The sequence below is a fragment of the Rhinatrema bivittatum genome, chromosome 14 (genome assembly GCF_901001135.1).
Source record: "Rhinatrema bivittatum chromosome 14, aRhiBiv1.1, whole genome shotgun sequence".
In the NCBI taxonomy this organism is placed as follows: domain Eukaryota; kingdom Metazoa; phylum Chordata; class Amphibia; order Gymnophiona; family Rhinatrematidae; genus Rhinatrema; species Rhinatrema bivittatum.
Window position 1 is genome coordinate 9493857 of NC_042628.1, and position 111644 is coordinate 9605500.

General features: G+C 44.0%; 2 protein-coding genes across 4 annotated transcripts; one reads left to right on the plus strand and one right to left on the minus strand.

The window, feature by feature from the left end:
- Positions 1 to 6159: 6159 nt before the first annotated feature.
- Positions 6160 to 88289, plus strand: RADIL (Rap associating with DIL domain). 2 transcript variants are annotated; one of them, XM_029577495.1, is made up of 17 exons: positions 6160 to 6395; positions 11100 to 11249; positions 15809 to 15934; positions 20618 to 21179; positions 45837 to 46144; positions 54944 to 55633; positions 57470 to 57507; positions 59802 to 59962; positions 69654 to 69766; positions 72868 to 73096; positions 77898 to 78070; positions 78726 to 78876; positions 79521 to 79717; positions 80839 to 81271; positions 84299 to 84438; positions 86264 to 86403; positions 86810 to 88289. In XM_029577495.1, the coding sequence occupies exons 3-17, from the start codon at positions 15920 to 15922 to the stop codon at positions 86910 to 86912; spliced, it is 3453 nt and encodes a 1150-aa protein (XP_029433355.1). In that variant the 5' UTR covers positions 6160 to 6395; positions 11100 to 11249; positions 15809 to 15919; the 3' UTR covers positions 86913 to 88289. The 2 variants fall into 2 exon arrangements, with proteins under 2 accessions (XP_029433355.1, XP_029433354.1); XM_029577494.1 differs by having other exon boundaries at positions 6160 to 6344.
- Positions 88091 to 108784, minus strand: AP5Z1 (adaptor related protein complex 5 subunit zeta 1). Of its 2 annotated transcripts, XM_029577496.1 has the most exons (17): positions 108532 to 108784; positions 108241 to 108378; positions 102071 to 102257; positions 101419 to 101560; positions 101009 to 101121; positions 100689 to 100857; positions 100143 to 100283; positions 99742 to 99779; positions 99489 to 99651; positions 99022 to 99200; positions 97598 to 97740; positions 95551 to 95700; positions 94027 to 94138; positions 91738 to 91835; positions 90924 to 91056; positions 89811 to 90025; positions 88091 to 89250 (listed from the first exon to the last, which is right to left on the minus strand). In XM_029577496.1, the coding sequence occupies exons 1-17, from the start codon at positions 108570 to 108572 to the stop codon at positions 88980 to 88982; spliced, it is 2433 nt and encodes an 810-aa protein (XP_029433356.1). In that variant the 5' UTR covers positions 108573 to 108784; the 3' UTR covers positions 88091 to 88979. The 2 variants fall into 2 exon arrangements, with proteins under 2 accessions (XP_029433356.1, XP_029433357.1); XM_029577497.1 differs by lacking the exons at positions 102071 to 102257; positions 108532 to 108784 and having other exon boundaries at positions 108241 to 108377.
- Positions 108785 to 111644: the final 2860 nt, after the last annotated feature.

Sequence of the window (111644 nt, forward strand, 5' to 3'; positions counted from 1 at the left end):
AAGACTGTTGCACCCTGCCAGTGCTCTTGGCCATTGTGTGACCCATCTCACCCTTTGTTCTTTATTAAACCACACCAGCGTAAGACCAGGAGACCACCCACCTGGGCGTTAGAAGCGTTTTCTCCATCTGTAAATACCGGGCCCGAGATCGCCCAGCTCTTCTCCGTTTATTGCGCTCGGCTTTGCTTCTCTTTCTCTCTTGGCAGCTATTCGTGCTCTCACCGACATGGGCTCTGCCACGGAGGGCATTTCTTCACAACGCCCCTGTGAATCGCATTCTGACTACAACAGGCCCATCTACAGTCTTTCAGATGTGTGAAGCTCTGACGCTGGGTCGGTGTTTGAAACGTTTGGGCTGCCCCCTTTAATCTGCGTGGGACAGCGATGGTATCCGTGGCTGTGTCTGAACCCTTTTGCTCGGTTCTTATTTTGTGTGGATAGGTCCGCCTCTTACCCGTTTCGTAAAAAGCAAAGAGGTGACTTTCTCATTCCTTGTTCCAGACAGTATGGAAAGGCAAGATGTCCTCCACACTTAGAATACCACCAGCTACACTGGACAAAGGGTGGGACCCTTTCCCAACATAAATGTTGAAATGTTCGGTAAGACAGAAGAGAAATGGAGCTAGAACTTTATTGAACAAGAGATCCACAATTCTTGTTATTGGTTGTGTATGGCTATGATCTTCTGGAAAGCAAAATCCCTTGATCTAAATATTACTTAATGCTCTTCTGTTATTAATGCTGTGGCCAATCTTAAGAACATAAGACTTGCCATACTGGGTCAGACCAAAGGTCCACCAAACCCAGTATCCTGTTTCCATCACTGGACAAGTCGGGTCACAAATACCAGGCAGGTTCCCAAGATAGATTCCAAGCAGCTTACTCCAAGAATAAGCAGTGGATTTCTGCAATTCTACCTTAATAATGGTTAATGGACCATTCCTCCAGGAACTTGTACAAACATTTTTTTAAAATGCTGCTACACTAATAGCTTTCATCACATCCTCTGGCAATGAATTCCAGAGCTTAATTATGTGTTGAGTAAAAAAAAAATGTTTTTCTCTTATTAGTTTTAAATGTATTACCCAGTAACTTCATTGTGTGTCTCCTGGTCTTTGTACTTTTTGGTACTTAATGTTATGGATCTGAACTTAAATTCCCATGACTTAGCTGTGCAGGCATGGCTGCTCTTGCTTGCCAGCCTCTAGAAAGAGGGCCTTCTCTCTGCACAAGTCACAAAAATGAAGAATTTATACAGTAGATAATCACATTGGGTAACTTCTTGTATAGGATGACCATGAGACTCACATGATATAGACCTTCTGCTTTCTCTCGGACAGATGCAGACATCTGGATTTTGTAAATCACATCCTGCACTGTTCTGAGAGCTTAGCCAGATTTTTTTTTTTTCCTGTTGGAAACCAGGATTGGAAAAGTATTTCAATGGGAACGAAAGGTCCTCAAGTGGCAAAAACTTAATCCAAAAGCACTGGATAAAATCATCACATTTGGATAACACGCTAGGGTTCAAACTATCCCATCCCAGCCCCCGAATTCAAAATAGAAAGTAAAAGAAAAAAATACTTTGATTCTTCAGGAATTAATATGCGGGAAAACAGAACATTGACTTTGTATCTGTCCTTTCTCCATGCCCTGTTCTCTTTTTGATCCTGTCTTGTGCATATTCAGAACCTCTTAGCATCATTCTGACTTTGGAACAATGAATTTCCCTGCAGAGGTTGGTAAAAGCAACCTTTTATTTTAATTTATAAGAAAATAAGAAGTCACCTGCTGAGTCAAACCAGAGGTCCATTGAGCCCAGCATCAAGTTCCGACCGTGGCCAATCTGGATTACCATTGCCCTACATACAGAGGGTCTTAAACTAGGATCAACCCTGCAGGTCAGGGCAAGCATCCTAAGCCATCAGACCACATAGTGCAATGGCATAGAGGGCACACACAGAGGTGGAAGTCACGTAGTGAGGGCATGTCCGTGGAGGCAACAATTACAGACCGCTGTTGGGAGTAGGCGAAGAGGCAGAGCTACAGCAGTGATCCCCTCACTGACTTCTCTGTGCCCCCGAAATTTCGACGTTACACTATGGGATCCTTCAGGCAGCACAGCCAGGAATGCTTGTACCTCATAAACACCAGGTCCAGACATAGGGAAAAGTCAGAATTCTTTGCTGGCTGAAGTCCGATCAGAAGAAACAGCAAACTTCTCTTAACAAAATGTGACAATGAACTTTATACAGAAAAAAAAAAAAAAAAAGCACACCATTGTTGACTGTGGGAAGAGAATTTTTAAAGGGATTTAACCCGGGCAGTAAATGGATATTTTTCTGGCTAGATTGCCCCAGTTGAAAAGGCATGTTCTTCCAGCCAGACTGTAGGAAGGGCTAAGTCAGGGAAGGAGAAGATGTTCAGATCTTCGCAGATTGCTTTGCGCATCCTTTGTAGTAGGCAATTTTCAATGGGAAAGTCCAAAGCTTGTGAGTGTGAAACAACCTCCAGCAGCTCTCAGTCTCGCTTCATTCCTTGGCTCGGTGTTGACAGCTTTCCCCCTCCACACCAGTGCCTCAGGACCCAGCTGCCCCGAAGCCTGCAGGAAGCTCCGGGCTTCCGCTGCCATAAGGTAAAAGCCCATTTCTACAGTCATTAAAGGGCAAATGGCCATTTCCAGTATATAAAAACTCAACGAGGTGTAAAATAAATCAATCTCACGTTCAAAATGTACAAAATCAAAAGAGAGAGAATTTACTTACTTCAATAACAGCTTTAATCAAATTACAAAGTAAATTACTTATCCAGAATCCAAAACATTACAAAGCACATGATTCGCCGAATACTCAGAACCCCAACATTCGCACCATTCATACAAACACTCTGTACTACACAGAAAAAACACTAATATTGCATAACAAATTCTTCTCTGTCATCAAGGAATATGTAACAAAACATAGCTCCAATTTATATTAGCATCAAAATTGCTATTTTACTTTTACTTGATGACAGAGAAGAATTTGTTATGCAATATTAGTGTTTTTATCTGTGTAGTAGGGTATGCATTGTATGAATGGTGCGAATGTTGGTGTTCTGAGTATTCGGCGAATCATGTGCTTTCTAATGTTTTGGATTCTGGGTAAGTAATTTACTTTGTAATTTGATTACAATTGTTATTGAAACATGTAAATTCTTTCTCTTTTGGTTTTGTACATTTCCAGTGTATTCCAGTCACGTGGCAATGTCACATGCTTAAGTTTCTTAAGCAATTTTACATGCAAGGGTTGAAATATTCTTTGCAAGCATCTCCGATTCCAATTGTTTCTCAGAATGCCGGTTCGCTCACATTAATTACAAATGCTAGTATAGAGAGCAGGGCTTCCCAAGCCTGACCTGGTGACCCCACAGGTTTTTAGGATATCCACAATAAATATGCATGAGATAAATTTGCATGCACTGAGTCTCCATGGTATGCAAATTTATCTCATGTATATTCACTGTGGATATCCTGTAAACCCAGCTGGCTGTGGGGTCTCCACGACAGGTTTGAGAAGGCCTAATTTGAGCCACCTTATTCATCACATGCAATTCCTCTAAGATACCAGCAGGGAGTGCTAATGGGTGGAAGCACTGTACTTGAGAGCACTCCACCTGACAACCAATGAACTCCTAGTCATGTCTACACCGATGAGCAATCAGCTCTGCTGTGCTGTGCTCTCTGTCAGTTTGTACTGTATGTGATTCTGTCCATTTTACTGTGTAATCTTTGACACTGACTTTTAATGACTTTGCTAACAGGGTATCTGTAAATGTTTGCAATGTGATTTTTTTTTTTAAATATTGTACACTGTTATTGATACTTTCTGCTCTTGTGAAATCAGTATTTTATATTTAACAAAGTATTTAATAATATTTGTAATAATAATGAATATTATTTCTTGTGAAGTAGATATTCAATTAAAATTCAAGATACCTCATTGTCTCTGGTAGTCCGTGTGTGATTATACATATATATATATTTGTCTTGTCTGCTGAAGCTTTTGCTTTGGATGTCTCAGAAAGATGCGTACCTTTCCAGGTATGCTGCTGGTAAGCTGAGATGGCATTTTCAGGTCAACCACGGAAAGCTCATCCAATCCTGGTTTTCTTAAACCTCATCCCAGTGCATGCTGGCATTTATAGTGTGGTTTGCAGTAGAGAAAAGTTTAGAATACTGTGGCCTCGAGGGGAGGGGAGGAGGGTAAAGTAGCACTTTCTATGTAGCTCCTGTCTTTCACTTTTTTTTCCTGCAAAGGCAAGGCTAAGCTCTATCCAGAAACGGTCCTGTCCCTGACTGCTGGGTGACGGAGCCAGGAGAGCAGTGGGGCCCACCCTTGGTGCAGGTGGAAGATTAGAACCATAAGGTCTCCCTGAGCCCTGAAGCTCGCACTGCGCCATCAGGGCCTCAAGCTGCTTCGTGTCTTATCCCAAATGTTTGCAGACTTGCCAGCAGACAAAGGACAGGCTTGGAACATAGGCAAAGTTAGCCTCTCACCTGGAACAGCTTCTACTTTGGCAGGGGACACGAGCTCTGGAGGCCCAGGGAAGTAATGCAGGATAGGGAAGTGCAAGGATCCAAATGGGGCCATTGAAGTCATTATTGGCCACTAAATAATTAATCGCTTCCCCCCCCAAAAATACTGCAATAAAAGAGGGGTAAGTCTCACTAAACTCAATACTTACACAATATCTCAAAAAATACAATCTTTATTCTATAATATTACAACACGAAGGCAATTACAAGAAACACAAGAAATATTTCAATACACTATAAAACTCTTCAATCAATGATCTTTTACAAAAATGATTTACACAATTTTATGTATTTATTCAGACATTTTCATATAATTGCAATATTAACAAGAAAACTTACTAATCACAATCAAACCCAAATTTAAAATCCCAATCAAAAACCATACATGTAATACACATCACAATCATACATCACAACTAATACTTAAGGAATCCTCAAGACATTTTTGACGATTTTAAATATATCGGACGATATTTTAAATCGTCAAAAAACGATTCACATCCCTACAATTTATAATTCCAGTACAGTTGGTAAGTCCCTGCCCCAGAGGGTATCTGAAATGATGGAGGGCAGACTGACTTACCCAAGACCAGAGACAGGTGGATGCAATACCATGCGCTGCAGCCAGTGCATGGCTCAACACGCAATTGGACGCATGCTTCGGACTCGCATCCATAACCCTCATTGCAAAACTGGGTTAAGCGCGTCCAAAACGCATGTTCAGTCGAGCGCATAGCTAATAGCGCTCATCACATGTAAATTCATGTTGATGAGGCTATTAGTATTACCCCCGATGCAAAAAAAAAGGTGGGCCCCACGCGCAGGCATTCATTTTTGAGGAGCCCGAAAAGAAGCCAATGGAATTCTGTGTGCACAGTTTAACACGCGATTAGATGCACATTTTGGATGCGCCTCTATAACCCAGATGCAATACAGGGATTAGCGCCTCCAAAACGCACGTGGATAATAGCGCTCATCACACGTAATTCTCGCGATGCACAACTATTTCCCATGCGGCCAATGCGCCCATTGCAACGTGGCAAATTTTATGCCAGACTGGGCCTGACGTAAAGGTAGGCCATGCTCAAGGGCGCAGTGAAGAAAAAAGGAAAATCCTGCTTTCTGTGATTCCTCCTAAAAGTAGTGATCCTAAGTAGGAGGAATCAAACAAAGAAGATTTAGTTATAAAAAAAAGTTTTGAAAAAAAAAAAATCTGGATGTCCAATAGACACAAGATTACAGGGTCTGGGCCATATGCCTGCGGACAAGTTAGGGAAAGGGGCGCTCAATTAACCAGCAACCTGCTGCCAGCCAGCTCTCCTGGGCGCCCACTGCAGAAGAGGTGCTAGAGGCGCACGGTTTCCCCTACAGCCTCCTTTTAACGCAGCAGTCCATTTGCATATTGCATCGATGCGCCCCCCCCCCCCCGAAAGTCCATCCGGGGCGCGCCTTAGGAGAACGGGGGTTGTAATAATTCTCTGCTGCTGCGCAGGCGCGGATCCAGCAGGGGGCGCCGGAGACCCGCACAGCCGTAAGGCTCCCTGCTGTCGGCACTGCGCCTGCGCCGGCTCTTGACAGCCGGAGGAAGCTCGTGGGGGTTGTGCTCGGAGCTGTTCGGCAGTCTCCGGCTCTGCCTCCGCAGCATCACCGGGAAGCGCGAGCCAGAGAGAGAGACAGGGGGAAAGGGAGAGCGCGCGCCCCCGCTGCCGTCGTCTGTGAAGAGAAGAGTAACGGACGCCCTCCTCCTCCTCCCACATCACCCTGTGCCGTGAGTACCGGGGGAAGGTTGTCACCGAGGAGGAGCTCCCGGTGCGGGGAGGTGCGTGAGTCCCGGGGATAGCGGGGCGCAGGAAAAAAAAAAAAAAGTTCGGCTGAAATAGCTTCAAACAGCAACGTCCCCAATTCCCATGGCGGCTCGCTGCAAGTGGGGAAAAAATGCTGAACGAGGACGAAACTCTCCGTCCCCCCCAGCCCCGTGTACCGTAAAAGAAAAGCGCTGGGAGGTGGGGAGGTTATTACCCGGCGGCGGCTCTCGCGCTGTGTTATTTACATGCACCCGGCGAGAGCTTTATTATATGCATAGAGCCAGAGCTGTGTGCATGCTGTGCACTTACAGACAGGTTATTATCTGGTGAGAGCTTTATTATGTGCATAGAGCCAGAGCTGTGTGCATGCTGTGCACTTACAGACAGGTTGGTGAGAGCTTTATTATATGCATAGAGGCAGAGCTGTATGCATTCTGTGCACTTACAGGTTATTACCCGGCGAGAGCTTTATTATATGCATAGAGGCAGAGCTGTATGCATGCTGTGCACTTACAGGTTATTACCCGGCGAGAGCTTTATTATGTGCATAGAGGCAGAGCTGTGTGCATGCTGTGCACTTAGAGACAGGTTATTACCCAGCGAAAGCTTTATTATGTGCATAGAGGCAGAGCTGTGTGCATGCTGTGCACTTACAGACAGGTTATTACCTGGTGAGAGCTTTATTATGTGCATAGAGGCAGAGCTGTATGCATGCTGTGCTCTTAGAGACAGGTTATTACCTGGTGAAAGCTTTATTATGTGCATAGAGGCAGAGCTTTGTGCATGCTGTGCACTTACAGACAGGTTATTACCTGGTGAGAGCTTTATTATATGCATAGAGGCAGAGCTGTATGCATGCTGTGCACTTACAGGTTATTACCCGGCGAGAGCTTTATTATATGCATAGAGGCAGAGCTGTATTCATGCTGTGCACTTACAGGTTATTACCCGGTGAGAGCTTTATTATATGCATAGAGGCAGAGCTGTGTGCATGCTGTGCACTTAGAGACAGGTTATTACCCAGCGAAAGCTTTATTATGTGCATAGAGGCAGAGCTGTGTGCATGCTGTGCACTTACAGACAGGTTATTACCTGGTGAGAGCTTTATTATGTGCATAGAGGCAGAGCTGTATGCATGCTGTGCACTTACAGGTTATTACCCGGCGAGAGCTTTATTATATGCATAGAGGCAGAGCTGTATTCATGCTGTGCACTTACAGGTTATTACCCGGTGAGAGCTTTATTATATGCATAGAGGCAGAGCTGTGTGCATGCTGTGCACTTAGAGACAGGTTATTACCCAGCGAAAGCTTTATTATGTGCATAGAGGCAGAGCTGTCTGCATGCTGTGCACTTGCAGGTTATTACCCGGTGAGAGCTTTATTATATGCATAGAGGCAGAGCTGTATGCATTCTGTGCACTTACAGACAGGTTATTACCTGGTGAGAGCTTTATTATATGCATAGAGGCAGAGCTGAATGCATTGCGTGCACCTACAGACAGGTTATTACCCGGTGAAAGCTTTATTATATGCATAGAGGCAGAGCTGTGTGCATGCTGTGCACTTACAGACAGGTTATTACCCGGCGAGAGCTTTATTATATGCATAGAGCCAGAGCTGTATGCATTCTGTGCACTTACAGGTTATTACCCGGTGAAAGCTTTATTATATGCATAGAGGCAGAGCTGTGTGCATGCTGTGCACTTACAGACAGGTTATTACCCGGCGAGAGCTTTATTATATGCATAGAGCCAGAGCTGTATGCATTCTGTGCACTTACATGTTATTACCCGGTGAAAGCTTTATTATATACATAGAGGCAGAACTGTATGCATGCTGTGCACTTAGACATGTTATATTACCTGGCGAGGCAGGTTATTACCCAGCGAGAGCTTTATTATATGCATATTCTGTGAACCTGCAGAGAGCTTTAGTATATGCATAGAGGCAGAGCTGTATGTATTCCGTGCACTTACAGACAGGTTATTACCCGGCGAGAGCTTTATTATATGCAGAGGCAGAGCTGTATGCATGCTGTGCACTTACAGGTTATTACCTGGCAAAATCTTTAGTATATGCATAGAGGCAGAGCTGTATGCATTCCGTTCACTTACAGACATGTTATATTACCCGGCGAGGCAGGTTATTACCCTGCGAGAGCTTTATTATATGCATAGAGGCAGAGCTGTATGCATGCTGTGCACTTACAGAGAGGTTATTACCCGGCGAGAGCTTTAGTATATGCATAGAGGCAGAGCTGTATGCATGCTGTGCACTTACAGACATGTTATATTACCCGGCGAGGCAGGTTATTTATTACACGGCGAGAGCTTTAGTATATGCATAGAGGCAGAGCTGTATGCATTCTGTGCACTTACAGACAGGTTATATTACCTGGCGAGGCAGGTTATTACCCTGCGAGAGCTTTATTATATGCATAGAGGCAGAGCTGTATGCATGCTGTGCACTTACAGAGAGGTTATTACCCTGCGAGAGCTTTATTATATGCATAGAGGCAGAGCTGTATGCATGCTGTGCACTTACAGACATGTTATATTACCCGGCGAGGCAGGTTATTACCCGGTGAGAGCTTTAGTATATGCATAGAGGCAGAGCTGTATGCATGCTGTGCACTTACAGGCATGTTATATTACCCGGCGAGGCAGGTTATTACCCTGCGAGAGCTTTATTATATGCATAGAGGCAGAGCTGTATGCATGCTGTGCACTTACAGAGAGGTTATTACCCGGCGAGAGCTTTAGTATATGCATAGAGGCAGAGCTGTATGCATGCTGTACACTTACATGCATGTTATATTACCCGGCGAGGCAGGTTATTACCCGGTGAGAGCTTTAGTATATGCATAGAGGCAGAGCTGTATGCATTCTGTGCACTTACAGGCATGTTATATTACCCGGCGAGGCAGGTTATTACCCGGTGAGAGCTTTAGTATATGCATAGAGGCAGAGCTGTATGCATGCTGTGCACTTACAGACAGGTTATATTACCCGGCGAGGCAGGTTATTACCCGGTGAGAGCTTTAGTATATGCATAGAGGCAGAGCTGTATGCATGCTGTGCACTTACAGACAGGTTATATTAACCGAGGTGATGTTTTGCAAACGTGCCTCGGTATATAAAAAACCCTTAAAAACCCTTAAAATATTACCCGGCGAGGCAGGTTATTACACGGTGAGAGTCGCCTGTATCCACGGACAGCGAGATTATTCCGCCGCTGCCGGGAGCGGAGTTGTGGCTTGTCTCGTTGCTCTGGGAGACGGCTCTGCACAGGACTCAGGGCTGGGGGAGGAGGAAGGAGAGACCTGGCTTCACACAACAGCTCCAGGCAGCCGCTTGCAGTAATTAAATTGCCTTGATTTGAAAAGATTTCTTTTAACAACTTAACTTCCACAATGCATTTTATATTTTCTTAATGTTTGTCTTTATTTTGTTCGCTTCCACCCTTTGGACTGGAACGATTCAATGAAAAGGCAACACTTTCCATGAATTCTTTTTTTTTTTTTTTAACAGGATTTTGTTTTTAATGAAGATTTTGGACCTTATAAGACTTAAAGCCGAAAACCGTGCCTAGCGTAGATGCCTTATTTTGCACTTAATGCTGATTCAGTTGTACATACCACCGACAGTTATTTTACCCACAGAGAAGATCTGTTTTCTTTAAACCCGGGCTTCTAGTCCACACTGAAAAGGAATTTTTGCATGCTGCGTTTGTACAGAACAACTGAACACTGTAGACAGAAACAGCAGGTAAAGACGGTCATACCTGTGCACCCTGTGTTTAAAAAGGCACAAGGACTTCAGCTGGAAGAGGGGTTTTCTTCCCAGGCGTCAGAGCAGCTTATTCCAGCTTTTGAATAGCCATTTTGCTTATGAAATCTGCCTTGAACTGATTTAATACAAGATTCCACAAATACTTAAGTTTTGTACACTAAGACTACCTGCTATGTGTGTTCAGGCAGCTTCGGTCACCCATTTAATATTCAGAAGTAAATTCTGCACCAGGAATAAGGGAACACTGCGTGCATTTTCCCAGTGGAAAGCTGTCCCTTTCAGGGCAAATCGGCTCATCATTTTGATAAACAACAGGATTATTGTTAGTTTGTGAGGCGTGAATCTAGTGCCCAGAAAAAGAAGGAATGTCTTTCTATAGAGCACATACGTTCTCTTAATAGCCCCTGAAAAGGGGGCTTTACATCATTAGGAAACCAGCATGTGATGCGGGTACAGGAATGAACTTGTGGAATTGCTGCAAATTTGCTTAAAGCTCTTTTTTTCTTTTTTCCTCTTGGGTTATGTAAATTAAAATATTATGGCTGAATAATGGCTTATAATTAAAAAAAAAAAAAATCCTTAGAAAAATAATGATGTTGTCCCCTATGAAGCTGGGACCTGTGTACCGTGTTCTGGAAAGGTCATTTGGTCCAAGGCCAACCAGAGGTGCCAGAATCTGCAGATCTTGCTTTCTCCAGGACTAATAGGAGCTATGGACTAGTAAACTATACATTTTCAATTAAATCTGCATCAAACAGAATTATTTAAAAATGATTGAAGGTGATTCTTAATCCCTCGTGCAATAAGTTCCCTGTTGGCGCATCTTCTCTCTCTCTCTTTTCGTAGCAGTTTGCACGTAGAAGCAATAGAATGGGTAGAAATAGCATCACTTTTTTTATTTTAATGCTGTCTTGTTTTCGTGCAGATCAAGATATCTAGAAGTGAAGGAAGAAAAGAAACATTTGCCTATGTTTGCCCAACCAAAACTGATAAGCGAATCGGGGGCATAAAGCTGAGATGCAGAATAAGTGATATGAACAACAGGGGAGGAGGAATAATGCTGTGGAAAAGCAAAGTATGTACATACAAACTGCCTAATAACAAATACATTTTTTTCTGGTAAACTACTATTAATGTAATGCTATTTTAAAGCAATGTTTTAAAAATAATAGTCTATAAAATATGCAAGTGCCGCGTCTTTGGCTGGGGTTACCAGGTATCTCTGAGTCGTCAAAGATGGAGCGATTCAGTCTTAATTTTGTCCCACTGTGCATTCGGACTGGGTAGTGACAGCAGGACTGTCAGTCCCAACGTTTGCTCTCTTCCTGGTGACGGGAAGTTGCTCCATTTTGGCTAAAGAAAGCCTTGCAGTTTAAGAAGCTCAGATACTAAGTGAAGGATGAGATTTTACAGTAGCTCCAGTGTTTGATCAAAGAAGGGTGGGTGACGAGAGAATAATACCAGCTTGATTCATAAGTATTATTTTCCCCATTCTGTGCTTATGGGGGGAAAGCAATTTTATAGAATAACGTTAACTGTGTTACATTTGAGGTTAATGTCCAACAGCTCGCGCAAGTCGGCAGACACACACAGAAGTGAGTGCGCAACCTGTACTTTACAAACCATGGCAGGAGCTGCACGGTTTATAAAGCATCGTGAATCTCTGCCCCAAAAGGATATGTATATGTTTCAGTATGCACACAGTTTCGTAACGCAGGGTGCCACAAACTTTCTAAAGCTATTTTAGAAAATGACATGCGCATATTTTCCACATGAAATAATTGTAACGTGCATGTAACGATGGCAGTTTATGCATGGAGGCATGCATTTTAATAAAGTATGCATGCACTCTGCTTTACCAGGGTGCGTGCGTGTAATCGCCAGTTCACCCAGACCCTCCGCCCTGACCCCACTCTCCCACCACTTAACCCAGACCTCCCACCCAAAAATCCAGACAAAAGACAAGTGCAATTTCAGTTCTGTGACTCACTTTCCAGGAGTAAAAGCCTACGGACGAGTTCAGCAATGTGTATCCTGCTTACAAAATAGCAACTTTATGTTTGGATATCTGAGCCCTATCCCTCAGAACTCCCTTTAAAATTTACGCGTGACATGACTAGGACACACACATCAGGTTTGTGTAAAATACTACGTAACTTCCAGTTGTGCAAATTACTTGTTGGAGAATCGGGAAGGAGGCCTTTCATCTGTTGGCTTTCAAAAAATAAGATGTCTGATTTGTCAAGGATGTATTCTATTTTGTTGAAATGGGCCCGGAGAATGAAAACACTCTTATGCACCAGAAATTTGAATCTCTTATAATGTGTCTTTTAGTGTATCCTCTCTCTGTACATAATTTGCAAGATCCATGATCTAGTCATTCTTTGTGTCACGTTAAAAAAAAAAATAAACAAAAAAACCCCCATTTATGATCACTTTTTGGAACATTTGGGGATTGCTTTTGGTTCCTTGGTATACCGGCCAAAATCATCCCTTAGGAATGCTAAGGAAGACATTTTGAATTAAAATGATTTAGCCATTTTATGTATTTCCTGCATCTGAAACTGCAGGCACTGTTAACTTGCTGCCGGTACTGTGCGTGTTGTATGTCTGGGGATACAAAAAAGTACACAGTGTTACACATGCTCCCTTCTGGAAGTGTGTGCGTTGTGCATCTGACAGGAGTAAGGTACCCAAGATAGTCACGCGTGCTCTGTGTCTGGCAGCCAATTGGAGTGAAAGTGTGTGTGTGCTATTCACAGAATTTCTGTGAATTTAATTTATTTAATATATTTCTATTTTACCTTCTTTCAAAAGCATTGCAGGAGGCAGTTTGTGGCAACAGGGGAACAAGGTGCCCCTTGGATGCTGTTCTTGATGGGTTTCTCCAGTAGTGCAAAAATGTAATGTAATGGAAAGACCAGTTTAGTTTACACATCATCCCAACTCATTTTTCTCGACTGTTTACTACCATCAGAACATATAAGCTGCCAGGACCCTCGGAAATCACTTTTCTGGTTTTACAATAATTGAAAACCTGCTCCTGGCTACTCCGAGGAAAGATGTGTCCCTTGCGATTCCAAGCTCTTTATGGAAAATATGTCCTATACAAAAGGCAGCAGGATTTGTAATCGCCAAGTGTCAACAAATGGAGCCTCTGTGACTCCTAAATTCTCATTTCTTCCACTGAAGATCTAATGTTCTGGCAGCTGCTTTGCTCTCCCTACTCTGCCAATAAAGTTTTATGCAAAACCTGCCTGCCCTTCCAGTTCAGTGGAGGACTTTTCTAATGAGTCTCTACCTTTCCTGTGAACGTGCAGGTGAGGACCTTTCTTACTGACAGGCCGATACAGTACCGACTCGTAAAAAAAAGTGCAGCAGTGTATATCGCCCGCTCGTCTGGCGCACACACATTTTGGTTCACAGTCCGCTCTATTCAGTATTCAAATCGTAGGCAAATCCAAGTGGTGGCTAAGGCGCACCAAACGCGCGCCTAAAGCGCGGTTAGAGTTCGGTATTGATTTTACTGTATAGGCGTTATACAGTATCCAGGGCGCGCTGCCCAAATTGCTCTTCCCTACATGTCATTTCCCTACATGTCATTTCAATTGACATTTGAAGAGGAGTTACATTTCGAAAATGAATTCCAATACTCATTTGCCATGCCAAAATTAAAAATTGTTCACAAGAAATCAATAAAGACCCCTCTTGACATTGTCTGAAGAAGGGAGCATGATAGACTTTATCTTCTAAAAACCCATATTCGCAATGCGTTCAGATTCCAAAAATGTATACCAAAAGTTATTTGTCAAGTGTAGGAAAATAAATAGCTATCCAGTCTTCCCAGCCGCTCTGCTGTACAGCTACCAACCTTTCTGGACGCTCAAGGCAGCGCCTTTTTCTGCCCACCGTCCATGGCGTGGACGTCCATGGTCGCAGGCCTGGCTAACTTCCAACCTCCATGGGCTCTTGAGCACCCGGAAGGTTTGGTAGCTGTACCAACATGTCTGTATGGCTACCAACTTTTCTGGACGCTCAAGGCAGCGGCCACTCCGCCGCAGGCCATGGACGTTGAAAGATAGCATGGCCTGCGAACATGGACGTTCCCGCCTTTTTCTGCCCAGTTCTTCATTTTCTGGACGCTCAAGGCAGCGGCCCAGCTTCCAAACTCCATGGCCTCTTGAACGTCCATAAGGTTTCATTTGAATAGGGGTTGTCATTTCGAAATGGACATGTCCGTACAGCTACCAACCTTTCCGGACGCTCAAGGCAGCGTGCCTCCTTGGCCTCTTGTGCGTCCGGAAAGGTTGGTAGCTATACCGACATGTCCATACAGCTACCAACCTTACCGGACGCTCAAGGCAGCGTGCCTTCTGCAGCTTCCTTCTCTCCGGCATCTGTAGAGATGTCCGTAGAGGAGTCCATGTCTCTGCTGGACCCTCAGAGACGCCCAGAGTACTGTTGGATACTCACAAAATAGAACACAAACATACCTCCTCTGGTCTTGCAGCTGGGTTCTCTTGTTGGCTGTTGTCTCTAATCGGCCGTCTACAATTCCCTTGCCGAGCATTTCTTATTCTGGTTCTCATCCGAATGAAAAAGATCGCCATGATGCTGTCCAGTCCGATTCTGACTGTCACAGAGCACAACACCAAACTAACGCCAGGGTCAAGGTAGGTGGTAAATATAGAGGTTAAAGATGCGGTAAAAATACTGGTTAAAGACGTGCTACTTTGGGCGCGCGTTACTGTATCGAGGGGAATAGCTAATCCAATCATTAACATGCCATATACATGCGGCGGGCGCTAATGGCAGTGCGTCTTTTTCGGCACGCGGTAAGGACACGTAAAAGACGATACTGAATCACGCATCCGGCTTTCGCGCTTAAAACGCGCGTCCAGTGCGGGTTAAAAGACGCGCTGGCGCGGCCGCGCTTTACTGCATCGGCCTGTGAGAAAGCCCATAAACGTATTCTGTAACCCAATGTATGCTTCAGCCTGAAACCAAAATATTGTAGTTTTAGTTTTGGTGTCCGATTTTATGATCATTTGAAGGCCAGAATGACGTGTCTGCTAACTGAAGTGTTTTCCAGCTCTTCTAAGAAAACGGGATCAGGATAATCCATGCCATTCTAATGAAGTTCTTTTCTTGGCACTGAGACAATCGGTGCTAAACTAAAATCTGGACCGGTGCGCAAATGCCGTCCAGAGATTTAAAATTAACATAATAAAAGTTTGGTTTCCTTGAATTCCTTTTCAGTGCTTGTTGTCATGGAAGGCCACTTGTAGGGAACAGGTTGGTGATCTTGATAACGTGAAACTCAGTGCCTTTAATTATGGTAGGCGCTAAAAGAATCACAAAGGAATAAAACGTTTTGAGCAGCGGTGCAGTCACTGATAGTCCACAAAAAGAAGCGATCTTTCCTGTTTTTATGTGCGGAAAGCTGTACAAACACCGTGCTAGCTGCATAAAAAGCTTTTGCTGGTTGTAGAATGAGGGTAAGAATAAAATATTATTGGGGGGGGGGGGGGGGGGGGGAAGTAATGGTGTTACCAAATTTTAAGATTAATTGAGAATCTGAAACTTCCTACCAGGCTGAGAAAAATCATATTCTCCTTTTCTTTCCTATTCTAGGAGCAAAGATGCCTTTTTTTTTTTTTTTTTTTAATGTAGAAATGTAGAAGAACAAGGAAGGACAGTAAAGGCAGAACAAGGAAAATAAGCAAAGCCTGAAGGGAGAGACACATGAAGAATGTCAAGGTAAAACACAGAGGATACTTAATTACAACGGGGTTAAGGGAGGCGTCCTGTGCCTGTGGCAAAACTGCACAGATTAGATGGACCTTGCATCTTAATCTGCCGTCAGATTCCCTGTATCTGTGTAAAGAGAGGCTCTCGGCCTGCCACGGCACAGCCGAGATAAGGCCCCCTATTTCTTTGTCCGTGGGCTGTCCTTTCCTGCTGACATCTACATCATAATAATCGCCAGTTACGCAAAATCTCAGGTATATACAATTAAAGATACAGTACGTGCGCGTGGTACTGTTTCCTACAAGCATTTTGTTTCTAATGCTCTTGCACGGATGTTTGGTTACAATGCAGCACATATGGAAGGACATTAGGCAGTGGCACAAATATTCCATGAATTTATGTAGCAGTGCCACGACGACAAATTAAGAGTGGAAACGAAACACCACAAAGCCTCGGGATGCAGACTTGGGACTCCATGGATCTGCTCTCGACAACCTTTCACTTACGAAAAGAGCTTCCCGCGTCTTCTGACAGAAGAAGGGATTATCTGGCGAGCGTCACGTGACCGGCCAGGGCAGGAGTACAGGAAACCGTGGATTAAATCCACTCCGAGGCAGTAGAGCGCAATAAATGATGACAGATAAAGTCCAAAATGGCTCCTCCGCTTTGGGTATGTGCGCATATGGATCCCATCTACAGTCCACTACCAACTCCCTCCTCTTCCGTGCCTTTTAACTGACCTCTCGACCCTTAACCTGCTGCTTTCCTCCCTATCTATCCAAGCATACTCACAATCTGCTAGGGTGATGGCCTCCGCCACCGCCGCTGGACAGCCATTTCAGGCCTTGTCATCTACAACTTTGATTCTTACAAGACCAGTACGTGAGCTAAAATCCAAGGCCCTCTTCTGTCTTATCACCAAGTTTTGTAATAATCCCCACAGCGGCCAAGGTTAAGTGAGATAGTTGTCAAAAAAAAAACAAAAAACCCCCAAAAACATTGGTCTCCTATGCTGATTGGATTTTAACCATAGGTGGAGAGGGTCAGACTCCAGTAAATGATGAACTTCTAACCATGCTCGGGTAATAACCAACGTTACATGATCCCAGGATGTTTCGAGAGCAATATTCCAAGCCCTTTGTGTGGGTAAATAACTGATTTTTACCCAGGTAACTTGACCTTCATGAAAAAGTCCCTCTTTAGAGAAATTGAAAAGCATGCAGCGTGTTCGCACACTAAAAAGGAGCATTCATGTGGGCATGTTTAGGTACAATGTGTGTACTTGGCATTTTTCATAAGTACACACACTATCTCTTCCCCCCCGCCCGTTTTAATGCATCGACTTTTGCAGCTGCTAATGAGTAAAGATGGCCGGCGCCATCTTTAAAGATGGCGCCGGCCATCCAGTGCTCCTACCATGTGACAGGGGCCGGCCAATGGCACGTATACCCTGTCACATGGTAAGGGCAAAGGGGCATCGGCGCCATTTTTCTTTTAGAACAGGTGATGCCTGGGAACAGGAAGTCTGTCCCCGAGGCCCCCCTGGATCTCTCCTCTCCCCGAGGCCCCCCTGGATCTCTCCCCGAGGCCCCCCTGGACCACCAGGTAAATTTTAAAAGGTTTTGGGGGGGTCGGGAGGGTGGGGTTGATTTAAAGGGTCGGGTGGGTTTTGTTTTTTTTTAGCGGCGCGGGCCTCCCTAAAAAAAAAAGGGTCGGGAGGGTGGGGGAGGCTAAGGGGGGGTCGATTTAAAGGGTCGGGTGGGTTTTTTTATTTTATTGGGCCATCGGCGCCATTTTAATTAGTGGCAGCCAAATGGCGCCGATGGCCCGAGAGCAGGAGATCGCGCCGGGACCCCCCCCCCCCCCCCCCCACTGGACCACCAGGTAATTTAACATTTTGGGGGGGTTCGGGAGGGTGGGGGGAGGGTAAGGAATTGGTTTTAAAGGGTCGGGGTGGGTTTAGGGGTTGTTTTGGTGTGCCGGTTTTCCCGCCCTCCCCCAAATAATTCCCGTGCCCTATTTAACGATACAATACAAATGCCCCTGACGATAAATCGGGGGCATTTGTATTGTATCGTGCACTCTAACGATTTAGGACGATTTTAAAATTATCTGACGATAATTTTAATCGTTCAAAAACGATTCACATCCCTAATAGGTAGTACTAAGAAACTAGAAAAGGACTTATACACACAGGCAAAAGTCACCAGATAACATATATGCGTTCTTTACCTTTATTTTTATCACACTTAAGTTTTAAGTTAAAGAATTACAGTATATCGCATATATGGATAGCCCATAAAGGGAATTTCAATACACACTACATATAGCTTATAATATTTTGAATCATGTATCTGAACAGCTTCGGCACCCTCTGTTTAAAGTAAAATCTATTTCAAATTTATTCAAGTGCCTATTTGTAAACCGTTGTGATGGTATAATCACTAAACGACGGTATAGAAAAGTGTTTAAATAAATAAATAAATAAAGGGCCCGCACGCTGCGTTGTCTTGTCCCGCAGCGTTTCACCATGAGACAAAACTACGTGCCATACAGCCACAACGTTTTTTCGGGGGAGGGGGTCCCACTATCGTGATGACACCTCCACCCCCCTCCCCCCCCAGTGATAGTGGGAACCCTCCCAAGAAAAACCATTGCAGCCTAGTGCCTTTAGGTGTTAACCGGATACATCTGCTGAATATCGGTCTCTTGGGTGCCTAAATTTAGGAGCTCAGCTTTTTTTTGGATGTTGGCCTCATTATGACTAAATAACATCACAGGTTTTCTGTGAGTCTTTCTTGCGGTTATATCTTCTCAGTGGTCGTGGAATAGCTCGGGTTCTCTTTTGTTTCTCGATGTGCGCTGAAAAGATCGTGGAGCAGACTTAAACAAAATACATGAATAATGCTGTGTGAATTTGAGTGCAGACAGTAAAAATGCAAGCTGGACAGCACTGGTTAGTCAGAGTATGGTCCAGTGCTCTGCCTGCTCCCCTCACAGCTCTGCTAGTGCAGCACCCAGAGCCCTTGCACTATTATATCCTTGTAATCCCGGCCTCTCCTTTTTATACTGCTAATTATGCCAAATCATGCAGTGCTTCTCTGATGTGGGCAGGCTTTTCTTTTCCATGAAAATCTTAGAACATAATACTAATCCTGTCTTCCAACAGCTTGCACAGTTATTCCTCTTTTTTTTTTTTTTTTTATAGCTGACCTAGAATTCCATAGTTTCAGAGATTTTTCATTTCGCTGGGATGTGTACACAGCTCTCTCCTCGGGGATGAACTTCTTTTGCTTAAGCTACTGAGTGACTAATTCTTGCTGTTACTTTTCAGAAACCGCAGCTGAAAGTGTGCGTGTCTCTCAGCAAATAGATATAAAACAGTAAATATAGCTGTGGAGGGACGTCTGTCTTAGGGCTGTTGTCACGTTAATTTAACCCACGCAAGCAAATCAGGGGATAAATTACCCCACATTAAATTTCTTATTCCAAGAAAGTAATTGCACTTTGTCGAGGCATAGTAGTTTCTCACGTGATGGCTCTACATTGTCATTCATTCAATTTAACATGCATTACCTGGCTATGCGAACAAAGCTAGATAAAGAACTGATTTGCAGAATTATGCAGCTCATCTGGCTTTCGTAGATTTTGTGGCAATGTTTGTAATAGCTACATATCATTTGATAGAAGAGCAAATAAAGAGTGAAAAATTTCATAAATAAATTTGTGCACATTATTTGCCGATTTAACATTCATTAGTGAAATCGTCGTGCCTTAGTATATCGGCCTCCTCAAATGCAGAGCTAAATTGTTAATCAATGTCCATCTATCTTTTATTTATTTATTTATTTTTACCGGTAATTTAAATGTTAACATAAATTCTATAGGTAAATAAAATGCCCTCCAAAGTTCTTATCCTTTGCCATTAAACATTTGGTCCAGTAATAACTATTTTAAATACTTGATCAATAACCCAAACATTGGTGGGTTTTTAAGAATTTTGAAACGTTACAAGCCTCCGGTTTTTGGTGGATAGCATTTCATGCTCCTGGAGTAAAACTCTTTATCTCTAGCAAGCTTACTTGTCCCTACAGCATTCTTAATAGCTTTCTGTGTGACTTTATAGACAATAAACAAGCTTTATAACCCATTCAGTTCATCATCAACTCAAGACTGGATATCTGTGGTCTCATTTTGTAGCATTTGAGAGGAATGCCTACCCCTTTTAGCTCCAGAAAGATTGAGAATTTGAGGTGAACACATCCATGTACAGATGAAAAAGGGGAGAGGGACATGGCACAAACGAAGCAACTTGCATCAAAACCCAACAGGAGGAGGTAACCTCCAATTCCCGCAGTCACCAGTTCTCTCGGGTTTTTCAGGGTATCTCCAAAGAATATATAGACGAGATCGACTTGCATGCACACTGCTTCAGTTTTATGCAAACCTCTTATGTACCTTCATCAGGGATGTTCTGAAAAGCTGAGGGAAGCGGTGTCCATGGGGACTGGAGGTTGCCTACGCCTGGCCCCCATATTGAGTCAGGGCTTTCATAGCACACATTTTGAGTGTAGTCCGAGCAGAAGGGATCCTGTAGAGCAGTCTTCCAAGCAGAATAAAGTAATAGGACCAGGTTTGTCACTTCATTTATCTTATAATATTAAATGTATTGTTGCTTTGTTAAATTTTCAGCGGTGTCTCTTGAATTTCTCGGATACAATGTTTTATGGGTCTTCGGTGTCAAGCATGACTCCCCCTTCTAAGAACAAGCTGAAGCGTCATAGTAAGATATTCACGCAAGTGCTTTACCGAACGCTGAGCTACAGGGACCGTCGCTCCGTGTCAGCCTTACCTGACTTTGGAATCGACGATCCTGCCGAGCTATCTACCCAGCCCTCTGCCCCTGGAGTCCTGAAGGTTTTTGGGGGCAACATCCGCGCAGGAACTCACTATAAAAGCGTCCTAGCCACACCTCACTCCAGCGCGCAGGAGCTTGTGAAGGAGGCACTGGAACGCTACGCGCTGAGCAAGGTGCACTCCAGTCGCTATGTGCTGTGTGATGTCATCGGGAGGTTTGAGGGGTCAGAGAAGCAGTGGCAAACCGAGTGCCTGAGGGTCCTCGCGGATAATGAAAAGCCCCTTCTGATCCAGGACCTCTGGAAGCCCAAGGAGGGGTTTTCTCGAAGGTTTGAGCTGCGGAAGAGATCGGAGTTGGAGGAACTGGCTGCCAAGGAGATCGACACAGTCACAGCAGGTAAGCAAACGGACCACAATTAAAGCATCGATACCGCATGTGTTCCCCTTGCTTCAGTTTTTTTGGTGGTGATTCCATTTCTTTGAGAAAACTATAAATCTCCTATTTGCTATTTCCTGTAACAAAAAGGTGTTCCAGTGTGGTATTTTGTACCTTCTGGCCTGCTGCACCCCTGCTAGACCCACTATTTTTTTTCTAGCTGAGATGAGTGATAAGTAAATTTGGTAGCGAAGCTGTGAAAAGAGAACTGATATGATACTGTTAAAATATGTTTATGAACGCAGATTAAGAATTTAAGGAAGCTGCTGCTCTGTTGGAGAATGTACAACTAATTATGAGACGGGATATATATGTAGCATTTGTTTGGTGAACAGCATTGTTTCGTCCAGAGTTCAGTTTTTATATTTGGTGCGCGGTTCATCTTCACGTTACGGAAGAGTTTATGTATTGTTTCATCATTTTAGAGTGTATGGACCTCCTCATTCCACTTAAATACAAGTTTAAGCTAAAAATCTGGCTCCACACTCGTAGCCTAGCTGCCCTTACTTGACCACAGTTAAACAAGGGCTTTTACTTTTATTTTTTCCCCAAGGAAAGTTATCCCCCCAGTTTTAAAAAAATTTCAGTGAGAGGCTGCAGTCCCTGTTAGATTCCCTGTTATATTAATAAATACTGGATGGGTCTAGTGCTTTATAAGCAGCATGTATCCTGTTTATATTTGATTTTTATAGCTCCTGCAGCACAGAAAGGAACCAGTGATTTTGAATTTGAATGTTAATAGTGCAGACAAGCAAATGTGCTCACTAGAAAGTGAATTTTAAAAGCCTAGTGCGCACCAACATCGGGAAATAAGAACATGCCATACTGGGTCAGACCAAGGGTCCATCAAGCCCAGCATCCTGTTTCCAACAGTGGCCAATCCAGGCCATAAGAACCTGGCAAGTACCCAAAAACTAAGTCTATTCCATGTAACCATTGCTAATGGCAGTGGCTATTCTCTAAGTCAACTGAATTAATAGCAGGTAATGGACTTCTCCAAGAACTTATCCAATCCTTTTTTAAACCCAGCTATACTAACTGCACTAACCACATCCTCTGGCAACAAATTCCAGAGTTCAATTGTGCGTTGAGTGAAAAAGAACTTTCTCCGATTAGTTTTAAATGTGCCACATGCTAACTTCATGGAGTGCCCCCTAGTCTTTCTATTATCCGACAGAGTAAATAACCGATTCACATCTACCCGTTCTAGACCTCTCATGATCTTAAACACCTCTATCATATCCCCCCTCAGCCGTCTCTTCTCCAAACTGAAAAGTCCTAACCTCTTTAGCCTTTCCTCATAGGGGAGCTGTTCCATTCCCCTTTATTATTTTGGTCGCCCTTCTCTGTACCTTCTCTATTGCAACTATATCTTTTTTGAGATGTGGCGACCAAGATGCACAAGTTAGGCTCGCAGGCGCCCACAGAATTTTAAAAGCTGCTCAGATGCACACGTGGGCAGGGCGTGGCCATGAGATGTGCCCTTAAATACTCCCCTGCCCCAGCCTGCGCCCTGGTTCACTGCCACGTAACTTTACTTCTGCTATGGAGGAGGTGAAACTTAAAAAAAAAAAAGAAATTAGCTGCTTCTGCTGGGTTTAAAGGCCTGGGGTAACGGGGGGAGGGGGATTGCAGGCTTTCAAACCAGGGGGGTTTGGAGGACCTAGCTCTGAACTGGTGGACAAACCGGTGAAACTGACAGTGACATGGATGTGTACGTGTTACAAACTACCACGTAAATGCGGTAGAATCTGGATTTGCAGGCCTGGGTGCACGCCCAGTTAAAATCGGGTGCACATGTGCATGCAGCCAGGCTATTTTACAACATGCGTGCAAGTTATAAAACAGCTGTGTATATGCACATGCGCCAAAGTGCGTCTGCGCACCAGTTTGAAAGTTACTGGACCTGCTGTTCAAACCTCTTTAAATGTTTGCAGCAAACTAACAGGTCGATCCAGTAAGGCCGCGGTAGAAACAGTGCGGTAGTGTCAGGCGCACCCTTCCTCCCCGCACGCACAGTTCTCTTCACTAACTCCCCGATACTCTCCTCTAATCGCATGCAAATGCATGCCGCGGCTTTAAAGCGGTAGGGAAGGGTTATGGCCGCGTAACCCATTTTACTGTATAGGCGCTTAATACAGCGCCTATACAGTAACCAGGGTGCGCTGGTACCTGTCAATTCAAATGACATTTGAAATGACAGGTACCAGGAAGTGTAAAAATCAAAATTTTTAAATACCTGTCGGAGGGCCGCGTGGGTCCAGGCGGCCGGCGGGATCCGGGGGGCCGGTGGTCGCGTGTTAAATCTAGGCCGCGGGCGGGTGGGCGCCTGTTCTGGGCGGCGGGGGGTGGACGCGCGTTAGTTTCAGACGGCCGCGTGGGTCCAGGCGGCCGGCGGCGGCGGGAGCCGGGTGGTCGCGTGTTAAATCTAGGCCGCGGGCGGGTGGGCGCCTGTTCCGGGCGGCGGCAGCGGCGGCGGGGGGATACGCGTTAGTTCGAGACGGCCGGCGGGTGGTCGCGTGTTAAATCTAGGCCGGGTCCGCACAGGCGCGCATTCACTGCCGGTGGGGGCTGCCTCTCCCGGCAGTGAATGAATTCATTCATCCAGGCGGAGGAGCCGGTGGCGAAAGCAGCCGGCTCCTCCGCCTGGATGAATGAATGCGCGCCTGTGCGACCCCTGCGATTCGGCGCTCAAGGCAGTCACATGCCGTGACGTCACGCCTTGAGCGCCGAATCGCAGGGGTCGCACAGGCGCGCATTCATTCATCCAGGCGGAGGAGCCGGTGGCGAAAGCAGCCGGCTCCTCCGCCTGGATGAATGAATTCATTCACTGCAGGTGGGGGCTGCCTCTCCCGGCAGCCCCCACCGGCAGTGAATGAATGCGCGCCTGTGCGACCCCTGCGATTGGGCGCTCAAGGCAGTCACATGCCGTGACGTCACGCCTTGAGCGCCCAATCGCAGGGGTCGCACAGGCGCGCATTCATTCATTCACTGCCGGTGGGGGCTGCCGGGAAAGGCAGCCCCCACCGGCAGTGAATGCGCGCCTGTGCGGACCCGGCCTAGATTTAACACGCGACCGCCCGCCGGCCGTCTCGAACTAACGCGTGTCCCGCTGCCGCCGCCGCCCGGAACAGGCGCCCACCCGCCCGCGGCCTAGATTTAACACTTCTGACAGGTTTTATGTGTCCCACATCATTACATTTTCTCGATCATCTCTGTATCGCTTTTTTTTTAAATTGTGTTTTATTGTTTTTGAGTATCTTAAGCGGTGTCGATGGATTTATTACTAGACTCACAGTCCTAACTCCTACTAGGGGGAGGCGGTAAACTAACACGTTACGGCCGCGGCAAAACAGTGCGTTACTAATGAGAGAACCTGAGCGCGCGTTACGGTATCGGAGGGGAATAGCTAATTCCTTCATTATACAGCTAATTCGTTCATTTACATGCCGGGTGCGGGAAGGGTTACGCGTCTGTTTTAAGAAGCACTACGGATGCGCAAAATTGGAGACTGTATCGCTGGTTTGCCTTACGCGTCCGAATTGTGCGCAGCGAGCTCGTTACAGACGAGAAATCTTCAACTGAACTTTACTGGATCGACCTGCAAATTAATGACGATAGAGATTTTCAACTTCTGCAACACACATGCACCCTTTTACTTTTCTGGACGTTGACAAACAAATTGACAACAAACAGGCTGTTGCTTCTCAGTCGAAAATTTCAAGTAACAAATACTTTTTAAGTAGAGCAATTATCTGCTGCTTATCGTGCAGCAATGTTAGTAACATAATTTTATGAAAAATTCTGTTTATTGCATAAAACAATATCAGCCGAACAGTATCACAATCAATACTTGTTACTAACATTATTTTAGCATGGACTGGCAAAATGTTTTGGAGGCTTGCTAAAAAGGCAATCAACGAGCCATGTCGAAGACCTTAGTGTGCTCATGGAAAAAAAAGTATCAGAAATGGTGTGCTCGTGGTATTCTGGTGCATGGAAACCAAAATATGCTTGAGGTAAGTGGCAGGCTAAATAGTCCGAGCGTGCTGTGTCCTCCAAGCTCGTCTGTGCGGAGAGGAGGTGTGGGATAGCTGAGTATAAGTACACGCCAGGTGAGGAGGTGGAAAGAGAGCAGGAAACTGACAAGACTGCGTTTTTGGACCGTCTCCCTTGGGTGTTAGTAAGGATCTTGAGCCCAGAGTCTCTGAACACCTGCAGTGGTCTTTGGCTCGCTAATAATGTCAAACAACAAGAAAGACCTTTGGCGATTTATGGCTTGGAGATGCATTTATCTTGCGAAGAAAGGTGGGTTGGTTTTGGAAGTGCTTGGGTGTGTGTCGGCGTGTCTCCGCTTGTCACTTCCCTCCCTTCTCTCATTCTTGCTCTCTTCTCTTTGACTCCTTTCTCTTGTTGCTACCTTGTGAAAGCTTTTAATGTTGGGTTTTTTTTTGGGGTGGGGGAGGAAGGATTGGGGTGCCCATTGGCTAATCACGTGCCCCTGGAGAAGGTGACAGAGGAAACACACTGAAATGCACTTGAGCATATCCAGAATAAATCACGTTATGAGCTTCCCATTAGTAACTGCTAGGCTCTTGCTAAGTTAACACCAGGTTCTAGCAGGCATTAAATAGCAGCTCATGCTAAATAATGTGGAGCGTGAGCATGTCATAGTATTTAGCGTGCACATGAGGGCCTTGGCATTGCTGCTAGAATTTATTGCATAGGGCCCTGAAAGTATAGTGTGTATATAGATGCCCAAATTTTGGAGTCAAGTTATAGCTGGTGCTTAGGTCATGGAAGTAAATTAGCATATGTGCAGGCGATTTTCATCTTTATACGCGCGATGTGGACCACCCACGGAAACAGCAGGTGCAGAAGTACCCAGGTTATTTTAACACACACGTTTTGCGGCTGCAGTTTTTCAAAGGGAAGCAGTACGGGTTGCCTCTAGAGTTTTTATAAAGTCACTTTGGCTCATATAAACTGTTACAGTCATGCAGGGCAGATTGTTATTTAACCACTGTACATGTAACAGTGACCACATTCCCTGCAATCAAATATATATAATTTTTTTTTTTAACTTCATAGCGGGTGGGCACTGCTGGAATTTAAATTAAATGAGCTGAAATTCTAGCCATTACTAGAATTAAAAAATGCCTGGACATGATAGAGAGCAAGCACCGATAGAGGCTGTACTGTGAATTCCTCTCTGCATGGAGGGCAGGCGATATCACAAACAGCAAAAGGAAATCCTGAGTTATCAGTTGTCAGAGACGGCATCGCAGCCCAGTTGTGTACACAAATCCAAAATGGAAAAAAGAGTGTGCTGTTTACATGGATTCGAGCTTTTTGGCATTCCATTTCCATCTTCTCATTCAAAACAACTGAGATGGGCAATGTTAATAGTTTGAGTAATTACACAGAAAAGGGAGAATCCCATTATCTACATCTTAATTTGCAGCTTGTAAAATAATTTTGCATGCTTTAGTGCAGTTTAAGACTTGAATTTTCTGCCCTACTAGGGAGAACCTAACATAAGGGATTGCTTTGCTTTTTTTCTTTTTTCTTTAGCATGCTGGATAAAGAACCTTGTCCTGATTAGATGAAGAGGGAAACAGGGGGCTTTCATCTTGGCAGAGTAACATCGATTTGATTCCTCTCTGAAGAGGACCAAGCCTGAAAGCTATCACTCTCCTCCTATCAGTCAGATCACTGCAGAACATCTGGAGTGGAATGAGACAGTGCAGGGGAGGGGGGGAATGGCAGCTGGTGGGCTTCATCATGAATGAGTGGTGTGGGGACAGCGTCGGGTTGGGGGTGGGCTCCATTAGCACATCCGAGTTTGTTTTCAAATAAGTGGACCCCTGTTAGTTTCTTAAATCCAGTGGTGCTTCAGGTCGTAAACCAGAGCTACGTCAGGGATTATCACTTGTCTGATGCTGAATCCTGCTTCTATTAAAGGGAAGGAAGAGGAATTTCTTTCTCAGACCCTGACTGCAAATCCCAGTGCTGAGGAGTGAACGTTCCGTGGGCGGGGCTTGCAATTAATAATTCATGGTTGCTGTCGGCTCCAGCACTTCCTCCAGTCCCATTGCCTTAGGGACCCGAGGGCCTTCCAGTATTAAAGCGATTGGCGGGTTTCCTTTCCTTTTTGTATTTGATAGTCACAACTGTATTTTTATCGGATTTATGCCACGGTGCACGGTAATATACGAAAATCTAGGGCATTCGTACTGTGAGGGTATGAATGTGGTCAAGGCCTCTAAAGGGAGTTTGGACGACTTCTTGGAGGAAAGGTCCATAAACAACGATTAGGCGGGTAGACTTGGAAAAGCCACCTTTTATCTCTGGGAGTGATCAACAAGAAATTGCATCTATTCTTTGAGAGCGGCGGCAAAGAGGAGTGGAGATTCGGGGGGGAGAGGGGGGCGGCGAGCAGCGCCCACCCCGATTGTGGCCCAGAAAACCACACGCTCGGCAGGCGCAATGGAGAACGAGGTAGGAGTCAGGGCCACGACCGGGGGCGGTGCGACCGGATGGGGGGGGGGCGGATGAAAGACAGAAGGTGCCTAGGCCGCCTAATCCCCTTGCACCGGCCCTGAGTACACGTTAATGTGGATGGTAATGCAAGAACTTAACTGCACCTCCTTGAGATGTACTTAAATCTATTTGCATGCATTTTGCACATTTTAGTGCTTGTACATTTTTGCTGAGCTAATAGGTAATGAGCTGTTTTTCACAGTTTTGCATCTCACTATGTCCGCATAGATTTTGCATTAAAGCCAGTGCAGGCTAGTTTATGCGTGTTTCCACTTCCACCAGATATCACTTTGAGCATCTTCTGGAAAAGCGGTTAATAAATCAAACAAATAAGTAAGCACAGGAGGTTATTATGTCTTAATGCATTGGCCCCTATTGAAGTTAATTCTCTGGGCTTAGCTTTTTTTTTTTGTTTTGCCACCTTCTTGTCTTTTTCCAGGCGGTAGAAATATGCTCAAAATCCATCCGGCCATTTCATGGATTGGTAATTTTCCCTGTTCCTGCTTCCTAGCTTCAGCTGTCACCTTGGTAACTGACGCGTACTCTCTCCGGGAGACTGGAAGGGATAAACACATCACGTCTGATACAAGACATGACCCTTTTCGCAGCCTCTTCTCCAAGTAGTCTTGTCCAGTTTTGCTTTCCCCAAAAAATGTCTAGTTTAATTTTTTCCATCTTTTATCTTGTATGTCTTCTGCTGTAATTGTTTGGAAAAGCCAAGGATTGCAAACACATTTTCAGGAAATTGAAGCCCAGCTCATGAATTCAGGCACCGCTGACAGCTGTGTGTGTTTTTTCTCTTTGTGGACAGAGGTCACACTTATTTTCTTTTTCCTTATTCCCGCTAGAAGTCTACACCAGGGTGTCCCTGTTCTAGAAGCATTGCTCACAGGCCAGGATTTCAGCATATCAGTAATGAATATACCTGAGAGAGGACTCTCCCAGTGTGTGCAAACCTCTCTCAGGCATATTCATTACTAATATCCTGAAATTCAGACTGGCTAGATGTACTTCCAGGCCTGGTTGAGAAACTCTGGTCTACGCGACTGCACATTGCACAGCTTTTGCTCTCGGCCTTGTGTTTTGTTAGATTCCCTCTCTCGTTTAGTGGTTACACAAATCCATTATATTTATTCTAAGTGGTACAATAAACCCAGGCATGGGAACCAACAAGTATTTAAGTGAAAGGATGTGACTGAAAGTTTCCTCTTCAAAATGCAAGAAAAATGCCTCTCCTTGCAGGTAGAAGATACCTGAGTTAATAATGGAGAAGCTGCAGCCCCACCTCCCCCAACCTCTCAAACTCCTATTTAAAAAGGTAATTTTAAAGGCTCCGTGCCAGCCTCCCTCCACTCGCTTCCCAGTCCTCCCCCCCTCCTCCCGGTACCTTAAAATTGTACATCTTCAGCCTGGATCGTGGTAGCAGATGTATATCGCTCTTTAAATATGAGTAGTAGTAGTAGGCAGTAGTAGAAACCGAGAGGCCTAGAATTACATGCATGACCGGGAGTCTGTTTGCAGACGCAACATGTACCATACCTGATTCGCACATATTCTTTCACTGCCATCAGGCTCTGCTGAAATCCCTCTGCTTGCTTGACAGTGTCAGACTTACACCTGCAAGCCCTGAATTTTCAAAGGGAAACCCCATGGGGAGTTTCCCATTGAAAATGCACTTGCAGGGCCACGAGTAAAAGTACCTTTAGTCATTGCACTGATTTTAAAAATTAAACCTAATAAGGGAAAAATGAAATCCTCTTGCGAGTACTTTTTACCAGCAAAGGGGGAGGCAGTTTTCAACGTGATGATTTTATCAAGTTTAGTTATTTGAGTAAACATGTTTGAAAATTGCTGTCTAAACAGACTCGCTCACGTGTGGAATTAAATATTAGCAGGGGTGCAAGTAGATTTGAATTCTTACTGGCACTATACTGACCCCACTCCTGATCCGGCCACGCTCTCTCTCCCCTGGGAGCACTGATTGGCGATATTGACATTTGCCTGCCATCCCTTACTATATGCGAACAAAGGTTAACTAATAAAATCAAAAAATGATACCTTTTTATAGATTGTTTTGAGCCAAGGAAGATAGTACTAGCTACTGATAGCTTATCAAGAAATACCTTTTGATTGGACTCAATGTATCACTTTCATATATTTTGTTTGTATTAGTTAATTTTATTTCTGTGAATTCAAGTGGACTAACATGGCAGCCACCTTACCTTATTTACTGCGTTACTACAAAAAAGAGTTTTCGCTTACATAGTGCCTGTCATTCAGATTGTATCACTTAGGATTCACATCACCAGATCTATTTACATCTGGATAACAAATGCACAGGAAGGGAGTGTTCAGGGCTGCCAAGTCACCCAATTCCTGGAGGGGAATTTCAGGCCAGTCCTGGCTTTGACAGATCTCATCCTCATGCATTCTGGTACCTGCGGAGCTGATTTCAAATAGCAGAAGCAGAGACTACAAATAGCAGAATGCACCAAGATACAAATTAAAAAACCAGGACTGGCCTAATCTCCCTGCAGGAACTGGCAGCTCTGCATTTCATTTTCACTTACAGCTCCAGATTCTCCAACAAGCCAGTGAGCCCTGATCTGCCGAGTTTTGCACAGACTGCTTTGAAACAGGCCTTGAAAAAGCAGGGACTGGCTCAGCCTGAAGCCAAGTGATTTACCATGGAGTTGTTCCTTCCCCTGGTAGTGATCTGTGTTATAAAAATAAACCGGCATTCTGCCTTAAACACCTTTCTATCACTCCATTATGTGACTCGCACCATAAAAGCCTGCCATTCCTTATTTTTACTAGCCGTCAGATGCACATAGCACTGCTCAGAGACCCTTAATGGGGGCAGACCCTTACCCCTCGGAGCTTGCCATCTATTCAAGACAGACAGACAGCAAAACCATAGAAGAGGTTTTGAATTAAGTGAGCAAGGCCATGACTAAGGAATAAAATAAACCAGGTGGGGGCATAGGTGGGCTTAAATGATAGGAAGTTTTAATTATGTAAGATAGTAAAAGAATCAGCAGTTTGTCTTATTGGTGAATCAGCCAAAAATTAAATCTTTATCCCGGCAGCAAACATATAGGAGATGGAGTGCATGGGTGACGAGAGGGAACAAAGAAGGTGAAGTAGACCAGACCACGCTTGAATTTCAAAGAGCTTCTGTTTTTTTAAACTGCTATAAACCTTTTTCTCATACAAACTCGATCTGCTGCCTTAAGACCGTGTACAGGGGCACTGTGGGAACACGAGGAGGGTGGATGAGACGGGAGAGCACACAACAAAGGAGAGAACGATTGCTCTGCTTCTGCACCAGCCCTTTCCCCTGCTGGGTCCTGGGGGCTGATTTGAAGGAGAGGGGTTGAACCAGCAAAAAAAAAATTCATATCCGTACTCCCTACCCGGACTGTACCCGCCTCCTCCACTGCTTGTGAGAGGGCTGGTCGTGTCTGCCAGCTCTCCATGATCAGCTCAATAGTTTTTCTTGCCAGCGTTGCGTGATTACTTATTCTCCTCCTGTCGTGCTGGGAGAGGGAATACTGGAGGGGTTAGGTGTGTGTGTATATCCTAATTTCTCAGTATGGCTGCTCAAAACCTGAGTGAGGAAACCCAGGAAACCTTTAGATAGGAATCTGAAGCTCCTAGACAGGCCGATACAGAACAGTGCGCTCCGATGCTGCTATTGGACGCGCGTTTTCCTTTACCCCTTATTCTGCTTCTCCCATTGATGCTCCTTGGCCAAGTCACATCACTTCCTATTGCTTCAGGTACTAAATTAGATAGCAATTTATATTGGGAAGGTACCTACCAATTGTTGAATTGATAGCTCAGAGCTTGGATTAGTAAGGTGAGAAATTAAATGCAAATTTTAAGAGTGAGAGGAAGCAGTCACTCTTTGGCCTACAGAAGTCTCCACTTGCTTGTATGATCCATGATCACCTTTATGAATATTGATGCATCCTGTTCACAGCTCCTGGTGGTACCAGTTAGGCCAGACCCTGCTTGCTAGGGCGAGTGGGGGCTGATTTGATGGGTCTGCAGGCTCAGCATGTGCAGTTTTTCAAGGATAGCATTACTCTGTTAATCCCGCGATCTAAAACTGACCAGTTGGGTAAGGGAGCTACCTTAGTTTTGCTGGTAGTGGGGGGTTTGTGTACTTGTCCAGTGGCCAGTGTTGGGTCCTACATTTCTTTTTGTCCAGCGGATGGGTTGCCGTTTTTGGTGCCTGACAGTCTTCGGCCTTTGACAAATTATCAGTTTGAAATGGTTTTGAGGGTATGTTTGAAGGTTGTCAATTTAGATGTGAGTCAGTTGGGAGATTGGGAGATGGAGAAACGATGCTTTTGAGGCCTATGTTAGGCCTGGGTCTGTCTAGCTATTGATGAATATGTTCACTAACTGTTTGATTTCAGATTTTGTTGGGTGGGAGCATAACGTATGGCTAGGTGGACGCTTGTACATAGCATGGGTGCATAAGCATGCCTGCAGGTGTCCTTATGGGGAGCATTTGAGCCTGGCTGAGTATGGTGTGGACGTCTACTGGCGGAGGCAGGGAGAGTTTGACGTGCTGGTTACCCTGTTATGCTTTTGCATTCTTGAATACACAGAAATTAAGGTTAACAAATATAAACAAAAATAGATAAGGTGTCAACTTTTTTATTGGACTAACAACACATTTCTGAACTAGCTTTCAGGAGCTAATGAATGACCTGAAGAAGGTAGTATTAGCTCCCTAAAGCTAGAAATGTGTTAGAGTAACACCTTTTTATTGGACTTGATTCTCTATTTTTTGTTTAACTTTTATTTCCATGTATTGAAGTGGACAAACATGGCAGCCACGCTACTTTCAGCATTCTTTGTTCTTGTTTCATAGTGTAACTCTTAGCCCACTCCCGCTTCCAGAGCATGCAGCAGCCTATGCAGTGCCACCAGTGGCTGGATGCACTTCCTGGGGTTTATTAATCCTATGGGTGGATCCTTTGCACCTGCTGCTCTCTGATTTGTCTGGAAGGCCTCTTGAGTAATTTACCTTTTTTTATTTTTTATCTCTTATTTTCAGCCTCATCCAGACATGCTCTGTCTCCAGGAAGAGGACAACGTCCCCTGGAGGTGAAGGGGGAGGGTCCTTGGCCCACTCAGAGGCTCTGGGAGCCCACCACCTTCATGCCCACCCACCATCCCAGGATAGATGAAAAGATAAATTTTTTCTGATTGTAATGAATAAATCGGCTTGGTTTTTGTTTGACGTTTGGGTTTTTTTTCCCCCCCCTAAGCTAAGAGGTCTCTATATATGAATGATGGGTCCTAGTGCAGCAATGTGAGTGTACGGTATTGTGTACACTTACTTACTTACTTACTTATTTATTTATTTGAGGCTTTTATATACCGATAATCGTTTAGTAACATCACATCGGTTTACATTCAACAGGAACTCACAACAGCGCTATGCAATAGCAGCAGTGTTTACAGATAACTATTAAACTTGAGATAAATAACAGTTCTGTACAAGGTATGAGGAATTAAACTTGAGGTAGATAACAGTTCTGTACAAGGGATGAGGAAAGCAAGATACAGGTAATCGCAGCAGAGTTTACAGATAACAATAAACTTGAGATAACAGTAAGCTTGAGATAAATGACAGTTCTATACAATGAATGAGGAAAGCTAGATAGAGGGTAGAAATTAACTTATAAAAGAGAGTTATATGTAAGAGAACTACCAAAATTGAAGGCAATAATATATTAACTGGCAGGTTAAGTCTCGTGGAGCAGGTAGGAGAGGTTCAAGGGGAGGGAGAGAGATTGCGGTAAGGATAATAATGATTAAAAGGCTGGTGATTAATTTATGTGAACGCTTGTGACAGTGATTAAGAAAGAGGTGTGAATGTGGGGAGGGGGGAGAGAGTCGGGAGATTTGTGGGTAGAGTATTGAAACGCTTCTTCAGTAGGTAGAGACTGTCGGTGCAACTTTCCAACAGTCAGATGATGTGATAGGCTGAGGCCATCAGCTTACAAACAAGCCCGACCCAGGAAGGATCGCGGGAGAACGCGCGCCCAGCCACCTCTCCTGGGGTCGCGCTAAAAGGAGGCACTTTGCCCAGGAGAGGTGGCGCTCTCAGCGGGTTCAGGAAACCGAGGCTGGTCAGGCGTTCATTTATGAGCGTAAAATGTGCGGATTGGCCTCACTTTTTACTTTCTGAATCCCGGGTGACTGACTAATAGCCTCGTCGACGTGCATTTGCATGCAGTGAGCGCTGTTAGTTTTCAGGGGGTTTGGCTGCGCGTTTTCGAGGAGCTAAACCCCTTACAGTATAAGGGGCAACAGACGCCCCTCGAAAACACGCAACCAAACCCGTGTTAAACGGTGTGAGAGGCCGAGCGTGCTTTGCAAGAATCGGCCCGTTTCTCTCTTAAGGGGACTCATTACCAAAACGCATCAATGTGCATTGTTAGTAAATAGGCGCCATTCATCTCAATGGGGGCTGTTTATGAACAAGAGGCGCAGCAGTGCGTTGGTGCACGATCACGTCTACGTAAATAGACAAAATAATATGCTAGAGGGACTTTACTGCAACCTTTTCCTAATTCCATTCCGATGGAACTGGACAGCGTAAAAGGAAATAGTGCGGCACGGGCCAGCTCCCATAATGATTTTCCATGGGAGGAAAAGAAAATAAGTTACTCGGTGGAAACAGTGGCTACACCAAGATAAAAAAGCCTGGATAAATTTATTCCTGCTCAGAGATGGAGTAGATATATTTGTGGTAGAGGCAAATGTAAGCTGCGTAGCTATTGGTGGGCAACAGTAGAGGCCCCCACCACAGCCAGATAATAGTGCAGACAGGCTCCGTCTTCTGTGTGTACCAGATATTCTCTTTCACATGCCCTTGCAAATAACTTTTTTTTTTTTAAAGAACAAAGGCAATACAGTAAGGCATCAAAATCAGTGAAGAAACTGGTAGCACATTTTTAGCAACAAACATATCAAAGTGGTTTCTCTCTCTCTCTCTTTTTGAGAGCTTGAAAGCACATGGAATGGCAGTCAGACATCCCCTGGAGATCTTCAGGAATTTGCATGGAGACCTACTTTTTTTTTTTCTGGCTTTAAGCACATAAAGGAATGCTCCACAGTGATCCTAAAACGTTGTATAGGCTTACCAAGAGACAGTAACTTTCTAAAATTGCAAGTTATTGTTCTGTAATTAGAGGGTTTTCTTCTGACTTCCACACACTTAACCGTCCTGTAACCTCCATGTGGGCCTATCAGGAAGCCACTGTGGAAGCCCGACGCTCCCTGATGGATTTTACAGGGAACTGGAACATTGGGAGGGAGGGAACAAATGTTTTCTTTGAACTTTAAACCCCCAAATTATGGAGAAAATAACAGATTGTAAAAGCTGCTTTCTTCTTAGTGTGTATGATGATATATCTTAGCACAATGCGTGCTCGGGTAGCATTTTATCCTGGCTGGATTGGAATTGCTGGAGGCTTTTAGCCTGCTGTATAGAGCAGGGGATGACCGTGCTGAAGATGCAGACGTTTTGTGCATCAACGGGGGGGGCAATCTGGACACCCGTGGTTCCTCCCTCACCATCCCGCCAGCCATGTTCCCCAAAATGCACACACGAGAAAAACATATAACGCTATGACTTTGGATAGAATGGGCCACAGCCTTTAAATTAGAAGGACCCTGACAGAGGCGCCGAGTCCTGTCACCTCTGCCTGCTCTCAACAACCGGGCCGGTGCCGATAAACCCAATGCTCCCCTGCCCAAGCGGAAAGTGCAGGGGGGGGGGGGGGTGTCTCGCTCCCGTGAGCCCCAACAGGCATTGTGAGTGCCCTCCCCAGGGCAGACTACAATGCAGCAGGCCACCCCACCAGAGCCCCTCCCACGTGTCTGGCCGTCAAGCATCAAGGCCCAATCCCCGGGCCTGTGACATTCACCCGCTTAAAGTTGGCATTTACACGTGCAAATATACTTTACTCCAGTTGGATGGCTTTTGGAAAGTGCTACACAGTAAGTGGTTACATTTACCGTATTTCCACGACAATAACCCGCCCACGTATATAACCCGCCCACACACATAACCCGCAGGTTTTCAAAATTTATGTAAGAAACCTTTAATATACCCCGCCTCCTCATATAACCCGCGGGCAGACAGGGCGCTTGTCCGAGGGGGCGGGGCCGCCGGCACACTGACCTTGCGCACTCTGCGCGCCGTGTACAGCCCCATGCCGTCCTGCACGCTGGACGCCTTCAGCGAGAAGCGCTCCGGTACGTACATGCCCAGCATTTTCATGGCCTGCCCCGGGGTGCGAGCCGCTCCCTCTCACATCGCCGGCGCTTTGCTTCCCGAGGGAGTTTGACCCTCCTCTCTCGTTGTCCCCTCGTTCCTTCCTGACCAATCAGGAAGCGGCCGGGCGCAGGGATAGGACGGACTCCTCTCAGCTGCAGCCTATCAGATGCGCGCTCTCCTTGACGCTTTGTTTTGTTTCCTCCTTCGCTTCTATTCAGAGTCGGGAAACTTTATTGGTCGGAAAGTTTGTCCACGTGTAGCCGAGTCAATGCCCGCGGCGGAGTGGGCGGAGGGATATACAGCGTGAAGCGCCGGGGCGGGGGGAGAGAGATGTTAACCGCTGCTGTAAAATTTTTTCTGGATAACCCGCCCACGTTTATACCCCGCGGGGGGCATGCGGGGTAGGTAAAAACGCACATTACCCGCGGGTTATATGCGTGGAAATACGGTACACGTGCAAATCCTTTTCAGAATGACCCCCATGGTGCATGCCAAGAATTGGAAGAAAGCGCGATGATATCAAAGGGAAAGCTGCCCCGGACACGTCGCCTGTAGATATTACACCCTAGGAGCGCCAGAAGGAAGCTCCCTTTGGCACAATGCAAGTATTAAAGAAGACCACTGGCGGTAAATCTGTCAGACTGAGATCATAGCCAACCTACCCTGCTTTAAGAGTGATGTTCATTCTTCTCCTAGCGGGTGGAAAACAAACCCGTTTGGAGACGCTGGTCCCTGAGAGAGATAGGGAAAGGGACAAAGAGTTTATGGCTTGAAACATTCAAATAGCTGGAAGGCTTCCATAAAATATTAAAAAGTAGCGTTTTCCTGGGAGGAAGCACAAGGACATCGTGCTGTAGTGTGGGGCTGGAAATATGAAGAAATATTTCTTGGCTGGGAGTGATGGATGCCTCTTACCAGCAGTCATGGTTGCAGCCAGCACAGTAACAGAAATTTAGGCTTGCCTGGGACGGACACAGCGGGAAGTGATAAGGATGAGAGGAGGAGATGATAGCATTGAGTGCAATCCATGGTGAAACCCAACCCAGCTAAAAAGTTCTTTTCTGCCGACACTTTTGTGTCAGTATTGTGAATATCCATTCTTTCACCCAGGTATTACAGATGTTTGGATATTAAAAATAAAAGCTAACTTATAGCAGAATTTCTTCTATCTTGTGGCAGATTATAAAGCAGGTATTTTGGATAAAATATCAATTCATTTACGGTAGTTTATTTTTTTTCATTGGTTTGGGATTATGATCAGAGAGCACTGATGTGAGCAACATCTAAACAGAACCCTTTTTTTGAAAACGGAGAATGAGCTGCCCATCGTATTCTGATGACGAGCTGTAATCAACAACTATAAAATATAATTTTTATTTATTTTTTATTTATTTATTTAAAGTTTCTTTTATACCGATGACCGTTTACACATCGCATCGGTTTACAGTTAAAAAGGAACAAATGGGCAGAACCCTTACATATAACATTGAAAAAACAGGTTAACTTTTGGGCAGGGCCCTTACATGTAACTGAGAACAAGGTGGTTAAAAGTGGGATAGGGTATAGAGCTGACTATGCCGCGAGCGTCCGTGATATCAATAAATAGATACAGCAAAATCAGTAAAATCACAACTATTTACAAAAGCTAATTACATAAGTAGCCGAGTCAAAGTACAAAATCGATGGGCATGAGACGTATTCCGAGAAATAGATTCCTAGTCATGTAGCAAATTCTTAGTTACTCAATTTTTAGTTAAGCAGTGGGGGTTTATGTAATGGCAGGTGATGTGTGGTAAGCTTGCTGGAAGAGCCATGTTTTCAGTTTTTTCTTGAAAGTGGGTGTGTATGTTTCCAGGCGTATATCGGGAGGCAGGGAGTTCCATATGGAGGGGCCAGCGAGAGAGAAAGCTCTGCTTATGGTAGATGATAATTTGAAAGATTTGATGGGTTGGGCACGTAGGGTTCCTTGGAGGGCTGTACGTGTGGGTCTATTCGAGGTACGGGGGAGGAGTGGGGGGTTAATCCAATTGAGGTTAGAGTTCAACAGACTTTTGTGGATGATGGAAAGGGCTTTATAGAGAATTCGGGAGTGTATAGGGAGCCAATGAAGTTCGATAAGTGTGGGGGTGATGTGATCTCTTTTTTTTGAATTTGATAGTATCCTAGCGGCAGCGTTTGTAGTAGTTGTAAGGGTTTGGTATAGGTGGCGGGAATGCCTAGAAAGAGTGCATTACAATAGTCTACCTTGGATAAAATGATAGACTGGAGTACAGTGCGGAAATCAGAAAAGTGTAGCAGTGGTCTGAGTTTTTTTATGGTTTGGAGCTTGAAATAGCATTCCTTGATGATAGATTTGATGAAGGGTTTGAAAGTAAGATGGTTATCAATAAGGACACCAAGGTTGCGAACGTGTGATGGGAAAGATGTGGATGAGTATGCAGGTGGGATGTCTGGGAGCGGTGGCCTATTAGATATGATTAAGAGTTCAGTCTTGCTGGGATTTAGAGCTAGTTGCATGTCATTTAGTAATTTGTTGATAGAGGAAAGACAGGCTTCCCAGTTAAGCAGAGCAGTATGGAGAGAGTCAGAGAATGGGAAGATGAGTTGCACATCGTCGGCATAAATGAAATGCTTGATGTGGAGGTTAGTGAGGAGGGTAGTGAGGGGAAGCATGTAAATATTAAATAGGGTAGAGGAGAGGGAGGAACCTTGGGGAACACCTTGGGGAAGATTGATGGGGTCAGATTCATTGTTATCTACTAATACAGTGAAAAGGCGATCCTGGAGATATGATCGTATCCAGGATAGGGCATTGCCAGTGATCCCGATACTCCTGAGTATGTTGAGGAGGACATCATGATTGACTGTGTCGAATGCCGCCGAGATGTCAAGCATGGCAATAAGATAAGAGGTACCTGAGTCGGTTCCTTTAATGAGGGTATTGTGTAGGGAGAGCAGCAGGGTTTCAGTACTTAAGTGCTTTCTGAAACCGTGTTGTGTAGATGGGAGAATGTTGTTTTGTTCCAGGTGATCGGAGAGACGGGAGTTGACAACTTTTTCAATAACTTTAGCTAGGAGGGGTAGGTTAGAGACAGGTCTGTAATTGGATAAGGTGTCTGGGTCAAGATTGGGTTTTTTGAGTAGGGGTTTTACTACTGCTTGTTTAAGAACTTTAGGGACTGTGCCATGCTCTAGGGAACAGTTAAGGATATTTGAGAGGGGTTTGGCAATCACCTCGGGGATAGCTAGCATAAGGCTAGTGCACAGCCAATATGTTAACGCAGATAATGACCAACATGGTCCATCCAGTCTGCTCAGTTCAGATTCATCCTCTTCTGGCAGAGGTGCATATAAAAATCACAAACGCAACCCAACACCGATCTCTCAACCCTCCTCAACTATCTGTCCAAGCGGGGCCAAAATCCGTTAACACTGCAGACCACCTCATACAAGGACACTGCCAACCTCAGGAATAAGGTTGGAAATGCCACAATATGAAAAACTGAATAAATTAGTGTTGTGCATCACAACCACAAGAGAGTAACAGGATATATTTTCTGTCATAGATTCATGTTTTATCTTTGAAATCCTTTTGGTGGTGATCTGGTGTAAATTGTGGCATGAACTTCAAATAGTTCTGATTGAGTAGCAGACGGGACTGAAACAATTGTGGAAAAGCAGCACTGATTTTTGTAGCTTAGTATTAAAAAAAAATCAGTATTACTTTTCCACAGTTTTGTCAGCCTTGTCTGCTATTCTTATTTGAAATTTAGATAGGATCCAACTTAGGGTTCAGTTTCGATGACTGTTCCATTCTGTTGGTAAAAATTTGAGATTCTGGTTCCTACCTGGGATTTCATCTCATCTTCCAGCGAACAATCGGGATTTTTATGTACTTAAGCTCACGTTTTCTAATGAGCCAGTTAGTCTGCTTCCCACTAATGACGATTCATTCATCACTAAAATCACTTATTAATGTCCCAGCATATGAAAATATCTGTGTTTCATGATTAGGCTAAAGTATTAAAGTAATTTTATTGCTCTCCCACTTTCTCATTAGCCGCTCTCCTTGCAGGGAATTTGCAACTGGATGGATTGCTTGAAAGTCACGCAGTCGCCCATAGCAAAGAGTGGTTGTCCAGGAGCGAGCTTTGCAAGCTGCCTTCCAGGTGTTTGTCTTCGGAGGAGCAGAAACTTTGAGACAGAACGAGCTTGGTCACAAGTGCTCTCCTTAGCTGCTGAACAATGGGCAGTTTTGAAGAATGTAATTAGTAAAACAGGATAAGCACCAAAGACATTCCTGATGCAAACTCCATAAACATCAGTTCATGGTGAACTGAGCACCAGTTTACAATTAAAACACTCCCCATAAGTTATACTTCATTAACTTTTTTGTAGCCAGTATTGCGAAGGGTAGTGATTGAGTTGTTGGTTTGTGTTTTTTTTTTTTTTTAAAATGATCCTTTCAGGAATCTTCTTGTGGGTAATGTTTCCTCCTGAGGACTCGGAGATGCAGAGGGCCTGCTATGTTGGAACGTCTACGAGTGCATTGCATAGGATATGAGTTAGAATATTACTTTATGTATGTTATCACTTTCATACTGTTTAATGCGATAAAAACTTTAAAATGTGGCATTTCCAACCTTATTCCTGAGGTTGGCAGTGTCCTTGTATGAGGTGGTCTGCAGTGTTAACGGATTTTGGCCCCGCTTGGACAGATAGTTGAGGAGGGTTGAGAGATCGGTGTTGGGTTGCGTTTGTGATTTTTATATGCACCTCTGCCAGAAGAGGATGAATCTGAACTGAGCAGACTGGATGGACCATGTTGGTCATTATCTGCGTTAACATATTGGCTGTGCACTAGCCTTATGCTTTGTGCTATTACAGCCTCAATGGGGCGGGGGTCTCCGATTACTGAAGAGAGACATTTGTTTTCAATATGCAGGATTCAAAAAATCCACTCGGCATTGCTATCTAACAGGGAAACAGAGTTACAGAATGCAGAGGGGAAAGAATATAAAACAGATTATATACCAGAGAGTTATAAAAACAATCCAGAGTTGTAGAGGGACTTTGTGTTGTTCAGGGGGAAAAAAAAAAGTTTATCTTTCCTTTGTTATTCACGAGCTCCAGCTGAGCCCTGTGAAATGAATTGAATCTATCAGTAAAGACCTCCCTTCTTAATTAGTTTTGCCGCATTAAAAAAACACAGATGTTTTTTTATCCTCTGGATAAAACTTTAAATGGTGGGCTCTCTGGGGATGGTAGAGAACAAGTATGTAGTCCTTTTCTCCCCCACCCACCGTATTTAGTTTCACAGGAAAAGGGGTTTTGAAATGGAAGATAACGTCTTTTATTTGCATGCGACCTAAGCATACATAAGTCTTTCATGTTCTACATGGTGGGGGAGAGACTTAATACAGTATTACAGCATAGGCAGGCTAAGCTGAAAACCTCAGCGGTGCCTCCTAGCATCCTTTTCATGTCCATGGATAAAAACAGGACCACAAGTACATGAATGCATTAAGTTGAGAGTGACAAAGAACATTGACCTGCCCAGGGCTTCTCAAAGCCTATCCTGTTGACCTTATAGCCAGTTGTGTTTTCCGGATATCTGCAGTGGATATGCTTGAGATAAATTTGCATAACCAAGGTCTCCAGTGTATCCAAATTTATCTCGTACATATTTATGGTGGAAAAGAAAGGTGTGGATTTATCCCTTTGCCAGTCCTACTTGGAGCCATGGACAAGTTCTTTGTTTGGGTGATTGCCCCATAGGTATCCTTGGCAGAGATGGCAGCATTCCAGATCCCGCTGAAACTTAACCATTTACTGGAACTTAACAACGTCTTATCGCCCCTTGCTCCAGTATGACCACAGGGTTGCGGTGTCCCTTCCACAGAGGCTTTTCTAAATGACCCACAAGTAGACGTGAATTGAGGAAAAGGTTCATTAGTGCATGCATTCACATTATGATGAGTGGTGGAAACCTCTGAGGGCTTGGAGGAAGCTTTTCCCCCTTGACCATGACTTGGGAGGTCTAGAGAACATGGAAACTCCAGAGATGGTAGGGATCAGAGGCTGGGAAATGCAGCTAGAATGCAGGTGCAATTGCTGTTGAAGCCTCCGTGATCTGATCCGATGCCTTTGGTTGTGGATGAGATTCGTACGCCTTGGAAAGTCTGAAAATAGTTACCTTAAATTGTTTCTGAGTGCAGTTGTACCTACGGTGCAGTCCATTTCAAATCATCGAGAGGAAATGTCATCTTCAGTTAAAGATTTACATCTGAAGACTCAAACCCCTGGGAATATTTTACAGGAACACACTTTAAAGACTGGAGACCATTGAATCAGATCTCTGGACTGCAGTTGGCAAAATTGGCCTTAATTAAAATATGGCCCTAAGAGGAAAAGCTGAAAATGCAAAAAATATTAATATGTATCTCAACCGTAGACTTCAGAAGTTCCCTATATCCCCTGCAGTTTCCTCTGGAGAAATGTTTAAGAAATATTTATTGGAGACCTTAACATTTTCACCAGAGGTTCCACAGCCAACATTTTGTCTCAGTGGAAATGCAAGAAGAGGGAACCTGGTGGAATCTCAACCAGGAGCAATATCTGAGGGTAGTTTTGCAACTGATTCCGGTGTTAGAAGCTTCAATTGGAAATAAAGTTACCTCAGCTACTTTGTTGGTTAGGTTTATATTAGAGTCTCCATGAGATTGGCGGTTGAAAGATATTTTTTCGTGTTAGGTTTCGCTGGTTAGTTGCAAAGTGCAGATCTTCCATGGTGTTGCTGAGACGGGGCAGGTTAGGGTCACTCCAGCCTTGGTCCTTGTGGGTTCTGTTTTTCTAATGCCTAATTAAGTTTGGAGAGGTGTGAAATATTTTTTATAACCTAAAGCATTTGGAATCACTGCTTAAGGATAAAAAATGTTTAAAATCTGGCTACCTCCTCAGTAAATCCTTCTTGAATGCGAGGTAGCGGATATAAGACATCAGTTAATTATGATGAAGAGTTTTTTGACTATTTGTAAACTAGAACTTTATGTTCTTAATTTTTTTCTTTTTCTTTTCTTAAATCTTTTTGAATCTTCTCTGTTTCATGGGTTTCTAAGCATATATAGGATTTGAGATTTATTTTTTTGTGTGAAGTTTGAAGAATTTCATATAGGATGCATATTTTATTTTCCTGGATCAGTTACTTCCAGGCCTCATTTTAAATTGTTTTCCTTTTGTGGGTATAGATTTATTATTGCAAAATTTGCTTGTATATGTGTTTCCAAAATTTAATAAACATAAAGAGCCCAAGTTTGTAAACGAGGACTTCAGCCCTAATTTGCAAAGCGGATTCGCATGTAACTTGACTTAGAAAATTAGCAGGTACAGACATACCTGAATTGTGTGCGTAGGCGCACACAATTCAAGTGTAAATATCCATGTGAATATTTACGCATATCCTTTCAAAAATCAGAAGTACACACAGAGAGGATTTCTCCAGCTCCACCCACCAGAGCTTCTCTTTGCAATATACATGAAAGAACACACAAAATCCTTTTCACGTGTTTTCCACGTGCAATCCCTGGGGTAATTTTCAAAAAGCGCATTTTATGCGCGTGAATGCTTTCGAAAATGACGTCCAAAATGTGTAAAAATAAATTTTAAAAAAAATGTGGAGGGAAATTTTCAAAATTTTACAGATAACCAAGCAGTTACCAGGGTAAGAATTAGGGGCAGTAGATTGCCCCCCCCCCTCCTCTTATGCAGAGGGGGTGGGGCCAGCAAGGAACATGCAGACTTTACACCTGCAGGGCCTCTGGCCTGGGAAATTCTCTGGGTCATTTCCCTTTGAAAGTTTTGCTTGCAGGTCAGCCCTGCCCCACAAACATTTTAAAAATTGCCTGTTTTGTAACTGCCCACGTCGGGGCACACTCCACAGGTTGGTTTTACCCCCAGATGTTGCACCAAATTTTTAAAGCAAAAAATGTTTTGAAAATTATCCCAGAAAACTTGCCTTCACAATATTTACACCTGCAAGTTTCTGCAGAAAGCTTCTCTGAGAAGACAGTAACAGTATGTGTGGAAGTGCAAATCCCTCGCCAGCACCACCCCCAGGAATATCTCATCACATGGTGGGTAAAAGTGTGCACCCTGAGGCCTTACACATGTAAATGTACTCGTGCATAGGGTAGGCAGTTCCCTAAAAGTCCACTTCTGTGGGTTTAAGCCATGGCAATGGCTTTGAAACTTTCATTCCCTGTCTATAATAATGTTTAAACGAAACATTTTAGGTGTTACACCAACTTGCTACCAAATTTCTTGGACAATACTAATTGTACACAGTACGGGCCAGAATTTTAAACTTATGCGCGGGCGTGGATTTGTTCGCGCAACCCGGCAGGAACAAATCCACGCCCGATTTTATAACCTGTGTGCGCCGCCGCGCACACAGGTTATAAAATCCGGGGTCAGCGCGCACAAGGGGGTGCACACATGGGCTCGAGGGGAGCCCCGATGGCTTTCCCCGTTCCCTCCAAGGCCGCTCCGAAATCGAGGCAGGCGTAACTTGCGCACGCCGGCTCGCCATCCCCCAGCACAGGCCGCTGTGCCGAATAATTCTGCCCCGCCCCCAGACCACACATTTTTTAGAGTCCCGGGACATACGCGCGCCTCCGAGCCTATGCAAGATAGGCTCGGCGCCGCGCAGGGGCAGCTTTTCGGGGGTTACGCGCGTAACCCCCGAAAAGCTACCCCTTAGGAAGCAGCGCAGAGTATTCCTCTGCTAGACCTGCGCTGCGTTCCCCTGGGGCTAGCTCCAGAAGTTGCCTCCTGTGTTCGCTTGCTCATGCCCCTGCCTGAACAATGAGAAGACTGACGAGCTTATGCTCAGATATTTTCCTACTGCCCCCTAGGAGCTTCAGTTCTTTGAGGACCTTCTCCCACCCCCACCCCCCTACAAAGGATACCACTTGATCCAGGGCTGACCTCAACCTCAGATCTTTTAAGCACTTAGCAATGCCTCTATGTAAATCTCTTAAAACTGCTGATTTTCTGGTACAGACCTAGAATCGGAGATCTGTAGTTTAGCATACAGTATGTCCTATGGAAACCAGAAATGTGGTAAATAAAAATGCCCTGTCTGATTATCTTTGTATGCAAGAGCTGCTCCCCAGAGGCTGCCGAGGCATCCTTGTTGGCGTTGTCATGTTTCATAGGCCCTTGCCATCTCAGAATCCCATCAGCCTTTGTGGCATTCCTGTTGAGCTGATGCTTGGAAGAAGTTCATTACAATACGGCTCCCTGCTCTGTCTGCTGCATACCCTAAACTTCACTGCAGTGAGCTGGACCTAGCAGCTTGGCTTCATAGGCAGCTGTGGTCATCACGGTGTGCATAATGTATGTGTGGTTAACAGTACGTTCTTGGTGGCTGTGGTGTACCATGAGGTAAGGAATTCATACCTAATCAATTTTTCTCCAGAATAATGTTTAATAAAGTGCATCCAGAGAGAGGCCAAATTTTGCTGGATTTCTGCTGATCCAAAGGGTGACTAGGCAGCAATATAGGGATGCATTCCTTGCATTTAGCCATGGTTACCGATTAGCAGGCTATCAAAAGCAGGGAGATTGTTTTGTGTTGTATATATTGATTTGCTTCTTAGAATGGACACCTGAGTGACAGTAGTCCTAGAGAAGGGTGTTCGGCTGGGCAGGTGCATGAAAAGTGTTTGCAAAGAACTACTAATAGAATCTTCTTGATGTTGTAGGGATAAATGCCCAGGCTCGCAAACTGCAGAGAACCCGTGCAAAGGGAGGGATGACCTTGCTGTCAGGGTGTAAGAATGTTTCCACAACACCGTCTTTTCGTCGCACTGTGAGCGAGACTAGCTTAAACCAGGCCGAGATGCAAGCTGACAAACTGAAGAGGCATTACTCGACACTGCCAGAAGCCCTCTGCAGTGAAGACTCAATGGATGAAATCCACGGACATTCAGAAGAGAGAAGCAGTGCTGTGCAATATTCTCTCTACCAGTGCCCTCACCTTCTTCTCCTGCAGGGTTACAACCGGCAGCATGTAAGCACTGAGCTGATGCATGTGATCTTTCCATTCGCAAAGCTGCTTATCTTCCTTCCTTCGCTCTCTCATCTCTCACCCGTTCCACTGACATTCAGAATATGACAAATTCCAAATTGCATAGATTGGGCCATAGTGAATTGTGCAGTTGGACAAGTGGCTATAGCTGAATGGTTAATGAAATAAAAAATGACTGTGCTATGCATGCAGCAAGACTTTGAAAAACTCTAAATGTGCTTTTTAGAAGAAGGAAAGGTACAAACAGGTAGCGTTTTCCTAAGAAGAGGTTGCTGGAGGAGAAAGGGTCATGATATGAGTTTGCGAAGGGGGAGGCTGACAGGAAACGTGAGGAAGTAGTTCTTCACTGAAAGTGTACTGGGTACCTGGAGTAACCTTGCAGCAGACATGAGGCCTGATTCATTAAAAAGGAAACATTTCAAAAAAAGCTCACTCCTACATTTAGGAGCCTAAGGAGTTATGCGGGTAAATGTAATATACTATTATGGCAATTTTCAAAAGTGCATTCACACATATATGTGGAACCCAATTTGCATGTAAATTCTTTTGAAAATTAGCCCTATGTTAGGTGGCTATTTTCAGTCAAATTTAGAAGCCTAGGAGGATAACTTTCAAACAAAAGCACATAGCGACATATATGCACATGCATATATCTGCTTGCAGCCATATGCAAGTATTTTATGAGCCAGCCGCAGTACTGAATATAGCCAGCTTAGCTATAGGACAGGACTTTGCCCCAACCAGACTTAGCCAACTAACTCCACTCCTCCTAGTTGCACCCCCGGAATGCCCCTAACTTACAGGCCAATACAGTAAAAGTCGCAGGAGAGCGGGTGAACGCCCGCTCTCCCAGCGCGCGCACAGGCCACTCTCCTGTGCGCGCGATTCTGTATTCAAATGAGGGCCTGTGGCAAAAAGAGGCGCTAGGGACACTAGCACGTCCCTAGCGCCTCTTTTTGGACAGGAGCGGCGGCTGTCAGTGGGTTTGACAGATGATGCTCAATTTTGCCGGCGTCAGTTCTCAAACCTGCTGACAGTCACGGGCTCGGAAACCGGACGCCGGCAAAACTGAGCATCCGGTTTTCAAGCCGCGGGCCGATTTTCAAAAACTTTTTTTTTTTTTTTAAACTTTCGGGACCTCCAACTTAATATCGCCATGATATTAAGCCGGGAAAGTGCCCGAAGAAATTAGCGCCTACCTTTGGGTAGGCGCTAATTTCTGAAAGTAAAATGTGCACATTTTGCTTTCTGAATCGCTCGGGAATACCTAATAGGGCCATCAACATGCATTTGCATGTTGATGGCCCTATTAGGTTCAGGGGGGCTGTTAGCCAGCTAAATGCTAGCCTCCTTTCTTAATAGCCAGCTAGAATTTATCTGGTTATGTGCCCAAATATTCATTTAGCCTACTAACTTCTGAGTTAGTGGGCTAAATGTTTTTGAATATTCACCTCCGTGTGTTTGGGCAAATTGGATGGCACAAGAGGTCTTTATCCACTGACACACACTATTACTGTGTAAAGCTGGACTGAGGAGGGCGAAATCAAACCATAAAGGCAGCAAATGATTTTTCTCACACTTTAAGTCCGGTGCAGAGATTTTTTATTTGTGGTTAGAGAATTCCGCAGTGCCAAGTTATATTATCAGTAAATAAATGTGTGCATGGGAAGATGTCTAGGAAACCTTTGCAAGTTCTCATTTCGGTGATTTTCTGCCAGGTCACAGACCTGGAACTTTTTAATTTTTATTTTTAAAACTTGCTTCCTTTTCCCCATTGCAGCTGCCGTCGGTCCTGACTTGGTACCTTTTAATTTTTTAGAAAAGTATCACTGGTTGAGAAGGTTTCTAGATATTTTGCTCACTCTATGGTCTAAAAGATTGTTGGAAGTCCAGCATACAAGAATTATCTGCTTGACACGGTAGGGTTCATCTCAGACGTTCCAGCCTGAGATACTAAGAACATGAATTGCTTGGCAGTGCTGAAGTTATCATGTTAACTCGATGGAGCAACAGCTATAACAGTGGTGGTGTTTTCTCAGTCGTAGGGTAGCAACTGCATCGCAACCAGTGCTGTTTAGTAGAAAATATTACAAACTCCAGCCTCGTATGCAAGTTAATAAAGGTGTGAAATTAATTGCACCAAAATGCTTATTTTGTCTGCCAGTATGGGGCTGAGCAAGAGCCCAAGCGGCTTGAACTGCCTTCAGGGTGCAACTACGGTACCGCAAGAGTCTGATCTCAGATTTAATTCATTAGAAGCGTACTTTGTGGGCTACTGAAGGCTAATTGCCTGTTCGGTTTGGCTGCAGGAGCAGGAATATACAGTCTGGAAATGAGGCAGGAATATACAGTCTGGAAATGAGGCTACAGCTTGGCTTTTGGTTGATTTATAATTAACAGTCCTGGCCATTGCAAGGAATGGGCGAGAAGGGGGACCATGCTGGCTGGAGGGAGGGCAGGTAGCACCACAGTGCTTTTTAGAGTCAGTCTACAAGTCTGTGACACACGACCCCAAAAAGGAAGGGGTTGCCATTTTATCAAGCAATTATATTACTCATGGGCACTTCCAGATGACCCAGGTTGGTCACAGGATGCTGAGCTCAATGGACCTGGCACCTCTTATATTATTACCCAGGTACTTTTGAACCCATATCCTACTGCTAAATGGCTTACTGAGAATATACCCCAAATGCATGTGGAGTAAATAAATAAAGGCTTTTAAAATTATTCAGATATTTTTAAAAAGTTTGTGTGGGTTCACTTCAAAATAGAACTAATTTTGTTGAAGCTTGGAAAGTAAAAAATGACTCTGGTTGTTTCTCTTTGAAAATTTGCCAGAATTTAGTGGGGCTCAAAAGTGCCTGCTTCACTTGCAGATTGAGTTATGCACAGGAAAATATGTACGACTGTTTATTTGAAATTTAAAATTAGCATGTATTCCTCCTCCCCCCTACCTCCCAAACTCAACCCATCTACAGGAATGCCTCGTTTTTAAGCGCCTGTGCAGAGATTCGCTTTCAGATAGCAGGATATACTCATATACTATATTATATACAGGGAGAGAGAAGACCACATTATCCTACCAACAAACGAAAAGCTTTAAAAAAAACCCCAAAAACAAATTAGTAGAGATAATAAAGGTTTGTCCTTTTAACGATATCATTTCTACCAAACTAGTTTAGCTTTTATTTATGGTGTGTTTGCTGGAAAAACACTTTATTTAATAAGCTAGAATGTACATAATTATACACCGGGATTCACATATTGCGTTCCCCAACACCCTCTGATGCTGACTAGTTCCTATCTCGCAGTGGGTGGAGGAACAGCTGACTGCACGCCAATGGTCGATATTCAAAGGGTATGTCCAGGCAACCTTTTGACTTACCAGGACAAAACCTGAGATACGAATATTTCTCCCCACTGTCTGGCTAAGCTTTTGTGCAGATAACTTGTTACTGGCACAAAAGCTTGGCCGGATAAGAAAGAGGCGATGATAGAAGCATTCCAGAGCACGATTAAATTTTAGCCGGTGAGCACTCATACGCAGGGCTACCTGGCTGCAGTTACCTTGGCATATCTGGTCAGAAAACCGCCTGCCGTAAAGTTACCTGGCTAACTTTTATCCAGGTGAGTTTAACTGGGTACATTCAGCGGAATATTTCTGTGGCCAAGTTCTGCTGAATAGCTGGGTAAAATTATCAGGGTATCTTGCCTGCTAAATATTGACCTCATAGTGTTTTTAAAAAAAATTTTTTTTTTTGTGCTAAGCAAAAAATTCTAAAGAGAGGTCGATTTTTAAAAGTATTGCTCGCGCAGAACCAGCCCCAAACACGTCGGCCGCGCAGGAACAATGCAAATTTTAAGAAGACGTGAAATACGTGCGTATGTACCCGTGCGAGCGTCAAGAGCAAGGGGGGATGGAAAAGGGGCATGGGCATACCCAAGAGTTACGTGTGTAACTGCGAATTTTAGAAAAGCCGACCATGGCGCACGTTGTTGGGTTATCCACGTAGGTTTACTGCTAGTCCTGATGAGGAGCAAGTCTGGCGATGTCAAGTTTTAGGGATTTTCAAGACTGCTGAGCTACCATATAGACTCTGAGGGCGGGGGGGGGGGGGGGGTGAGAGTGAGAGAGACAATCTGACACTATATATCTACTACTGTAAGAGGGGCACTTTCAGCTCAGGGTGGGTTTGAATCAAAAGAACCTTATCCAAACCTTTTTTAAATCCAGTTACACTGACTGCTTTAACCACATCCTCTGGCAATGAATTCCAGAGCTTAATTATGCTTTGAGTGAAAGAATTTTCTCCGATTTTTGTTTTAAATGAACTACTTGCTAACTTCATAGAGTGCTCCCTAGTCCTTCTATTATCTGAGAGAGTAAATAACTGCTTAACATTTACCTCTTCAAGTCCTTCAATCCCTCCCCCATGGCCTGGGTGCAAGGGTCTGTAGCGCACGTAACACAACCCACCCTGAGTTGAAAGTGCTCCTCTTACACTGGGAGATATGTAGAGTGTCATACAGTCTCTCCTATTTATTATTTATTTATTTATTTAACAGTTTTTAATATACCGACGTTCGTATGGCACATCACGCCGGTTTACAAGTAACTCAATTAAAGGAGGAATTACAATGAACAGGGGGCCGGGGATGGGAGCAGGCCAGAAAGAGGAGGGGGGTAATGGAGACAGGAGAAGAGAGGGAAAGATAGGTAGCGTGAAATAGAGAATAAAGAGCAACCGTGAAAACAATAGAAGGAACTTATTTACAGAAGGATCTATTTACAATAGTTACATCTAAAATAATATTAATTACTTCAGTTTCATTGAAATACTTTATAAAATTGCAGAACGATAAAAAAGGGAGGGCAGGCAGCGGGAGGTGGAGAGGTATTGCCTTAGGGAGGGAAAGGCGGGCGGGGTGGTAGGGAGGGAGACTAGGAGGCTATAAAGGTGGGGGTGGGTAGGACTGGGTAGAAGTGTCTAGGTTTGGTTGGTTTCAGGATAGGCCTTTCTGAAAAGCCAAGTTTTTAAGCCTTTTTTGAAGGTGGCCAGGCAAGGTTCAAGGCGGAGAAAGGTGGGGAGGGTATTCCAGAGTGAAGGGCCCGCTATGGTAAAGGCCCTTTCTCTCGTGGAGGTGAGATGAGCGATTTTAAGGGAGGGAGTATGTAGAGTACCTGCATGAGAGGATCTGGTTGGACGATTGGTTATACGGAAATGCGGTGAGTCTTTGAGCCAGGGGTTGGTTTTGTAGAGGAGGTTGTGGAGGGTGGTCAGGGTTTTATACTGTATACGGAATGAGATGGGTAACCAGTGGAGGTCCTTAAGTATAGGGGTGATGTGGTCTCTTTTTCGGGTGTTCGTTAAGATTCTCGCCATGGCGTTCTGTAGGATTTGTAGGGGTTTGATGGTCGACTCTGGAAGGCCAAGGAGGAGGGAATTGCAGTAGTCCACTTTGGAGAGGATAGTGGACTGCAAGACTAGTCGGAAATCTTGTGTGTGGAGCAGAGGTTTAAGCTTTTTCATGATGTGGAGTTTGTAAAAGCCCCCCTTTAGAAGGGATTTAATATGAGCTTTGAAATCGAGGCGCTGGTCAAGTTCTATGCCGAGGTCTCTAACAGTCGGGGATGAAACGTGGGGTGAGGATATGTTGTTGGGGAGTGAGAGTTCAGGGTGATTAGATATTATGAGTATCTCAGTTTTAGAAGCATTGAGGGCAAGGTGAAGGTTGGATAGTAATGAATTGATGGAGGTGAGATAGGAGTCCCAGAGTTGAAGGGTTTCTTTTAGTGTGTTTTGGATAGGGATGAGGATTTGAACGTCGTCGGCATATAGAAAAAAGTTCAGTCCTAGGTTGGAGAGCAGGTGGCACAGGGGGAGTATATAGATATTGAAGAGGGTAGACGATAGTGAGGACCCCTGAGGAACTCCTTGTGTGAGGGAGATGCGAGAAGATTCAGCTTTGTCAATTTTTACTATGTATTCACTGTGGGAGAGGTATGAAGAGAACCAAGATAAAGCAGTGCCTATGATACCTATTTCTGCTAGAAGGGATAGTAGAATTTGGTGATTGACTGTATCAAAGGCAGCTGAGATGTCAAGGATAGCGAGGAGAAAAGATGTCCCTTGGCCCATACCTATGTGGATGGTGTTGGTGATTGCTAGCAGAAGATTTTCTGTATTACGCTCCTTACGGAATCCAAATTGGGATGGATGTAAGATGTGGTGGTCCTCGAGGAAGTCAGAAACTTGGGAATTGACTACCTTCTCGAGTACTTTGGCAATAAGAGGGAGGTTGGAAATGGGTCGATAGTTTGCTGGGTCAGAGGGGTTGAGGGACGGTTTTTTGAGGAGGGGTTTGACGACAGCTGTTTTGAGTGGGTCTGGGACTTTACCAGATGATAAGGAACAATTTATTATGTCAGCTAGGGGTTTAGCAATAGAGGTGGGCATGGAGAGGAGGGTTTTTGTGGGAATAGTGTCTGCAATGTGGGATGCTGGTTTTATCTTTTTTAGGATAGACACTATTTCCGAGGTGGATGTAAGGTCTAGGGATTTCAGCATGGGGCCACTATAGTTGGGGAGCAGGGGGGTGGGGATGGGCTTAGGGAGGAAGCGCTTGATGATGTTTGCAATTTTGTTGTGGAAATACTTTGCAAGCTCTTCGCATTTTTCCATGGGGTTGCTTTCATGGGATGTGGGGAGGGAAGGCTTTGTGAGGTCAGCAACATAGGAAAAGAGGGCGCTTGAGTTGAATTGATAGTCATGGATTCTAGACGAGTAGAAGTCACGTTTGGCTTTGAGGGTGGCTTGACGGTAATTGTGAAGGGTCTGTTTGTATTCTGTAATGTGTGTGTGTGTGGGTAGCCGACGCCAGATGCGCTCCTTCGATCTGAGGGTCTGCTTTAGCGTTTTTAGATCATTATTGTACCATGGTTTCTTATCTTTCTGAGAGAGGGGGATTTCTTTGTGGATCAGGGGGCATAATTCCTCAGCTATGGAAGAGGTGATATTGTTCCATGATTGGAGGGCTGCATCAGGACTTGAAAGATCTAGGGTCTTGGTGGCTGTTTCAATTGCTAGGGATATGGCCTCCGGGGGGCAGGGTTTACGGAAGGAGATCGTTTTTCTTTGTGTGTGTGGTGTACAGGGGGGGGTGTTAAGGGTGCCAATGGTATTAATAATAAAGTGGTCGGACCATGGGACGGGGGTGGCAACAGGGGAGTTGGGAACTGAGATGTGGGAGTTAACAAAGAGTAGGTCAAGGGTGTGACCTGCTTTGTGTGTCGGGGTGGTGATAGTCTGTTTGAATCCTAGGGCTGAGAGGGAGACAAGGAGGGCTTCACAAGCAGAAGATTTGGGGTTAGCGTCCATGTGGAGGTTGAAGTCTTCGAGGATAATTGCAGGGATTTCAGGCTTAATGTTGTCTATAAGGAACTCAATGAGGGGAGAGGGGTCATGTTCAAGAAGGCCAGGGGGGGCATAAATGAGGCAGACTTGTAGGGAGGTGGATTTAAATAACCCGATTTCCAGTCTAGGAGGGGGGGAGGTAGGATGCAGTTTAAGGCTGAGGTGTTTTTTTGTGGCCAGGAGTAACCCTCCACCTCGTTTCTTAGGTCTGGGGATAGAAAAAACAATGGTCTCTCTCTATCCCCCACCCCGGTAAGGACATGGAAAACTGGTTTCCCCCTTGTGCGGGCAGTATGTGCATAAAAGCCCAGGTGGTAATAATCCTGGGACATCACGCCATCTCTTAAGATCACATGCACACATATGCACAGTGGGGTATTTTAAATGATACACATATGTGTGCACGCGATATAAAATTGCAGCGTATCTCTGCTTGCATGCTGATATGGGCGTTTATGGGCGCATGCACATTTTTTAATTTAATTAGCCAGTATCGGTTTCAGTTCTGCACAGTTCCTGAGCGATGGACATGGCCTGCCACCTGAAGGTAGCTTAGCTCGAGCTAGCTCAGTGGATGTTCATCACTATCCCACTGACATTTTAACTCATGATTTGTTTGCACACCTTTGAATTTCACAAAATAGAGGCCTAATATTTAAAATTAAAACTTTGTTTGTTCTTAGTGGGGATCTAGCATTATTTAATAGTACAGTTCACCAATATTTAAGCCTTTGAGTGTTGCTGTCCTATTTTTAGCTGAGATGAAATACTGCTTTAATGCGCTGAAATTTCAGATGATTAAAAGGTAGGGTACCCAGTGTCAGAAAACTCACTTCCTGTGCATGAAAAAGTACCCTGATTTTACAGCAGGTGTTATATGTGATTAGGTTTTCTGATGATGAGGCAGGTGATGATCTAATGACACTGAATAGGGAAGGAGGGGCCATCAGCAAGTCGCGTCTTTCTGATCGGTTAATGTAGTGGTGGTAAAGACCTCAAATGCTTGCTACGTCTTGCGTTTGCACAGTAATCCATTCCCACATTTACAAAGAGGTGACAATAAAGAGAGAACCTAAAACCATCGCGCAGGAGAGCTAAAAATGCAAAGGTAGGAGAAGCTGTCTGCCGCTGAGCTTACATCCTAGTTGCTTCAGCAGTTTTCTTTGGAAACTTGTATCTTTATTCAGAAAAACACAAAAACCCGCAGAATAATGAAGTGTTATAGCTTGAGCATATTATAGGGGAAAAATTCATTTGTTTTTGTGGAAAAGAAAGACAGGTTATGTATCTGTACCTCCATGGCCTCAGTGTACCTTCAAATTTAATTCTGTTTCTGCTTTCTGTGCTTGCTCTCTTTGTATTATAGGACAATCTGGTTTACCTGCTAAATCGTGAACAGTACACAGTGGGTCAGAGGACGCCATCTAGCAAACCCAGTATCAGCCTGTCTGCCCCTGACATCTTACCTCTTCACTGCACCGTCAGGAAGATCAAGCCACCAAGTCGTTCTGGCCACCGATCAGAGGAGAAGCTGGTCCTGGAGCCCATCCCAGGGGCCAGCATTTCAGTCAACTTCTCCGAGGTTGGGAAGACAACGTTGCTTCACCATGGAGACCTCCTGTCCTTGGGATGTTACTACCTTTTCCTTTTCAAAGACCCTGTGAGTCTTCAGCCTCTGCCTGCCTCAGCTCTGGTCAGGCTGAAATCCTTGAGCCGGGGCGCTGACCCGCAGGTGATTTTCACGTGCAAGGTGTGTGGCAACGTACTGAAAGACAGGACATCTTCCAGGAGGCCTGGCCTGTCCTCTTCCTCCTCCTCGTACAGTAAAGACAAAAGAGCATCCCAGAAAAAACTGCGCCTGGAGTTTGGACGAGCTGTGGAGGACCTGCTTTTGGAAAGAATCCTAACACTGATTGAGCCAGGGGGAGATGACCACAAACTGACCCCTGTGTTTCTTCTCTGTCTTTGCATTCAGCACTCTGCCACCAGTTTTGAGCCTGGTGAATTTGGCCAACTGCTGCTCAAGATGGCAAAGCAAATACAGAGGATAGTGTGGGTTAGTTTTTAGGGAGAAGGGTTTTTTTTTTCTGAGTGGGAGGAATGGGCTTCTGTACATTTCCCTGATAACAGATTGATTTTACATTTCACGCTTGGAATTTTGGAACATATGGATGTGTTCTAATGCCACTCAGCTGCTAGCTCAGACATCTGTAGAGCAAAAGTCTTACTGTCAGCAGCCCAGCCCAGGGCAGTGTAATGCTTTGTTGTTGGAGGATTCTAGCAACGTCATCTAGAAAGATAATAGAAATCCCCTGGACTTCTTGAAAGAAGAGTAAAACGTTTCTCTAGTGCTGTGAATGAGTCTATCTCAGTAAAGTCTTTCCTTGGCCCAGAACAGTGGCAGTTCCCACCAAAGCCTGAATGCCTTCTTAATTTGCTTTCCCGTTTATTGTTCTGGATATCATCTTTCCTTAATTATTTAACTATCCTCTATTTACCTAGCACTGTGATGGTAACATCTTCACTTTAGCCATCCTAATACCAGTATTTAAATTAAACAGCATGAAATACTTGCTGACCATGCTTAAACACTACCCCTGCTGCAAAGCCTGCCATCTTGGTCATCCCAAACTAGGCAAACAGTATTTCATTCAGGAAGTCAGCTTTTGTTTCTGCACTCAGGAGTCACCTTGCTGTCCCTATGAGGTGAACTAACGGAAATCAGATATTTGGCAGAAAAGTTTTCAGTTCTAGCACTCTGCTCCAACAGTATATCTCTAGGCACAATTCAGATAATACCATAACCCTGTATTAATCTCCCCGTTCTCTAATGATGGAAAATGAGAAATGGATACAGGCTTCTGTTGACTCTTTCTCCAGGAAGGATAGAATCCTATTACTATGCTGCTGCTGCTGCTACTACTACTACTAGTGCTGCTGCTGCTGCTACTACTACTACTACTACTACTACTAGTGCTGCTACTACTACTAGTTATTTATATAGTGCTACAAGATGTAGGCAATGCTGTATAGACACACATAAGAGACAGTCCCTACTTGGTAGAGCTTACAATCTAGTCACAACATACAGGCAAGACCCACAAAAAGCTTTGTTTATTATAGCAATGGCTGCATCAACATTCTATATTACATCTTAGTGGCTGTTCCTGGGATTAAGGAATAAAAGCATACTGAGAAACAGAAATAATATGTTATTTCCCAGTAACATTTTAGCTCTCTTATGTAGTGCTTTCATTAGCAACATAAGACAGCTAAAATGTTACTGGGAAATAGTTATATTATTTCCCAGTATTGCCATCTTATAATAAGTATTAGATAATACATTTCCAGCTAGTGCAATCTGTTGCAAGGACCCAGTGGAATATTAGGATTGTTAGTGTAGTTCATTATTAAGGTGGAAGAAACGTTTGCTTGCTATAATCCATTAGGATTAGAAGTAAAGGTTGTGAGTGATATCTTTTCACTGGATAAGCTCATCAGACCAGTGCAGAATGTGTTCCATTAAAAAGGTCTCACCTACAGCTTCTCTGTAGCCAAGTGGACTTCCAGGACTGGCTTTAGGGGTGTGGCACCTGCGGGGCACTGCCGCTTCAGTGGTGCAGTGGTAATGCTGAAAATGTGCCAGCACAGCTCTCGGGCCAAGGAGGACACTGTTCCTCCTGTTTGCACAGGGCGCTGCTGATGGTGAAAAGCCAGCCCTATGGTCTAGCATTGCGACCACGGTACTACAATTCACGACAAATTGTAGTTCTTTCTGTATTCCTGTACTTTGTTTCGGTCTTGATTTGTCCGTCTTTCTCTTGTCAGTTGCTGTCTTCTGTCTCTTCACATGTATTGCTCGCAGAGTCACATTGTGTTCCTTTGTTTGCAGGACAGAACTAAAGAACTGGCAGAGAAGCAGTCACAGCAGTAAGTTTCTTTCATCTGCATACATTTCTAAAAAACAACAACAAAAAACCCAAAACTGTGATCCAAGCCAAGGAAACAAATGACTTTCTACTGCTATTAAACGAGGTACAGATGGACAGAGTAACAAAGAGGAATTTTTAAAATGACAGCTTGGTGAAAAAAAAAATGTGTATGTTCCCTATTTCTGGATCTCTTTCTTAACAAGCTTTTCTTTCACATACTCCTAGTGCAAGGCACGTTTGCTATTTAAATTCTTAAGTAAAAGCAGTATTAAGAACCTCCCAAACACCCTCTCCCAAAAAAAGCAAAATATGATTCAGGGTTTCTGGGAAAAATCATCATTTCAGGAATCCTTCATGCAGCACTTGGGGATCCAACCCATCCCCCAGCTCCAAATTTGGATCAGCAGGTCCCCAGTGTTGCTCCCAAATATTTAACTGGCTCATTGCCTCTGCTATTTAGAGTGGAAGAGTAGCCTAATGGTTAGAGCCGCGGGCTGAAAGCCAGGCTTCGAATCCCACCGCTGCCCCTTGTGACCTTGAGCAAGACAGTTCATCCTGCATTGTCTCGGGACGTTCACCAAGCTACGTTAGACTGTTACTATGCGGTAAACAGCCTAATGCAGCAGTAGCATGCAGTATTTAAAATACTGCTCATTGTCCCCCGTCCGTCCCCCTCAACACAGTGAGAATGGTGAGGAGCTGATTAGCATGCAAATGCATGAACATCAGCTGAAAACATGTACATTAAATAACACAGGGTGTCTCGAAAATCAGAAGCCGCGTTATTTCATTCAATGTTGGCTACAACTCAAGGACTGTAGCTAACTTTCCCTGCGAGCCCCAGGACTCTCGTCCATGTTCCCATGCTCCCGGGGCTGTGTATTTTTAAAGGGACCGATGGGTCCACAGTAACCACCCAGCAAGTGTAGCAATATCCCTGGGCGTCTCTTTGAGAGTCTATTGTCCCACCCTGCCGCTCCTTGAAATGACCAAAGTCAAAAATACAATTTTTACTCTCAGAAGTTGTGGCATAGACCCAACCCCCCCCCCCCCCCAACTTCTCCCCTTTAAAATAAATAAACAAACCCTCTCCAGTGCCTTAGCAATGCTGCCCTGGTTGTCTAGCGGGGTCTGTAGCGCCCCCTTGGTCCTGGACCCAGCTCGGCCGGTGCTTGCTGGTCAATGATGCGCCTTTGCACTAAGCGTCTGGGCCCTCACAAGCCGTCAGGGCAACTTTGGTAAGGCTTGGGGGGGAGGGGGGGGAATGGGAGCAGTCGGGGAGGTGGAGAGAGGATTTTTGGAAAAAGAGAGGGTTTGGGAGGTTGGGTTGGGGCCTGTGACCTAACGTCTGAGAGCTAAGGTTTTATTTTTTGAATTTGGCCACCTCAAGGGGCAGAGGGGTGGATGGGAGAGGGGGTCTCAGGAGACCCTCAAGGGCTTTGCCACCTCGAAGGGGTTACTTTGGCCCGATTGCCCCTTTTAATCGTTGAAGACCTCACAGCACGTTTCCCCGCGGTGTTTTACCATGGGGTTTAATAAGCTGCAGTCACCCAAAGATGAGATTTGTGCAGTGTTCTCTCAACCTAGCTTGATGGACTCTCTACCTGGGTAACATCAAGCTAGGTTGAGAGAACATTGCACAAATCTCATTTTTGGGTTTCCTCTCTCCGAGGGTCATCAAATCTTCACAAGAGAGCACTGTTCTGTTCGTACGTCTCACGTTGAATGTCAAAGTGGCCCCTAACCCCTACACTAATACCTAAACCTCACCTCGAATTACTAGATGGGCCTCCCATAGAGATATAAATACTTATCTAGGGTGAGGGTATTATGGCTTCTGTCTGTCTGTCTTTCGCGCTCTCACTCTCACACATGGTCCCCCCAGTGGTTGTATGTAGGAAATAACACATTCTGACACTTATCTCAAAGTGCAAAAAAGTTATCGCAATTTGCGGTAACTTAGCTCTTCACATAGGTATTAGTGCAAATTGCGATAAACTGCCTATTACCATAAAACACGCCCCTTTTTCTATCACATGCGATATTTAGTGCATTTTGATAAATCCAGGCCTCTCTGAGGACAGGGAAATGTAACCTGCTTGTAACCTGCTTTGAAGTTTACAAGCAAGGTAGAGAGTCCATCAAGCTAGGTTGAGAGAACACAAAAGGCAGAATATAAACTAAAAAATAAAAAAAAAAGAAATATGTTTTCTGTCCCAGCAGGCTTTAAAAAGGGGGAATTTTGCCTGTGTTTTGTGCTCCTTGGAACTCTTCTGCTCTGGTCTCTTGCAGGCAGGATCCTGTGTCTCTGTCTCGCCTCAGCATCACAGATCTAATCCCTGACCTGCAGCACATTCTCTTCTGGATGTCCAACGCCATTGAGCTCCTGTACTTCACCCAGCAGAAATCCCCCATCTACATCCAGAGCATGGAGGAGGAGATGGACATCAAAGGTAGGGTCTCGGGTTCTTTCACTAAGGAAATGCATTTCTCAGGGAGGGAAAGGACTCCCCTAGACTCCAGCCGGGTTTTTTTTTTTTTTTGTTTTTTTTATTCGCGGCTTCAGCCCTGGAATGTTCTCCTCCTCTTCCGTCCCCCCACCCATATGATTCTTGTAAAATGTGTCATGCATTCAGATCTCGTTCATGCCAATGTAAAATGAATCTTCTGTGGGGGTCTCTTTCGTAACCTTTCCCCAGCTCCCAACATATACAATGCATAATTCTTCTGTACCTCTTGCTGCTTCTACAAGATTATGCTGATGTTCAAAAGGAACAGGCATCCTTAAAATTGTACATTTTTCTTCCCTTTGAAACAGTTAATTCAATCTTTAGTTAAAGAAGCAAACCTATTGAATGAATTAACATTTTATGTAACAAGATCTGGTATTTAGTAAGTTTCTTTGCTTTCCTTTGGACATCAGACGCCCATTGTTTTGACAAACTATCTAGTACGACGTGGCAAGCATTCGCCCAGTCTTTAAAATTTCAGGTCCCTAGTAGCCAGTCATTTATTTTTATAGAGGGCGATTCCCAGACGGCCCGCGTCATTGTGCGCACTTTATGCAGATTTTCAAAGAGAAAACTACCTGCGTTCTCTCTGAAGATTAGCAGGTGCAAAGTGTGCGCGCACTGAAAGCATCCCTGTGCGTGGGGGCCATGGAAGGGCAGGGGGGAAAATCGAGTACGCACAATTGAAATTCAAATTGCACCCATGCCGTCTTCCCTCCCCTGACCTAAACGTTCCCGCAGCAACTTTTAGCCACAATCCTCAGTCAGGTAATTTTACGTGGGTAAACACCCATCATAGAGAAAGCTCTGGCACACTAATTTAATCCCCTGGTTCCAGTGAATAGCGACAAGTCCGAGTCAGATGATCCCGGCAGCAGGATAAAACTCTCCCTTCGCACGTCCTTCATTCCTTCGTTGCAGTGAAAGTAGCAAAGGAGGCGAGAATGGAACGCCGAGAGAAGCTAAGCCGAGCCCTGGACCGTTTCCAGGCCGCTGCCCGTCTCAGTTCCCATACTGATAATGATTCAGGAAGAGCAATGCATTCTTTCTGGTTGCGTTCTGAGCATTTTTTTTTTTCTCATGAGCTAAAGATATCCTATCCCTGGTGACTTCAGAGATCCATACGGTGATGAGATAAATGTAAAATTTAAGATGTTTATCACCCATATCAGAAAATATTTAACTAATTAGATACAATTCCTGATTTCAATGCTGGTTTTTTTTGTTTTTTTTAAGGGGAGGAGCAGCTCTTGGTGCATTCACCATACTCACTTTCCCACGTAGTAGTGCTCCTGCCTCATTCCCAAATAACTTTATATAAGTTCTTCCAAATGTCAGTCAAGATTTGTTCCTCCTCCTTCTTGTATTAAATAAATGCCCTTGTGTATGCTTCTGATAATTTAGGTATATCTCATGCAGGACCACCTTGAACTGAATTTGTAGACATAGTTCTTTGATCACAGGAGATCTCAAAAGCTAAGTGGGAAGAAGCCTAGCCTGTATTTAGAGGGAGATGCCACAGGAAATGGTGTGGATGGCTCACTAATGGGACCTTTCTTCCCTCTGAGCTACTCCAGTGTGGTGTTAAAGCACACCATGCTCTTCAAAATGTTAACAACCTTAAAATAAGGCCTAACCTGTAGGGCAAATGGCGCCCTGGGAGAAAATAATTGATGCCCCCGCCCCGCAACTGTGTGAGAGAGTGACGCATACACAGGTTCTCACGCTGTCTCACACGTAGACACTTAAATGTTCATTTTCTCAAATACACGCATACAGGCTCTCTCACACACACATGCAAATGTTTTCTCTCGCACAGGCCCTCTCATATACACAAATCCTTGCTCTTATACACACTCTCTCTCACACATACACAGGCTCTCTCCTTCACAGACACGCATGCACATAGGCTCTCATACCCACGCACTCTCAGGGCCTCCCCTTTTTCTTTGGGCCGCAGTGGAATGGCGTCTGCCACGCCCTGCCACCACCGCCGGGCCTCTCCTCCGTCACCATGGGATGGGTGATGCTGGTGCTGCTCAGGGCAAAGATGGGCTCTGGATGCGGTGGTGACTGGTATCAGATATAAGTCACCACTGCCTCTATAAACCTGCGAGACAATTATGATTCTCCACAAAAAATCCACTTGATGTCCCAACACCCAAGTTGACACATCTGGACATTTCCCATAGAAGAGCTTTTTCAGTCCCAAGTCCTAGCTTGACGAACTCCATTCTGGATTACCTACAAGAGATTACCCTCCTAAAAATGTTTAAAAAGGCACTAAAAACCTTTCCTTGCCAAAGCATTCAGAATCCTAAAGACATCCCCAATTCACTAAAAAGGAAAGATCTGTACTTCCACATGATATAACTCATACAGCTCTTATGCTCTAATCACAGCTGGAGTCTTATCTGTTCTGTTTTTTATTATGAATGTTTCTTTTTATTGTTTGACGCCTCGAGCAAAACCGTAGAGAGGGGGTTAAAAATTAAAAATAAATAAATATACCTCGATGTCATCTGAAGAGGAGGCCTGTGAGCTCTCTAAAATTAATTTACATATCACAGCCAATGAAAAGTCCACTTTTCTCCTGGGCCAAGGCAGTTACTAAAACTCTGTATTATTACATTGTGGAGTGCTTGAGATAAAACTGCTGTGCAAATGAATAGGTTCATAATATTTATTTATTTGCCTTTATAATTTGCCCCTCCCTAAAGGTGAAAGTACATAATACGCAGAACATAAAATGCATGGGATGTGGAAGGAAATGTTTCTTGTTTCAATTCATTTTTTCCGGTTCAGGTGTGGTTTCTTTTTCATATTTTGGTTTGTTTTAGTTTGTTTCATTTACTGAACTGAAACATTACATTAAAAATAATTAAAAAAAAAAAAGAAACTTCTGCCGCTCCCTCATCTCTCCCTGGCACCAAAACATTAAAATTATTCCTCAAGGCCTTCCCCATAAGCCCCCCTCCCGAAAGTATCTCACACCTTCCTGGGGTCTGCGAGAGGGCAGGAGCAATCCATGCTCACGTCTGCCCCACGATGGCCCAGTTTCAAAATGTTGCCATTCTCAGGCCTGCCTGCCACTGGCATTTTGGATCTGGGATCCAGCTGGGCAGGAGTGATTGGGGATTATTGATCCTGCCCCTTTCTACCTGGCAAGCTCACGCAGACCCCAGGAAAGGGGGAAGATACTTTTGGGGAAGGTTGGAGGGAAAGGGGTTACTTTTAATGTTTTGGCAGCTTCCTCGGTTGTGTGTGTTTTTGTTTTTGTTTTTTTTAATTTCCGAAATGAAAGTTGACGAAAAAAATCCCTGAATTTTGGGAGGGGTGGGGAAGTTTAATTTTGTTTTTAAATGAAACGCGGGTGTTTCCTTGCATTTTATTGTTTTAAAAACAATTGCGCGTCCCTAGTAAATAGCAACAGACATTACCTTCTAGAGGTTCCCGGCCTTTTTCCTTTGATGCTGATTCCGTATCCTCTGTGCACTATTTTTGCTTTACCTTTCCAATGTAAACTAATTAATGACCAAACGATTACCCTTCCTGGTTCAACTGCCTGACATGGCTCTAATATAAGAGAATCTCTCGGGCATCCATTCTCACGTTTTGTAACTCAATTTATGGAGTGAATCCCAGTTCAGACGCAAAACTTTTCATTGTACCCTGTGAAACATTAGACGCAGAGGGAAGGAACAGTTTCAGTTTTTAACAATTTGAGGTGGGAGGGAAGGATTGCTTAAGTTTTACCTGCAAATTGGAACAAGAGGTCCGTGAAGAGATGAAGTAATTTCAGAGGGGAGCTATCACTTTAGCATCTTCTGCATCCTCGTACCCAAGATCTAATGATCTGCATCTACCATCAATGGCAGAGCAAAGATTGAACATTAAAGTTACCAATTCCAAACCCCAGACTAACTTTTATAGCTTTTGACTGTGAAATCAATAACTCATGAGTGTATTGTCCCAGGAACTACTCCTAGCATTGTATGAATGTTTGTTTGTTTGTTTGTTTATTGATTTACTTTTTTTTAAAGAAGGCTTGCAACTGTTATAAGGAGGAGCAGACTCGCTCAAGTTAGCTGCTTTCAAGCATCACACCACAGAGCAGGCCATGGGAACTGTTTCCGTGGAAATATGTTTTACTCATAACACACAAAACAGTGCATGGGAGCATTTGATGGGAACCCTGCTGTTCTCCACAGCACTCTCTATTGTATGGACTGCAGAAGATATTTCTTTCTCTGATACACACGTTGGGATATTTACTGAAAGCCCTGCTGCTTTCCAAAAGCGCCACATTGAAAGACTTATAGAAGATAGTTCTGGCTGAGTGCCCTCTCTTTGGTTTTCATAGCAGGGTATTAGCATTTCATTTACCAAAATTGCACTGTGTAGAAAATACAGTGAAGATTATTTAAAATGGCCTTTAAGTGTATGCTTTAAGATTCAGTTCTCACAAAATATATATTTCCTGCATGTAAAGGGAATGTTTTTTTATACAAACTTACCATAATAGGAGACTATGTGATAGTACAGTTCTTTTCCGGAAATATTCTATATCCTTTTTACTTTGGTTGAAGTTAACATCTTGAGAAGAAAGAGTTCTGCCCTTCAGTTCAACTTCTTTTTTTTTTTTTTTTTTGCTAAATTCTGCGACGAAATCATTGGCCTGCGATTGCGAAATCACAATATATAGGAAGTCGGTCTTGTCCCAAATTAGCGTAGTAGCAGCCTCATGATACTGCTACTCAGTTCACCTTATCGTGGAAAGTTCTGGTTTTAAATACAATGATTGCTTTTGCTTTCTCTTCTACACTTTATCTCCAACTGTACAGAAAATCTTCTTCTCTTTTGCTTCTCCCTCCCACCCTCGTGTGGGGAGAAGGCATTTTCAGCTACTTCTGGAGTTTGGAAATGGAAACAAGAAAGCATTTCAAGCCAGTGTTAAACAACAAAAAAAAAATCCTTGTTTGCACATGTAATAAATATTTATGAAGCCGTTCTCATGGTTGTGCATCCATTTGTTTCTTCTGACTCTGTATTATTTAAGCTTTCCAGAATTTTCTTGTTTGATGTTACTTTGCGCTCAGGGAGGTATTTGGGAAAGACCCAGTGATGGATGATTTCTTGGAGGTGTGAGAATATTGTCTGGAAAACATTCCCCAGTTTTGCTGTCATGGCAGCTTTTGTACTCTCCGGGAAGGAAGATGATTGAAGATTCTGAAATGGCATTGTACATTGATAGACTATTAGTTAATAATTATGTCAGGTCAATGTCAACTGAGCCAAAGCTGGATCACAGATGACCCCCCCCCCCCCCAGGCAATAAATTGCCTATTGTAATTCACTGTTTTCCAGGACCTCTATTTCACTTTGATCACAGAGAAAATAATAACTAGCTAATGAGAAGAAATATTCAGCTCTCCTATGAGGAAAGGCTGACGAGGTTAGGGCTGTTCAGCTTGGAGAAGAGACGGCTGAGGGGGGATATGATAGAGATGTTTAAGATCATGAGAGGTCTTGAACGAGTAGATGTGACTCAGTTATTTACACTTTCGAATAATAGAAGGACTAGGGGGCATTCCATGAAGTTAGCAAGAGGCACATTCAAGACTAATCGGAGAAAATTCTTTTTCACTCAACGCAAAATAAAGCTCTGGAATTTGTTGCCAGAGGATGTGGTTAGTGCAGTTAGTGTAGCTAGGTTCAAATAGGTTCTTGGAGAAGTCCATTAACTGCTTTTAATCAAGTTTACTTAGGGAATAGCCACTGCTATTAATTGCATCAGTAGCATGAGATCTTCTTAGTGTTTGGGTAATTGCCAGGTTCTTATGGCCTGGTTTGGCCTCTGTTGGAAACAGGATGCTGGGCTTGATGGACCCTTGGTCTGACCCAGCATGGCAAGTTCTTATGTTCTTAAGTCAAAATCTCTAAATCAGATTGCCAGTGCCCATTAAACCATACCTGCTTCATAAATGGTCACATCACACCTGCATCCTTTTCCATTTCTTTCACTGTGCCAAGCTAAAAGAAAAATGTGTGGGCATTTATGAATCATCAGGGAGGAACCCAGCCATGCTGCTGCCATGGGCAGAACAGAATTTGCAGGCACTAATGCCCTCTCATATTGCAGGCGTCGACAAGCATTCAGGCGGATTATCTCAGTTGTCACATTTGGATCCAGGAGAATAGGAATTGGCAAACAAGTTTTTTCAAATCATCGTCTCTCGTCTGCTGTTCTTGGATCTGATGGCAAGCAACATGAATGCGAAGGTAGATAGATTTTACAGTCGCAGACAAGATCTTCAAGCACTGGGAGTCAATACTGTCCTACAAAAGTGGCCACGGGACGAGATGTTTGTGTTTTCTCTGTGGCTGACGATAGACAGATTGCTTCAGAAGATAGCTCAACATCCCAATTTAATGCTTCTTCTAGCTCCGGACTGGCCTTGATGGCCTTGGTATGTGGATCTGTGTCATCCGATGCCTTTGAGAGGGCTTGACTGTTGTAGTAAGGTTATTCCTCAGCAGTGGTGAACACCTTTTTGCAAGCTCGAAAATTTTCTACATCATTGGTTTACATGCGAGTTTGGAGGATTTTTGAGACTTGGTGCTTGGAGCGGAAGTGTCAGCCCACTTTGGCAACGATTCCCCTAATTCTGAAATTTCTACAAGATTAAGGGATTGGCCCTTAATACTCTGAAAACAAGTAGCAGCTTTGGCATGTTATAGCGGATGGGTTCAAGGTAAGATGGTATCCTCGCGGCTGGATTTTTCTCGTTTTTGAAGGGTATCAAACATATTTGGCCACCATTGAGGATACCGGTACCGCTTTGAGATCTGAATTTTGTACTTTTTTGGCTGGTTCCAACTTCCTTCCTCTCAAGCAATTAACAATAAAGATGGTGTTTCTAGGCTCAATATGTTTGGTGAGACAGATCTCGGAGTTGCATTCTCTGTCTTGAGAGCTTTTCCTAGTGATTACTCCTGATAGTGCAAATTAGACCAAAGGTCTCTAGATAGGGATATGAATGAGCAAAAGTTCAGGACGTTACGTTTTTTGGATGTGAGAAGGCATATCTTGTGCTTCCTTAATTGACTAGAAGCTTTCAGGAAAGAGATCATTTTTTTCGTCCTTCATGGAGGCATAAAGAAGGGGAAAGATGTTTCTCATGCCACAGTGGTGCCTTAGATTAAAGAAATAATGGCGGCCTATGTGGATGTGGGTCTGCCATTGCCAAAACAGATTAGGACTCATTCTATTAGAGCACAGGCTATGTCTTGGGCAGAGTTCGGTCCGAAATCGGTAGGGCGGTAACGTGATCTTCTTTGCATAACTTTTCCAGGCATCATGAACTGGATTATAGGGTTTGAGAAGACACGTCATTTGCCAGGGCAGTGTTGACAGGAGTTCTGCCCTAAGAGGAAGTAGCTTTCGCACATCCCAGTTGTGTGGACTGGCCTACTGGATGAAGAGGAAGGTGAAATTACTTTTTACATAATTTCCTTTCCTCTAGGACAGGCAGGCCCGTCTCCTGCCTTAGACTACACTGTTTATTTGTTGTTATTAGGGACATTTCCAGACAAAAGGATTAGAGGCTGATGGTGATGTCCAGGTCGGTTTGGAACCTGGTAAGAGGGGCCTTTTATTTGCTGTCATTCCTTCCTTCCTTTCTTACTGGGTCAAGTGCATCTGGTTCTCCTGGAAGTTGAAAAAAAAAAAGAAAACAAGGATTTAGGGGAAGGAAATGTCTAATGTTGAAGTTTTAATGGTTGCAGTTTTTGTATTCAGTTATCCACAGTTAGCTTTTTCAGGAATTGGTAGGCTGATGTCGGTCTAGCCTTATATGAGAGTGGCATCAGCGAGTCTGTTAATCTCTGTCTCCATAGGCTGGTTGGGGTGCATAAACCCGGTTGTGTGGACTGGCTTGCCTGTCCTAGAGGAAAGGAAATTACCAGGTAAGAAGTAATTTCACCTTCTTTGCTGCTGCATCATGCTTATGAGGCAGACAAATGTCTGTGGTTTTCACGGCCCCATGTTATCATGTCTGACTGCTCCCCTGGTGCAGGGACATTCTTGTGAATATTTACTCTTTTGGTGGCATATAAAGTACTATTATTGTTATAAAAGTGAAATTAAATGTTAGATCTTTCAGAGCTTGTTTGTTTTTTATACCCCCGTGACTGGGATTTGTGAGGGAAGACGCAACATGATTCTAATTTATTTCCAGCACAGAATACAGCGAGACTGTTTATGGCAGTGCTTCTACTTTTCCCCAGAGCTCTTTTCTGGCTCTTTTCTGATACTTACTACCTTACTCTTAATTTACTGTTGAGTAGAAAGTAAAGGAGTGCAAAGGGCAGGATAAACCACTGAACGCCATGTTTTTTGATTTCAAGAGAGGGAGAGACCTATGTGCACTTTTCGTATCAACTGAAGTAGACTGGCTGTGTGGGTTGATGAAGTGTGTATGTCTGTAACATGGTGTCACCATGACAACACTTGCAGGTCCATATTCTACCAGAAGTTAGACGGCTAAATTAATATTTGGGCACATATCCGGCTACATTCTAGCTGACTTAAGTTAGTGGTGTTCCAAGGGCGTAACTGGGGAGGAGTTGTTAGCTGGCTAACTCCCATAGTCAGAGTTAGCTGGATAACTTGGTTAGCTAATTCTGCTGCCCTAAAGTTAGGTGGCTATAGTTAGGCAGCTAACTTTAAGATAGCCGGCTGTATTCAGTAATGCGGTTTCACTATTGAATATACCTCCAAAGTTAGCCGGATGCTAGCTGGACTGTGTCTGAATATGGACATCTTGGTTATTTCAGGATTTGGAAAATGTTATGGATGTTGGTTCTCGAAAAGCAATGCAAAATTCTAAATGTGATCTCCTCTAAAAGCTGTTCTCGAGCAGTGAAGGCGGGGATAGGGCTCCCATGCAGAATAGCTTGGTCCTCGATTGGTTAGCCTTCGGATCCAGTGCCTCTAAGAAGGAGCCATCTATTTGTTTCTTATATATTTATCTATCTATCAGCATTTGATATTTCACCTTTCCCATTAACCCCGAGGCGGATTATATAAAAATAAAGAGCATGCATCCTTTGGGGTTGCACAATATGACCTCTAGTCTTAATTCTGGACTGCCTCCTTGTCTTTGCTTTCTGTTTATTCAAACGGTTGAGGTATTTTATTTTATTCAATTGCATCTTGCTGAACTTGCAGGGTGCCTCAGAATACCTGCTCAGTGTTGTACTGGAAGGGGCTTCTGGGAGCCCCTTATTAAATTATTTTGTGAAAACATTGTGTCATTGAGTGGAGCAGAGCTGGTGAAAGGATCTGTTGTGTTTTCAAAAACTTGGTTATTTTCCCAAGCTTTTGGTTAATATAATTGACTACTGATGAGGTATGGTGGGAAGTTTGCCTTGGGAACGTTCTTACATGATCTATGAATTTGTGCTTTGACTTTTTATTTCTTTTATTTAAATTGTAAATGTTAATATTTATTGTAAATTGCTCTGAGATCTATTGGAAGGCAATACATAGATTTTGACAATAATAATAATAATGAAATTGGTAGTTGTCTCGTGTCTTGGCTTTTAAATAAACTATTGGTGTTTTCTCCAGGTTCTAAGGAATCGCTCTTTTCCTCTACAATTACAGCCAGTGAGGAGGCAATGACTGTTTTGGAAGAAGTAATCATGTACACATTTCAACAGTGTGTGTATTACATCTCCAAGGTACATTCCTACCACTTTTCTCTCACGTTATCAGTAGCAGACCGTGGAGGTTGTATTGCATACCTATAATTATTTGTTCATAGTTCACCAACTGTCTTTGGGTCCCTTTTTAAATAAATATTGATGTTATTGAAGTCATTCCACTTTTGTCTTGACTTGAGATCATACCCAACATACCCTGGTTTAAGATTAAAGGTACGGCTCATTCCTATCATGATTTCCCCAAAACGATCCTGACTGAGAAAGATTCAGCTCAAAAAAAAAAAAAAATCCCCAAATTCCTGTATTTCAAGCCAAGCTAAATAGACACCAGGACAAAAAACAATAATCATTCACAAAGCGCAAATTTTGAATACTGCCAATGAATGACTTCAAAGTATGTAGGCGAAGGGGTGTCAGGAAGCCAGTGTAAGACCACCTCATAGGCGGTTACCCGGTCTACTCAATCATCCACCCCAGAGGAAAAGAAAAAGAAGAGAACAGAGTAAGGTTACTTTTTGTAAATTTTTATTATGCAGTTAAAAAATGAATTGTGCAAAATTAACAAAGACCCAAATGTTCACAGAACTGACCCTGTAGTATAACCTAATATGTGCTGCAATATCTCAACAATCAAACAAAACCCGACATCGGCTGTTTCGGTCTGCCCTGCATAAGGGGGTTGTCAAACTTATCTTAGAAGTCTCTTCAGTGGCGTAGAAGCGCGCTTCTAATAGATCCTACGATCTTCAACTCCTCATAGGATACAAGCTGCGTTACCGACATACGTTGGTAGTATTCAAAATTTGCGCTTTGTGAATGATTATTGTTCTTTGTCCCGGAGTCTGTTTAGCTTGGGAGAGATTTAGTACAGACCCTTCTTTCCTTGCTCATTATCAGATAAGTCTTCCTACAGCTTCACGTTCTTCCTTAATTCCTTTTTCCTGTATACATTTTTCACACATCAAACTTATTTTAACAAATGCAGCTCCCTCCCATTCTAGTTGCCCAATTTTTCACTTTACAGCTCTTTACAAGTTTGAAAATAAACACTGTCCTTACAAGCCAACCTATAGATTACTTATATATACAAATTACATCATCCCTAGCTTATTCTACCTGATAAAGGGAGCAAAGCTCTAGAAAGCAGGTCTCAAATGCATAAAGGTTGCAATTCCTAAAATCAGCACTTTGCTGGTAGGCGGAGTTTCCCTTTGAAAATGGTATTTTATAAAGAATTGCATGCATATCATTTTGAAAATACTTGCATAAGTACTTGAAATCAGTTTGCCGATACCTCTGCCAGTTCACCCAGTCCATATCCAGGTCACTGAGATCTCCTACCCAAAAACCTGCAGACAACAGACAAGTCCAGTTTCACGTGTGCAAGTCAATTAGCGGGTGTAGAAGTGCACAAATAAGCTTGCTAACATGTATGCTCCGTCTTAGAAAATAGCAGTTACCCTGCATGTTTCTGAACCTTGCCCCAGAATGCTCCTAACTCACCTCTTTTCCTTTCCCTGGCAAAGTGGTTACATGAAATGGAAAATACGTGGGTACTCTAGGCATTTGTACATGCTTACACATGTCTATGCTATTTTTAGGCACAAAACCTCTGAAAATTGTTTTTTCAGAGTCTGGTTAGCCAGAAAGTGTCGTCATTTAAGCATTGCTGCATTTCCTGTATACTGCCCTGTTAACACAATTTTAAATGCCTTTATTCCAAAATTAATTATTTTTATTTGATACATCTGTTTTAGCATCATCTATTTTCAAGAGTTTCTTAGTCATTGATCAGTAATTGACCCTAAATGCACCTGGGAGCATGGCGCAAGAGTATAGACTACTCATTTGATCGATGATATTACTTAGTGTTTGTAATCCTTGCCATTTTAAAAGCAACATTAAAACTGTCTGGCATTGCAACTTGCCTCTTACTGAAGATTTTTTTTTTTAATGTTTTTCTGTTAATTTCCTACTTTGTATTACTTCTGTTCATAAATCCTACAATAATTCCTATCAATGGCTGATCAGATCATTGTGAGAAGTATGGAGAACGAGAGAGGAACTTTTCAGGTGCTGGAAGGTGCTGCGCTGCCCTCCTGCTGCATCAACATTTTTTTTTCAGGTTTCGTTTGTATTCGTTCCAAAATGGTGTTACAGAAGCTATATTGTTTGGTTTGGGAGTTCTGCCATTGTTTTCCCTGTATCCCAAAGAGTGCCAAGAGGAAGAGCAAACTGAAATGGAACAAATGTGTTAGAAAACTCCCCCCCCCGACCCCCGTCAAGTTGATTGGAAGATTCTGTGGGAAATTCCGTACAATACAGCAGATGCATTCCAGAATGAGGGGCACTCGAAATTGCTCGGCCGCCGTGTTCGTTTTGGAATTCGCTGCACAGAAACTGCTCTGATCATGAATAATGAATTCATTCATGGAGGTGACCGGCGTACGCTTAGGGAGTGGTTTCTGGTTAGTCAGCATGGGTTAAAATTATTCTTGATGGCCACAAGTGCAACAGTGCTTGCCAGTGTGTAGTGGAAGACAAGAAAGGTTGCCTATGTGTGCTGGGTGTGGATCTGTTTCCAGGGAGGTCAGAATGAACAGCGCTCCCTGATTCAGCTTTTCCGTGGATCCCCCGCTGCCAGCTCAGACGGATACCTAGAGGCAGCTTCTGGCAAGAGAACTTCTGGCTTCTTCACGGCTTCTCTGCGAGAAGAAGATGATTTCTGACCAAGTCAAAATGCTTTGTTTGTATTGTAACCCTACCTATTAGGGGCACGTTTGTACTGAAAGATTTCAGCCTACCTAAAGGAAGTTTCATGGCTGTATTAATAGCGTTGTGCTTTCTTAAGAAATAGAAATAACTTTAAAAAGAAGTAATTTGCTTTCATATTATAGGGCTCCTTCTAAACCCTAAACTTAGGACCCATTTTGGGGGCTGGAGGGAAACCCATCGGGTAGCACAGGCTCTTTAAGGAGCACACCGGAGAGCGTCTGCATTATCCAGAAAGGAGGGAAATAACTAATTTTTTTTCTTAATTACAGACACCAAACAGTACCTCTTTAATAGTGAACCCTAAGCATTGACAGTGTGGTGCCTTTTTTGTTTTTTTCCCCCAGTCTCTGTATGTGTCACTTCCAGCTCTCTTTGAGGGTAACTCATTTCCAAACGAAAGCTTGCAGGTGCCCTCCCACCTGCCTGAAGATGTGTGTAGAGTTGTATCGATTTACCAAGCCACGCTGGACCTTCTGCACCAGTATGAAGTCCATCCAGATATTGCTTCTCAGATGTTCGCCTATCTGTTTTTCTTCTCCAACACTTTGCTTTTCAACCATCTGATTGAAAAAGGTAAGTGATGACAGACGAGTAACGTTACAGATCCAACTTAACCACATAAGTAGCACCGCCCGCCTTTTATGCGGCTAAAAGATGCCCGGATATTCAGCCGGATAACTTAACCGGATAAGTAGCGATATTTGCTCTTATCTGGTTAAGTTAATTGGTTAAGTTAGACCAGCGCCAGATAAGTTATTTTATCTGGCTAAGTAGCAATTTGTGTGCGGATATTCAGCGGCGCATAGTTACTTAGCGGCGCATAGTTACTTAGCTGGATACGGCTGAATATTGAGCCCCCTGAGTCCAACCAGGAGGTGTTAAACAATGCTTGAGATTCCCTCCCCCACCCGGGGCTGTGAATGCTGCCTTTACAGCAGCTCCAGCTCTGGCTAACTTGGGAGTAAAAGCCAAGTCCAGGAATTGCACCCTAGTTCTGCACACGGCTGCCACTGGGCCAGCTCAGAGTGTCACGTGAGTGAGAATGGAGTGGTTCTCCTACGCTGCCAGTCTAGGGCTTCTCATAACTACTGGATGAGCTCATTACATTTCCTCATCAGATTCGAGTACAAAGTTGCCAGCTCATGCTTTCAGGGGAAGACTTACTCATTTGGATAAAAAAAAAGTTTATTTTTCTTCTCCCTCGTTCTTAAAAGGTTTTAGTTAAATACATTTCCTGAACATACCCAGATCAGTCCAGACCCAGTGGGTTTTGCATCCCTAGCAGCAGATGAAGTCAGAGACCAGAACGTTGAGGCTCTGCTACATAACCGAGAGCGCCACCTGCAGGTCCCTCCGAAGTTCTCTGACTCCAGCAGAAGGTAGAGGTGCAAACCTGCAGTCTAGTTGGTAGTTTGTTTATTTATTTGTTTATTTTAAAAGGTTTTCTATACCGCCTATACAAAGTTGAAGAGACGTAATTAAAAAATTGACATTTAAAAGCAACCATAATAAGGAATAATAAAACAATAATAAAATGAACCAAATAAATAACAAACATACATAAACGTGTAGAGTTGGAAGGTGAAAGAAAGAAGGTGTGGGTATCATGGTTGAGGTTCAGCAAAGACTAAGGAGCAGAGGTAGGTAAAAAAAAAAAAAAAAAAAAAGTGTTAGGGGCAGGGTGGTAGGGGACGCGGAAGCTCCCTGAGATGTTAAGGCACCTTAATGGGACATTCCTCAGGTGGAGCCGGGCGACTGGGGGGGGGTTGGATACTCCTGACTGGGTTTTGTCCGCAGCGATCTGGCTCCCTCGATCCTCTGAGGCTTCCCACTCGGCCACCGCTGCTCCGGTCAGGAAAGGATTAGTTGAGTTTTTTTTTTCTTTTAAACACAGGTCTAGCAGTGTCGTATGTGGCGGGGGTAGACAATGTACAGGGGGATTTCCTCAGCAGGCAACAGCTGGATCCAGGGGGGTGGGGGTTGCCCCTGGAGGCCTGGAATTACATCTGCGCCAGGTGGGGCGTTCCCCAGTTGGATCTGATGGCAACGCGGGTCAACTCGAAGACAGAGGCGTTTTTCAGTCGAAGAAGAGGGTCGGTTCGGTGGGCCCTTGGCCGACAGAAATCCTTCCACACACGTTTCCCCCGTGGCCCCTCATCGGGTCAGTTCCTCAGGCGCATAGAAACGCATCCCGGGAGTGTGATACTGCTGGCACCAGAGTGGCCGTGGCGACCGTGGTAGAAGGTCCCCTCAGGCTGGGCCCATATTCTCGGATCGCGTCACTTCTGTGTCGCAGCCTGGCTTTTGAGAGGCGGAGGCTGCGTTTGAAGGGTTAACTCTGAGCGGGTCATTTCCACGCCTCTTCAGGCTAGAAGACCGGCCACGTCCATGGCGCATGTTAGGGTCTGGAAAGTTTTTGAAGTGTGGTGTCTTCAGCGCCTGCTGGATCCCCTGGCGGTGGATGTTTTGAATATTTTATAGTTCCTGCAGCAGGGGGTGTCCAAGGGTTTAGCGCACAACTCGCTTCGCGTGCGGGTGGCTGCTTTGGGTGCGCTCAAGGGCAAGTATCATAGTCGGACTCTTGCCGGTCATCGGATGTAATCAGGTTCCTCAAGGGGGTAAAGCATTCGCGCCCCCCCCCCCCCCCCCCCCCCCCGGTGCGAAAGATTTGTCCGGATTGGAATTTGAACCCGGTTCTTCGCGTGCTGTGCGAATCCCCGTTTCAGCCTTTGAGGAGGGTGACCCTGAAGGATTTGGTGCTGAAAGTGGTGTTTCTGGCGGCCATTTTCTCTGCTAGGAGGATTTCGGAGCTGCAGGCCCTATCTTGTAGGGACCCATTTTTGCGGATTTACAGCGACAGGGTTTCCTTGTGAACAGTGCCTTCCTTTCATGTCGGTCAGTAGTGGAGCTGCGGGGTTTTCCGGAGTGGTCGAGAGAGTCCCCTCAGGATAGAAAGTTGCATTTTTTGGATGTGCGGTGGACTCTCTTTCGCTACTTAGAGGTCCTGAATGCATTTCATGGCTCAGATCATCTTTTTGTCTTATAATGGTAGCGTGAGGAAAGGGGACAAGGCCTCCAAGGCTGCTATTTCTCGTTGGCTTAGGGAGGCAATTTGTTCGGCGTACGTTTGTAAAGGCCGGCAGATTCCTGTGGGTTTGAAAGTGCACTCCACGAGGGCAGAGGCCGCGTCCTGGGCTGAGGGTCAGCTTCCGTCGCCGTGGATTCATAGGGCTGCGGTGTGGTCCTCGGTTCTTTCACCAGACATTATCGATTAGATGTGAGGGCGCAGGACGAGGGGTCCCTTTGGTGTGAGAGTGTTCTGCACCCAGTTTAGGGGAGCTTGGGTGCATCCCACTGGTCTGGAATGATCTGGGTATGTTCAGGAAAGGAGAACTGATTACTTATCTGTGGTATTTCATTCCTGTAATACCACAGATAAGTCCAGAGGCCCACCCAGTTGACTCCGAAAGACTGAATTTTATTTAAAAAAAAAAAAGAGAGAAAGTGAAGAAGTTAGTAAGAAGAATCTTGACTATAAGGAGTATCATAGTTAGGTAGGATCCGTGGTGCTCCAGTGCTCATGTTTTGTTGTGGATGAGCAAAGTTTGCAGTTTTTGGGGTTTTCCAACCCTTTGATCCCTTTCGCCCGTTCGAGGGGTGGTTATAATAATCTTGGCTTGGGTACAGGTCCATTTGGAGGGGACTGCAGGTGGCTCTCTCGGTTATGTAGCAGTGCCTCAAAGTTTTGTTTTCTGCCTCCATCTGCTGGTAGGGATGCAGAACCCGCTGGTCCGGACTGATCTGTGGTATTATAGGAACAAAAATTAGCAGGAAAGAACCAAATATCCAGGCCAAAGAGAGAAGCCACCTTCTGCTTGCTATAGTGCCATGTGCCAGCACAGCTTCCAGATTGCACCCATCGCCATGGCTCTGCCTTAAATCCGGCTCTGTGTCCACTTAAAATGCAAAGCTAAGAAAAGGCCAAGATTTTAGAAAACACCTGCAGCTAAGTAGATCTAGGATACTGCACATCTCCTCTGGGATCATGTTCCAGTTCACGCTCTGAACAAATTTAAACGTTTTTCATCATTCTTTGAGTAACAAGGTAATTTCATCCATTATGACCCACAGCATGTTGATTTCTTACAAGCACTATGGTGTTAATAACAGGATCCATTTGGTTACACTTAACGTAGGTAAATGGCGCTTGAAAATTGCTACGATGGTACGTTACATGTACATGTGGAATTCCTTTGAAAATTCACCTGTAAGTCAGTACCACGTACGTCAGTAATGCCATACGTTCTATGACGGTAATGTTGAAACCGGCACGTAGGCACTCATGTAGGCGCATATACCGGTTTGCGCCAAAGCATGTGGCCATTTTATAACAAGTGTGCATATATGTGCAATGGTATAAAGCAGGCTGAACGCGTGTGTGCATGTGCGCACAATTTTATATTAGCGCTCGCAAATACCCCCTCTACCGCATAAGTGGGGGAATTTTATTAGGGACGCACACCAGCGCCATTACAAGGACAGGACTTCCAAACCCCCCCCCCCCCCCTCGGTTATTAGCCTCCCTTTCCCCCCTGTTAGCCCCAACCCTTAAATCTCTGCTGAGTAGCCTCGTTTTCTTGTTTCATTACTTACACGCCATCCCATCCATAGCCTTAGTAAAGTTACGCGGCAGGGGGACCCCAGCACCTGCACATTGCATGTTAAAGTCCATTACCATTGCTAATGGCAGTGGCTATTCTCTAAGTGAACTTAATAGCAGGTAATGGACTTCTCCTCCAAGAACTTATCCAATCCTTTTTTAAACACAGCTACACTAACTGCACTAACCACATCCTCTGGCAACAAATTCCAGAGCTTTATTGTGCGTTGAGTAAAAAAGAACTTTCTCCGATTAGTTTTAAATGTGCCCCATGCTAACTTCATGGAGTGCCCCCTAGTCTTTCTATTATCCGAAAGAGTAAATAACCGATTCACATCTACCCGTTCTAGACCTCTCATGATTTTAAACATCTCTATCATATCCCCCCTCAGCCGTCTCTTCTCCAAGCTGAAAAGTCCTAACCTCTTTAGTCTTTCCTCATAGGGGAGCTGTTCCATTCCCCTTATCATTTTGGTAGCCCTTCTCTGTACCTTCTCCGTCGCAATTATATCTTTTATGAGATGCGGCGACCAGAATTGTACACAGTATTCAAGGTGCGGTCTCACCATGGAGCGATACAGAGGCATTATGACATTTTCCGTTTTATTCACCATTCGAGGACTAAGTAAATAGAAACAGAAGGAAGGATGTCAGGGTATGTTCAGGAACTTTCATTGATATACCTTTTTTTTTTTCCCCCTCCTTTCCATGAAGGGCCTATGCTGGGCTGTTTTCGGTGGTCAAAAGGTATAAAGATCCGTGCCTGCTTAAGGCTGCTTCTGGAGTGGATACAAAATGCAGGATACGGTTGCCTTGGGGAGCAGTTCTTCAGTAAACTTCTGAGTGTGGCGAGCTTCTTGGCCACCCCCAGCTCCCAGCTGCTACAGGTAAGGCTCCATTTTCCAGGTGCCATAGTCGGTGGTTTGGGATTGATGCCTGCAGCAAGTGCTCTAGGCCTTAGCGTGCGTTCACGCCCTCGCTCACGCCAGCCACCTGACCAACTTACACAGTTGTTTCAGGGTCTTTATCACGTTTATCCCAATTTCCTGCATTTGTACTACACTGACGGGCAATCACAAACCAATAAAAGAGGCAGGATTTTATTTTAAATTATTTATATGCTACCTTATAGTCCTACAACCAATTGATGCGGTATACAATCAATGAAGCAATACAAATCAAAATACAATATCAAACACAGAATAACAAGAACCCACCTCTGCCTTGATCAGCTATCAGAACTACAGCCTCCACTTACACTGTGGTTGCCGATCTTGATTATTTGACACATCTCCGTCTATAAAACCAGGCTGTTACTTTCTTGATTAATCTAATTTCTCATTACATCACAAGAGTTACTGTGTAATGTAAATGTTATCTCATGGCGACTAGAAAAGCAGTTACAAATTACTTCATGCCCATGACGTATTATTGCTGCTTAGTTTGTTCTAACAATTTCATTTTTTTCAGTCTAGCTTTTTAAATAAATTTAATAAATATGGGGGGGGGATCATGATGCTTGTATTGTATATCCCGGCTTAGATGACCTGGCAGAACCTAAGGGTCAAATTCCCTGCCCTGAGCTGTGCGCAGCTGCATTGTGTCCTGAAGAGCTATCAGCTGGCCTCCAGCTCGGGCTCCCTCACAGCATGGCAGCCTGCCGAGGAAGAGCGTGCGGCAGCCTTCAGGACAGGTGAGAGCACCGCCGGAGAACGATGCGATTCTGCTTAATTCAGAGAAGAGCACTTAGCGCCTGACGAATAGGTTGTACAATTTTATACATGACTGAGAACAGTGTAAAAAATAAAGACAGCCACTAGCTCCTGCCAAATCGTGTCAATTTTTAGCCTACTGCAAGCACGCTGTAAGCCAACCAAGTCCTCTGTGGTGGACTTCCTATGCTGCCGAGGCAGCCATGGCTGCAGGGTTCAAGTTTTCTACCAGCAGATAGTGGTATCCTAACCAAACAGTTTCTTTGTATTAAGAAGCTTTCTTACCAGGAAAATAAATAAAAACAAATCCTATGATTTATTCTATCTTAGTCTCCCACTGAGAATTCTCATTAGCTGTATCAGGAAAGAATATCCAGTAACACGTGCTGTGGCTAAAACTGGTTTCTTCTGCAAGCTTTAGAAATGAATGACGACTCAAATTTTAATATATGACCAGTAAAATGTAGGATTTTATTTAGTTGATTTTTGGCTGCCTTCCATCTTTCATTACCTGGGTTTTTTGTTTTTTTTAAATATACTTCTGTCCTTGGACGGTCTGATTACTGTGCTACACAAACACGGCACCACGACAATACTAGTGTTCTCTTGTGTTTTATCTTCTCAGAGGAGGTCCTGGAGTCTTTTGACAACCACCCGCCTATTATCTTACCCAGTGAAGGCTTTAAGGTGGACCTAGACAAGGAAGCTCTAGATGACAATATTTATAGGCATCTCCTGTATATACGACACTTCCTGTGGAGTCTGCGCAGCAAATCCTCATTCAGCAAAGCCCTTCCAGAGAGTGACCACCAGCAGCAGCAGGTATCGCTTTTCCTAAGCTGAAATCACTATTATTTCTTTATATTTAGCTCACACCTTTTCCCTGGTAGCTCAAGGCAAGTTACATTCAGGTAGGGTAGGTATTTCCCTTGTCCCCAGAGGGCCTGGCGCTTTCCTCAGCGTATCAGCTACCCCAGTGGTATAAAAACGCCAGTTCTCCAGGCTCACCAGCAAGGGGACGAGAGCAAATAATCTCATGAATTTAATATTTTTTAGAAATATTCATGGAGAGTATGTCCAAAGCAGACCAGACTTTGAGAGCTCTGCTCCTTGGTGTCTCTCCTCTTTTTTTCTTAATCCAGATATTTATTTTCACAGGTGGTTGGGGGGGAGAGAGAGACGGGGAGAAAGGGATGCATTTTGCTATAGTTGGGACTCTTAATCCTGCTTATAAACATCTGATGTCATTTAGCAGGCCTTGTAGACTGCATTCCTGTCTTGCACAGGGCAGCATGGGTCTAGCCTAGAGCCAAGTTATGATGAAAGGCAGCACAAATATTAATAAAACTAATCCATGTGCAATAACTCAAAAAAATACTTTATTTTGCCTCAGGAGTTTAATACAAGTTAACAAGGAAATGGAGAAAAAAGATTCAATTGTTTTCCCCAAGTGTCAAATTTAGGATCAACTGAATTTTTTATATAAGCTGTAACATGAGAATCCTGTTTGCAATGATTAAACTTAGTAGTACATATTAAAGGTGAAAACTCACAAAGAGCAAATTTGATTACCATTAGTTTTTATGAAGAAAAATACAGATTACCCCTTCCTATTACTCAGTTGTTTTTTTTTTTTAACTTGCTCTGCCTTTGCTCCCAGCTGATTTTTTTTTTCCAAAAGATGTATTTCAGCCTCATTTTGGTATCTGGCATGCAATAAGGATGATCAGTGTAGATTTGTCAGTAGCAAACGTGATCTAAATGAATTGTGATGCATAATTCGGGCTCAAGGGACACGCTATATAAACATAACGTAACAATATTACCTTCAAAAAGTTCTATACAATTTGTCTGTCCATCCTCCTCTTTACTATGGCCTAGAAATTAAGATTACAGCTACACAACATATACATTACATATTATTTCCTAATTGTGTTTTACAGAATGAAACTCCCGGCTGCCTAACGCTTACAGATGGCGACCCAGACTATCAGACTCCTTCTGTGACCAGTGGGAATTCCTTCAACCAGTTGGACTCGAGACAGCAGGGGAGCCGTCCAGAATCCAAGGCTGCGGGGACAGTTTCGCTCGGTTGCAGTGCGAATGGGCGAGCAAGAGAATTTTACTCTTCTGAAGAACGCCTCAAGGAAAAACTCAGACAGCTGCAGCTGCAAAGCAGCCTGGGAAACAACCTCCCTCCCAAAACGAGCCTGCAGCCCCTGGATTCATCCTGTCTCCTGACCCCTCCTAATACACCTTCCAACTCTGACCAAGGACACCCAGGTGCACCGCGGACGGATGGCGGCGGCGGCAGCGACGCTCTCCAGGAGCCCAGAAGAAATGAACTTAACGGAAGCAAAAGTAAAGCCACAGAAGGTAAGAGAAGGGTCTCGCTCTTGCTTTTCACATGCTCGCCGCCCTCTAGTTTCCAGGTGGATTACTAATGTGCTAAGAAACTGCCACAACCAAATCCCAGGAGGTGGTACACATGAGAGTGCTGTCCCACTCGTCAGTTCAAAAAGGACAGAAAAGCAATGGGGTTTCAAGCCTTTTAGATACAAGTTTCCTATTGTTTTGTCCATAAGGCAAACTATTTGATGCAAGCCCATTCGTTCATCGTATTCAGGAGCTTTCTCTTTCACTGCCCTGCAGGATCTTGAGAATGCGCATGGTGTGGCTCGGCGCTGGTTATTCTGTTCGCTTGCCGAACCGTCTTCCTAGCGCGCTGCTTTCCTGACCTGCAGAACGCACCGCTAGTCCAGCAATGACCATTTCTGCAGCTTTTATTCCTCTTTAATTGTCTGGCTGCTAGGAACTATGCCGTCTACCAAATTCCTTGTCTCTTGCTCTGGTCCTTCCAGAAGTATTACATACACAATAAAACTATTAAATGTTAATGCAAATTTGACAAAGTTCGCATTGCTCTATAGGAATGTTACCATTTTTTTTTTTTTATTCTTTTCAGAAATTCTTAAATTCTCCGAGCAAAACTATAAAAACACAGCCCAGATTTCTAAACGTGAAGAGTCAGTGGATCACAGGGGCCCGCTGAGATATTTCTGCAGGGCAGTGGCTTATTCCTGGTCTAATTTAATTTATCAGACCAGACAAGATCAAGGGGAGATCTGGAAGGACGATGATTTCACTGCTTGGTGAACTTCATTTGGCAGAGGGGGTTGCCACTTAACCGTTGCATGAATTTTAAGCAGGGTTCAGTCAGCAATACAGAGTAAACAATGAAACTGTTCACTATAGTCCCCAGCTAAAAATAAACAAGGAAAAATATTTTTACACACACCTCAAACAGCCCCAAAATACCAAGCAGGAACCAAATCTCAGCACCTTTAGACATCACAAGTGCCATTCACAATAATCTGTTGCATATATCCTGGCATTGTCTAGAGGAGGGGGCTGACTCGGACTTTCATGATTTCAAATAGAGCGTGGACATTACTAATGAGACTGCAGGCACAAAGAAGAAATTCTAAACAAATGTGGATTAAATGACTGGTGAAATTGTGCACCTTACACCCAGTGATGCCACTTCTGCAGTCAGTGTCGTGGGCTGGGAACTGCACTTCTGCTGCGAGGAGATTTTTTTCAGATTTGCTTCCTTCCCCACTTGGCACAGCCTATACCTTTTTTTTTTTTTTTTAATTCTGTATCATTTTCATATACAAACCAAATTAACAGTTTGCAACAGCAATAAATGGTGGTGACATTGTTTAGATATTATTTTTGCTCTAACGACACTTTATCTCCAGTCATATCATATGTCAGTTCCACTATAACAATACAATCGGCCATTTAGAAATCTAGGCTTGAGGCAGAAATTTAAGGGAGATAAAAATCCATAAAGAAAATTCTTAAGTAAGACTTAATGTAGCACACCCGCACTTTTCTCATTAGATACAGGGGAAGAAATGCCTAATTTCCTTTGATCCACAAAGCTTTTTAATTGTTCTGGCATAGAAAAAAATAAAGAGATCCTCCTGTTTGCTTATCAAACGCCTACATGGAAAACGTAGGGTGAGAGAGAAACCCAATGCTATGACTTCTTGCCGAAAGGCTAAAAAAGCCTTTTTGCCGTACCTGTGTGGTTAGCGCTAAATCTGGAAAGATCTTAACAAGTTTATCAAAGGATTGAATGGGGTATTTACTGACATATTCCTTCATAATTTTATTTGTCTATAAGACTAGAACAAGTAACTAATAATGTACCCCAATCAATAATTTGTAAAGTGGAATTTTCTAAAAAAATTCGTAAGATCTCCTTGGAAAGGCAGCTCAGACCCATTGTTGGCATTTTTTGATTTTGGAAGAAAATAAACAAGTTAATCACAGGAAGATCAAATTCAGTAAAGCCAAGCGTTTCTAGCAAAAACTTTTTAACTTATTAATGGCATTTCCCTGCCATCCTGGGGAAATTAAGAAATCATTAAGTTCAAGCGCTTGGCATTATTCTCTAAAGTCTGGATAGAATCTCTCTGTCCTTAACCACAGTCGCGTTAAACTCTTGGCTCTTTTTCTTCAAGAATTTTTACTCTGTCCACAGAATTCTTAATTTGTTTTTGAATTTGGAGGATATCTTGCTGATTTCTAGCGTTGATATCCAATTTCTCGTTCAGGCCTTTAAGGTTGGACGCCACCACTGCAGGGGCGGTGTTAGACTTCCCGAGGACTCACTGCCGGCAGTCTGTTCTTCTCCCCCCACCCACCCAGGGGGGTTTATCGAAACCAGTTCTCCACCATCCTCCTGTGGTCTCCAGCCGACTGCCTCTGCTTCCAGTCCTTCCTGGCGGGCCGGCACGGCCCCCGTCTCTGGACCGGAACTGGTGACCTCTCCGGTAGCTCCTCCGGGGCTCCCGTCACTCATCCTCTGCGCAGGTGGTGGTCTATGGTTGGGGACTCGGGGATGCCGTCCCGAGCTGCCCTCCCAAACAGCTCGGCACATCGATATCCTCGGTTCCTGGTATTCTTTGTGCAAGTGAAGTCATGTAGCGGCTTTATCTCTTGCTGTATGGGCGAGGGCCTCACCTTTCCCTTCCGCTGCGCAGCTTTAAAAAAGGTATAGGCTGAGGGAAGATGGCGGCATAGCCTGAGGTCGGTGCGGGAGCTATTCTCTGCTTCTTGGGTTAGAGAAAATTTCCTACACTAATGCCTGCACAGCGGCAGGGAAAGGTGAGACCCTCGCTCATACAGCAAGAGATAAAGCCGCTACATATATATATTAGAAGCTTCCCAGCTGTCGCATGATGTAATTAGCTATCTGTTTCGGATAAGATATTCCTTGTCGTAGTCAACAGGATGAACAATATCCATGGGCCAGTTTTAGGCTTTTCTGTAAATAGTGAGGAAAAGAACTAACTTTTTTTTTTTTTTTTTTTTTTTTTTAAATTCTAGGAACTACTCCAATGCCATTTGACTTCCCTACACCTGCCTCTTCTAGTCGCAGCTCAGATGCAGATGACTTTTGCTATGTTTTTGTAGTGGAGCTGGAAAAGGGGCCCATTGGACTGGGGATGGGACTTATTGATGGCCTGGTGAGTGCTTACTGAATGCAAATGTGCAAAGCCCCGCCTTTATTTTTTATTTATTTATTTAAGGTTTTTATATACCGGCAATCATGAGAACATATCTTGCTGGTTTACATGAAACGGGAGTGCATTAAATACATCAAACTAGAACTGAGGTGACCGAAGGTACAGTTACAATTAACAAGGGTAGCAAAACTTGGTGAAGAGGAAGAAATAGGAAAGAATAAATGGTTAAACGATATACAAGTCGAATTACAAGTTATGTGCAAATAGCATGATTAATGGCTGAATGTTTTAGAGGAGTCCTTGGATTGTGTCATTAGATTGTGTCTGGGAAAGCTTGCTTGAATAACCAAGTCTTAAGTCTTTTCCTAAAAGTTAGGAGGCAGGGTTCTAGTCTGAGATCTGTGGGTAAGGAATTCCACAGAAGGGGGCCAGCTGTGGAGGTGGCGCGATCTCTTAGGGTAATGTGTCTAGTCGTTTTCGCAGGGGGAACTTGGAGTGTGCCTCTATAAACATCTCCGGTAGGTCTTGTCAAGTTGTATACTTGGAGAGGGAATTGAAGATCGAGGGAAGTGCATTGATGTATAGTTTTGAAAATGATACATATGGCTTTGTACATGATACGGAAGTATACGGGTAGCCAATATAGCTCTTTCAGGATGGGGTGATATGTGGTCTCTTTTTCTTGATGTTCTGCCTCGCACCAAGAATGGCCTTAAGGTGGATTGCAGTCAGTTTAAGTAATTTTAACTACTATTGGTTAGATCTAAAGTGATGATCCAAGTTACGGATGGAATAGCATTGCGACTCCTGGGTATATAACTGGAAGCTGGATCAGGGCAGGGTGCTGGGATCTTTGGGGGCAAGGCCTAGCTGAAAAGCCATGTAAAACAGCAAGGCTCGAGTCGTAGAGGTAGTGGTGCCTTGTTCCAAAGTTTTTGGTATGTAACAGCAGAACACACAAAGTCTAGTGTAGGACAATCTGACAGAAGAGGAAAGAAGAGCACATTAGGGTGATCACAGATCTCTTCTGGGTGTGAGGGAGGCTTATTCACCCACTTGTAAACAAAGCAGAGTTCTGAATGTTATCCTGCTTTCGACTGGGAGCCGGTGCAGGCGCTAGGGTATAGGGTTTATGCAATCTGCTACTTTGACTGCTAATAAAATTACAGAGGCAGTACTTTTAAAGGAGCTGGAGCTGCTTCTTACACAATGTTGTGTGATGCCATTCAACAGGGAGTTGCAGTAATCTATTCTGCAGCTAATTATTGTATGGATTACAGTGGTGAGATTGAAATTGGTTAACTCGATAGTTACTATCTACCACTTAGTCAAGACCAGAGAAAATGAGGGCTTGTAGGACAATTCAAAAATCGTGAGTGAAGAGAAAAATGGGCGGAGATGTTTTAGGATTTGAAATTTAAAGAAAGAGTTTTTGATAATGGTGGAGATGTGGGCAGACATGGACAGGCTCGAGTTGATGACTACACCGAGGTTTCGCGCTTTAGATACGCTTGGAATGGATAAGTAATCAATATTCAAGTGTGTTGGAGGACTACAAGCAGAGCTCTGCTGTGTCCGAGGGAAAATATGTAGCCCCTATGGGACTTATTACTTATCTGGACTGGTCTGGCATAACAGAGCACCTTCCTTAGACTGATTTAGTTAAATGCTATTATAAGGGCACAGTTATGTAAAGGATTCTCTTAAGGACATTGTTTTGATTTCTGACTAATTATCCTATGAATTTCCAGCATACAATATGCCCAGGTCATGTTGCCACTTCTAGAGTGACTGTGCCATTTGAGTGGTGTGTTACTGTTTGCAGCACACTCCTCTGAACACGCCTGGGATTTACATCCGAACACTGATACCCGACAGCCCTGTGGCCTCAGACGGCAGACTCTCTATAGGAGACCGCATCCTGGCAGTGAATGGGACCAGCCTGATAGGAGCAGACTACAAAAGGTACCAAAGATTGCATCTACTTCACAGTCCACTGGGTCTTGTAAGAATTCTGCTCAGTATTCTTGCAGGTAGAAATGACTGACACATTAACAAAGTACTCCATCTGTTTTAGTTTCAGTAATGCAATGAGTGGAATTTAGGTGCTGCTTTCAGTGAGAGGATGGATGGAGCAGGGCTCATGTAACAGACATACTGTCTACACTGCACTCCTGTTTTACTGCCTTTTATCACAGTTAATGGGGTTGTGGCCTCAGATCTACATTTCAGAACAGAGAGGAGGTGATCTGCTAAAGTTGCTTGCTCCTTCCTTCCCACACCAGTGATGCTGTTAACTGCCGCTGTATTTATAAGTTGAGCTGGTCCTCTGCTTTCTATTTCTAAGATCCCTGCTTCTGCTTCATTACAGTGCAGTGGATCTGATCCGATCAGGAGGAAAGAAGCTGCGGTTCCTGGTTGCCAAGTCTGACATGGAAATAGCAGAAAAGATCAGCTCTGGCTCCTCTTGCTAGTGCTTATAAATGAGGAGTGGCTTTTGAACTTTTCCTCAATGGCAGGGGATCATAGACATAACCAAAGACTTTCCAAGCAGAACTGGACCAATGCTGCTACAGTCCAAGATGCTGCTGTGGAAAAAGGACACATCTAGGACCCACCTAGAACTTTCACTTGCCTGTAACCATTGCTTTGCTGCAGTTTTGTGTTACTGTTGTCAATTTGTTAAGAAATTGTATAGTTCAAGCAGGGATGGAAAACCATGGCTGGTGCCTGCTAGAGCAGTTAGCCCTGACCAGACTGAAAAACTGGTTACAGCCTAAGAAGTATCTTAGCCAACAGCAACAAGAAGCTACTGGAAGAGAGGAAAAAAAAATAACCCTGAACTATTTACATAAAATAAATAAAAAAATGACAGAGCAAAGAACAAAACTAAAATCAAACACTTGCTGAAAATTAAAGCAGAGCAAAAAAGGCAAACTGAACATTTGGTAAAGATTTGTCCTTAGCTTCAACCATCTGCACTGTCACTAGCCACATCAGCTCACCAGTCTCCAAGATTTTTCCTTGTGAGTTTTTCCAAAAGAAGCCAAGTCCTTTACCCACGCAGCTCCATCTCTCCCAGCTGCTCCTGCCTGCTCAAGCTTTACGAGCATGAGAGAGACTCCTGTGCTTGTAAAAAAATAACTAAAAGTCATGCTGGAGAATAGGGCACTGAGAAACTGGAATTCTCCTAAAGCATTACTCTTCTATTCTCTCTCCCTCTTTCCTGCTGCCTATGGCATTTTACATTTCTTCTTGTTCAGATAAGCAGCTCCAGCGCCTCAGAAAACAAGGCTGTATGCTCATCACAACCATGCATGCCCTCACTGGGTAAACCAGAGCAGGCTAGAGCAATTATTTTCCAGTTTGTGACAGCTCTACATTTAGTATAAGCTAGTTTAACCATTACTAGAAATTGGTTATTAGAAATCAATAGGGGAAGGGGGTTATACTTAGAGATGCAGATTACAAAAGGAAAACACCAAGTCTGTCTGTCTGTCTGTCCAGCACAGTCAAGCAAAAAGCACAACAATGTTGGAACTATTATTCATCATTATTATAAGACAAGTGGTTAAGTCATACACTAATGCACTGTGTTGTGAAATATATTTTCAATCCTTTGCATAATATGAAGATATACAAAGAGAAAGCATAATTGATAATGGTCTTTATTTTTCTTCACTTTCACTTCATACCAATCTTTCAGGTTTTTATGCCTTCTTTACATAAATGTTAATACTGTACAACTTATGTATATAATGCAGAAATATTACTAAATAATGCAAACGTGTTAATGTGTGCAACGATTTGTTTTCAGTATGAAAAATAACTGGATTAAAAGCTTCTTTAACCTTGCTGCTGAGTTTCTTTAACTAGTGCAGCAGGAGATTTCAGTCCAGTGAAGGAGGGGCTAGGAAAAGGAGAGATTGCGAAGGTATTGACCCAGCTATAGTGCATCACCTTCAGGCAACTAGAAGCACCGTGTCTGGGGAAATGAGGGGCTGGAGGCAGCTGCTCTCGAGCGGGGAGAGTCACTGTGGCAGACATCTATCCCGACTAATACAGAACAGCAGCTCCAGCTCTTGTTAACTCAGTTCCTTCCCAAAACCCACACTTTTACCTGCGCAGTACAGCAGAGACCCTACGTCCTCATTCCTACAGCACTAAAGAACATAGTCCGCATGGTGGAAAAAACACTACCCAGCTTAAAATGAAGTACAAAAATGTGGTCACTTACCCCCTGCATGGAAGAGAGGCTGAAGGCAGGAATAAGCACACGGGCAGGGCGTTTGGAGCCCAGTGCTGCACTGGCAGGGCCACCCGAAGAAGAGGCCCTCTGCACTATATTTAACTAAGCTGTTTACATTTAAAATTACTAAATCCAATTGAAATTGTTGGGGAAAAAAAAAAAAGGTTTGATTTTACAGTAAGGTTAGTTGTCTTTTGTACATAATTACTCAAATTTCCAGGAAGCTCATAGCATCCGAGATTCAGAACTAATGGCTGCCCCATGATTGATGATAATAATCAGAGCTCGGTTTTCATCCTGGTACAAAGCCAGAGTCCTTTTGTAAGAGCCGACTGAAAGTCCTCATGGCGAGAGGCACCGAGGCATTGGCATCCCGGTGATACCGCACATTGGTGACCTCGGCTGATGGGGTCAATATAAACTGAGCAACATTAGGCATTTTCAAGAGGTTCATTAGCTCAGTCGCGCGGATGAAGATCTCCTCGCTGTCTTCCTCGCCATACACAGAGATCATGGCAGCGCTCTGAACACAGGACCTCATCTTGGACAGATAGAGGACCACTCTGCAAGAATAAGAATGGCACTGAGATTTGGAACGTCACAAGGCATTGATGTATTAGAGGACAGCTTCGGTGCCATATGCATTTCTAAATATAAAAAATGGAACGCTTATTGGGGGAAGTAACATCCAACTAGAAGCAAGTACCTTTGATAGCAAGAGTTCTCTGTAATACTGTAATGGGTACTCTTGACTAGAGTGTCAAGTTGCCTTTTAGTAGGATGACAATGAAAGGACTTCCCCCACTGGAGTAACCCTAACAAGGGTGAGGCTGGGAGGGGCCTAGGTTCACACACTTGTCAGACCTCCCGCAATTACTCCTCCTCTGATAGCTATTCCTGCTGGGAAGAACAGAACTAGAGGAGACGGAAATATCGATCACGATGCAAAATGACTGCTACTGAAAGTTTTCACCCTGACCCCAACAACTGCTGCTGAGAGAGAAGACACTGCTTGTGATCTACACAGCGACTGATTATTATACGGAGTAATCTAGGAGCTGACCATTTCCAACTCAGCTTCCTGTTCATATACCACCCCCCCCCCCCACTTTTGCCACGATACCTGGGGATGAGGTCTTGGCTGCGTGATGCCAATTTGGTCAACGTTGTCATGAGGACAGTAATAACTCTTGGGGAACACTTAGGAACGCCAGCTGAAGGACGCAACTGTGTGATCTCAAACAGCAGAGCCTCCAAGACTTCAAAGAACTTGTTGATTTGGTCCACGGTGCACCTTTTATCATAGGAAACTGACAGGTATTCTCCAATAGCCCACACCTACAAATCAAAACAGTGACAATCGAGCAAGAAAAGCAACTTAACGCAGGTGAAGCAGCTGGTCTGCCAATGGCTGGGCTGAGACTAAGGGCTATTTCACAAGAATGCAGATCTCCAGGGACCTGCTAAGTGTGTGCCTGCTTTATCTGTTAAGGTTATTGCATTTCATTTTCTTCTGAGTCCAGTGCTTTTCCTCACTGGAAGTTTAAAAAAAACCAAAAAACAAACAGTAAGTGGTTAGGGGATGAAATGTATAGTGTTGAAGTTAAAAATCTGTTATTCAATTGCTTTTCCAGGAATACTGGCAGCTTGATGTCGGTGCTGCATTATATGAAAATGACATCAGCCAGTCTGTGATCTCTGTCTCCATCTGCTGGCTGGAGTACATAGCCCACTTGTGTGGGCTGGCCTGCCTGTCCTAGAGAAAAATAAATTATCAGGTAAGTAGTAATTTCTCCTCTCTTTTGGCTTTTATGATATTTATATTGTAATCTGCTTTAGGATGTTTTCTGGGAAGTGGCCTATCAAGTTTTAATTAAAGTAAAAGCCTTGTTGCTCTTGGTCCTGTGTTAAGGTAACATCTGCAAGCGATCCTAGCCCAGCCTCTTCTTTCCTGTACAGACGACTTGCGCTGCTGGTCCCTCTCTCTCTCTCTCTGTGAACACACTTTGAATAACTACCCTCCATGCACACACATCACGTGCAGTAAGCTTTTATTCTCTTTCCAACTCTGCTTTGAAAGCCCTTCTTGTTTTTATTATTGGAACCATGAGGAGAATATATTTTATCTACTGCACCACAGATAGAGAAGAACAAAGTTACCACAGCAAGGAAAGAAGTTTATTTGAAAAGCAGAGCTGGGGCCCCCCCCCCCGGCAGCGTCCCACCCAATGCTTACCACGTGGATGAAGAAAGTCTCTTTATTCTGAACGTTGACGACTGCTCCAGAAAACTCCAGCAGCTCCTTGGATTGCTCCACTATCACAGAAGGGTGCAGTTTACACAAACCCAGCAGCAGGGAGCTCATCACTCTGCCAAAAAACAAAAAGAGTGGTGGAAGGGACTGTTACAGTCACAAGTCAAAGATCTTAAGAAGTAAGACTGTGCAGCCCTCTCATCAAGGAAGGCTCTGCAGGAGAGATGCTTTATGCGCCACCAACTACAGCCAGCAGAGGGAGCCCTTACAGCACATTCAACCACCAGTGACAGAAACTGCTGCTGTTGGAAACAGGATGCTGGGCTTCATGGACCCTTGCTCTGACCCAGCATGGCATGTTCTTAGGTTTAAAAAAAAAAGTTTTTCTGGTGGGAATTCACTTCTCACTCCATACACCCCGAAAACCATATGGTTAAATTCCAGAGGGGACTCCCTGCTGGATCACATCAACCTTTCCCCCACTGACTGAACTGCTAACGCAGAAGTTAAAAGGAACAGCCCAAGAGATTCAGTGAGTTGGGAGCTCGAGGCAAGCTACATTCGGTGCTGTACCTATTTCAGTGTCAGTAAATGTTGGTCAGAAGTGCCGACATCATATGTGCATGAATTACTGAGCTGCACATAGGAAGGGATAAGTAGGAGTGTGTGTGTGTGTGTGCACGGGTCTAGGGGTGCTGATCACATGTAGAGTGAGCGTAAAGGGGCTTCTGCGTGTCCCCGAGGCAGCAGGATCTTTCTTTCTTCCTACAAACTATTAGCAATCCTCTGGCCTTACCTGTACACATTAGTCTGGAACTGGGGGACGCTGTATAGCAGATTGCTCCTCTCCAGTAACACCAACACTAGCTTGTTTATCAAAACACCATCTGCAAACTGAAGTCACATAACCCCATTACATCCCATCCAACCCACTGCCCGGCAAGAGTTCCTTGTAAACCGGAGTGATATGTATATTATACAGGAACTTCCGGTATATAAAAGCCAAACATAAATAAATAAATAAATATGATGCAGGACTGGGCCGCTGAACTAGAAGCGCTAAGGGGGTAGATAGACTCAGGAAAATCTTTATCACAGATATTTTATTTATTTATTTTTATTTATTTAAAAGTATTTATATACCGCTTTTTAAAATAAAATTTTATCAAAACGGTTTACAACATGTTAAAATAAAGTAAAAATAAAATATAACTAAAATAAACTTAAAATACATAAATTTAACTAAATAGCTAGATAAATGTTAGCTAAAACAAATTATTAAATAACAAAATAATAATAATGGTAACATGCCATGGGTAAAGAGTAGGGAGGGTAAAAGGGATGGAGGGGGGGAGGAGGGGGGGGGGTAGCAACTTATCGAATTGTAATGTCCTAGAAAGAACACGGATGGGATAATAGAAGAGAGACGATAATGTAATATGTATCTGATGAGAGAAATTTAGGGGATGGAGTTTCATTTTTGATCGGGGAAATGTTTAGTGGGAATGTTAAATGCTTGTTGAAAAAAAGAATGTTTTTAAAGCCTTTTTGAAATGATAAGGATTTGATATTAAACGGAGTGGGTTGGGTAAAGAGTTCCAGAGAGATGGTCCGGCAACTGAAAAAGCTCTTTTCCTGGTGATATCTAATCTGGCCTGTCGTGGTGATGGAATGTCTAAGAGATTTTGAGTAAGTGATCTTAAGTGTCGGGTGGGTTTGTAAATGCGGAGTAAGGTGCAAAGCCAAGTGGATGTAGAGTTGTAAATTAAACTATGAATGATTGAGATTACTTTGTATTTTATCCTGTATTTTATGGGTAACCAGTGAAGGGAATGTAAGATAGGTGTAATGTGATTGCGAATGGAGGTACCGGATAATAAGCGAGCTGCACTATTTTGAACTAATTGTAGCGGGTGAATTGATGAGTCAGATAGACCTAGATATAGAGCGTTACAATAGTCTAGACCAGAAAATATAAGAGATTGTAGAACAGTCCTGAAATCACGATAGAAAAGAAGAGGACGAAGACGTTTCAGAAGCTGTAATTTGTAGAATGATTTCTTTGTTAGGGAGGATGGGTGCCTGGAATGCTCTCCTAAAAGAGGTGACGAGGACGGTAGTGAATTCAGAAGGGGCATGGGGCAAGCAGAGCGGCTGCAGGAAGGGAATGAAGGAACTGGGATAACGGGTGGGTAGTTTTGGTGTAACCTGAATGGAGCTGCTGGAGATTGATTCGATAGCTCCTTTTCATAGGATTAATCCTAATCACCCACCGGCACAGGTTGTCCGGATCGCTCAGGACCAGGCTGAGAAGAAAAGGAGCTGCACCGAGGGGAACGTAAGTGGCGGAAGGATCGCACGGCCGTGCTCAAGGCTGCGTTCGATCAGCTGTGCTCTTAGGCTTGAAACAAATTTATTACTCTGCCCATTTGCAAACCTCATTTAGTCGCCCTAGAGCGCTACAAGTAGTGCAAGCCCCTATCAGGAAGCAGCTTTCAAACCTGCTAGTGATCGGTTCACCAACTACTGCTCTCGTGAGGCAGGAGCCTTCTTTGCTTGATGTTCCCCAATGCACCTTAGGTGGTGACCTGGGATTTTTTTCCCCAACTCTGAATAATCTTGTGGCATTGGCAAATTTGACCACCTCACTTGTTCCCATTTCCAGGTCGTTTATAAATATATTAATAGCAGCGGTCCCGGCACAGATCCCTGGGGCACTCCACTATTCACCTTTTCCCATTTAGCCCTATTCTCGATTTATCTTTTTAACCAGTCGGTAATCCACAATAGGACACTGCCCCCTTTCCCACGGCATTTTACATTTCCTAAGAAGTCTCTCATGAGGGATTTTGTCAAATGCTTTCTAGAAATCCAGACGCACTATACACTGGCTCACCTTTATCTACGTTTATTTACACCTTCAAAGAAAAAGAAAAAGCCCAGGGAGCAAGCACTGCAGATGGCATCACAGTGGCGTGCCTGCCTCTTCAGAGGCCTTCGGCATCCTGGGGTGAACGCTTGTCTGCGTGGGATGACCCCCCGCTACCGGCAAACGTTACACAACCTTTCAGCCAGTCACACTTACCTCTGCTGTGATCTTAAAGAAAAGCTGCAACAAGACGGGGACGGTTTCTGCACACTGCATCACTCGGGGGCAGCAGGCCATGTCTGCCAGCATCTGGTGAAGCATATATAACCTGTCAGCAAGACACAGACTTAGGATCACCACTAGCTCTCATTAAAAAAAAAGATCTCACACCAACATTTCTCTTCTTTCTAGCTTCCCCAGAGTCAGGATAACTTAGCTGCTCCAAAGGGCAGGATAGAACAGATGAAAACAATTTTACTGCCTGTGTAAAAAATATGTAAAAGCTTCAATACCTGCGCTTCCTTCTATCAAAGTTTTTACAAGATGTGTGAATACAGCCTCACTGCTGATACATTACATGAGGCTAGCGGATGCTGGATTAAAATCAGGGGAGCTGCTGCAACTGTTTGCTACTATGCCTCATTGCAACAGATGGCACAAGGCTTAGATCATTGCAAGGCCGCACTCTGGACCCCACTGGAGAGAGATACGTAATAGCACAGTGGTCTGGACACTCCCACATTCACACAGGCAACTCCCCGGCCATACAGCCTTACAAATAGCAGCAAGTGTAGCAATGCCCACCCTAGTTCTCCACGAATCCTGCATATGGTCCTGCTCAGAAAAACACTTCAACACATTCAGCAGATGCAGATAGAAAAAGATGTGTCTGAGCAGAATGGTTGATTTTTTTACATATATGTAGCAGATTACAAGTGAAAAGGAAAAATCGATTCTTGCCTGCTAATTTTCTTTCCTGGAATACCACAGATCAATCCAAACAAGTGGGGTTTTGCATCCCTACCAGCCGATGAGAGTCAGAGAACAAAAACTTGTCTGAAACTGCTCCATAAGCTAGAGGGCCACCTGCAGTCCCTCTGTATGGACCCAGACCCAAGCCAAGATACAGACAAATTCAAAAGCTAACCTAACTCCCTTTTCTAGGTGGGTAGGGGAATAAAGGTAGACGCCGGTGGGCCAGCGGGAACAATCCAAGGGGAATGAGGGCGCCAGAACCACTGGCATTCAGTTCCCCCCCCGTTGTGGACTTCAGGGCTGAGCTAAACCAGGGATCCCAAGCCTCTGCTTGCCCTGCTCCAGCTGAGGGATGGCCCACGAAGCTGTCTAACACCTCAGGGAGCCCACACGAGAATCCTGTTTTTAATTTAAATTTTTTTTCTAATGCTCCAGACCGCAGGATGTTCACTTCTTCCACCTTCTGGAGTCAGACAAATATTGAGGGACTGCAGGTGCCACTCTAGCTTGTGTAGCAGTTTCAGAAAAAAAAAGGTTTTTGCTCTCGGCCTCCATCTGCTGGTAGGGATGCAAAATCCCACTTGCCTGGACTGATCTGGGGTATGAACAGGAAAAAATAATAAATTAATTTTACACTAACTGCATCAGTAAAAAAAAAAAACAAAAAACATTAAAAATGAATTCTGTTAACCATCTATCATAAAGGGAGCTATGTCTACAACCCCCAGCTCCCTACTGCCCTCGGCATTGCTGACTATTCTGTACCCATCCACGGCGTTTCCTTGCCAAGCTTCGCCACGGAGGAGGTACTGGAACAGGCTTCTGTAATGGGGGTGGCGGAAGGCCTCTGCAGCATTAGCTGGTTGCACAGCAGCATCCATGATGACTCGCTCAGATGCAGGAGCTGACAGAGAGCTGACAGAACAGGGAAACCAAAACACTGGCATTGGACACAGTTCCTAAAGGGTCATTTACACTAAGGATCAGAATCCATCTTCTCATGGACGCTTTAATAATTCTTACAGCCTCAATCTCTCTGAGTAAGGGACAGGATAACTTGGGATAAAGTAGCAGATGACAGGAAAATAATTAGTGTGCATATGTCCCTAATACACTCCTTCACCACTCTTACAAAATTCTACCATGAAGGCACACGGTCTGCATTTCCATGCAGGTCGCAGACTGTATTCAACCTAATAACCAAAAGATGAGCCGCTCTCCAGTGTCTCAGCTCCAGGGACATACTTGAATGCTATTCACCTACGTAGGAGGTTCCCAAACCTGTCCTGGGAGGCCCAAGCCAGGTTTTCAGGATATCCACAATGAACAGACATGAGATAAAACGTGCAGTAATATAGTAATGACCAAATGGTCCACCCAATGTGTCCAGCAGCTTCTTGGAGTATCTACCATGCCTTTTAGGTCACCCCCAGGTCTCTCTTAAGGGTAGTCCGTGCAGTTACCCCAAACCCTTATGATAAGGATAGTAATATTTACAATCAAAGACCAAGCAACTGTAAAATTACTGTAAAAATAATTACTGCTAGCAACATTTTTACTGAGGGAGGAGCCTTCCTGAAAATTCAGGCAATGCTGACTTGCTTTGCTTTTGGACTTGGCCATAGAAGCAGTCCTGAGCTTTTCCCCTTACGTCTGCAGATCAGTAACCCCAGATCGTAAACGTCAGGGTCCATGTTAGTTTGCATCTGAATCCAATTCCCCTTTTCCCCCGCCCCCTGCCGTCAAAGCGGCGCATCAAAAATATCAAGGCTTACTGGATGAGGGTGGAAATCCCCGTGTTCATGGCAGTGCAAGCAGATTTAGCTCCTGACCATGGGCCCTCTAGGACAGGTTTGGAAATCACTGACCTAGAGAACCAGCACTGGGTTCACGGAGGAAACTTATGGCTAGAATGTGGAAAAAAGGATTCGCACTCACAAAGTGGGGAGTAGCTGGCTTGTTACGGCGGTTACTACCCCAAACCAAATAAGCCTAATACTTCACTTTCAATGCATATCCAGCATAGCTCTCTGCTTCAATGGTAGGGGAGAAGAAAAACTGATACTTCACGCATAGCTCTCTGCTTCAACGGCAGGGGAGAAGAAAAACTGATACTTCACGCATATCCAGCATAGCTCTCTGCTTCAACGGCAGGGGAGAAGAAAAACTGATACTTCACGCATATCCAGCATAGCTCTCTGCTTCAACGGCAGGGGAGAAGAAAAAAGGATTCGCACTCACAAAGCGGGGAGTAGCTGGCTTGTTACGGCGGTTACTACCCCAAACCAAATAAGCCTGATACTTCACTTTCAATGCATATCCTGCTTCAACCGCAGGGGAGAAGAAAAACTGATACTTCACGCATATCCAGCATAGCTCTCTGCTTCAACGGCAGGGGAGAAGAAAAACTGATACTACACGCATATCCAGCATAGCTCCCTGCTTCAACGGCAGGGGAGAAGAAAAACAACCAATAAGGGCTGAATAACACAGTCTGGGTAAAACAAATAAACATGGGTGTAGCTTGCTTATTGCGGCGGTTACTACCCCTACTACCCCTAACTAATCAAGCTTGATATTTCACTTGGTTGCAGCTCCATCACTGCTCTCTACATTAATGGTGGGGGTGGAAGAGAAATAGAACCAAAGAGCTAAGAGAAACAGATAAGTATGAGAAAAAAATGTGAAGCTTGCTGGGCAGACTGGATGGGCCGTTTGGTCTTCTTCTGCCGTCATTTCTATGTTTCTATATGTTTCTATATAGAATTAAATGTCAGCAGTTCTACCGAGGAAGACAAAAGTACGGTCTTACCGAAGTTGCAAATCCAGGGCTGCAGTCAAACACGGCAAGTCAAGCAGCAGGAGGAGGATCTCGATCGCTGTATCCGGCCCGATCAGAGCAGGGAGGAGCTCCACAAAGTCGGAGAGCAAGGCCGGGCCATTCCATGCCAGGAACTGCGGAGCAGCAAAGCAATCGCGTCAGCACCACCACAAACATTGCGCCCAAGGGAAGACGCATGCAGAGTCTGAAACGAAACAGGCCGAATGCGCTGTGCAAGGGAAGATGCATGCAGAGTCTGAAACGAAACAGGCCGAATGCGCTGCGCAAGGGAAGACGCATGCAGAGTCTGAAACGAAACAGGCCGAATGCGCTGTGCAAGGGAAGACGCATGCAGAGTCTGAAACGAAACAGGCCGAATGCGCTGCGCTGCCCAAGGGAAGACGCATGCAGAGTCTGAAACGAAACAGGCCGAATGCGCTGCGCAAGGGAAGACGCATGCAGAGTCTGAAACGAAACAGGCCGAATGCGCTGCGCTGCCCAAGGGAAGACGCATGCAGAGTCTGAAACGAAACAGGCCGAATGCGCTGCGCTGCCCAAGGGAAGACGCATGCAGAGTCTGAAACGAAACAGGCCGAATGCGCTGCGCTGGCACTTAATGCTAAGGGTGACTGCACGTCATGCTGGAGGTTGCTTTTTAGGGCAATGTAAAAAAAGAGTGGGCAGGCAGCGGAAGGAAATCCAAAACAGAGCAGCGCGTTCGGATGTTGTTGTTTCTGTATCCGGGGCTATCTGAGGGTACGTTCAGGCAAGGATTTTTGTATACTGTAAAAGCAAAAGTGGCAGAAGGCTAAAAACCACTACATATCCATACGCATACTGGGCAAAGTGTGCCAAATTCAGCCCTACCATCCTCTATACACAGACGGAGTTGCCCCAAATGCAATTTCACTATTGGACAATGCAGACAAATGTATAATTACATTAATCAGATTTTCTATGATCCTACTAAGAATTCTGCTGTTTCTGGATGTTTGCATCACAGAAGAAGAGAGTAAAATGTTTACTTTGGCGTGGTTTCAGTTTAAATAGCCATGTTGAAACTATTCACAAAACTGCAGATCAGAGGATTTGCAAGAGGCACTCTCTGTATCACCACAGTTAATCTCCGTTAAAGGGATCTTAGAAATTGAAGTTAACTCACTTTCCACTAACAGGAGGGGGGGGCCACATTAGCCCAATAAAAAGGTCTCACCTACAGCTTTCTTTGTTGAATAAAGTCTTCAGATGAAAGGATGAACCCTAGTGGTAAAGAGAGGAACTGCAGTCTCTTGGAGGCCATCTTTCCTGATCCTCCTTACTGTAAACTTGTACTACTGCCCCTGTGCCTCACTATTTAAAGGCTCAACCCTCAGGACTGTCAGTCCGCTACAGCAAGGCAAGCAACCTCAACACACCTTGAGGAGGTTTGGAAAACTCTGTCGGAAGACACAGACATTCTGACTTAAGAATTTGGCATTCTCCCTGCAGAAACGAACGAATTCCAAGGCCAGCAGTGGTTGGTGGAAAAGCTCAGCAGGAATGCGGGTGAACAAGTGTCTGTAAACTGCCTCCGAGTCCACCGCTGCCATTTCACCTGTAAGAATAAACCAAAATGTGAGAGGTGGAGGTGAAACGGGGAAGGTTTCTCTGCATGAGGGCCAAACCGTCTGCTCTGTCCAGTAAGGAGATGGGCTTATAGCAGTCTTACATCCCTTACGTTGATCCAGAGGTGAACCCTTCTCTCTCCCCAGCAGCGGGATGATGTGGCCCTTGCCAGCAAGGACGGTCATTAAGAACGTGAGGAGATACAAGAACAGTGGCCTCGCGAGAAGCCCTCGCGCTCACAGATGCCGCCAACGAGCAATAGACAGGAGCCACTTACTATGGTTTAGGAAGAACTGGGCAACAGGAAGGTGCATCTGGGCCAAAGAAAGGTCCTGGCAGATTCTTCCATGCACAATCTTCAGAAAAGAAAGCGCTCGGTACACATAGGAGGAGTCCTGTCTGCACACAATGTCCATGATGGTGACAGCCTCGATGAAACACTACAGACAAAAGGTGGTCAGAGAGGATGAGAAACACATCGGGTCTCTGCCCTGCTCGTCTCTTTCTTCAGGGCTATTTCCTATACTCACAGCTTTCTGTAGGTCTGCATCACATTTCTTCACAGCCTCTGGTTAAAAAAAAAAAAAGAAAAGCCTGGTCATTTCCCAGCAATTCTTGAATATAAAACTTATCTGTTGCTTCCAAGAGCTCAAGTTTACTGCAGGTGACTCCAATAATTTCTCTCTTTTAAGCGAGAGCATTTCAAATACATGCAGAGAACATTCTCCTTCAGTCGTGCGCATCAAGAGCTGGTTTTGTAGAAACTTAACCCAACTCGTTGGCAGTTCTGCAGACACAGAGCATAAAATTACCTCAGTTCCCCAATACCCTCAACCTATTTCTCACAGGAACTGCCGTCCCTTGGGTGCCATATTTCCGGATATTTGAAAGCCATCCTAGCAGCAGTCTAAGACTGATCGACAGCACTCACTCCTGTTGCTCTGCTCAATGAGCCGCTGGCAGTATTCAAAGGCCTTTTCTCGCAGACGCTCCTTTGGAGGAAGCAGGCGGCTGGAGGTGGATGTGGCAGAGACCATAGACATGACTGAACCATCGACCTCCGATTTATCATCTGCAAAGAGAGACCAGGCAAGAAACACTGGTACAGTACTAGACTAGCCCAAACTTCTCACCAACATCAGAAACAACAAGAAACAATTACCAGCTGGCAGCTTCTGCAGAGGGGCACTGAAGTAGCAATGCACAATAGCAACTTTGAGTAATAAAGTCAAGCCATTATAGCCTTACTTATGCCCAGTTGGGTTTACTTAAGTAAAATATCATAGATATAAATGTTGTAATTTCAACCAAAAGAGGACTGTATACAAAATGATGATTAATTCAATTGATCATCTGTCTATACTAATAAAAGCTCAAGGTGAAGAAAAATACACAATGGATCTTGATCTAACCCAGCCTGGCACTTCTTAAGTTCTTCTGAACCTCATGATTATGAGTTGATTAGATTCCTACCAACCAGAGTTTGCTGTGCTGCTGCTGTCGGTCCCATAGCACAGCAGCCACTTCCTCAGCATGGAGAAGACCTGCATGTTCAGCCACTGATCCTCCGTGTAATGGTGGCCAACAGAGAGCACCGTGAAAAAGTCCGTGGCAACTGCTCCATCCACCTCAGTAATGGGCCCAGGCTGTGGGAGGGAGAAAGCGTTGCAAAGCTAAACTCATGCTTCCTGTCCTTAGAACCAAACTGCAAGCACATGGTGAGAACTATAGTATCACAAGGTCTCACCTATGCTTTTCATTATGACTTCCCGTGTGTTTTAACATTATATCACTCACCAGCTTTGTTCTTGGACTAGAGAAAAAGCCGCCAGATGGCTGGCCAACTCCTTGATGTATGCTTGCATACCTCAGCCAATCAACAAGTTTTTTATTGACTAGATTGGTCTGGTCTACGAAAGGAAACATACAGGAATTAAAATACATTTTCCCTTTCTGTAAACCATTACTGCAGATTCTACTGCTTCCTATCCAAACTCCTACATTTCATCTACAGCCCATAGCTCCCCCCGATGTAATCAACAAAGCCAGATTTTGGGAGGTGACAATATGGAGAAGTGAAGCAAAGGCTGCCATGAAAACTCTGCATGTCAGGATTCCCATGAAAGTCCTCGGAGACAAACCCCCTTTTGCTAATCCAGCAGATTACGCCGCCTACTCTTCCTCAACAGCTTGGATCCCACACTTACCGTCACTCAGGCATTCTGGGAAAAGGCTGGTAAGTTTGGACAGGACTGGGAGGAGGTGTCGTGAGCTCTGGCCCTCAGGAAGTCGAGTTTCCATTATCTTTGCTATCCGATTCCCAACAGCGAGTGCTTTATTACTACAGCCCTGGGTACAAAACAATTTACATGTTCAGGTACGTGATGTACACTCTGTATTCTGTTATTGCAAGTGTACCTATTCTCCTTTGTAGGTGACTACAATTATACTTGTATCCTTGACATCTATAATTTGCACCTTTTTATATCTGTACTTACACTATTTCATCCACATCCTTTGTATCATACAGTTTAGTTTATTTATCCTCAGTTACCCACAAATCCAACACAAAATCAATGCAGCTACTCTGTTGCATCTTGAAGCATCCTTATTTGCTTATAAAACTCTTTCATCTTTGAACCCTAATGCCAAATCTTTGCTGTTACCACGTTTTGAACTCTGACTGGAAAAGCATGGAAGAAAAATAATGCTGATGATACTATGGACATTGCCAGTGCAATGTAAATAATTATTGACTGGGATATTAACATGAATTCTCCACCTTCTTTACTAACAGCTTTACCTAAAAAGAGTAGAAAAGTCTAAATGTCTGTGAAAAATGTGGGGTTCAGTTATTACCTGAGCCAGTAAGACTGAAGACACCAGGCTCAACAGCTTTGTGTCATGGATCTGGTCAGGTGAAAGGATGACAAGATCATAAGGCGAGCCCTCTCTCAGGATGGCCGTGCATAGTATCTGAACCTGTAGTGGGGCCTTTGGCAAACACATCACTCTCTGTAAATGCTCCAAAAACACATTTTCCAACCTGTAGAGGACAGGAACCACCAGCAGAACATAAGAGCATATGTACCTGCATCTAACCATTCTGGGTTTGGTTTTTGTTTTTTTAATTTCAAGAAAAGTCTCAAACACTGTAGGTGATACCTTTTACTGGACTAACAATACATCTATGATTATTTTTTAAATATTTTTGTGCCACTTCAGCAAATATGTTGTATTATGCAGTTACAAAAAGACAAAATATCAGAAAAGCATTATTAATATTTTGGTGAAACAGGGGTTGTTGCATGCTTTGTTGTTCTGCCCCGTGAACCTGTTCCCCAGACATCTCATTCCCTCTGTGCTGGCCTGCAGGTGGTGTTTGACCTCTCCACTGTAGTTCAAAAAGGGGTTTTGGATGGTGCCTTGATTCAATAGGATACTTAAACAGCATACACATCCCAGCATCCCTGAGAACATGTAAGACAAACATCCTGCAGTGCCATTGGCCAAAAATCCATTACTGGTAATAAAGCTATTCTTAGTACTGTGGGCACTGATTGGCCCTGCAGACAGAGAACTAGCCCTGAAGGTTCTAGAGCTGTTTAGTCTCAGCTGGGGTACAGAGGGAGCAGTGCTGAGGCCCTGGTCAGCTAAGGTGGAAATGGACAGCTGTTTTCCTGATCTTCCCAGGCTTACATAAGTAGTAAAAAGTGTTTAATTTTTACTGTTTAATCCTTGTTTTTATCTGTTCCCAATTGCAAATGCAATGTTTTTCCCTGTATACTGTTCCTACTTTTTGTTAATAAACTTATTAGTTTGTTAGCTCTGTCTGTCTTGGACTGATTAACAATCCCAGTATTGTGTGTATTTGGTCTGTGGGTGTTTTGAGGAACTGTGTGACCCTTGGGATGTGTGGCATTTCAGTGTCCGTAGAAACCACCAGGAGGAAGCTTACGGGCAGGGAACTTGCCCAGAAGCAAGCAGAAACCCAGTTGGCAGGTGGGATGCTGCCAGTGTAGGGACTTATGCATAGGTGCTTGGCAGGACCCTCCGAGTGGGCAGAAGGTTACTCTGAGTGAATGTTAGGGGTTGCACTGAGGCACTACAGGACAAATATAACACACAACAAATGAAAACATTAACATGTAAACATTATAGCATAAAACAAAATAGTATGTTAAAAAAATCATCAAATGCTTCAGCAAATAAAAGGGCCTCTAACTGTTGTGAAATATTTTAATATCAAGGATAAGGCGCGGTGTATGTGGCAAAGAAATAATGGAACCAGTAATAGAAAGGGCACATGCTCTTGTATTCACAAGTTGGTTCATCTTCAGTGAAGGCACTATTAACAAAATATTGCCTTGGGAACACAAAGGGCGAGTAGGATGATAATTAGCTATAACATCTGATAAAACTTAATACACTGCTCTATAGGCTACCAGTGCAGTTGATTCAAAGTAAGGAATATAGGATTACTGCACTGCATGGGAATGATGAGGCGTGTGGCAGCATTCTGCAAAAGCTGGAGAGGCTTTAAATGACATTTGGGTAATCCAACAAGGAGAGAAGTTCCATAATCAAGTAGTGACAATACTCAGTTTCCGTAGAAGATGCAATTTGTAAAAACCAGTTTGCAATAGTTTACGTATATGAGGAATACAGATCAGGTTGGAATTAGATAAAAACCTAGGTTACGAACTGATTCAGCAAATGGAAAATAAGCACCATCTATTGTCAAACCTAAGACGGTAACTTTCAAAGCTGCTCCCAGGCACACACTGGCGCATGGGCGTTGGTGCACACCCAGGGACCAGACGATTTTATAACTTGTGCGCATGTTATAAAATAGCCTGAGCACGCGTACATGTGCACCTAATGTTAAGTGGGTGCAGGCCTAGGCACGTAAATCCCATTTCTACCGCGCAAGTCAGAGTATTTGAAAACCGGCGCGCATCCACACCATGGCCAGTTTCACCAGTTCATCCAACCAGTGTTGAGCCAAGTCCTTCAAAGCCCCCCCCCCCCCCCCCCCCCCCCCCACCCCCCCCACCCCCCCCCCCGTATAATAGCCTGCACTCCTCCTAGTTATCCCAGACCCTTTAAAACTCCTTCAAAATGGCTATTTTTTTCCCCATAACTTACACCTTCCCATAACAGAAGTACACGAACACCCAGGTCCTCTGCTGTGTAAGTATTTACACACACATTTCTTGGCCACCCCCACACCAGCAAGAGGTACACATGCACCTGGGTGGCGCACACGAGCACATCTCCCAATTTTGGCGCAATTCACTTTTAAGCATCTCTCAGGAGAGGATGTATATGAAGTCTACAGAGATTCAGTATTTTGAAAATTCAAGAACAGGTAAGCTCAGTGGTTCCCAACCCTGTCCTGGGGACCTCCCAGCTAGTCAGGTTTTTAGGATATCCACAATGAATATGCATGAGAGAGAATTTGCATGCACAGTCTCCATAACTGACTGAGGGGGTCCCCAGGACCGGGTTGGGAACCATTGAGGTAGTTAGAGGACATCCAGCACTTAATTTGCCGCAAACATTCTGAGATCAAATGTAAAGCAGTTGACAATCTTTTTGAATTGGCGAACATTTTATAGAACGGAACGTATCTTTCCAAAATCAATGTCAAAAGGCTAATATATACATTGAACAGTATTGCAGAAAAAAAACAAAACAGATCCTTGAGGGACTCCACAATTTAGATCAAACCATGATGAAGGGAAATTGCCTTGAAGATAAGTAAGAAATAATCCAAGTGAAAACTGAACCAGTTAAGCCAAGTCCCTGTAGCCTCAACAGTAGCAGTTGATGTTTAACAGTGTCAAATGCGGCACTAATATCCACAAACATGGCAACAGCATCTTTGTTGGTTTCTACGGTATGGAGTCAATACGCAGAAACAGACACCAGTAGTGTCTAAATATACCTTGATGTGGATTTAAAATTTTGTAATTGTCCAAACATTCTGTCAATTGTCGAGCACAACTTTCTCTAATATTTTATTAATCGTTGGCAGGTTAAGAGAACCTGCAACTTCCTGCCATTCAAGTATAATCTCATGTCCATGCATTGTATATAGCACTTAATTTGTATATTGTTTAACCGCTACTATTCTATCCTTTCTCTTCCTCCTTCTCCCAGTTCTGCTACCCCTGTTATATGTAACTGCACCTTCTGACACACAGTTCCAGTTTGATGTATATACTGCACCCCTGTTTTATGTAAACCAGCAAGATATGTTGTCATGATTGCCGGTATATAAAAACCTTAAATAAATAAATAAATAAATAAAATGTCTAGCTGACTTGATACTATTTAGACTTAAGACTGATGTATTACCATCTACGTCCTACAAGGATATTATTATTGGCCCCTGTAATGAGGTTTGGGATACCTTTGATTTACCTTCAGTAACCAAAATTGAGAAAATATCGTATCACGTAAAGCACTCCTACAATGCTCGTCAGTGGGATTACTAATCATGAATACTTTTTAAAAACTAGTACCAATATTGTTCACTGTTCATTAAACTTGGAATATTTCCAAATGCATTTTTTTTTAAAAAGCAGTTATACACCCAGTTTTAAAGCAGTGTTACAGTATAGTTACAGCTCAATAAAGGGATGGGGTTAGGGGCAGGACTTTAACAGAGACATTAAAATTTACAGAGCTTTAAACTTAAAACTTGAAAGGGTCTATGTCTGAGAGGGTGAGAAAGACACTGACCTTATTAAATCCTTTTCTGTTGGTTCCAAAGTATTTATTTTAATTTCAAATATTTGAGTAGTTTTGACGTTCCCTTTAATTACTGATTGCAAGGTTGTCAAGAGTGATCATCCCTTGAGAAATGTCAACCCTCCAACCCCTTTACTGAGCTATAACTGTACTATTAAAATTTAGTAACTGTGCTCTCTCTTCACTGGCCTGATGAAGGGAACACAGCTCTAGAAAGATGTATTAGGTTAATGCAATATTAAGGTCTCACCTACAACTTGTTTATTGATCCTTATTTCTACCTACTCACATAGATTAACATGGCAACCACAATAATTTGTTCAATAAAAGAGCCAAGACTGAAAATTCAAGTAAATCACCAATCTCTAGTATCAGCCTAAAGCCCACTTTGTTAATTATGTGGTAAAAGTCACTTCACTGCATTGTGTGGTCAGGTAAGGGTTAAAGCTCTTCTTTTTCCCTTAAAGGAAAAACATTACTGAAAAACAAACACTAACTGTTCCAAAGGAGACTGAGTTTGGAAACAATATTAGAAAAAGTAAAACATTTCTCTTCATTGTTACTACAAGGTTATCACAAGCCCAGATTTAATGGCCATAGTATTACTAGAATCCATTACCAGCAAGAAGACAGTTTCCAAACTCATAGCCTCCTATGGCGAATGATACAGCGTTCCTTCACAGTAACAGACATGATAGCAATGACCTTTTAAAAGCCTCATCCAACCTCTTACAACTGTAAATGAAGAGTTATCTTCGCTTTGTTTCTGACTGACGGGCCGATACAGTAAGGAGCGGTAGGAAGAGCTGCGTTAGTGCCAGGGGCACCCGCGTTTGCCGCATGCACAGTCCGGCTCACCTACCGCTCGATACTGTATTTAAATAGCTTGCAAATGCAAGCTGCGTCCGTGAGGCGTTAGGCCCGCGCAACCCATTTTACTGTATAGGCGCTTTATACAGCGTCTATACAGTAACCTGGGTGCGCTGGTACCTGTCATTTGAAATGACATTTGAAATCCCCTCGCGACCCGACACGCAAAGTTTAACTTACTTTTCCCGCAGCCCTCCCCCAGAGACGGACTGCAGCCCCCCTGCCTCCCAGGGGCTGCCCCCTGCCTCCCGGGGGCAGCCGGTGGCGAAAGCAGCCCCCGCCGCTGGCTGCCCCCGGGAGGCAGGGGGGAGGGCCACGGTCCGTCTCGGGGGAGCGCTGCGGGAAAAAAGTTACACTTTGCATGTCGGGTCGCGAGGGGATTTCAAATGTCGCTTGAGCGCCCAAATTTCGCTTTTTTCACTTTTCGTTGCTTTGGGAGGAGGGTAGAGAGGACTGGGCTGCCCCGGAGACCGGCACCCATGGACGCGGCCAGGGCAGGTGAGCGAGGGCTGAGGGAAAGTTTGCCGCCTACCCTTACTCCTGCCTCTAACGTAGGGGTAGGCGGTAAATTAGCAGGTTAAACGCGCGGCTAAACTGCAGGTTAAAAAGGCGATAGTCGGGGCACGCGTTACTGAATGGGGGGGGGGGGGGGGGGAATAGCTAATCCGATCGTTTACATCTCATATACATGCTGCGGGCGGAAGGGGTTACTCGTTGATTTAAAGAGGCGGTAAGAATGGGTTAAAGGGGATAGTGAATCGTGGGTTGGACTAAAGCGGCCAAATTGTGAGTAGAAGGCGGGTTAGAAGCAGGGTAACCGCGGCCGCACTTTACTGTATTGACCTGTGACATAGGTGTTCTAAGGACTTTTTTTTTTTTTAAAGATATTTTAGAAAGCACTAGAAACTAGATATCAGTACAGAAAGGAGGAAGAAACTCGATTTTTTTTTTTGGCATTAAAACTAGCAACTGTCTGCTAAATCCCATAACCTAATGCTCTGGCTGGAGTTTCCAGAAGACTCCTTTACTTGAGTAATGCTGGCCACTTAACTTTATATGGCCTGAGATAAACGTATCAGGATAAGGGCACGAGACTTTTGTTGTTTCTTGATAATTATACGAGTCTGCCTATTTCTGGTTAGTGGAAGGTTACAGAATGAAGCTGGCTTAAGTACTACTTCCACCATGCCCTGCAAAAACAAAAAAATTAAATCCAGTCTAATTTACTTTAATGGGACTGTGACATACCCTTACCACCTGCCACACGTTAAAAAAAAAAAAAAGACACCATTTTTTTTTGGAAAGTCGCGTGAAACGTGCAGTGCAGTTGAACTCTGGAAACCCTGCAATCCGTTCCGTGTCAAACCGGGTTTATCAGATGCTCTCGGTGGGTCACCTACTTCCTGCCATACTTGGTGGCGGAGACGATGAGGTAGAGTCTTTGCAGGCCATCCACGGTCTCACCGCCCAGGTCCTGCTGCTGAAGGAAACCCGCGATCCTGGCACTGAACTTCTGCAGCTCCCCATTCTGGATCTCCCTGGAAGGAAGACGGCAAGGAGCGGAGAGAGAGAGAGAAAAGAGGCTGCTGAGGTCTTACACGGAACCCAGGGAGGGCTTCAGAGGGGCCCTGTCCCGAGCTTCCTTTATTTTCATTTGGACCCGCCGGCCCCTTCCCGTTACCCGTTAATACCTGGCCTGCCGGAGGTAGTTCGCCGCTCCCGCCGTAAACATCCTGCCCGCAGGCCCTGGCGCTTCTTCCTTCCGCCGCCACTCTCCGTCCTCCAGTGATGACGTCAGGGCGCCGGGGACGTAATAATAAAGCGACTCCCGCTGAGGTTCGGCCAATGAAAGGCGGACGTGGGTTGACGTCAGTGCAGGGTAAAGAGAGAAGTATTTAACAGCTGCCTCTCGCACGTGGCAACAGGGTCCTGAAGCTGGAAGCTCTGCTAAAGTCCTACGCTGGGTGTTTTGTTTTTTTTAAATATCGTACAGTAAGTGCATATTAAGTTATGCTTTTAACTAATAGCTATATTTGTTGTAGTCTGGCATACATTGTACTGGACCACGCTAGTTAACTGTTAAAGATGATTATATAACTACCCACAATGGGCTGCAACTTGTATCATTTTAAGTCTATAGTTTCTTTATACTGTTTACTTATACTTTAAAATATTTTCCAGTTGTTCAAAGCTAACCATAACCACCTTTTTGTTTCAAAGAAATATATTTTAGCTTATCTTATAAATGCTACTCTCTTTTTAGCCTCTACACACTGAAACAACTGTAGTGCTCAAGTAAACATCCCAATAATCAATTATTTCAGCTTGCCTGAAACAGGCACGACCAATTCCAAAACATTGACAATGTCGGGACGTTTATGTTCAGAATAGTTTTTAATAAACTGGAAAAGTATAGTAGGTAAAGTATGTGCTTAAACAAAAAATAGTGATTGCCGCCCATTGCGTGCAAAAGCCTCTAGATGAAGGTTTGAGAGCACAGATAAATCGGATACTTAGTCCTGCTTTGTGTGGGATGAGTAAGACTTCTTAGCTCATTATCATAAATAGTAAAGTGATTATATCAGTCTACAGCGTCAGTCTCTCTTCACCCCTAGGCCTTAACAAAACCATCCACGAAAGAAAAGAATCTAAAATGTAAGTGGGTAGGGGGAAAGTACAAAAATGCAATGTGAGTGGTTAGGGAAAACACTGGAATCACTTTTGGGTTCTGTAAAGGTACGACTACTTTAAAAGTTGCCACCAATCTTAAACCAGAGCACAGTCATGTCCCCATGCTTGTTTGCTTCGGCAGCCAGGGGACGTTAAGTACCATTTTAGCATCTTCCTCTACAGTTTCTAAGCTTCCTATTAAAAACAGCCCAAAATGGAGCATAGACATAACAGAGAGCAGCTCATGGAAAGAGACTTATTTACTTAATCCCAATATTTTACAAAAGTAAATCAAAGCAATGAACATAACATTACAAATTAAAATAAAATCACATAGATAATTCTTAAAATTGCAAACATATAAACATTAATAAAAGTAATCAAATATTAAAAAACCAAGTAAATATAAAATAAAAATTACAATAAAACAAGTTCTAATCAGAAAAACTATTCATAAAAGATAGTTGTCATAGTAACATAGCATTGATGGCAGAAAAAGACCAGACAGTCCATCCAGTCTGCCCAGCAAGTTTCTTATGGTAGTAACTGCCACCCTGTGCAGGTTACCCCATGTTTCTGTTAAGGATGGTAATTGCCACGCTGTGGAGATTACCACCAAGCTTTATGTTAAGGGGAGTAATATTAACAATGAAGACAGAGCAACTATCACACCCATATCAAAATTGCTGCTAACATTTTTACAGAGTGAACAGCCTGCCAAAGCCTGGGATAAGCAGACAATGCTGTTTGAATGTGCTATGCTTTTGGACTTAGCTGTAAAAGTGGTCCTGCACTTTTTCCTTAATGTCTGCTTATCAGTACCCTAGACCATAAAAAGCAGGGCTGATGTTTTCACCCCGCCAAAGCAGAATGCGATGTTGCATCAAATTCATGAAAGCTAATTGGTTAAGAGTAGTAATTCCCATTCCTTCTGTTAGAGGCAGCAGCTGCTGCCCCAAGCAGCCTTTTCTTCATGGCCTCCTCTAGCATAAAGGGATCCACGGTGTTTCTCCCAGGCTTTCCTAAACTTGATATAATCCTTCTCCATTCAAATAGCCACTGATTCCAAAGACTAGGTACAAGATAAGAAAAACATTGCCCTGGTCATTTCTAACCTTATATCCCTTGGTAAAAGGAACATTTCCTGTTACAAGGATCTGAGTAAACACAAACAGTGAGGTGTAATAAAACAGGGGAGGTAGAGAGGAACACTAGAGCATAAAATTTTAAAAGTCAGATACCCTATTTTAAACTGAATGTGTAAAGTTAGAGGAAGCCAATATAAATCCTGCAAAGGAGTAACAATCATTTTTTTCCCAAAAATCAATTTTGCTGCAGTTTTGTACAATTTGAAGGCATCTAAGTTGAAGTGAGGAAAGTCCATGTAACAAAGCATTACAATAATCGATTCAATTTAAAAGCAGAGCAAGTCAGAGTCTTGAGATCTGAAGATGTCAAATATGCTTTGATGCTGAAACCATAAAAAATAGTTGAACAAGCATAAATACATATCCCAGATGACTTCTGCATGGAATAAGAAGTGCCTTACTGGGTCTTAAGAGAGTAGCCAACCAGGGTCACCTGGAAATACCTATTCCATGCTTCTCACTCCCTGAAGCCAGCCCTACCTGGCTATTAATGGGCCTGTCCTGCAGGTACCTGTTTGTCCAAACCTTTTCTTTAACCCTTCTAGACTGCTAACCTTAACTACATCATCGAGCAACAAATTCCACAGGGCATACCTTCATCTCTTACATCTTCCGTTATCATGGGTTAATGTATTTTAAATCAGCAGTTTCACCAGAGAATATGAAGACAATTTAGAATGAATTTCAGCCATCTGTTGTTTTGAGTTTCCCTGAATTCCCCTGAGTGGTTATATTTAAAATTAAAGATATGACTTAGCAATGTTACACTTAAGATGTCAGTTTAGCCTGTTCATTGTAAGTAATAGCTACTAATAGCTTTAAGCACAGGATACTTAAGGAAGCCTTTGTCAATTTTTTCTTTAAATTTTAGTACGCTGCATAAGATACTAAATTTTAAAATTGTAGTCCTGAAAAGGATTTGCTAGAGGTAAGTAGCATATTTAAAATCCTTTCCTGCATTGTGCATTTAAAATCTTCAGATACTT

Excerpts from the sequence above, each read along its gene's own strand:
- RADIL (XM_029577495.1), top strand. Across the intron at positions 69,767-72,867 it reads GTGTGTATTACATCTCCAAG|TCTCTGTATGTGTCACTTCC; the intron begins GTACATTCCTAC and ends TTTTTCCCCCAG. Across the intron at positions 79,718-80,838 it reads GTGACCACCAGCAGCAGCAG|AATGAAACTCCCGGCTGCCT; the intron begins GTATCGCTTTTC and ends TGTGTTTTACAG.
- AP5Z1 (XM_029577496.1), bottom strand. The coding sequence starts at position 108,572 with ATGTTTACGGCGGGAGCGGCGAACTACCTCCGGCAGGCCAG. Across the intron at positions 94,139-95,550 it reads CAAGGAAACGCCGTGGATGG|GTTATATATGCTTCACCAGA; the intron begins GTACAGAATAGT and ends TCTTGCTGACAG. Across the intron at positions 91,057-91,737 it reads TTCCAGACTAATGTGTACAG|AGTGATGAGCTCCCTGCTGC; the intron begins GTAAGGCCAGAG and ends GTTTTTTGGCAG.